The sequence below is a fragment of the Kryptolebias marmoratus genome, linkage group LG9 (assembly GCF_001649575.2).
Source record: "Kryptolebias marmoratus isolate JLee-2015 linkage group LG9, ASM164957v2, whole genome shotgun sequence".
NCBI lineage: Eukaryota > Metazoa > Chordata > Actinopteri > Cyprinodontiformes > Rivulidae > Kryptolebias > Kryptolebias marmoratus.
Window position 1 is genome coordinate 21,191,644 of NC_051438.1, and position 137,758 is coordinate 21,329,401.

At 40.7% G+C, this 137,758-nt stretch overlaps 12 protein-coding genes across 29 annotated transcripts in view; 5 read left to right on the plus strand and 7 right to left on the minus strand.

The window, feature by feature from the left end:
* LOC108231407 (transmembrane 9 superfamily member 2) overlaps positions 1-5,433 on the minus strand; it is a 12,522-nt gene extending 7,089 nt beyond the window's left edge. For both annotated transcript variants that reach the window (XM_017408458.3, XM_017408457.3), the window contains exons 1-9: positions 5,128-5,433; positions 4,541-4,608; positions 4,352-4,445; positions 4,131-4,258; positions 3,914-4,043; positions 1,866-1,993; positions 1,666-1,786; positions 1,458-1,537; positions 1,255-1,360 (exon numbers count right to left, since the gene is read on the minus strand). In XM_017408458.3, the coding sequence (XP_017263947.1) occupies positions 1,255-1,360; positions 1,458-1,537; positions 1,666-1,786; positions 1,866-1,993; positions 3,914-4,043; positions 4,131-4,258; positions 4,352-4,445; positions 4,541-4,608; positions 5,128-5,250 (978 nt within the window). In that variant the 5' untranslated portion in view covers positions 5,251-5,433. The remainder of the gene's footprint in view (positions 1-1,254; positions 1,361-1,457; positions 1,538-1,665; positions 1,787-1,865; positions 1,994-3,913; positions 4,044-4,130; positions 4,259-4,351; positions 4,446-4,540; positions 4,609-5,127) is intronic.
* Positions 5,434-7,057: 1,624 nt separating this feature from the next.
* Positions 7,058-13,333, plus strand: rbmx (RNA binding motif protein X-linked). Of its 2 annotated transcripts, none has more exons than XM_017408467.3 (10): positions 7,058-7,343; positions 7,447-7,574; positions 7,964-8,070; positions 8,156-8,309; positions 8,437-8,577; positions 8,741-8,858; positions 9,268-9,396; positions 9,478-9,569; positions 10,304-11,899; positions 12,823-13,329. In XM_017408467.3, exons 2-9 carry the CDS (start codon positions 7,466-7,468, stop codon positions 10,615-10,617), a joined length of 1,164 nt encoding a protein of 387 aa, XP_017263956.1. In that variant the 5' UTR covers positions 7,058-7,343; positions 7,447-7,465; the 3' UTR covers positions 10,618-11,899; positions 12,823-13,329. The 2 variants fall into 2 exon arrangements, with proteins under 2 accessions (XP_017263956.1, XP_037833435.1); XM_037977507.1 differs by having other exon boundaries at positions 7,059-7,343; positions 11,799-11,899; positions 12,823-13,333.
* A 281-nt stretch (positions 13,334-13,614) lies between these two features.
* arhgef6 (Rac/Cdc42 guanine nucleotide exchange factor (GEF) 6) lies at positions 13,615-38,193 on the plus strand. Of its 3 annotated transcripts, none has more exons than XM_017408478.3 (22): positions 13,615-13,910; positions 14,938-15,021; positions 16,699-16,783; positions 19,826-19,944; positions 21,678-21,882; positions 22,138-22,190; positions 22,454-22,548; positions 23,557-23,652; positions 23,997-24,119; positions 25,783-25,921; positions 26,616-26,675; positions 27,799-27,945; positions 28,777-28,863; positions 29,735-29,816; positions 30,338-30,453; positions 30,642-30,821; positions 32,340-32,360; positions 34,450-34,546; positions 34,649-34,735; positions 34,828-34,927; positions 35,054-35,108; positions 37,198-38,193. In XM_017408478.3, the coding sequence occupies exons 1-22, from the start codon at positions 13,746-13,748 to the stop codon at positions 37,318-37,320; spliced, it is 2,319 nt and encodes a 772-aa protein (XP_017263967.1). In that variant the 5' UTR covers positions 13,615-13,745; the 3' UTR covers positions 37,321-38,193. The 3 variants fall into 3 exon arrangements, with proteins under 3 accessions (XP_017263967.1, XP_037833434.1, XP_017263968.1); XM_037977506.1 differs by having other exon boundaries at positions 34,831-34,927; XM_017408479.3 differs by lacking the exon at positions 32,340-32,360.
* Positions 38,194-40,533: 2,340 nt separating this feature from the next.
* cd40lg (CD40 ligand) lies at positions 40,534-43,434 on the minus strand. Its single transcript, XM_017408217.3, has 4 exons — positions 43,130-43,434; positions 42,843-42,870; positions 42,654-42,746; positions 40,534-42,566 (listed from the first exon to the last, which is right to left on the minus strand). Exons 1-4 carry the CDS (start codon positions 43,418-43,420, stop codon positions 42,175-42,177), a joined length of 804 nt encoding a protein of 267 aa, XP_017263706.2. The 5' UTR covers positions 43,421-43,434; the 3' UTR covers positions 40,534-42,174.
* A 2,785-nt stretch (positions 43,435-46,219) lies between these two features.
* Positions 46,220-51,890, minus strand: tmtops3a (teleost multiple tissue opsin 3a). The gene is made up of 4 exons (XM_017408165.3): positions 51,545-51,890; positions 50,349-50,677; positions 47,164-47,397; positions 46,220-46,448 (listed from the first exon to the last, which is right to left on the minus strand). Exons 1-4 carry the CDS (start codon positions 51,888-51,890, stop codon positions 46,221-46,223), a joined length of 1,137 nt encoding a protein of 378 aa, XP_017263654.1. The 3' UTR covers position 46,220.
* A 2,335-nt stretch (positions 51,891-54,225) lies between these two features.
* vgll1 (vestigial like family member 1) lies at positions 54,226-58,787 on the minus strand. Its single transcript, XM_017408132.3, has 4 exons — positions 58,565-58,787; positions 56,863-57,065; positions 56,440-56,772; positions 54,226-55,498 (listed from the first exon to the last, which is right to left on the minus strand). The coding sequence occupies exons 2-4, from the start codon at positions 57,050-57,052 to the stop codon at positions 55,461-55,463; spliced, it is 561 nt and encodes a 186-aa protein (XP_017263621.1). The 5' UTR covers positions 57,053-57,065; positions 58,565-58,787; the 3' UTR covers positions 54,226-55,460.
* A 1,217-nt stretch (positions 58,788-60,004) lies between these two features.
* adgrg4a (adhesion G protein-coupled receptor G4a) lies at positions 60,005-73,009 on the minus strand. Its single transcript, XM_017408094.3, has 29 exons — positions 72,911-73,009; positions 72,678-72,806; positions 71,842-72,471; positions 71,571-71,668; positions 71,422-71,480; positions 70,924-70,978; positions 70,026-70,060; positions 69,772-69,920; positions 69,386-69,445; positions 69,176-69,259; positions 67,917-68,002; positions 67,762-67,832; positions 67,638-67,665; positions 67,486-67,508; positions 67,162-67,304; positions 66,956-67,085; positions 66,191-66,297; positions 65,881-66,097; positions 65,631-65,793; positions 64,494-64,646; positions 63,781-63,918; positions 63,658-63,703; positions 63,395-63,498; positions 63,044-63,165; positions 62,300-62,568; positions 61,517-61,622; positions 61,154-61,434; positions 60,934-61,035; positions 60,005-60,847 (listed from the first exon to the last, which is right to left on the minus strand). Exons 2-29 carry the CDS (start codon positions 72,751-72,753, stop codon positions 60,702-60,704), a joined length of 3,681 nt encoding a protein of 1,226 aa, XP_017263583.2. The 5' UTR covers positions 72,754-72,806; positions 72,911-73,009; the 3' UTR covers positions 60,005-60,701.
* Positions 73,010-74,064: 1,055 nt separating this feature from the next.
* On the plus strand, positions 74,065-78,740 carry LOC108231242 (tumor necrosis factor receptor superfamily member 27). 3 transcript variants are annotated; one of them, XM_037977572.1, is made up of 12 exons: positions 74,066-75,335; positions 75,453-75,524; positions 75,922-75,999; positions 76,107-76,220; positions 76,306-76,484; positions 76,559-76,674; positions 76,765-76,815; positions 76,892-77,002; positions 77,096-77,237; positions 77,340-77,478; positions 78,101-78,140; positions 78,282-78,736. In XM_037977572.1, the coding sequence occupies exons 5-12, from the start codon at positions 76,429-76,431 to the stop codon at positions 78,548-78,550; spliced, it is 924 nt and encodes a 307-aa protein (XP_037833500.1). In that variant the 5' UTR covers positions 74,066-75,335; positions 75,453-75,524; positions 75,922-75,999; positions 76,107-76,220; positions 76,306-76,428; the 3' UTR covers positions 78,551-78,736. The 3 variants fall into 3 exon arrangements, with proteins under 3 accessions (XP_017263653.1, XP_037833500.1, XP_037833499.1); XM_017408164.3 differs by lacking the exon at positions 75,922-75,999 and having other exon boundaries at positions 74,065-75,335; positions 78,282-78,740; XM_037977571.1 differs by having other exon boundaries at positions 75,453-75,999.
* Positions 78,741-78,865: 125 nt separating this feature from the next.
* On the plus strand, positions 78,866-106,509 carry map7d3 (MAP7 domain containing 3). 11 transcript variants are annotated; one of them, XM_037977562.1, is made up of 20 exons: positions 78,866-79,043; positions 88,515-88,616; positions 88,923-89,003; positions 89,464-89,627; positions 89,815-89,926; positions 90,285-90,368; positions 91,590-91,697; positions 92,415-92,516; positions 92,915-93,013; positions 95,300-95,425; positions 97,057-97,196; positions 98,974-99,104; positions 99,194-99,414; positions 100,626-100,755; positions 101,093-101,378; positions 101,601-101,654; positions 101,731-101,800; positions 102,090-102,243; positions 103,282-103,574; positions 103,651-106,509. In XM_037977562.1, the coding sequence occupies exons 1-20, from the start codon at positions 78,881-78,883 to the stop codon at positions 103,656-103,658; spliced, it is 2,628 nt and encodes an 875-aa protein (XP_037833490.1). In that variant the 5' UTR covers positions 78,866-78,880; the 3' UTR covers positions 103,659-106,509. The 11 variants fall into 11 exon arrangements, with proteins under 11 accessions (XP_037833490.1, XP_037833491.1, XP_037833493.1 ...); XM_037977563.1 differs by having other exon boundaries at positions 97,081-97,196; XM_017408310.3 differs by lacking the exon at positions 78,866-79,043 and adding an exon at positions 79,781-79,902.
* Positions 106,216-118,559, minus strand: fhl1a (four and a half LIM domains 1a). 2 transcript variants are annotated; one of them, XM_017408320.3, is made up of 6 exons: positions 118,400-118,559; positions 108,745-108,926; positions 108,074-108,251; positions 107,738-107,907; positions 107,453-107,639; positions 106,216-106,881 (listed from the first exon to the last, which is right to left on the minus strand). In XM_017408320.3, exons 1-6 carry the CDS (start codon positions 118,545-118,547, stop codon positions 106,727-106,729), a joined length of 1,020 nt encoding a protein of 339 aa, XP_017263809.1. In that variant the 5' UTR covers positions 118,548-118,559; the 3' UTR covers positions 106,216-106,726. The 2 variants fall into 2 exon arrangements, with proteins under 2 accessions (XP_017263809.1, XP_017263810.1); XM_017408321.3 differs by lacking the exon at positions 118,400-118,559 and adding an exon at positions 111,920-112,075.
* Positions 118,560-120,195: 1,636 nt separating this feature from the next.
* Positions 120,196-133,988, minus strand: slc9a6a (solute carrier family 9 member A6a). The gene is made up of 16 exons (XM_017408474.3): positions 133,394-133,988; positions 130,948-131,147; positions 130,320-130,397; positions 130,122-130,198; positions 129,914-130,026; positions 129,191-129,296; positions 127,579-127,720; positions 127,201-127,306; positions 126,943-127,031; positions 126,418-126,531; positions 126,097-126,208; positions 125,858-126,011; positions 124,939-124,969; positions 124,774-124,859; positions 124,382-124,487; positions 120,196-123,262 (listed from the first exon to the last, which is right to left on the minus strand). The coding sequence occupies exons 1-16, from the start codon at positions 133,698-133,700 to the stop codon at positions 122,990-122,992; spliced, it is 2,094 nt and encodes a 697-aa protein (XP_017263963.1). The 5' UTR covers positions 133,701-133,988; the 3' UTR covers positions 120,196-122,989.
* Positions 133,989-135,499: 1,511 nt separating this feature from the next.
* Positions 135,500-137,758, plus strand: part of taf7 (TAF7 RNA polymerase II, TATA box binding protein (TBP)-associated factor) — a 9,394-nt gene continuing 7,135 nt past the window's right edge. The window contains exons 1-4 of the mRNA XM_017408280.3: positions 135,500-135,707; positions 136,464-136,540; positions 136,638-136,716; positions 137,448-137,581. Coding sequence (XP_017263769.1) covers positions 135,689-135,707; positions 136,464-136,540; positions 136,638-136,716; positions 137,448-137,581 — 309 coding nt within the window. The 5' untranslated portion in view covers positions 135,500-135,688. The remainder of the gene's footprint in view (positions 135,708-136,463; positions 136,541-136,637; positions 136,717-137,447; positions 137,582-137,758) is intronic.

Here is a 137,758-nt window from a genome sequence, read left to right on the forward strand (position 1 = left end):
CCATGTTGAGACCTGTTCCTTCCATCTTTAAACATTAATATGATTTAAATGTGAGTTTGAGAAAAACAAACAACATTATCTCTGTGTGGCCAGAGAATTAAAAAAATTAACCAACACAATGCCCAAGTCTAAGCATGAGAACTTGTAAAGTGTATAATAAGAGCAATGAGTAAAATTGGCCAATCCAGCTGAACTGTCTGAACAGCAGCACATCGGTTCCTTTTTAATAAGAGAAATCAGCTTATTAGAAGACACCAAAACAATAAAATTCTGTAAAGTAAAAATGAAAATCTGTCACTCGCAACATGAATGAGTCAAAAAACGAAGTTCAAGAGAATCTGACTTAGAAAAGAGACATCAGTTTTCAAATGCAGCTCACGTTTACCCTGATGTGTAAACCTAAAACCATGTCCATACACTGGATGTGTCTCTGGCTTAAAGAAATGTGTGTTAAGCTGCTGCTGTTCTTGTTTGATCTACAGGTCAAACAGCAACTCCACATAGTAGACTGAGCTGAATGACAGCTGTACTAATAGTTAAAGCATGTCCTTGAGCCACTCCCATTTTACCTTTGTCCCAACTTCTAGTACTGGCTTTAAGTAACGTAACATCTTCAAACGCACAAATCCATCTTTGTGCTTCTACACGTTATTGTTATTTGTAACAAAAGGCCTGACTTGAAAATGCTGCATTAAAGGTTTTCATTTTCTTTGTGGCATCTTCTCTTTAAAATAAAACCAGCAATTTTTGTGTGGATTTTCTATTAACATGTCAGAAAATATCAAGATTACAGTAAAAGGAAAATGTAGCAGTAAAGTCAATGCAAGCAGTGCTCCTAAAGTTTGGGCTTATTGCAATAACTTATTTTTAGCAGCACTAGTACCAAAACTTGAAAAAAGCAGTCTGGAGGTCTAAATTTAAGAGACAAATTTTAAATAGTATTGAGTGTTTCCAGTGCATCTGAAAAAAATGCATATTTAGTAGTGGAAGAAACCCAATATACATCTAGCTACAGTATAAACAAAGCTGCTTTCCAAATAACTATACATCTGTTTGTTTAGATCAGGTTTCACCAGATGCTGCTGCATTGACTCATTCATTTACATTTTGCAAATAAAGTCTCCTGTTGTGTGTCAATAAGACTTGCAGTTCCAGATGGGATCTGTTAAAGTATAGGTTATTTTTGGAAAATGTAATACCTTCATTTTAGATAAAAGCTGGCCTTTTTTAAGGAATGTTAAATGGTGCTTTTACCTGATCCACCTGGTTGTATCTGGCGATGTCCTTGTGCAGAGTTCTCAGCATGATCATGGCAACCATCCCAGACAGGAAGAGCACAATGACCAAAGAATTCATTATGCTGGAAAAGCACAAAACAAGTTTCAACATCAAATATCAACCACAAGCAGGAGTGTTTTAGGGGAGGAATTTCTCTGGTGAAAAACATATTTTCAGACCTAAACCACTGGATGTTTGTGTGAGGCATGGAGACCAGGATGTAGTCCCACCGAGAGGCCCACTTGATGGTATTGTTTTCCTGTAAAGAAAAATACAAAAATGACACACACACAAAAACAAATACACTTTAGTTTGTCTTATTGCTCATAAATACATAAAACCACTACATGTTAATTACAGTTTGCTCAAGTTAATCTGGAGGCCTACCTCAAAAGTGACAGAGTAGGTGTAAGTTATTTTAACTTCGTTAACGTCATTACTGAACTCTGTTGGGACCTCCATTGGGTCTCCTCCATCACAAACTGGGTTTTTCTCGTCGTGCTTGATGCTGTTGTGAACAAACCCCATTCATTTTTCATGTCATATTATTATTCTTATGTTGAAAGGTCCACCCAACCAACGTTTACCTCTTAGGTTCAAGAGTGGCAGCAACCAGGCGAGCACCACTCCAACCTTCTGCTGCTCCGCTGTGGTAAATGATCTTTATGTCAACATGGTTGAAGACATAAAACGTGTTTCTCTTGTGGAACTCAGACTGAAAAAGACAAAAAAGAAGCCTATTAGTGTGCACGTCTTCCAGACTCAGAGTTATTATAAATACTGAACTTGCACTATTCTGCTTTTCTTTTTTTAATTTATCACCATGAAATGTGAAATGACTTCATATAATCCTATAAGTATACAGATGCTTAAAAGAGGCAGCTAACTGTCAGGGCCTTTAAGGCATTCAAATTCAGACAGGGAAAGAAATATTTTAAGCATTTTTCATAAAATAAAATCAATCCAAGAGCTGCTTGTCTATAATGAAACAATGTTATGCCAGCCTGATTCTCTGTTTGTTATTCAAACTATGTGGGTTATTGTTCTGTTTTGGGGGAAGAGAAAAACAAAACATAATTGTCTCCAGGCAGAATTTCCTCCATCCAAAGTATTCTATATCGTTATTGGATACCTCAGACCATAACACAAAATAGGAGCATATTATTAGGTGCTTTTTAGGACATATCCACAGCTCCAATGTATTCAAGTTGACCTTCTGATTGATTTATATAGGAGGAACTAGTGCCGATCAACAACCTTCAACAACAATAAAAATGGCAACAAGTAATATTGTCGTAGAATTTTTTTTTTTAATCAGTGGTCTTTTCATGTCGACCAGTGGACAGAAACAGTCATTAAAAAATGCTGCTCGATGACTGTTTTCAGGTTGTCAACTGTGAATGGTGCTTGGAAAAAAAAAAAGGCTATGAGAATCTTAACAGTTTCACATAAACCTTGTTTAAGAAAAATAAATAAATAAAATGCTCATGATCTAAAAGCAATCACTGTAAAAACATTTAGAGACAAAAAGGACAGATCACTGAAAAATTCATCCAAAAAGACCAAAAGATTTCATTGTCAAGTGAAGATCAGAGGAAAGAGCAGCAGATTACTTTGGTCTGTTTTTGCTCTATCTTATCTCTGAACCAGTTTGTACCCATTTTGTTCCTAAACAGTAGCTGTCTGACTGATCCTTTCTGGGTGGAGTTTACATGTTCTCCCTGTGCACACGTGGTGTTACTCCAGGTACTCCGGTTTCCTCCCACAGTCCAAAATACATGCATGTTTGGTTAATTGGTAACTCTGAAATTGTCCCTAGGTGTGAGTGAGAATGTGAATGGCTGTTTGTCTCACTTGTCTGCACTTCTTGCAACCCGGAGAAGGAGAAGCAGGTAAAGAAATGGGACGGATGAATGACTGATAATGTTAGTCTAACCTGATGAGATCAGGCAGAGAAGGCCCAATTGTGATAGGCATGGTTCACCATTGCTTTGAAAAGGCTAAATTAAAACTGTGATTACCAAAACTATACAAGAACTTGGTAACACCGCTAACAAATACAAGGACACTTGGTAACTTCAGATGCACAACTAGGAAATTTCAAGGTCCATAACAAAAGTTATCAAAGTTTAAAACTGATAATCGGAGAACATAGATACACTGAACTTTAATGTAAACTTAATTTCTAAAACATTTACCGTCAATGTCAAAACTAATTGCCATTTAGAAAATATTACTTTACTAAAATGCACTTATGGGCTAAAAAAAAAAAAACTGATCGTGAGTAAATCCATTCATGCTTTGTTCCCTTCTCTTTCCTGCGCTGCTGATGTAAGTCTCACTCTGCTCTTCAGGTATTACTGGCTGCTCAAGTAGAACAGGTCGGCTTCAGCTGGAGTGCAGATCATTACAATAAACTATACCAGCAACGTCTCAAACATTCCAGCCAAAGGTGGAGATTGTACATGAGACCCGTGCATATGGATTGACTAAACAATCAATATCAATATGGCTGGCTGAAAACCCTTACTTTGAAGAATAATAATTATTATTAAAAAGTCTTGCTTACTAGCCACTGACATACTGTGTATCCCTAGTGGAAACAAACATTTTCAGAATAAAAACCACAACTCACATTTATAACACAAGCATCTTTTGGTCTACCATCAGATGTAACAAGGCAACCAATAGGGAAGCCGGGGTTGCAGTACTTTTGATTATCTTCAACATCATAGCACCATGTCACTGGCATGTTGTCGATGATCCTAAAAAAAAAAATGTATAATTGGTTAGACTTAGCTACAAAAAATTTAGTTAGAAATAATCAGATTAGAGTCAGCACATTTACAGACCAGTGATGTTGATAGTTCAGCTGCATTCCCATCTTGAGAAAGTCCAGTTTGGCAGTATCCAGCTTGCTTTCTTTCTTGTAAACTTTTGTGCACACTTGCTCGCATTTGATGTCCTTTTTGAAATGGAACTGTAAAGGAAGCGGACAACTTAACGATACGAACTTGAAGGACAGAAAATGTGAAATAGGCAAGTCCTCATTAGCCAACACACAGACACTTACCTTGTAAGGAGAAGACTCGATTCGCTCACCAAACAGCACCTGTCCCAGGTTCTCCGATGGCCTCTTCTCCTTGGCATCTTTGCAAAAGTCAAACCTTCAACAAATAGAGAACAATCCAGATTGTCATGCACATATAAATACGAAACTGAACCCAAAGGTTATTAAAGAGGAGACAGAAATATAACTTACACATCATACTCATATGGCAGAACAGACTCCACTGAGTCCAGCCGGTTAACAAACAGCTGAATGTCTGTCTGTAAACAAAATGAACAGAATTGATCACAATGCCTCACAAACCAAAATGGGACAATTACAATCAAACTGGTTTCGACTGATAAGCAACTGAACAGTCAACACACATTTCAACAGGAGACAAAACTTAGGAGAAAAACTTTTGATATGGACAGATGGTTGATGGTCCTGGACATCAACACAAACAGCCACAAAAGCTAAAAAGACAGCGTCATTCTATGCTCGAATATGGCCTCATGTAATATGCTTTAAAGCAGGTAAACAGGATGAAAACTTAAGGCAAATGTATTAAATATACATATTTAGTCTTTTAATAAGTAACGGCGAGTACCAAAGAACTATTTGCAACCCATTAAAATAATAATTTGCCCGGTTCAAGGTAACAGCGCTGAGGCCTAGGGGGCGACAAGCTAGCAACTGTTGTAACAACACGGCTAAAAATACAACTATTAGTTCAAATTTTCCCTAAAAGAAATGTACTACGCTTGCTAATGACTGCGACTCTTGCGATTTGAACCTACCTGGCAATCGTCGGTGCCTTTCTCTTCACAAAAACTCACAGGGGCTAAACCCGGAAGATAAAACGCCAAGCTCGAACAGAAATAAGCGACCAGCACGAAACCAATTGAAATGCGCCCCTTCATCTTAGTGCGGACGCGGCTCTCCGAAGCTGCTGTGTACGTCTACGAAGTAAAGTTTTCCCTCTTCCTTGCGGAAAAAATTGCGCACCGGCTCTGTAGAGTTAGCTAAGCGTTGTCTTGCTACTCTAAAGTCGGAGACTGAGCTGGACAGTCTAGCATCGGTGACGTACACGTCTCTGTCAAGTTATGCGGAAGTCACGGGGCTTTCACCGGAAGGCAAAAAACTACCTTCAAAATAAAAGCACGCAACGGCTAATATGTTATGCATTTCGATGTTTTATTTATTTATTACTTGTTTAAATGGCTCGTGGTGTATTTTTTAGGATCACATTTGTAAAGTGGTACTGTGAGAACTATTTTAAATGTAACATTGCGTCTTCAGGCTGTGCGCGCACAGAGGCTGTCGTTTTATTTTGACAGGCGATTAATTGGGAGTCATTTTCTTGACACCGTGGAACCAAACGTGGCTCGTCTGCCTTCAAGAACAGCTTTGTCATCCTGCTCCTGGAACAAAACCATTTAATATAATATAAGTAGAGGAACATGATATTCAAAGACAAAGCTGCGTTTTACTGTAAATGACGGCCCACGAGGCTGGAAATCCAACATAGCTCTTGTTGGCGGAAGTCCTATTTTTAAATACATGTCTTTCAAATTTGAAAAAGTGATCTTTTGGGTTTGACTTCATGACTTTGCTTTAGTAGCCAAGTTCTAGTGCATCATACTCTTATCAATGGTCCTTGAAATGCTACAACAACTTGAATGAAGACTAAAATTCCTATCTGAATTTACTTGAGGCACACATGGTATAAAGTTGGAGTTAAAGCCTTGAGATTAAAGAAACCAGTTTCTGCTGGTTATTGTTATAACCAGCAGAAACTGGTCCTTTGTGGAGAGAAACAGTTGTAGTGAAACAACTCAACCACACTTTTTGCAATGTCTGAAAACTAGTTTTTTCTCTAGTCTGCTGAGAATTTGCAAAAAGCCATCTATATGACTCTCAATAAAAGCAAAAAAATGAACCCTAAACTCAAAAAATATCAAGAGGAAAGCTGAAAGAAATTTGATTCAGAATAACCTCAATACCACTATGAGAGAACGTGTATTTCACTACCAAACACTGGAGCAATAAAGGGATGGCTGCATACAGTAAAAAATACCCAGACTAAATATTTCCTGAATGTTCAAGTCTCAAGCAGGAGCAAAGAAATGCATTTAATACCACACAAAGTAGGCTAGTCAAATTGTAAAGAATTAGTAAAAGACTTAAAGTTTTAGCCGGAGTGTAGACCTGAACACTTCAATAGAAAATGGGGGGAAACAACTAAAGAAGAATGTTAAAAACATATAATAGATAAAAGAATGCCAAACTTAGCTATTTCTAACAAACAAGAGTAATCACATTCAAAGAAATTATTCTCCCTTCAAAGTTAGTATGAAGCATCATAATATAAAATGTGGAATAAGGTAATATTGACTTAAATAATTTTGTGTTTCAAGTTTCTGTTTCTTCTTGATACTTGGTAATAGACAGACTCATTGCGCTACACTTGTACTACTTTAGCCTTTTATGCACTGATACCACAACTTGTGCAAGTGGAAAGTACTAATTTTATTACTAGAAAGATTGCTATAAACATTTTAAATAAAGTGTTTTTAATTCTTCTTTGTAATCCTGAGGGTATTCTTGTTTACTATAAGGCGTGTGTGAGCTGCAGGGGACGTCAACAAATAAACTGCAGTAACGTCGCATTGCCTCGGAGGACCAGCAGGGGGCAGTGCAGCGCAGCGAATTCCACCGGAAGACGAAGAACGCGAAGAAGAAGAAACCGTTGTTCGTCAGCGTAGCTTTCTATCAACGGGGCTAACGTGAAGCGTATTGTAGCTGTTAGCTGCTTGCACGTATGCATGCTTGAGACAAGTGAAAGTAGTTTTATTTTATACGTTTTCGAGAGTTAGCGTGTTAGTGCTCGTAAAGGACAGTTTCCTGTCAGTTGGAACAGTTTGCCAACGTTAAGCTGTCCTCGCTAAAATCACTGGCGCGAATAATCGCCATTTTGCGCATCCAACAGCTGAAGACTTGCGCCGGGTGTAAGGTAATTAAACGGATAGGAAACAAATGATAGGGTTGCTAGTTTGTTGTAGTCGATGATTAACCTATCATCTACCTTTAACGGCCTTTTATTGCTTCTGTTGCAGGCGGAAAGTTTTGCAGAGAATGGCCGAGGCAGACCGACCAGGGAAGCTCTTCATCGGTGGGTTGAACACGGAGACCACCGAGAAGGCCTTGGAGCAGTACTTCAGCAAATATGGCAGAATTGTCGAAGGTGGGGACGAATTTTACACATATATCGTATAAAACGGATTTTAAACGCCACCCTTTTTAGATATCGATGCTTTCAGGACTTCATTTGTATCTTAGCGTTGCTCTAAAAGGGAGAAATATATATTTCAGCAGCTTATCAATTTTGTCTGATAATATGGTCCGTTTGCAGCTTTTTGGCTACTTTTCTTTAGTTTCAGTTCATATTAGGTATTAGGTCTTATTAGTCTTTCATCAGATTGTTCAATGAATTAAATAAAAACGAAACTTAACCAGTTCTCATTGGAGATGATTATTTTAGAGATTATTTTTTTATCTCCTTGCATTATTTGTTTGTAAAATTTGTTGTTACAGTTACCAGCACTGTTCAAACTTTGTATTTCTGTATTTTAGTTCTTCTGATGAAGGATCGCGAAACAAACAAGTCGAGGGGATTTGCATTTGTTACCTTTGAAAGTCCTGCTGATGCAAAAGATGCAGCCCGTGAAATGAATGGAAAGGTAAATTAATTTCTTTGCCCCATTCTTCTCCTTTAAATCAAGCATTACTATACAAGTCACCTTAACATTATAACTCTTCAATCAGTCCCTTGATGGTAAGCCTATTAAAGTGGAGCAAGCTACGAAGCCTCAGTTTGAAAGTGCTGGCAGACGAGGGCCTCCCATGCACTCCCGCAGTCGTGGTCCACCCCGAGGTCCCCGTGGTTCTAGAGGAGGCATGAGGGGTCCCCCATCCAGAGGTGAGTCTTTAAATTACAACAGTTGAGCTTGAAAAAATTACAGAAGCTGGTGCGAAAGTAAATACTCTTACTTGTATTATTTTGTCTTAAATCAGCAAGCTTTAAATTGCATCTTCTGTCTGTCAAGACTACTATGATTCAGGATCTGAGGAGCCCTTCTTTAAAGGGATGTCGTCCAGAGGCCCCCCACCAATGAAACGGGGTCCCCCAGTTCGTAATGGAGGTCCTCCGCTAAAGAGACCGGCTCCATCTGGTCCCATGAGTAGGCGTAAGTGTTTGTTCTCTGCAGAATTCAGGGGCAAGTTTGACTTAGAATTTTTTTTGTGGGGCAACGGAGATTTTTACATTTGATGCATCTACTATTAATTCCTTCTAATTTCACAGATAAGCATACTTTGACTAACAAGCTTATTTGTTATTACATACTCTAGCCCCGATGTCAAGGGACAGGGATCCCTATGGTCCACCCCCTCCTCGCAGAGACTCAATGATGTCCAGGAGGGATGATTACCCATCACCTAGAGATGACCACTACAACCCTAAAGACAGGTATAAAAAAATTTTTTTAATTATCTGCACAAATATATTTGAAAAAAGATCCAAAATAACATAAATGGTAATTACAAACTCTTTAAAAGTTTTGCAACTTCTTTTTTACATAATATCTAACAGGTGGAGATAAAGAAACTTAATGTACATTTAAGCATTTAGAAAACATGAACTCATTACATAATTTTAAAATAAGCTCCTTCACTTGCCTTCTGTAGTAAGTTGGGTTTTGTTTGCAACTTTTATTTTAGTGTAAAGATAAACATAACTACCTTTTAAATTTTAGGCAGGCGTTTGTTAAACAAAACTTGCTTGTATTAATTCTCAATTTAAATGTTCAACCAACAACTAAAACATTTTATCATTGTCAACATATAGTAAAAGCAGCTAATTGTATTCTGTTTTTCAGCTATTCAAGTCGAGATTACAATTTCAGAGATTCAAGGGACTACGGGCCTCCCCCAAGAGACTACTCCTACAGGGACTATTCAAATTCCAGCTCCCGTGACGACTACGGCTCGATGTCGAAAGGATATGGGTATGAGTGTGAATAGATACCATTATTAACAGCTAAGGCAGTTTCACCAGATCCTCAGTTACAACTGCATATGTTTTCTAGTGACCGCGATGGTTATGGAGGTGGCCGGGAACCCAGAAGCTATATGGATCGTTCAAGTGGTGGCTCCTACCGAGATTCGTATGACGGTTACGGTAAGATACAGCTCTGCCAGAGTAGAAACTGATTATCAGAAACACAACGAAGAGCAGCGCAAATGACAAACCAAATCATGGGCACTGGCCACCACTTTGTCCAGTCACAAGAAACTCCAGTGTTTTTGCCTCCTAAGAGAAAAAGATTCGTTCCCTGATCAACACTCCAGCTTCCATAGATTTACTTTATTTGGAATATTTAACCATTGGCGTCTCATCTGCAGAGAAAATTCAGTCCAAAAGTTGAGTCAGTATATGACATTTCCAATTGTTATTTGAATCAATAAAATACCTGGGAACGTGATTCAAAAATAACAGCAAATAACTCATGTGCCTCCAAAGGTATGTCACCAAATGGAATCCCCAAATCTTTGGAAGTGTCTGTTGTCCAGTATGTGTTGCCTAGCAAAGCACTCCCTCAAGGAGTAACCCTCAAAAAAAAAAAAGTCTGAAAGTCTCATCCTTCCCTACTCTTGGAACCCTGAGAGGAAAAATGACTACACAAATAACAAATAAATGGCATGCAGAAAAAGGGTAAACACTTGCAACTCATTTTGTGTATCGACAAAAAGTATTCATGTTGTTAAATTTAAACCTCAAATTGGCAGAAGATTGAAACGTTCAATCGAATGAAATTGTCTCAGTGAATTCTATTGGCAAAAAGTGAGCACTTGACCGTGCAATAAAATGTATAAATTGAATCTTGCCAATTACCTGAACCATTGACCCTGCAGGTAACTCTCGCAGCGCCCCACCTTCACGGGGCCCCCCACCATCCTATGGTGGAGGTGGTGGAAGCAGTCGTTACGATGACTACAGCAGCAGCTCCCGGGATGGCTATGGCAGTCGTGACAGTTACCCCAGCAGTCGGAGTGACCCATATCCACCTAGCCGTGGTGAGCGAATGGGCAGGCAGGAAAGGGGCCCGGCTCCCCCTGTTGAGAGAGGCTACCCTCCTCGTGATTCATACGGCTCAAGTCGTGGAGGGCCACGAGGTGGCCGTGGTGGCAATCGAGCTGATAGGGGAATGGCTCGCAGCAGATACTGAAATGGACTTGGAGGTGACGTAAAGGCCAACCTAGGTCTCCATGCACCCTTAACACGTGTTTCGGAAAAAAATCTGTCACCAGGATGAAGTAGGCATGTCTAACTCTGTGGAGTAGGAAGCTTAGCTTTGTATCTTTCCCAGTTTTTTATGTGTAAAAGTTTATTTTGTTTCTTTTAGTATTTTTCTGCTCATGTCACAGTACAGTAGCAACGTGTTTTTTGTACATTCAGTGCTTTTGGAAACTGCAGTGCCCTATAAGTATTGGCTTTCATACTCTAATAAAGCTTTTAGTTGAACTTTGACATATGCTCCTCGATTTTTCAACTCAAGACCACCGGCAATAGGATGAATGTCAAGCAACAAGTGCCAACTTTTTTACTAAGTTTTATAATGCATAGGTGAGTCTGTTTGTGCTCTATATTGGAGTGGAATGAGTTCATAATCGAATGTGCTACCAACTGGACTCTGCTGTGTGCGCGATAAGGAAAATGTCACTGTCAAAATGTTCTAATGTAGTTCCCTTGGAAACGGATCCATCACCTTTAGAGCAATTTGATGGCATGCAACGACAAAACCAAAGACAACAACCAAAAGCAGCTCAACTGATAGTCAACAGCTGGTAAGCAAAGCAAACCTCTTTTTCTCATCTGTAAATGAGTTTCTCATTATCCTGTATTGAAATCTTCACTCAAAAGACAACTTTTGCCTCAAGGAACAAAGCAAAAAGGAGTTCAACTGAAATAAGCCCTCGTCATTGTAGTCTGATTCGTGTCACCTAAATTTTTAAAGTACAAAAACAACCAGTGAAGTCTTCCCTTATGAGCAACAAGCTTTATCAGCCATTTGAGTCCTTCAAATCTACCATTGGCCTAGCAAGTCGTTCAGCTTCGGTGAAAAGATTGGCATCAGTGCATTTTTGCATCCATTTTTTTTTTAATTAAAAGCAAATTAAGAACCATACAAATTAAGAAGTATTTTCTCAGTATTGAAACCTGTTCTACAAGCATGCCAATTCAAATCCTGGAGACTTCCGGAGAAACTTCATCAACCTAACGGGCAAACTGGACACACCGACCGAAGAGAACTTACAGTTGGACTGAGGACAACACTGTAGCTCACACATTTTATCAATACATAATTAGGGAAAGGACAATGTGTTAATAGTATTTTTTTCATTGCAGGATGAACACCGCTCACAGGCAATGAACCGTGCAATGTAGCCGAACTATGTTCTGGAGTTGTTGGACTAAATCAGCCTCGGTGCATCAGTGGATTAGCTGAGGTAAAAAGCCTTTACTCCAAATGCCCAAACTTTGGTTAGATTTTGATAAGTCCATATTTTTAGTTCTCACCTGCCAGTGAGCGTGATGATGTTTGTAGAGTTTGCAAAATACCTCAACAACCAGTGGATGGATATTAATCCAACACTCAAAGGTAATCACTGAATGTACCTCTACTACTGATTAACTTGGAGTCAATCCAATTCAAGATGGCCACCACTTCTGAGCAACTTTACTCGAGCCCTTTACTTTAGCCCCACATTTCACACGAGGAACCCCCAAACGTTACAAAGATGTCACACAGTCTTCAAGGAGTTTCCCATTCGGACTGCTGGTACCCGTCTGATAGCGGGAGGTGGTGGTTCTTCTATTAATAGTTTGTATTTTAGGTGGTCCTCTTCAAAAATCTCCAGACTTTGGGTTTTAATTTTCACCAGGCGCTAAACTAACCACGTCGATCAAACTTTCTTGTCCTTTGAGAAGCTGAAGAATGACACAGCTGTTGGAGTCTTGGGTCAATTTACACAATTAATTACAAAAACCTGAACCATTTCACCCCCACACTATCTGCCTTGTGTTTGGCACCTGATACTCATACTTCTGAGTGGTCACAGAAAATGCTGGAGACCCTAGGGAAATTTTTAATTCTTTATTGTTAATTTTAAATTAGTGGGGGGCTTTTTTATGACTCTAAAAACAAGCATCTTTTTATGACATTCTATTGAATTATGTTGGCTTCAAAACACTTCATTTCACCTTTTTATAAGCATTTTTTTCTCTTTATGCACGTTAACCCAGCTTTGGTCTGCATATTTTCTGTCTGTCAAAAATGTATAATTTTGAAAATGGCCACTAGTTGTAAGTATACGGTCTATGATCTAAAATTAAACCTGTGTATTTGGTTGTTCTGCTTGCTGCCTTTCAGGTGCCGCAACTGACCCCTGCAGGTGCTCGCCGAATCACTTTGACTGGAACGACTCGTTGAGAGTGGGAAGAGAACAGGATTTACTTGAAATGTCAGCTGCTTGTGTTTTCAGTCAAGACTCTTAAAAAGAGACGTCTCCTTCCTTTTTTAATGTTGCCATGAAACAAGAGCGCAGTTCGCACCTGCATGCCCTAAAGGTGGATTTGGCGATTTCATCACAGCTTTGCGAAACTTTTGCTTTTAACCTTTTGAGGATTGCTTAAAGGCAGCGGTGTCCCAGCCTGGTCCTGGAGGACCACTAATCCTGCTCGTGTTAAGAGTTTCCCTGCTCTTCTGAAGGTCAAACCAGGTGTCACAGCAGAGATCCACCTTAAACAGGACTGGACTCCATTTGTTTTAAAGGGATTTGCACTTTTTATCTGAAACTGTTAAGGTGATCTTAGGTACAGTTGTTTTTTTATAGATGAAAATGGTGTGTAAAAATAAATAAAACAGCTTTCAATGCAACCCAGTTTGAGTGCTGATTTAATGGTGATTAATGTCCACTTTCCAGTCAGTGTCTTTCTCTTATCTACAATCTGCTGGTGCATGTCGGCTGTCTGTTTTCTGAGACTTGCAGAGTTTCTCCCTCTCCAAAACGCCCTCCCTCAGCGTGTGCAGCTTTGCAGGGGGAAATAAAAGAACCCGGTTCATTGTTGAGGTGCCTCTTTACCAGTAGGGGTGATCATCAGTTTTGCGTGTTGTAACTGCGCCGTCCTCTCCCCCCCCCCCCCCCCCCCGCCTCTTTTTTTTTTTAACTTCTTGCAGAAGTGCGGATGTGAGTTGCATATTGATACGGAACAGGCCGCCAGTTTTCTTTTTTCCTCCTATTTGTTTTTTCTTTATAGCAATGCTGGCTTAGGCAATGATCGATTCGTGGAGCTATGAATCCCGAGGAGCAGACGGTAACGTGGTTGATCTCGTTAGGAGTGCTCAGCTCGCCCAAAAAGAACATAGCGGACCCGGAGGAGTTTCTGAAAACGTCGCTCAAGGATGGGGTCGTCCTCTGCAAGCTCGCCGAGCGCTTCATACCTGGCTTCGCTCCCAAGGTGAGCCGTAACACAGTTTGTTAGGTAAACAAGTGGCAAATGATCGACTTCTCGGTGAAGTAAGGGAGGGGTTTGATGAAAGTGATACCGACACAAACTTCTTCCTGTAGCGGCTGTTTTTTTGTGCTCTAATTTCGAGCCGTTAAGTTTTAACGGTCGGCTCCTTTTCTTGTATGTGCTGTCGGGACTGCATCAGATTGCGACATTTTGTTATTTTTGTTTTTTTATGGTGTACAGGAGAGTTTTCAATAAGTGATTTCCTGTGAAGCGATTAAAAAAATGTTCCGCATTCTTGATCAGTGTGTGAACGAGCCAACCTAAAGCGGAGCAACGTGAGTGCGCGAAACGCTTCGCATATCGAAGGCACTGGGCAGAGGACTTCACCAGAGCTGCGTTTTTTTTGTTTCTTACTTTTTTAATCCGATAAAAGCGCATTTCCTCAAGATCGGTGCTAAGATAACAAAGTTGACAATAACAGTTGCAAATTCAGGTCGTCACTTCCTCTTGAGCGGCTGCTGTTCCCGGTGCGACCTCCCTCCCTGCCCCCTCCCTCCGGTCGACCGGAAGTTGCTGTTTCGTCGTCACAAGGCTCGGCTGTTTTTAAAACTAGTTTCATATCACTACACTTTTACAGCCACGTGCTTTATTTAAAAAGAAACTGTTCCTGTTTGGGCTAAAGGGCCCAAAATCAACTTTTTTTTTAGCGTTACCGCGTGCTCGTCAACGGGCCAACTCGGGCTTTTATTTTGAAGGTTAGCCGAGCGAGCGGATGTTTTGCTTAAATATGGCTCCTTTAGTTTCTGTGGCGTTGATGGTTCCGACTCTGACTGCATGAAGGAGACTCACTCAGAACCAAGTTTACGCTTTAAATTGTGGGGTTAGCATTCTCGGGTCGATACTACGCAGCTCCTCGAGAAAAGGGAACTGAAGTGACAGCGCTGCCGGCCTGAAGCTGTTCATGTGTGACAGAGTTTTGCCTTGAGCCCGTGTTCAGCATGTTTATGTGTTTATTCCGTCGTGTGTACAGTACTGCCAGGACCCCAGAACTGAAGCCGACTGCATTTCCAACATCAAGGAGTTTTTAAGAGGATGCTCAACCTTGAAAGTGGAGGTGAGTCTCACTTAAGTTTTATGTCGAAAAGCGTAAAAGGGTGTGATTTGGTCACACGCTTCCTGTTGTGATCTGCTTAGCATGTTGACATATGTTTCCCTCACATGCCCATGTGGATGAAGGTGGGGGGGCACGTTCACACATGCTGTCATCTTACTCTCAAATCAAACAGGAGGGGCGTTGTGGATTCTCATCACATCATTAATCACTTTAAAAAATTAAAAATAAAAGCCAATATTCAGTGTTTTACTTCCGTGTTACTTCCCACACTCCTCTATATTGATATGCAAATCAACAGTCACGAGTTTAAAAACCCTACCAGGTATCTTCTAATGATCTTGCTGAAAGAAGACATCCTCGCAGCAGAAAGAGACAAATCATTTGCAGATGTTGGGAGTTTCTGCGTTCCTACCAGCAGGTTTGCGACGGCCGCAGCAGCAGTGGGCATTAATGTAGTTTCCAGTGTTATAAATAATCTGTTCTGGTTTTGAAACTCATCACTTGTTTTCCTTTTTTTTAACCAGCTAATTGAGTCAGCCAGCCTGGCTCACTTTAGTGATCCAGTAGTTCTGCCCGGCTGGCTTGTTATGTCTGGGAGGTCCCCTCTGTTTTTATCCACTAACTCCGCTTCAGCCCATAATTAGACCTTCCGTGACCAGTCAGTAGGTCACTGGCAGAAGTTTTCTAGGACTTTTTCAAATGTGTCAGCCTTAGAGGATGTCTGCGTGGCTCCAGCGAACCCTTCCCTTCCCTCAGTGATTATGGTTGGACCATACACATACATATAAATATACATATATATTTGCATTGGCATATAGTGCCTGTTGGTCCTGTGACTTCACAAAAGAAAGCAGTCTGACTGCTTTCACTTCTGCTCTGGAATAAACAAAGAGGAAGCGCCAATTACTGTTCAGGGCCTGCAATTTTTTTTTCACTCTGTTATGAACTGCGAGAAAAGTTATGTTTGCGTTTATTTTAATATACAGCTTTTGCCACACATGCAAAGTATTACTCGGCTGCTCCAAACCTCGGTCAGAATTTCATAGCTGACATATTACTGCTAAAAGAGGATCAAAACATAACACTGACAGATGTAATATTTCTTTAGTTTTGATGTGTTGAATGGATTAATCAGAAATCCTGATGTTTAATGATGTTTTTGCTTGATTGAAAGGAAGTTCCAGAGCTTCGTAGTGCTAATCACAACTCAGAATGAAGCTCTACGCAGCTCATGATTCACGTTGTACTACTCAAACTCTATATTTAAGATGTTTTATTTAAAATGTGAAACTTCATCCACCAGAGGAAAGCAGATAGCTGTCTGAGACTGAATAAGCGAGCAGTGTGAGTGTGTGAGCATCTACGTGTGCAGCCAAGTGGAAAGTGAATTGCAAACGAGCTTGACTGTTTTATCTCGAAATATGGGTCACGCTCAAGATGTCAGTTTTTGTCTTTGTCTTGTTGCGAGCCTATTTCAATTCCTTTCTGTCTGTTTTCTTTTGTGTGTCTTGTGTTACAAGGACTAGTAGGTTTCTCTCTGTCTGTGTCAACGTGTACTTGGTGATCACCGGGACTGTGTGAAACGACCTAATTTTGGTTCTACGTTCAGTCGGTTCCAGCTCGTGTTAACAGATGTTTTTAGCCTGACTCCATCTTCTCTGATGTGTTTCCATCCAGGGGTTTGAGCCAGAGTGGTTATACACTGGAGAGAACTTTGGCAAGGTCCTGAATACGCTGCTAGGTGTCAACTTTGCCACGCAAGGTAAACATTTTTCTCTGTTCTGTGTTTTGAGACCGTTTGCTAATCCGTCCTCATTTAAATATGCTGCCTTCCATTTGTATCGGAGCTCCTAACTGGGAAGTCGGAGCGACGTAATTTCCCACTTCGTGACGTTCCAGTTGTCCCGCTTAGGGAGAATCAGAAACAAGATGGACTCCCGCAGCAAAGCCTTTATTTTTCTCGCAGTTTCAGAATATGAAATCTTACTGAATAGACATGCACGCCATTCGCGAAACATGTTTTGATACTTGCTATGAACACATTAAAAAGTACTAGTTGTTCAAGTGATTGTGTAAATGTGGAAAAACAACGTAAAGAACGGATATTAACAGTAAAAGTAACACAGTTTAACTACTAAAGTTGCAAGTAGCAGCCATCTTGATATCCTACCTGGGGGTCTCCAGAGTTAGTCCCACTTTTTCAGTGGGCTGTCCCACTCAGAAGGGGTGTTCCCGTTAAAATTTACAACTAGGAACTCTGAAATTCCCATTTCCTAGAACTACTGGGACGCACCAATAGTCAGTCCCTAAAATTTTGCACCTTTACCTTTTGATTATGGGACACATTAGCCAAGGGATTGTTTGATAAGATTACAGCATGCAGTGTCAAAGCTTGTCCAGAGTTATGCTAATTTCTAGGAACAAATCCTGTGGTAGTCATGGAGGAGTCGGACTGCCGCATGCAGTCATCTTCAGCACACCCCTGAAGGCTGGACTCTGTGGTGGCCAAGCCACAGAAGAAAATATGCTCCCACAATTCAAGCCAGATGAATCCTGGCATTGTCTTCGAAAGCGAGATGTTTCCTTAAACATCCACTCACATGGCTGCCTAATAAGCTGCTTGCTGCATCGGATATCTTATTGACAGCTGAAACCCATTTATCTCTGCAGGACTTTCTAGCAGGACGCTTTTACGTATTTGCTTAGTGAAATCCAGGTGGCGACTCTTCTTTTGCCCACACAATGCCTGTTTGAATCAGTTCTTTGTGTGGTTTTTATCATTATACAAATGTTCAGCGAAATTAGGGCTTTATTTAAAACAAATGTCTAAATAAAAATGATAATATTCATCCAGAATATCATAAAGAGTGATGTACCACACCTTGTTTTTTTGTCAGGGTGAGGATTGATGTTGTTTTAAGTCAAACTTTCTTTTTTTTTTTTCCCATCTATCCCGTTGAGAAAGTGATTGGATGTACTGCAGATGGACAGCTGGCAGAGCAGTGTGTGTTTGTGTCATGCTGGTTGCCATATTTATTCCCGAGTACCCCTTGGCTTAATGTACCCAAAACGCTGTCCTGTGGTGTGTGTGTATGTGTTTACATTATATTATATTGCTTCACTGTCCTAAATTGTTGCAAGAATGAGCAGAAGTCCTCGGGGGACTATATTCTTCACTGAGGAGTCTTAGTTCAGGGCTTTTGGAGAGATAATGCTAACCTCCCTCCAGTATCCATTTCGTTATTCAAGTTTAGGGAGAGTATTAGCACTGCAGCTAAATGTTGATTTGTTTCCATAAAACTGCATTACGTTCATTTCATGAAGAAGATGCTTTTGACCAAAACCTTGCACAGGTGAGGAACATGTTGCACTTTACTCGGTTTATGCTTTGTGTTTTGAATGAACATGAATAAACTGGGGACGTTTACAGGGTTGTAAAAATGATGAGCGGAAACCTCTCTCAGCCAGGGCTTCTAATTGATATTTAAGTTTGTTACAGACCGGCTCCACCCAGCAGCTGCTCTGCCAATCTGTGGACATAAAGTTGGATCGGTCTCACAGTAATCGACGCGGTCTGCTGCTCGTGATCCAGCTTTTGCTTCGTGTGCTGCTGACCTCAGCATATGTACATTTGTTTACAATAAATGGTCTAAACGTCGTTTCCATAAAAACTGTCGTTTGTAACCACAGAACAGAAGGGCTTGTCAGGCTTGACTGTGTGAGGGGGATTCACATGTGGGGTTCACGAGGCCCACCTGTCACCGCCTTTTAGGGTTTATTTTATACCACTCGGGTCTAAGTGTGATGCACGCTGACATCTCTGCATATGGCCAGCAGCAGTGACTCTGCTGCCGTTTTCCATCTGAACACAGAATCCAGATGACGCGCTGGTAAAACAAGATCACACGAAATGTTACGCTTTTACTGCCCGGACATAAAAGTGCCCGTCAGTTTTATGTCTTCATAGCGGCACTCTGTATTTGATCTGAGTTTGAGGGTCTTAAAGCTAATAGAGCATCACAAGGTTTCTTTTCATCCTCTGTGATTTGAACAAGGATTAGACATCGAACTTGGCTGGTATCCAGTTGGCATGCGATGGGCCCCCTTCTGCGAGTTCTTCTGCTTGTTAGCATGTCAGAGGTTTGCATTCCTGCCGTGTGTCGCGTTTCAAACGAACGCGAGTAGCAGAAAGGACGCCTCTCATGTGCGTGCGTCTCTAAAACTGCAGGACTCGTTCTGCAGGACGACTGGCAGCTACTGACCTTAAATCAAGGTTCCTCTGCTGCAGCGGATGAATGATGGCACTGCACTCAGGGGTTCAGGCTGTGGAACATAAAAGGATTTTTTTTTTTTCAGATTTAGCTACCCAAATAGATCAATGAAAGTATTGGTAAAATAATGTTAAAATAAAAGTCATATTTTTGGGAGCAGTGTGGATACTGTGAGATTAAAGTGATGCATTTTTATCTAAAGGCTGCAGGTTTATTGTTGCGGCAGCTGCTTGTTTATTTTTGTCTTTTTATGTCAGTTTTGGTTCAGTCTGATCATCCAGGGAGGAAAGATGATTCTGTAGTGTTTTTTTTTTTTTGTTTTTCCCTGGGGTTCTACAGAGCAGTGGACCACATTAACATGAATTATCATCACCTTATCATCCTCCAGAGTAAATTCATCTGCATAAACTGTCACGATAATGTTTGTGTATTTTCAAGGTGAGGTTGTATGCTGAGAGGAATTGAGCTCCAACATAAATGTAAGCTTAAAATGAGTCCTAATGATTTCTCTCTCTCTCTGTGTGTATCCATAGATTGTGTTGTTGAGCGATGTCCTCAGTCCGGTTCGTCCTCTCCTAATCAGGCGACGCCCTCACACACACTGTCCTCCATCAAGTCCAAAGGGTCTCTGCGCAGGCAGTCCAAATCAGTGGTACAGTCTCTCCCTGTGTTTTCAAACTTGGCTTTTTACATGCTTAAAAATGTATTTAATTTTTTTTCTTACATTATTTGTGGAATTTCTTTTTTTTTACAATTTACTGGCATGGAAAAATGTGTGTGTGTGTGTGGGTGGGGGTGGGGGGTGGGGGTGTTAGTTTTTTTTTTTTTAAGGTAAATTTCAATGAAAATACTTGAGTCAGAAATGAAAACAAAAGTTTTTACACTGTGTAGCATACAGGCACGTGCTGAAAAACTAGATCTCGGTCCAATAAAACAAAAATCAAACGGTTAATTAGAATTCTTGAAGTAACAATTACAAAATCAACACATTATTTTACATATGCGTAGCCTTAAGTGAACCTGTTAAATGCTGCAGACACAGTGAAAAGGGAAATCACTCCTCTGGCTTTGCATTAAACTTTCAGCATTGAACCAACTAGCTGGCATTTTGCCACGAGGACATGAGGACACTGTTTCTCTTGGCACCAGTTTGGTTCAGCTGTGATGTTTTTTTTTTTTTTCAGCAACATGGGTCCGGGACAGAGCTGAGGCTTTTGTAAACAATAGACCTGCTTTGCCGGACAATCTGTGTAAAAAGCACCACATCTGTTTATGTGATCTCACATCCACGCAGTTTCTCGATAGAAGCACGAAAGGCCTTCTTCACGGCAGATGTTTTGACAATCTCAGGTGGATTATTGTGAGCTGCATGCCACGCCTTCGCCTGTGCAAACTGGTTGTTCCTTGTATCATATGCAAGTGCAGAACTTCCTCTAAGTGTTATCCAGCCTTCATTAATTCACCTGTACTTGTCCTAGTTTTTCGAGTCAAAATGTCTGCTGAGAAACAGGCCTCTTGCAAACAATATGTATTTGAACTTTGCCTTCAAACTGGACGATCTTTGGTTTGATTCCGTTCACCTCTGGATGTGGACGTGTACTGTGGTGATATCTGATGACAGACACTCTGTTTTTTGTCCTTTATAAGTTTTACTTTTGTGGCGACTCATGAGGAAGGGAGCAGCCGGAAGAACTTACTTAGAGCTCTACAGAAAGTAATAGTTATCCTTCAGTTACATTAACTCAAGTACTGCTACTGTTCAAGATTTAGAGCCCTTATCTTTATTTATTTTTTTTTTAAAGTTGTTTTCAACTGTCTTCTATTCTAGGTTGACAACATTGAGAAATTGTATCAGCGAAGCTTTATCATCTCTTCTAGTTTGTAACTGTTATCCTTGGAAATTGTTTGAAAGCTCTTATCCTGAAATTGGACGCCAGCTGGACCCTTTATAACTTGTTATGGTTGCCTAATTACTTTTGCACAGGCTTCAGAGCTGCAGCCAGGTTCTGTAAAATGATTTACCCCGCGGGGTGGGTCCTAACATTTTCTTCTTCCTGTCAGAAGTAAGTGTTAGACCACTTGCTTCTGACAGGAAGTACCACCCAATACATCGTCTTACGTGGAACATCTCACCTTATAATGGATCAGAAACTATTGAGTTCACTTCAAATACAACCTTATTGCCCTGCAGTAAATATACAGCATACAAATGCAAATATATCAACAGACCTACTGATACAGGTATTTGTCGTAGGCTGTTTTTCCTCTGATAATATCTGCTGACCATTACATTAAACCGGTTTTGACATTGAGATGAACTTCTGCACGTAGGCCGAAACCTTTTAATTTCTGTCGCTGACTGGCGCCGATGACCTGCATTTACAGGAAATGTCTGAGAACTGTGGTGGCGGGCAGCTGATGGTGAAGGCCCGCTTCAACTTCAAGCAGAACAACGAGGACGAGCTGTCGTTCAATAAAGGGGACTTGATCCTGGTGACGCGGCAGGAGGAAGGAGGATGGTGGGAGGGCACGCTCAACGGCAAGACGGGCTGGTTTCCCAGCAACTACGTGCGGGAGATCAAATCCTGCGGTGAGTTGGACCCGTCTGTTTGGGTCGTAACACCGAATACGTAGGAGGCAGAGGCTCAAAAAGCTCATTACTAAAAGAATGTGTTTAGGTTTTTGGTAAAAGTAAAATACTAAATAACTCAGAGCACATTCAGCCTTGAATTAGTATCTAAATTGCTGATAGGTTTTTCAATATTTAGAAAATAAATACATTTTTTTGAGTGCTGTAAATGAGTCGTGTGAACATCCCTGATTCTCGTTTTTATTTCCTCTTCAGAAAAGCCCATGTCTCCAAAAGGAACGCAGCTGACCAAAAACTACTACAGTGTGGTAAGTCAGAGTTATGCGTTCCAGATAAATACTTTAATGTCATGGTAATTATTAGCATAGTATTTATCAGATCAATCTTTGGTAAAAATAATTGAATTAGTAAAATATAAATTAAAGCGTACTCTATTATTGGCATCATCTGTCACAATTACATTGTGTTTTTGTAAAGTACTAATAAATAAAGTAAACTGATTTGTTAATTAGTTACAGATAGTGTTTTCTATAACATGAGCTCATTTCTCTGTATTGTGCTGTCATTGCAGGTGGTAAAGGACATCTTGGAGCACGAGCGGGACTTTGTTAAAGAATTACAAACGGTGCTGAGTTGTTACCTTCGACCCCTGCAAGCCAGCGACAAGTAAGATTCGAATCAGAGAGATGTGATGAATCTATACTCAGACATAAAACAACGTGGGTCACTGACATGATCAGGTTCAATTTGAAGATCTCATCTACTTCGTTCACTGTCAGTGTATTATTAATATTAATATGTTACAAATATCCTTATGGTAAAGTGTTAACCTTCTTTTTATTTATTTATTTATTTATTTTTGCAATGAAGCTTCATAAAACAATTTGGTTCTAAATAAATCTCAGATAAACCACAGCACATAACATGTGGCATTGTGATATTTTTCTGAAAAATAGGCAGCATGTCTTAAGCTTTTCAAAGCTGCATTTAAATGAACAACAAGTCATCCTGGCGGCCTCAAAGCTCAGCACAAACAGGCTTTACCAGCTGTCAGGCACGGTGGTGGAGAGTTGATGATTTGGACTTAAATCTGAAGGCACAGGGCTTTTTCAACCATTGAGTCGACCACAAACGTCCCTGTTTATCAGACTCTTTTAGAGTCGTATTATTAGGCTGTTTGCTCAACAGTTGAGGCTTTGCTGAAATTTGGTCATGAAACGCATCAGTAAGCATCAGCACATCGACTAAAAACAGGAAAATATGGTGGTGCTGCAGCGCCCAGAAAGTCCAGGTCTCTCTGACTGAGATACTGCAGTGGGACTCAAACAGAGCCGTGCATCAACTAACGTTTCTAAACCTCCAATGAGTATAAAGAAGATAAGATCAGACAGAAACGTTTACTTCAAGTTGTTGCTGCAGAAGTTGAATTAATAAGCTACCAAACCACAAGATAAATACGTTTTTAACACTCCACTTCTGCATTTTAGTTTAGTTTCAGTGAAAAAACTTGAAGTTTTATTTTTCTTTATTATATCTTGATGTGTAAAAACCTGAATCAGTCATCATGAATGTGTACTTCACATGAGTAAGCTTAGTTTTTTTCTTTATATAAATTAGCCAATATTAGTGCTTCTCTTTTTCTACATTTGCCTCTCTTTCATCTTGTATGTCCAGGTTGAGTAGTGCCGACAGCGCCACCCTGTGTGGAAACCTGGAGGACATCCTCACCTTCCAGCAGGGACTCTGTTTAGCTTTGGAGGAATGTACCAAGTAAGTCGCTTCATAAATCCCTTTTTCATTTCTGAAATGCAGCTTCTGTTGAAGCGGTGTCCTGACAACAAAGACCGTTGAGGATCATGTTCACATGGAGGCTGATTTCCTTTTATGTACATTTACTTAAGCAGTGTTCTGCCAACACTTCCCGTTTTTGTTTATATTTTTGCAATAACTTCCTTCCTCCTAGACATCCTGTGTTGTACATTTTTTTCTTTTCTTTTTTTTGCACGAAGTGAATATGTGTTATATCACAACGTGTGCTATTGTTGCACACGTTCAAATGGAAAATTCGTAAACCTGAGATGCATTTGTGCATTTTCACGCCTCTGACTTTGCAGGGTCCCAGAGAGCCAGCAGCGAGTGGCGGCCTGCTACTTAAACCTGATGACCCAGTTAAAGAGCCTGTACCTGACTTACTGTTCCGGCCACCCTTCAGCCGTCTCCGTCCTCACTGATCACAGGTCAGCTTCTGTGAACGAAACCAAACAAAACGTGCATCAGTATTTCTGCACTCCCAGGGAAGGATCCTGATGTTTACATTTGTGTCAAGAATTTGGTTTCATAATGCAGCTTTCTTGCCATTCTGTCACATTAAAACCATCTAAAATAATCAGAATTAATTAGATAGTTTTTCATCACGTTGTTTTTTGTTTTTAGTTGTAGTTTTGCTTTGATCCACAAGGTGTCAGACTTCCCATTTCTATAAACGCAACATTACACTTAGTATGAAGTGTTAATCTCTTTTAGTGCTGAGTGTTTCTGTTGTCATTTTTTTATTGAAACCCATTATTCTTATTTATCTTTTTCCTTCAATGCTTTATAAATGCGTAGTTCTAAAGAAATGCACGCCATGGTGCAGCTGAAATAAAGCAGTACTGGGTTATGTTGAGGTGTCCTGTGAGGTTCTGCGTTGTACACAAACTCTCAGCTCACACACACTGAATTACACACAGGAAGCTGACTGTTGACAGGATATATAGAGCTGTGGTTTTTGTTTTGAAAGCCAGGCAGGCTGCTTTTTTTCACAGTAAGCACATTTGTGTTTCTGTTGCAAGTGCCTCACATTCTCCGTTACTATTTGTTGGGTTCGTTTTGCTCCAGGATTCTGTATGAATGAAGCTTTGGGTTGTACTCATTAATTCATTAATGGTGTTTCTTTCAAATCAAGCCTCCACGATTGAAATGAAACACGCTTTTTTTGCATGAGTTGCACAAACTAAACTCACCTACTTTGTACGACCTGTTAAACTCTTAACCACGACCACTGCCTGTGATGTTTTCTCACACTCAAAACATTCTGGTGTGAGGGACATTTTAAAGCGGAGACAAAAAAAAAACAAAATAAGGGGGGATGTGCATAGCACACGTTGAGTGGAGAGCAGTTGTTGCCATTTTCAAAGTGCAAGGGTTTATCGCTTTTGCTTGATGCAGCTCCGCTTCTTCTTCATGGTTTTCGTTTTACAGTGAGGCACAGTGAACAACAAGACTGGACTGAGGAGGACTCGGCCTCTTTTAGCTGTAAAATATCCAGAATGTAGTTTAGTCAAGTCTTTCTAAGCAAGGCTTTAAGAAAAACCAACACATGATATGCAACATATGATGCTCCAGTTGTTTGATGACAGTTAAAGCAATCTGGTTCTGTGTATCGTTCAGCTTTACAGATGTGAAAATGAAATCCTCCAATACACCATTTCTGCCTTTTTTATTACGGCTCTTAACGAGCTTCGTGGTCGTTTGATTTCTGACACCACAAGACAGTTTTTTTCTCTTTGTTTTGTTTAGTTTTGTTGCTGTAAGATGGAGTTTAAGTCTATATTGTACATACTTTATAAAGGAGTATTGTTGGGTGATATTTCTCACATAATTTACATGGATAATGTTTATAAAGGTGTTAGTTCTGCATATATATGAAGATTAACTGTGTGTTGAAAGCATCATAGTACATTGCTCATATGATCAGAAATCAATATTACTGAATGTTTTTCAGTGTTTTTAAACTGCTGCTCTGTAGCTTGCGGCATATCAAATAATTATTAACCTTTATTTAACCAGGCAAATCCCACATTTTCACTAAAACAGTCCAGAGTGTGCCAACATTATGGGTATGTTTTGTTCATTAAACAGTGCGGAACTGGACAAGTTCATGGAGAGCCAGGGAGTGAGTACTTCAGGAATCCTGACCCTGACTACCAGCCTCAGTAAACCCTTCATGAGGCTCGATAAATACCCGACACTGCTGCAGGAGCTGGAGAGACACGTGGAGGTACAAGATAATATTCGATCTGAATATATTCACACAAAGAGAGGGTGTGTAGGTTCAGATCTATGATTTAAAAAGGGAGTTAAAATTGATATTGAAAACGTGTAGGCATGTGATATATCCTGAACAACCACTGAGTATGGGAATGAAAAGTTGAGCTTTAGTGCATGATGTGTTGTTTCTGCCATCCCAGAATTCCTCGCTGCTGCAGCATCCGACTCAAACCTCGCTTTTGTTTATACAGTCATTGCAACTCAAAGAAAATCTAAGGGATAAAGAGTGTAAGCAACCAATTTTAGTTAGAAAGGAAAACACAATATTTTCTATTTTACCTGGATTTTCTTCATTAATGTGGCCTGAGTTAAGGAGGTACCAGGGACCGGTGCCTTCTCACTCCAGCAGATCCTCACCACAGGCTTGTCTGCAGGCTGTGAGATCCTCTGTTAAAGTGATCATCAACTGGTGGCCCCCGGCTTTAATACGGCCTGCAAGCTCATTCTTTCGGGCCTGCCGTGTATTGTTAATAAATTATGCACAAATCGGAGCAGGAGTCAACCTTAGTCCAGCTCTAAGAGAGTAAATTTACTATAATTGTTTATTTTTTATGCATTTATGTACTTTGTATAGCATTTTTTTTAATTTATTTTGTTCCATCTTGAGTTTAACTTGTTTCTCTGTTTGATTGGCTGCACCACAGGAAGCTCACCCAGACTATGCTGACATCATAAAGGCAACAGCAGCTTTCAAAAACTTAGTGGTAAGTCTTGACATTAGCAGTATCTGGATGCTTCAACTGAGCCTAAACTTTAGCACCTTTTTTAATAATTTAGATTAGAATATTTTTTCATATCAGGTAGGTAGGTACATTTATTTATATAGCACTTTCAACACAAGGCGACTCAAAGTGCACAGAATAAACCTCAAACTGCCCCACCTGTTTTATTGTTTTTGTCAATTCATTAATTTATTGTTTTTCTTTTTACAAAACTTTACGTTAAACGTAAGAACGTGGTTTGAACAAATTCAGAATTACACGAGATAAGTCGACACATGTATGAATAAAGTGACAAAGCATTTCATTTACTTTTATGTTTTCGTTTTATTTTTTGTCTTGAACATGTTAAAATAAGTTTTTACAGAGTTTTTAACACCCAAATGAGTCACTCCCAGGTGTCGGTGAATTCTGTCGTAACACTTTTCAGTCTTAATGAAAGTGAACTTTTTTTCTCTGCCGAATGTAGAACAATTATGTTGTTCCTACTTTAGGTGTGAAACGAAAAAAGCTTCTTAAAAGAACTGGATTAGAAACAATCAACCGCATTGTACCTGAGTCAACAACGCTTCGAGACACCGTTTCCCCGGTGCAGCTTCTGAGTTCCTTAAAACAGGAGTGAGTCACTCAGCTCTTCAGCAGAGCGCCGGAGTGAACGGGAAGATAAAACCTCACCTGCGCTGCCTTGTGTAATTTGCAAGTGTTTTGAGTGTGCGGTTGGGTGGGCAGAGCAGCTCCGCCGTGCTCTTTTGTATGAAACGAGTGGAAAACCGGAGATGTTGCATTGTCACTTTTCCTGTTTGAAGGGGGAGAGTCCCTGCACAGCACCTGTAAATGTGCCATTTTCTGATGCAGGTTATCTGACAAAAAAAAGAGAGAAAAATGGCACAAAGGTGGTTGAACAGTTTTATTTTGAAAAGGCAGCAGAGTAAAAAAAAAAGATAAAATCCCTTTTTCGCTCAAGGTTTTCAAAAGATCTCAAGAAAATGTCAGATTTAAAGAAAAATAAATAAAACAAAGCACATTTTTAAGGAAATGTTTTTCATCTCATCGTTGTAACATTTCCCTGAACACTAATCCTCAGCACTAACTGCATTTGTGCATTCAGACGCAGTGTCAGGACCTGCGGAAGCGCAAGATTCTGGAGCTGGAGATCTTATCCGAAGCGGTGCGGGGCTGGGAGGGGGACAGCATGAAGAGCCTGGGTCACGTGGTCTACATGTCCCAGGCCCACGTGAGAAGTGGCTGCAGCGAGGTGAGAAGTGTTTGCACCCAACTGTTCCAGCTAAAGCAGAACAAAATGCTTGTTAGAACTTGCCTTTCAAAGGGAAAGTTGATGAACACGAGCAGATGGGCTCATTGTTTTACAAAACATGACATTTTGTTCAGAAGGATGAGGACGATGAGACTGTTTTTGTATTTTCATTTATAAATTCTAACAGCAGCAACAACACTGAAGACTTTTTAAGAGCTTTGTAATTCATACCGTCATGTTCCGGCCCACTCACTTCCAGCTAAAAGGTGTGATTTTAAAATGCGTTTGAAGCCATATTTGCTGCCTAAATGTGTTATTCAGTTTCCTGTGTTCATAAATCGTGGATACTAGAATCCATCTTGCTTTCTTGCTAATTTAGTCCCTCAAGTATCGCAACAGAAACCAGAGTATGTCAGATGAAGAGGATATTGTAGACTTTGCTTTCTTGTGGGCTGTCTGTGCATGGGGTCGTCTTTAGGCCCGTGGTTGGAAGAAAGCCCAACGTGTGCATTTACATAAACCCGCTTTTATTACGGCCAACCGCTTTCCAACCACCTTCCCAGTCATAAAACGATTTCACTTCTAATTCTCAGCACGGCTTATTTTCCATCTATTATTGAAACCGCTTTGCCTTCTAGTGTGGGGCCATGTGGTACAAAGACGGGGAAAAGTCAGCTGCAGTTGTGGTTTTGCAGCCTAAAGTAGAGCACACATCACTTCTAGTCAGACATTCAGGAAACTTTTTAATTTCTAGCTGGTCCCGCCTGTCACCGGTGAGAAGCGGTGTCTCTCGATTCGTGCAAATAAATCCTTTGTGCTTCTTCCTTGCAGGAAAAAGAGGAGCGCTACCTCATGCTTTTCTCGAACGTGTTAGTAATGCTCTCTGCCAGTCCCCGGATGAGTGGCTTTATTTATCAGGTGAGGTTTCAGGAGTGTTCACGGGCTTCACACATCCATGAAGGTGTAAATTCCTCTTATTTGTTTCCCCCAAAAAATAGGATTTTCAATGTTTGATGGTGTTTAAGTCTACAGTTTTAGGAGAAAGAGTTTAGATTTGTCTCCTGTGATAATGTTATTGCTACCTCAGCTGGTAATGGAAATAAATAGGCTCTAATAAATATACTTCTTTAGGACAAACAGTTTCTCAAGCATCTTCCCCATAAGTTCAGACTTTTTATTAGAACACTAACTTCACAAGAAGACCACCCTTTCATTGGTCTAAGACAGACTACTGTAGCAAAACGATCTTTGTTTTTAACAGCTTACAATGTTGCTCACAAGAAAGTGAACTCTTTGTTGTTAACTAGGACCAATTAAACAATTAGACCTAAAATTATATTTTACCTTGCGTATTTAGCAAGAAATAACACTTAAAATGGGAGCTTTTGGGGGTCATTTTTACTCAAATCACACATTGCACATTAATCATTTTCTTTCCTTTTTGAATTTTATCAGTTTGTTCTGAAATAAGTTCTTTAAATCCATTCTTCTGTAGTCACACTGGAATAATCTATATATTAATACTTAAAGATTGCCTGAACTGTTAAAATAAACCTAAACACTTCAAGTATTTATTCCTATTGTTCTCTTAATGTTAGACTTTTTGCCTTTTTTGCTACAAAAATAAAAGAAAATGTATCTAGTTAGAGATTTAACTAGGTAGATGGTTAAAATTGTGTCCAAGGTTAGCTTCTCTGTATGTTTTTTTATCAATTTGGTTTTTGGATGTTAACATTGCTTTATACTGTAGTTCATCTATAATGGTCTTTTGTTTGTTTTTGTATTTTAGGGAAGAGTGTCGCTAACGGGCACCACGTTAACGAGACAAGCGGATGAATCAGACAGCGCACACTACGCGTTCGACATCACAGGTCTGCGTCTGAAAGACTGGACAAAAGACAAATTAGAAATAAGTTAGAAGTTTGCGAGAGGATATATTCTACAGACATGGATCCAGTGAAATGGTTTCTTTACATTCACGTTTCCTGTTGTGTATACAAAGATGATTAAACATGGTCTGTATTTGCTGTTCTTTTCTGGGTAAAGTGATCCGACTAGTGCCTCTGAAGGCAAACGGGATGGCTTCTCCTTTCAGAGCTATAAATATGAACATAAATGAGGCATGAAACTGAGATAATCTGTTAAAATTAGATCTCGAATGAGTGCCTTGACATCTACCTGCGGAAATAGAAATCTGCAGAACCACAAGCAGCAGCACGTGTTGGCACACATTTGTAAATCTTATATACATTTATTGCTCGTTTGAAGAGAAAATGGATCCCTAAATGACGTCTACACTCCTTAAATAGTTTGGCCTTATGTGGTGTCTTTGGTTGTTTAGATGTTACCAGTGGGTCAGGTCACTAAAGGAACTTTCTTTCTTTGTTTCTAGGAAGCATGATCGATCGTTTCACGGTGTTCTGCAGTAGCCCACAGGAGTTACAAGAGTGGCTGGAACACCTGCAGCCTTTTACCAAAGGAGGCAGCCCCACGGGGACCATTTCAAAGGTCAGGACACCCACTCATTTAAACCCCGACGCACATACAGTGTAAAGTCAGAACAATAACAAAAGTAAACTTCACACCATGCTTCAAGTGTTAAACCCCAAACTCTCACCCAGCTGATCTGAACATGCTCAGACACTGTTCATGCACTCGCTTTGATTTTTTTTTTTTTTTTTTTTTTTTAAACGCAGAATTTAGATTTTAAGCCGCAGAGCACAGTCGGCGTCCCCTCACATCCGCCCCACTTGGGCAGCATCGGCGCGGCCAGTCGGAGTTCCCTGGAACCGCCAAAGATCAGCAAGCCGTGGTCCCTCAGCTGCCTGCGTCCGGCTCCGCCTCTGAAGCCTTCGGCGGCGCTGGGCTACAAAGAGGTAAGACATCGTAGAGCTGCACAATCAAACCCACACTTGAGTTCCCATAAGCAGTCATCCAGTGCAGCGGTAGTGAGGCGCTGCAAGAAGTCCCCCTCCTCTACACGTCCACTTTTGTCTCAGATTTATTCAGAACTTGAGGGTCTTAAGGTTTTTTCTTTGTCAATGTTTCCAGTATGAAAATGACTAAAACCCACTTCCGGTATAATTTTTGTTTTTGACAGAAGACTTAACAAGTTCATTTGTTGAAGGCAGAATTTCTAGACTTAATTCTTCTAATTGTTTTGCATTAAGGGCATGAGGTTCGTACTTGTGAGATTCAACTTGGTGTTAAATAAATGCAGACATAATTTGGAGGAAATTCCCAAAGAGAAGAACGTTCTCTAATCATCTGATCAATGGATCCATGCCCAACATGCCAGGATGATGGGGACATTTAGATGTCACATAAATAACTACTAGGAAGCATATTCCCGTAATCTGCATGGTCAGCGAGTGCGGCTGGCATTTCAGAGCAATGAGTTCACCGGTGGTTGTGAACTACTTATTTGTTGTGAGATGATGCTCCCCGTCTGTGTGGTCCGGAGTGGGCGGTGGAAGTGTTGACATGTCAGCACTTCTCAAAGGCTCTCAGTCGTCGCCGCATATCGAGGTATTGAGAATGCATCAGTTAGGTCTTGCGGTCCTCTTATCGACCCTCTGGGTTCAGGAAAATGTTTTGAAACCCTAATCTGAAACTGCTGCATGCTTCTACACACTGTTGTTCCTGTTTATGAGGAGTCAAACCAAGCAGCACGCTTGCAGTTTCCTCTTTTGTATCTCCTCTGCAGAGATTGCATTCGTTGTCTCCTGAATGCAAACGCATTAGTCTTTTCTACTTTCTCCACCTTAAACTTGTCGAATCAACCCACCACCTATACTTTGTGTAAAATATAAACAAGAGAAAATGCAATAATTGGCAAATTATTTCAGTTTTATTTGTTTATTGTTTTTAAACATGCTGCTTTACTTATTTTTAGTTTGACACCAGCAGCCTAATTTAGAAAAAAACCCTTTGAATTTGTTTATAACAACTAAAGACTGAGAGCTGTTTCAAAATTAACCTGTGAAACTATTAACTAATGACATTACCTGGCAAATGATCTGTGATAAAGATCCTCCAGGAGTTTTTTATAGGTACAGATTGGAAAGGATGTGTAGACAAAAAAAATAATTTAACAGTTTCAGAAGAAACCTTTGAGAAAGGATATTGGAAAAACAGAATAATTTTGGAGAAAACTCTCAAACTTTTTATGTTTGTCCACTAAAAAGTTTAAATGACTTGCATTGACAGTGCAATGTTTAGTTTGTTTTCTGTATGCAGATGAAACACTGGTTCAGAATATTTTTCCCTTTTTCTGCGTAGTGAGATCCAGAGTGCATGTTGAAATGTTCACTCTATCACACCTTCCTCTCATTGTAATTTTTCAAACACATTTTCCCCTTTTTTCTCTTTTTTTCCATTCTGCCTTCTTTTAGAGGATGTCTTATATCATGAAGGTAAGGTTAGATCAAAATATTTCTATCTGTGTGTGTTTGTGGGTAAAAATGTGGGTTGGGGTTGCCTGTGTGTGTGTGTGTTCAGAGCTGACATGTCTTTGCTCTGTTTGCTTCACTTCTCCTCTCTCATTGTCATCTTGTTGGTTTCCTGTTTTCTGTGGCCCCGCGAGTCCCACCCCTCCCCCACTCCAAATTCCCTGAAAGGTTTCAGTCACCTTCTACCTTTTTTTTTTTTTTTTTGGTCTTCTGAAATCCATTTCTGACGCAGTAGGAATAAAGAGATTCCACTGAAGAAGCTGCCGTTTCACAGGTAGATGCGGAGAGCGGTCGGGTTTGTCCCACAGCGATGGATTTGTTGGCACAGCTAAATAAGTGGATGTTGACATCACAGAATAAAGGGGAAAAGCGAGCTGGAAATAGTTTTTCTGGGGTTGCGTTGTGTTACTGTAAGAAACCAAAGTCATTCGTGCCTCAAACACTTCACTCCGCAACTGTTAGTCATAGTTAACTCACGGTTGAAGCTTTAGGACAGACGCGTGGTCTTAAAAAGACATTTGTGAGGCCCTTCAGCTTCTGTGACATGTAAGAAGAAGAAAAAATAGCACAGGAAATTGGTAAAAAAATAGTGTTTTGAGCAGGTGTGGCGTAAGGCACAACGAACCCAAGCAGTAAGTTTGCTTTTACTCCACCATGAGTCCCAAAGACCACAGCTGAGTTCGGAACCAATCTCTGCATTTATGTGAATCTAAAAACGTTTCAGAAGACGGGGAGCAGTTCTCATGCAGACGGAACTCGATTGCTACCATTTTCCAGCTGTTCGGTTACATCTCAGTTCCAGACATTTACATTTATATGGGGGGGGAACGACTTGACGTTAGCACAGTGACAGTTGGATATCCACAGATTTGCACATCCACGTCACATCACGCATTGACTCAACAGTTATTTTTAGTGAATGCTAATTAGTCATCACGTCCCCAGATTTTAATTTGTTCTCAGATTATCAATATGATTCCGTGTACAAATGAAACTCCTTCATAAAACCACACCTTTGTGGGTTGATATTGAAAAATAATCAGCTTCGAGCTTTAATTTTCCTTTAGGTCTTTTATAAAACACCACTTGAAGTATTTGTTTTCAGCCTTGACTGTAGTCGGGGGGCCGCGGTGGCTCTGTGGTCAGTGCCGTGGTCCTGTAAACCCCAGGCTGCTGTTTCCAGCCCGGCTTGCATCAGGAAGGGCATTTGGCGTGAAACAATTGCCAAATCTTTGGTACGAGTTTGCTCACTGTGGTGACCCCCTTAGAGGGGAGGAGCCAAAAGGAAAAACAACTTAACTGTTGTCAGATGATGCCAGTTCACAGCAAAATCATTTTTAGGGCACTGCAACTCCTAAATCCTGTTCAGATTCAAATCCAATTACAGCCGTTTCATGTCCCGTTTATAATATAATACATTCACATACAGCACAATATGAAATACTGCTTAGTAAGAGTTGTCTGTCTGAGGAAGTCAGCAGATCTCATCGAATCTTCACATAGTTCCTCATCCCAACCATGGAAAGGAACGATTCCTTTAAACGAGAAGAAACCTCCAGCAGAACTAGGCTCAGGTTGGACAGCCTTCTGCCTCAACTGGATGGAAAGAGACGTAGACAAACACAGAAGGATGGGTCCAGGTGTAGTTTCTATGGGTGGAAAACACAGGTTAACGACAGCGATAACTGCATGTACTAACATGGAAAGTAGGAAGAGGAAAGGCAGCAGCAGAGTGAGGCAATGAGGTCAGCGACATGGTTAATATTTAGCTTTATTCTTTATGTTTTGCTTGATGACTCCCCTGTCAGCCAGGCTACATGTTAACACCGAGATCTCATCGGGCCCGTTTGATCTCAGTCACCACCAACACGCTTGCTGCCTTGTCCGTTGATGGTTTCCTTTTGTTCTCTGATGCGTGTCCGTTCGGGCTTCCCATCCCTGTAAGCTTGCATTCTGTTTGGACTGGAGCCTCAGCTTTCAGGTGTGCGTCGAAGTGAACGTTTTGTGTCCGCGGAGACGTGTCGAACTGAACCGAACTGTCGTGCCCCTCCAGGACTCCAGTAAGAGCCCGCGGCCCATGAAGAAGTTCCTGCCCGGCAACAGGAAAAAGGAGCGCAAGCCCTCTGATGACGAGATTCAGATCAGGAAAAGTAGGTTTGACTTTAACAAATCAGATAAAAGGTTTATTGTCTTCCCTCGAAATATAATGATTTGTCCCACCATGACACTGTTTTTTTTTTTTTTTTTGACAGGCACTGTCGCTCTGGAGGAGGACGCTCAGATACTTCGGGTGATTGAGGCTTACTGCACCGGAGCCAGCGCTCACCAGAGCACCACAGGTTTGCCCTCATAGAAGACCCAGGGATTAGTCTTTTTTTTTAATCTCACTCGTCACAAGTAAAACTCCTTTTTTTTGTTGTTTTTTCTGCAGCAGTGCGGAAAGAGTCCGTCCCTCAGGTGCTTCTGCCTGAAGAGGAGAAGATCATCGTGGAGGAGATTAAAAGCAATGGACAGACGGTTATTGAGGAAAAGTAAGGATACTGTTACTTCAAAGAATAAGTTTTTACTTATTGTTGTTTTTTGGATTTTACATCCTGATAAGTGCTGTGTTTTGATTTTTTTTTTTTTTTTTTTTTTTTTTTTTTTTTTTTTTTTAGGAGCCTGGTTGATGCTGTTTACGCTTTAAAGGACGAGGTTCACGAACTGAAAAAGGTCCGATTTATTGTGATAAATCATTAATGGCTTGCATAAGATTAATTAGACTTCTTACCATTTTGAGGTTGGCACAAATGTCAACTGCAGAGGCTGCAGAGGAAATTATGACTAAGGATGTTTTTCAGTCTAGTCTGCTTGTTTTGTTTTTTACTCATCCATCAATGGATTTGGGGAAATCAGCAAATGTCAGCATAGAACTGTATTTAATGACTGGAAGAGTTTAGATTTATCTAAATTGAACAGAACAGAACAGAAGTGGTTCTAAAGTATTGTTGGGTGCCTGATTATGTGACCTAAGGAGGAGCAAAGTTAAGGATGTAAAATAATCTGAACGTGGCGTTTATATTACAGACATTCAGCTGATTGTCTCATTTATAGTCACGGTGTAGCTGGTTGTGGTAAAAGGAGAATGCCGTGCACCTTTAGGGGGAAAACCAGGGTTCAAATCCTGTCAAAGTTATTTATATTTATTTGTAGATCATTTTAAAAACTATGGTGAAATGCCGTAATTAAAAACCAGATCCACACACTTAAAGAACTTCTCTTTTTAGGCCACATTTAGGGCAATTTTCGGCTCGACTTTCATTTTTTCGAAACTTGTGGGAGTCGTGTGCTCCTGAACAGCGCGATATCACTCAGTGTTCTTACTCTGGTCTGTTTGACTCATAACCAGAAAAAGATGCAGCACAGTTTTAAAGCTTTTTTTTTTTTTTTTTTAAATAAGAGCTTTGCTTTCTTGCCGTGCTGTTGCGCCACTTAAGATGTCTTTTTACATAATGCTCAAAGCTCCTCTGAGCTCTTCTGCTGACCGCTGAGCAGCGTTTAGAAATCAACCCAATAAGATTCTCACAAACTTTTGATCCGAACTGGAACGAGGTGCTAACAAGCCTGTTGACAATGTTTGTAAAAGAAGCTACAGAAATTGTTGCTAAATTGAATTTTTTAAGAATCAAATTGTGACGGCGTTTCTCGTGGTCAGATATTAAAACAAACGGCGAGAACCCGTCCTCTGCTGCTGCTACATCCACGCAGAGGCTCAGTTTTTTTATTCTTTTGAATTAAGCGGACTAATCGTGAAACGACTCCAAACTTTTAAACGTGGCCCTCGACCGGTCTGTTAGATCGTCGTAGCTCCATCCCCTGATGTAAGCAGCGTTCTTTATCCCCGGCGAAGAATTAGAGCTTTCTTAGCACCGTTTTCTCAGACTCTGCTCAGGCAGCAGAAGCAAAGATTCAGTGGAAGCACTTTGGTGGAAACTCCCCCTGTGATGATATCAACAATTAGCTGTGTCACGCTATGTTGTCTGGTCTGCTGGTACACTTTGAGTTTGTGCCGAATCAGACCCCCCGCTTTCTCGACACTCGCTGTTTTTCCAGAGAATAAAACTGCGACAATTCTGAACTCGAGGCCGCAAAACAAACTGGTGTCGTCATGACGGCTGCACCCATCGACTTTATACAAACTGTGATCATTTATCAAGTTTATCTGTGAAGCATTACTTTTGTGATACTTAAACTGCACCTAAAGTAAGCTTTGTGTGAGACTGTTTTAACATAAACAGAAAAAAGATGCGCAGCAGGATATTTACGTTTCTGGTGATCCATTTAATTTTTAAAAATTGGTATGATTCAAGTAATCTCGCACAGCAAAACCTTTCTGAAAAAGTTACTTTTTCTTCTGACGAATGACCACAAAAGAAGCCATGAATCAAAACATTGTGCGTGCCGCTCAGCGTTCACCGGTGAAGAATATCCTGTCCTGTTTCCCCCTCAACGACGTCTCAGTCGCTTGCATCAACTCCCAAACACTTCAGCCAACCTTTCAGCTTAACAAGAAACCAGATAACTTTTCCTATAGAAAGAGTAAACATCTGCTTTTGCTTTATCCTTTAGTTTATTACAATTACAAATTATTTTAGGTCTTTTCTAAATGTATGAAAGCCATTAAGTTTACTGTTTGAGTTCAGTTTCTGATCCAACATGCAGAAGATGTTTGTCTAATAAAACCCTTGATATTAGCTGTAAATGCAGCAGACCCTTCATGCTTTGTGGCAACCAATGCTGTCCTCGTCCGAATCCTTCACAGGAGAATAAGTGGATGAAGCAGTTCCTGGAGGAGGAGCAGAAGTCTCGCAAAGAGCTGGAGAGGCTAGTTCGAAAACTGACCAAGCAGAAGAACGACTGCGCTTGGGAGGACAGCGGCCACTGAACACACACCCAGTCCACATCCGGTCATCCCAGTCGCTTTGTGTGAGCAGCCCTGCAGTGGGACGAGTGTTTGTGTGTTTTCTTTTTCTTTTCTTTTTTTATTTGTTTTGTTTGTTTCTTTTTGTGCATCTGTGTCACGTCTTCACATTTCAGCGTCACGTAGTGGAGTTGGACTTTTTGACTCTCGAGGCTTTCTCGCTTCTGATCCCGGAGCTCGATTTGACATTTTGACGAAATCTTATCTGTCTTCCTGATCCAGTCTCACTAAATGAGACCAAAAAAAAAACAAAAAAAACCCAGTTATGCTTCCTCCCTTAACAGCTCACGGTGTTTCTAGTAAACTGCCACATAGCGACTGGGACTGTAAACTCTACCCAGCAGCAAACGGAACAGTTTTGGACAAAGATGTGAAAGAAAAGCCCCATCGAGGCTTCTTCTGCTTCAGCTGGAAAAAGAAAAGGAGTACAAAGCCATCGAGCTGAGCAGGCTTTCTCTTGCACACACTTCTCTTTAAAACAGGACTGATGATGCTCTCTTTGACTCATGACTTTGTCATTGTTTTGGTCATAGGGCTTCCTAGCAGGAAAAAATCAGAATAAGTGGAATTTTTTTTTTTTGTTTTGTTTTGTTTGTTTGTTTTTAACTTTTTAGACATTTACATCACACACGTCGAGGCTATTTTTGTAAACAGTCAAACAACCCAGCTCGTTATGTTACTCTCAGTACAAGTTTTAAACTGTTTATTTAAAAACTGCATGAATGTACAGCGTTTCTACAATATGACTTCTGCATCAGAAATGTGATAATCAATATACTCAAAAAAAAAAAAAAATGGAGTCCAAAGCTATCAGGGATGCATCTGCTTTATGAAATAGGAAAGACTTCCAGTAACTCTGAACCATGGAGGTGTTTGCATCAATAGAGGATGCAAATAAAGAGTCGACCTTTAATCTTATTACTAAAGTATATCTATATTCAAGAATCCTTTTAACACGATAAAACATGTAGCCTTTTTATTTTGGATTTATAAAATATAATCTGTATTTATTGTTAACCCAAGCATTTAAATGTGATGTTGGCCTTATAGATGTAGTTTTGCAAGGAAAACCAAGAGCTTTTTTATCTTGACAGAGGGGAGAAAAGAAAAATGCTAAAGCAATAATTCAGATCTTTTAATGTGGTGTTGGGTAGAAAGGTTATGAACAGTCAGTATCTCACCTGTTGTGGATAGCCTCAGTTTGGAGGAATGGTTAAATTCTTATCTGATTGATGAGCTAATGGCTAGTCTGTCTGGAGCCACCTTAAATATCAGACATTTTTTTGCAGTGCCTAAAATAACCATTTTATTTAAAAACTGTTACAACGCCGTCAGTTTCACATTACCCCGGTGGTCCTTGAGCTGTGAGGCGTGACCTCTGAGGGGAGGGGGGCGGGGCTTGATTTAGCCCGTTTTATTTACTTATTTTGGTCTTAAAATAAAAAAAAGTTGTAGGCAGAACTACTGTTTAGACATGGCTGCAAATTGGACCTGCTTTTGTGTCACACAGGCCACGTTTCCATGGCGATTAGATGGCCAGACCGCATCCTGTGCGGTGTGCCCCGAGTAAGGTCTGCTCTGTAATATTCAGCTGCTGCGTGACCTGGATGGAAATGACTTAAGTGACCATCAGCTTAGTTTCTCTCGTTGTTGCCTCTGGGAGGAGGTGTCGCCTTCAATCCGGGGCAAAGCGTCAGACTCATTATGGTTTTAAAATGGTTTGCAAACTCTCTGTGCTCCTGATGTGCACCTGCAGCTCAACGAGGACTTAGATGGGGAGAAAAAAAACAGCTGCTTTAAATCGATAAAGACTGATGGGGGGGAAAAAACATGATTTAAAAAACAAAAAAGAACTTCATGGATGGTGTAAACAAAATGGACTTTAAATGAAAGTTAGCCCTTTTTTTTCAAAATGAGATAATTTGCCAAAAGAAACAAAATGTTCATGTAAATCTTGAGGTTTTTTTAATTTAATATTTTATTCGATTACAGTTAATTATTACTTTTCTTGTAGTCCTGAGCTTGAGGCCGGAGTATCATGTTGGACATGTCTCCCTCCGTGGGGCAGTAAGTTTGAGAACCGCTGCATGTTAGATTTCTGCAAGAGGTGCCCCAGGCTGCGCTCTAAGTGCTACAGCTAACTGCTGATGCTTGTAAATAAGTGAGGAATTCTTTGTAAATAGCTGTAATATTAAAAGCTGACAGCGATGTAGAGGTTCATAAAATCGGGTTTGCATGAAACACTGAGATGTTTGAGGCTGGAGTTGTTCCAACAGCAGGAAGCTGCTTTTGTCTCTGCTCCGCTCGGATTAATGATCCACTCGTTAATCCCGTCAGAAATGTAGTGTTTCTCCTAACCGAGATCCCTCAGAGAGCTATCTGCAACAAGTAAGATGCTGACTGTTCACGATCTGGTCACAGGACTCTAAAATCAGAATTATCACTTTAACTGACGTGTCTGTTTCGAGGTTTGAGACGGCGACGTGTTGCGTCCGGGTCGGTTACTGCAGAACCAGGACAAAGAACGTTTCCACGTTAGTGTGGAGTAGTGCTCAAATGTTCAAGTGCCTCCCGAAGGGGTTCAGAAACCAAAAACAACGTTTAAGACCAACTGGGGCTAAATCTGTAAAAAAAAAAAAAAAAAAAAAAAACGATATTATATTCAAAGTGTCATAAGTGACTCATGGTATTAAGTTAGTCCCGATGACTAATGAGTATATGCTGTAGGTGTTTGTGTTCTGAGTGTGAAAACAAACAGAGCTTTGTTTTCTGTTTAAGATGCGGCCTCGCAGCGAGGACCCGCAGCCGTACATTTCCTCATGATGTTGACTGCGTGCACTGTCGATGCTCTTACTCGGTTGTGCTGCGCTGCACAGAAGCAGGGACTGTTAGTGAAATGCAATAAGCGACTGCTTTACTGACCGACCTCCGGGCTAACCCCAGCAGCGGTCGGCCAGATCTGAAGAACTTGCAATAAATATGAACAAATCAAATTTATTACCCAAAAAATAAAATGGGGTGGGTGGGGGCAGATGTTATGGTTCAGCCTGTCTGACTGTTGATTTGTTTTTAAAGCGGTTCTCACGGTAAAGAAGAACTGACCTAGTTTCTTTTTCTGTTTTATTCCGACACAAATGATCCAAAATTCTTTCTGAAAGCGGACCTTTTTGTGGGTAGTTCTGTTTTTGCACACAGCTCTACAGAAACGTCAGCGCTCCGGGCGGTGGATGAGGCAGCTGGTTCGTCTGCAGAGGTGTCACTTTCATGCTTTTAAAGACTGTTCGGAAACACCCAGCCCTCAGACGGACTCTTTATCTTTATTTTTTTCACCATTCATCGCTTGTTTATTGCCCAGATTAACATTGTGGCCGTCTTCTCCCTGTAAAACCCTCATCAAGCACCACACACTGTAATTTTAAATTCCCTACAACCTCAGTGAGCACTTAACTGCTGATGAGAACAGGCTGAACTCCAGTTCATCCAAAAAAAACAATTCGACTTCCACCGCACTGTGTTTTCTGTGTTGTTGTTGTTTTTGTTTGTTTTTTAAGGATTGTTCTATGCAAGTATTGTATCCTCTTTCCCCCTGAATACCCTGTACTTTACGTTTGGTTTGATTGTTCTTTTATTAAAAGTTTAATATAATACGTACAGCTCAGTATCGTCAGTTTAGACACGTGTGAAATGGAAAAAAAACCAAACAAAACTGCTGCGTTCTCTCTGGAAATCCTGAAAGGCAGGCCTTTCCACGCTGCTTTCGGCACATGTGCTGGGAGGAATTAGTAGGTTGCTCATGCTCGCGATCAGGAAACTCTTCACACGATGGAAGGAGTGACAAGAGTAGCCGACATCCTGTAAGAGCGCACTGCCTCTGCACATACACACCTCCGGAGAGATTCACTCTTTCCATGTGAAGTGTGTGTCTGAGGCGCTAACTCAAGACTTGCACTTTACTGTATTGTGTTACCGACTGGTTTGATTAGATCATTTATCAAGTATAGATGTAACTCATCCCTGAACAAAAGCTAATTAGCATGTACAGACATTTATTAAGAATTTAAAGGTGAATTGTTCCCCTTTTTTCTGGGATTTAAAGGCTTTTACAAGTCCGGTTGTACAATTAACCACATCGTCACCATGTGGACAAAGAACCTGAAAGGAGTTTCCTTTCAGGAAACAATTGGAGCACTTAAAAAAGGAAAATCTTATTGTGGAAAAGCTATGTAATGAGGTAACGCTTCAAATATCAACAGTAGATTGTGTGAAAATAGTTTCCAGATTATTTTTTACCATTTGAGAAATTTAAGAACAGCTAAACCGGTCTTTAATTTCACTCTGTCTTGATGTGTCCCATTTTTTACTGTGTTGGAGTTTCAGAAATATCCTTAAAGGCTCAGTGTGAGCTGGAACACAAAAAGGAGCAGGTTTTAGAAGAAAAGGATGAAAAGCTCATGGAGGATTAAAATGGCAGATCAGCTGCCTTTAATTCGCTTCAACAATGAATGAATTTGGTTTTTTTTTCACCTCGTTTAGTTCATCAAATAGAAAAGGCTAGGAGATTTTTTTTAAGTATAAACATTTCACACAATCTATTTTACAGTAATAAATACAGAACAATCATTGAAAAAACACAGAAATACACATTTGGTATTTAATAAATTATAGTTTGAAATGTGCTTTTTGTCTCTTGGTGCCACTGAGACGTTTTTGTTTTTCTTTCTTTTAAGTCTTCTCAGTAGCTATATATAATCCAGATCTGTCCTCTTGTAGAGTTTCCTGTCTGCGTTCAGGTCCGTGCACGTTGCTCCTGCAGGAGTCCTACAGTTTGTAAATCCCAAAGGTCGTTGCGCCTTCTTCGTAGTCCACGAGCGAGAGGTCCTGCACCCAGACGCTGAGCTGGTTCCCCCTCTCCAGTGTGATCAGGTCCTGCTGCGTGGCCGTGCACAGCTGAGGGTTGGACCCAGACACGCCGCCGCTGCTGCTCAGGCTGCAGTAGGCCTTCATCACCACACTCTCCTTCTCCCGCTCAGTCTTCCTCATCATGACCAAGCTGGCCAGCGCTTGCTTTGGGTGGGCTTCGGAGAAGGTCACCCGGGAGTAGACAAAGTAGTCGCCGGGCTCCAGGATGGTGAGCCAGGTGCTGTGAGAGTGGCCGACTTTGTTTCGAACCGAGTCATCGATGTTCCACCGGAGATGACCCTCTGGAGAGGCTGAGGATGGAATCCAAGCAGTCATTTAAAGCAAATTTTCGCAACATTTTTTTTATATGAATTAAGGAAAGAAATCTAACTTCTTACCTGATTTTTGAAATAAATTGGAAGACGGGGTCTCAACTACCATGCGTGCCCGGGGTTTGAAGGTTTCTTGCTTTTCTGCGAAGGAGAAACCAACTGGAAACAAAAAAACACAAGAAAGTATGTTAGAGAAGCTCATGAGGTTGGCTTTTCTTCTGTCGAAAACAGTACAAATATAAACTGTGACATTACCTCTTCCTTGAGGTGAGGGAGGGTTTTTCTGTCGAAATAAAAAGTAGAACATCAGAAACACATTTTGCCACAAAGCTTTAGTTCATTTTGAACAGAACAGAAACTACAAATTTCTTTTTATTCCCTAAATAAAAACCAATCCATGTAATACATTAAAGTTGTCGTGTTTTAGAGGTAAAAACTGGGTGCTTCTGAAATCATTTACACCTGCTTTCACGGTTAGATAGTAATTCATTACAGGAGCTCTAAAATAGTTCTTTGCTCCAAGCTGTTAAAAACGTACTTACATATGAAAATGACTGTTCTTTGTAGTACAGGAAAATGAATCCTCCAACGGACAGCGTTAGGTGCAGCAACACCACGCCAACCAAAAAGCGGATGAGAGGCTTGCTGTTGCCCGGTGTTGGGAAATGGGAAGCCGGGATGAGGATGGGTCGGGGCTTGTCGAGCCGTGAGGGCACTGGCGGCGGAGCCATGCTGGTTCTGCTAGTGTCGATCATGATGGAGAGGAGCGGTGGAACCCAGAGAGGCCTCACATCCGTGACATCCCATGCGCTTTTGAGCAGACGCTCGTTCATGCAACCGAGTTTGTCTTTCTCTACTTCCTGGAAGCTCTGAGCCCTTCATATCTGTGACAGATGTGACCTTTGTGGGGACAGACGTGTGTGTGTGTGTGTGAAACACTTCACGTCACCTCATACTTCATTTTTGGCAGATACATCAAGCTTTTTTCTATTTATTGCAATGTTGCTTTGTGAACGCCATAAAACCAACACTCAAGTAATGGTTATTTATAGATTGGCATGACATTTACTGGGGCAGGAGTCAAAACTTTTGCACTTTGAATTGTGTTTTTGCAAAACTTTGAGTTTGAGCATTTTTTTTTTTTAATTTATGACATCCAAAATGACAAATAGAATTCAACAAAGACAAAAAGTGCTCTTTGATGAAGCTCAAAAAGGAAAAATGGCTGACCACTTCATGCATTTTACCTTTGTTTGGACTTCTGTAGTTATCTTCTTTAGACAATGCATCGACCGAGCTGCAGGTGTTTTTAGTTTGTTGCAAGTTTGCTGAATGCAGATGAGTTCAGGTTTCTGTACACAACATCTTAATCAGTCTTTGGTTTCACATTTACCACAGAAGGCGTGCTTGGCGGTGGTGGCAAAAGTCAGGCTGGAGCAAAACCTTTTAATGTGGTTCGTTTTCCCTGCTGCAGAGTGCTGCACATACAATGCGAGTATGTCATTTATGTAATATAAATATTGGGACTGAATGAGTGGTCTGTTTCTGCGCACTCTGCAGATTCTCCTTTTCCTGAGAACTCTTTCTAATGTGAATCACGGAGCGATCTATCCAGTCCATGACATCAGTTTACGGGAAATCTTAAGCGTTTAAAAAGTGCTGGGTTAAAAACGGCCCAATCTGGAACCCAGTGCCGGGTCACTTTTGGACCTGGCTGCTTTAAACTCAGCAGGGTTGGATGACCAGTTTGACCCAGCTTACCGGGTAAAGTTTTCAACCCAGAAATTGGGTGAAAATGACTAATTTGCTGTAAGTTAAAACAATACAACCCAAAATCTGACTCTTTAAACAACTCGGGTTGGTTGGTGGTAGCCAAATGGCGCTAACTTATTAGCGTCAGCTATTCAGCAGCAACTAATGTTTTTTTAGGAACCCAAAATCACTGTCCAGTGCAAACTAGACCATCTTTTCTTTAATTATTACTCATTAAAGCAGAGGTTCAGTCACGTTTGGTTTGGTAAATGTCTGGATTAAGTGGCAGATTATGCAGCTCTTCTCTGACCCAAACCACTGGGTGCAACTTTTTAGCCCAATATTTGGTTAAACCAGGTTGACCTGTGACTGAGCAGCTTTAACACAGCAGCTTATCAGAACGACCCATCAGTGTTTAGTGTGTGCGCAGCCTTTTATATATTCGGAACATTTTTTCACTCTGGTTCAGGATTCTGCTGACACAATTCGATGCAAACTGCCGCCTTTCTTTGGAAACTTTTTTTTTTTTTTACTAATTAGCATTTTGAACTTAGTAAATCAGAATGCACTGAATTGTATTCTGGACAAAATCTGAATCTGAGCCTGAAAACACTGGACCAGTTTGTAATTAAAGTGAATAAAAAAATGAATTGAATTAGAACTTTTAATGAATAGTTCCCTAAGAGATGACATTTGTTGTGAATTGGTGCAAAAGTGAAAAGATTTGTTCACGTTTACCTGCAGTCAATCTGTTTGACTTCTATATTTTGTCTGATTATGAACGGTTTACTCGTTCTTTAAAGTCACATTTATTGTTGCAATATGTGCATTCCTTTCTGTTTTTAATGTAATTTACAAACAGAAAGGTCAGTTAATGTCAATTAACATACAAGCACTTTTGGGTGTGTAATTTTTTTCTTTCATTTGAGTAAATATGTAAAAATAATAATAACAAAAACAGTCCTCAGATTGCTGCTCTTTGCTACATTTTTTTGTGTGCTTTACTGCAAACTTTGTGAGACGAACTCTAAATTCTGCGCCGTGTTGTCAAAGACGTGAGGGTTTGAATAAAGCTTCATCTCTGATTCTTAACATGTCTTCAACAAATCCAAAAAGCATGTCTGCACCAAAAAAAAAGAAAAAAAAACACCTGCAATCCAGCAAAGCTTTTGTGCATTCTGTGCACACATTTGTACTCTTTGAGAAACCGCCTCAAGAAGATAACACGTCGGCATCATAGGGTTCCATGCAAACGTGTCTGACGGTTGGTCACAGCTTCCTCTTGTGGTGCAAAAATAATCTCAGCTGTAAATGTGTCTTTCTGCAGAATATTTATGTGTTTGTTTAAAACTCTAATCAAACTCGCTGCTTTTTCTTTTATTACCCTGGCAAAGCAATTCAAAGCTTCTCATAAATTAAAAACTGACAACAAAACGAGGACAAAGGGGACATAATTTTGTTTTATATAAACCTTGCAACCTTGCATTTTCTAATAAAATATTTTTATACGTACAAACACATTTGAATGGACATGCTAAAAGTATCAAGGATTTGCACAGGGTGCTTAACAGCTTAGGAGAAACAAAAATAAAGAGAATTCTACTAAATAAATGTACAGATGTATTTACATTTAAGGAAACTTATTGCAGCTTGATGTTTCTGCCTAATGTGGGTCAATCTTGCAGCCTTTGTTCCTTTGGAAAGATCAGCTTCATTATACAGAAGGAATTCACGAACACAAACTGACAAGCTTTAAAGCAGAGCCAAGCTTTGGCTTCATATTCAATTTTTTTTTGAGGAAAAAATGCAAACAAGTATATTTTGGCTGCACTTCAGCAGAAAAGCCGTCTTCTGCAGCCTGTCGGAGTGAAAGTGAAGTTTTTATCGTGTGTAGTGGACGAACAGGATGTTTCTGTCGTTGTGGCGGCTGCAGGCGGTGCTGTTTCTGGTGCTGCTGAGGAACTGAGGTCGTGAGAAGCTGGAGGAGGCTGCTTGTCTCCGAACGGGGAAGGCATCTGACACCTGGGTCTTCGGAGTCGGGTGCTCCTCTCCTTGAACAGAGTGCGGTTCTCCGTTGCATTTTATGAAGGCTACGAAGCATCTGTGAAACTGTTGGAATGCAAAATAAAGTCTGAGCAATCCCACGAAGCAGAGGTTTGAGGATTAGTCGAAAAGAACTTGACATCTCAGGACAAAACCTGTCTCAATTTCTTAGTTCGACGTCTTCTGATTGTACCTAAAGTTAGAACTTAAACCCACAATAAGGCGTCATTTTCTTATTACAAGTCAACAAGCCTTATGTTAACTTGACCTGTTTGTTTCATTGTACTTTTAGTTTGACTCTTAATTGAATGATAATTAAATGTAATTAATTTTAATTAGTCTTGATTACATATAAGTTGGTTTTAAATGATTCTGTATGTGGTTCTGGTCTGCTTGTTTGCCGCCTTTCTTTTATATTTTGTTTTTTATCTGCTGTAAAGCACTTTGTGTTACACACTGCTGTTTGAAAAGTACTTTATAAATAAAGCTGGGTTTGATTTGATGCTTATAGAAATGCCATTTGCTGCCACAGGTACGTTCACCCCCTTAAAAGTTTAGGTTTTCACTTGGTTTGAAAAGTGTTCATTGACTCAGTACTGACTTAATATTCACTTAAGGGGAGATTAAAAAATATTTATTTTTAATTATGTATATAGCCAAAGCTAATTCTTACTGAGACACCACCTGAGAGCTATAGTGACATGGTGTGAGTCCCCTCAGGAGAGTGAGATGTGTTGTTCATCGGATAAAAGCAGCGACACGCTCAGCCCCGAGGTCGCACCTGGTTGTTGAAGAACACGTAGATAATCGGGTTGACAACTGTGCTGAACTTGGCCAGGATGGACGGCACCACGCTGGCCGTGGGAGTGATCAGTCCAGACCGTCCGAAGGTGGCCATCAGCGCCGTGACGCCGTAGGGCATCCAGCACAGCATGTAGCAGGAGACCATGGACAACACCATCAGCAGAATGTGCTGCTCTCTGCGCTGAGCCGCCAGCAGGTTGACTTTACCCACCTGGGCACAGAAAAATGGAAAGGAGACATTAAAAAATCCCTCAGTTTGAAACAAGAATCTTGTTTATGCTTCTGAGAGGCTGACATATATTTTACCTTTCCTTTAGTGCCATCCAGTGGTAATATAAAACATGACAGAGATCTACAACAGTTCAGGCTCAATCCCCAGATTAAAGCTGATATTTTACACTGAAGACAATTAAAATTAACATGGGACATAATTACATCATCCACCCATTGATTTGTTGCAGTGCACAGTTATTTCTGTCAGAGGAGCACTGAATGTGTTTTAGTGAAATGCATATTTATTTACAGACTGGGATTGATGTCATGCACTTTTAAAAGTCACAAACACAGAAAAGATTTCTGCAGAGGAATCACTGATGTGTTCTCTCCTTCAGCTCTCCTCTCAACCCCAAGGGCAGTTTAGAAACTGAGACATCTGTCAAAAATATTTTTGCTGAGATCAATTTCCAGGTCAACAAGCAGGAGGATGGAGGACAGAGGAGGCTGGAAGATGAGATGAGCCTAATTACCGCTTATAGATGCATCACTGAAAGGAGTTAAAAGAGGGATCACAGGCTGCAGTCACTTGTTCTCAGTTTTTTATTTTTTATCCTAACATCCTAATAGAGGGAGTTTATCTTGTGACATCTGCACACAAACACTTTTTATTTGATTTGATACTCAAGGGGTGCATTTACCTTTAATACTTTCTTACATTATCATGCAAATCCCATAAATGTGGGACCAAATCAGAGTGAAACGTTATTGATTAGAGAATCCGATATGTAGGCTTACTCTAAAATTGTTCGTAGCGCCAATATCAGTGGTGCAAATCCAGACAAATTATAAATTTTCCACCAACTTCAAACATTGTTTCAATGGTCAATGAAACAGAACCAACAGTTTTTTTTGTTTTGTCTTGTTTTTTACAATAAAAAAGCATGTTTAGGGATTTAATGGATAGATAGATAGATTATCACATGTCTAAAAGCTGTCATGGAAGCTTCAGCTTCACTAATGTTGGACAAACTGCACATGTCACATCTCTTTCTGACAGCTCAGTTTATGCCAACATCCAGGCACCAGCTGGAAGTTCAACAAACAATTTATTTCTATGAAAAGCCCACAGCAAGACACAAGTTTGGCAAACAGCCAAGCACCAATTTACTGGTACAGTAAATCAAGTCTGGAAAATAAAAAAACCCTTTTCTGCTTAGACTTTTATGGTTGCAGCAAGTTTAGAAAAAACAAAACAAAAACAAAGGGAAGATGCTTATATAAGAGGTATCCAATGGCAACAGGGGGCTTAGGTTATCTAAAAATACTTCTCAGGTGATTCATTCATAGAAACAGAAAATCCGAAGAGCGACTGGGAGCCTTTAATTACCAATTATAAAAAATATGACTGACAGGTTAATATAAAACGCCACAAAGACAGGCATGAATCACAGCACTCAAGACAAAGGGCACATCCACAGTCTTTGCAGGAGGCTGCCCATCTTTCCTTCAGCTGGATAAAATGATTGTCAGATAGTAAACACACATACACACACACAGACACACACGTGTGGCTTCTAGGATGTTTGGCTTTGATAAGCCTTGAAATTTCTGACGTCCACTGCCCAACACCAGAAACACAGTCCTGTCTCAAAAACAGCCCGACAGCCACGAACAACAGCAGAACTTATTTTTCTGGAGCTTCTAAAGCTTCACATCTGAGCAGGTGGGCCAGGTGAAGTAAAATATCATCAGGAAGTTACAGCTCTGGTCCGTGCCATGAGTGTTTTAAGCTTAACATGGTTTGCAGTCAATAAAACTGGAAATGGTTTAAAGTAATGACACAATGCGTCCAGCTAAATAAAATACATTTAGAATTAAATGCAGCATTCTTTGAAGGAACGTATGTCTCCTGCTGCTGCGAGAGTTTTAAACCGAGATCATTTTATAGTTAAAAGGAACAGAGGTATATCTGTTTTGGTCAGATCGATGCACATCTAATGATCAAGGTAAAAGCCATTTAAGGCAGCTGTTTTCTTTGTTATAAATGTAATGAAGAAATGACATTTAAAAAACAGTGGAGCACAAATTGAAGTCTGGAAAAATATTAAAGCCAGACACGCAACATCGTATTCCACTGCAAAGATTTAGCAGCTTGTGTTGATCCTGCTGTTGTGCTTTGCAGCAACACCTGCTCAGAAATAATCTTCCGTAAAAATCGTTTTTTACAGGTGAGATGCAGATTTATTGTGTATCTGTGATCCTTATTTGAAAGAAACCCTCTCCTCTCACTGATTTATGTTGAATCCTCACAATCAATTAGCCTTATGTGTTTTTGGAAACAATTCATTAAACTGACAAAACAAATGACCTTTTTTAACTTTTGCATTAATCAAAAAAATGTTTGGAGCATTACAAGGAAGAGAATTTCACCAAAAAAAAGCCCTGCAAATGTTAAACACGAGGACAAATCCTGTCAGGCGTAAGGCTTGTGTTGCAGCCACTGACACGTGGATAATTTATTAGATAAACATTGGAGAGCCAAACCGGGAACCCTGGGGGATAACATCACACAAAGAGGTGAAGGCGAAACGAGGATGGCTTCCTCAAGAGGATAACTGTCTGAATGAAAACTAAAAGTCTGTAACGGATTTTCTCAAGATGTGAAACATGAAGGTTTTGCCAAAGTCCCACAGTCCACTGATCTAAAGACTGTCAGAAATCTACAATCAGACCTTGAAAAAGCCTTGAAGATATGTAAAATGAATAAAAACTCCCCAAACAGTCGGCTTATAAAGGTGAGGTTTAATGTTACAAAAACTGAGATTGTTTCAGATGAATAAAAATTAAAAATAGTATTTTTATGATATGATAGAGTATTTATTTAACTATAACAAACTAATGTTGTTCCCAAACCACTATATTTGGTAGCTGAGTGTTTAAACTCACCCTCCTGATTGCGACCAGGATTCGTCCATAACAGTAGACCATGAGCAGCAGGGGCAGCATCAAACAGAAGATGAAGAGACACAACACGTACGACACGCTGGTGGCTGAGCGCAGGTGCCACTGCACGGAGCAGGTGGTGCCGGGACCCTCCGGCCCGTAGCTGCTCCAACCCAGGAAGGGGGGCAGTGTCCACAGGAGCGAGTAGAGCCAGGTGCCCCCGACGCAGAGCCAGGCCTTCCTGAAGTCCGAGACGTCCACCTGGGAGGAGTGCAGCACGGTGGTGTAGCGCTCATAGGACAGGATGGACAGGGACACCAGGGACACAATACCTAAGGAAGCAAGAGAAGAGAAAACATTATTATGCAGCCATGAGCCAAAACATTATGACCACTGAAAAGTAAAAAAACAAAAAAACAAAACATTGATTATTACAGTAAGTCTTTATCCTGGTGTTTGTGGAAGAAGCAAATAAAAAACTTAAGCTGACAGAGAATAACTAGAAACTCTTATTCACTCATCTAGCTTTTTCTGACTTTATCCAAGTCTTTTTATATCTCAGAAGTTTTTTTTTTCATTTTTATTTTGTTTGAACTTACTCTGGACATGAGATATGCAATTTCATCGTGCCTGAATAACATTTGAGAAAACTTAAACTAATGGTGGATAATAAAGTTCAGAACACTTAATAGTGACTGGTTTTTCTTTTTTTTTCTTTGTTAATTTAGCCTTCAAGGTCAAGAATGACCAAAGTTTATTTCTATAACACGTTTTAAAAGCAGCCCTCACTGACCAGAGCACAATACATAGTTTAAAATATTAAAGCAATGAATTAAAACACAATAAAATACTACATAAAACAAAATAATTTAGGATGAATGAAATAAACTTGCACAGTAAATTCAATAAAGCTCAACAGAAAATCAAGATGTTCTGCTCAACTAGAACTAAAGAGATTAATAATAGACAGACAGACAGACAGACAGACAGACAGACAGACAGACAGACAGACTGATTGATTGATTGATTCTTTGTTGAACCCAGAGGGAAATTCAAACAGATCTTGAAACAACTCATTAAATAAATAAAAAACATGTTTTGTATCCTGTTTCTGCAGGCTGATGTCCCTATATTGAGTGCAAGCCAGAAAACTTGCAGAATCTGTATAAAACTATTTGTTTTTGCATCTCCTCACTCACCAAAGAGGGAATTGGCGAACCCGTACCACCGGCAGCCGGACTCTCCGATCAGCCACCTCCCCCGCAGGCTGGCGGCGAAGCTGAGCGGCGTCCCGAAGGCGCAGACGAGCACGTCGCTCAGGCAGATGTTGAGCAGGATTAGGTTGATGGGGGTCCACAGGCAGCGGAACCTGGCGAACACCAGCAGCGTCAGCGAGTTGTTGAGGACTCCCGCCACCAGAATGACGCCAAGGCACACCGCCACTGCCGTGTGGCCGGTCCGGCTCAGCCCATCGGGGCTCCGGGGCGCCGGGGGGTCGGAGCTGTCCGCGGTGCTGGAGTTCAGCTCCCGCAGGAAGACCACCATCGCAGAGGGCGGACATGCGGCTCCGAGCGCTGCTCTCCCGGTATGAATGTGCTGCACTAAAACCCCCAACCCCTGAGTGAACCCCCTCCTGGACCAGGGGTCTGCAACCTGCGGCTCAGGGGCCACATGTGAGCAAAAAATAATATTGATGTTTAAAACCAGAACAGGAGCAAACTAATTGTAACACCACATTTTAGCTCAATACATGTAGAGCTGTAAAGCTGACTGAGTTATAGCCATTTCTTTGTAATGGCTAACGTGGATTAGTTGTGGCGGCCATCTTGATTTGGGTTGACTCCAAAAGGTAATCAGGCGCAGATGTACTTTCTGAGACTTTCATCAGATGTCAGAGTTCTTGCCTCATTTTTCTGTTCAGCTCACAAAATACAGCAAAAGCATAAGTGGCATTAATTTGTTTTTGAGTCCTGAACCTCAAAGTCTGTGTGACAAATTTGGTTTTCATGGATCAAAACAATGTACTGGGACATGAAATTCATTTCAAACCATGAAGTTTTTATTTTATTTTTTGTTTGAAATGTGACGATACTCATTCCTTTTTTTCTCCAAGTAACATCCTCAAGCTGCTGCGAGATCATTGGGCAGAAATACCTTTTTTTCCTCCTGTCTCTCTCAGACAGATTCCCTAGATTGTCCTGAATATAAGTGGCACATTGGAATAAGAAGGACTAAGGCTTGACTGTTGCCTCTTTGTCTCCATCCTGCCCGCTGGTCCTCATCCACACCTGCTGCCAATCTTCTGTCTGCAGGATTTTCTATGAAAAGCCCAAGAAAGAAATGCCAAGAAGATGTTGCACAAGAATGCTCCCAAGTTTAGCCCGTTAGTCATTTTTGCACTTGGGCGATGAGGCTTTTTAAGCTCTGAAGAAATTAATTTTAATATAAGATTTACCATAAAAAAATCATAAAAGCAGATAAAAAATAGAAGTGAAGTGTTAACAAATGAACTCTAACTGACCTTTTGTTGTAAAAACTAAAGTAGGTTTGTAAGAAAGGGTTCAGATTTCTCCACAATGGTGTGGGAGACCTTTCCTAAACAAACTGTTGCTTGTGGTAAATGCAAATCTGACATGCTGGGAACATAAACTGTTTGTAAAATGACTGAGAAAACCTTTGACTGAAGATAAACCCAGGTTGAGTCTGAAAATAAGACAAAGGCATCTTTTTCTTACGCCATGGTCAACCAATAATAATATCAACAAGTCCTCTGATGAGCCTTTTTATTTGGAATATTTAATTAATAAATTGATGTGAAAAGTCAGTAAAGTGCTGCCTAATTAAAACAGTTTGATTTATGCCTGGAATATTCTGTAGCCATAAAACAGATTATTATTTATTATTACTACTTAGAGAACGTTGCTTTTCAGAACTCATAATGACAACTATGAGCCTTTTGACTGTGAGGGTATCACATACAGTTATCTTTTGTGCATATTTGACCAGAAATGTGTGTTTGTGTTAGAATGGCTCCAATAGTTTTCTGCTCTTGTAGTGCCTAATTTCTTCAGGTGGCTCTGAGATGTTGGCCTCCTAATTATAGATAACTAAGCTGCTTTTTGTTCACCAAAATCCACACCTGGGTGGAGGTAAGACTCTGGGAACAGAGTCCACAATTCCCAATTTGTAGCCTGTCCATGAGTAATACAGGACCAGATGGGAAGAGGCTATTAATACCACCGCACCATCATTAATCCACCCTCTTCTCGGGGAGACAGCTCGTCCTCCATCTGTGTCTGTGAACGGTGCTCCGACAGGGAGATGTGGATAATGACATCTCAGAGAATGAGAAAAGCAGCTGGTGGGCTAACACAGAGACTCGCTGACTTCTCATGCAGCGCTTCTGAATAATAAGCCTCTGAGACAGACAGCCTAGTGTTAGTGTTGAGATTTTGTCTGTAAAAATTAAAAGAACAAATCTTTAATTTTACCTTTATAGGCATATAACCAGGGCTTCAGTAATGGTAGCTCCTGTCTAAGTCACCGCTTTAACACTACCGGTCCATGGATCATTGGTACCAGGCCACACAGAAATATGAAAACTTCTTTAAAAAAAAATAAAATCTATATAAACATTTTACATACATTGGTCTTCGGGGTATTTTATTTTGAAAAACAGCTGTCTCCGTTTGGAACTTTTTTTCTGTTTTTCAGTCAGTTGCAGTTATTTTTCACCTACCAACAAACCTACAAGCTGCTCCTACTGCAGGTAGGACACTGACTGTTGATAAGAAGTGAAAGCTGTAGCCTAAGATGCTAACAAGATGAAATACAACCGGTATAGAAAACAGTAACAATAATTCACACTTTGGACCAAAACTGGCTTTTTGTTTAGTTTTTATTTCAGAAGTTTTTGTTTTCTGTCAGTAGAAGCAATATTTACATCACTAACACCTGGTCGTTTCAGACTGTAATTGTAAAATTTATTTATTTATTCATAAGCTCATACGTTTAGGTCCTAATACATTTAACATCGAACACATTTATGTTCCTTAGTTGATGTGCAGCAGTACAAAAGGTTCTTATATTGTTCAAGTAAAATTAGTTATACTACATCCATGCACAGCATTTTCACACATTTAAAATACGAGTAAAAGTTAAAAATAACAGATCATAATTTAACCATCATTTTAGAACCAAAGTGGTGAAGTAAACAATGCTCTCCACATTAATGCAGGTAATTATTTGCATTTTTTTCCTTCAGATGGAGCCCAGATGGAGGCGTATTCATGCCCACACATGCATGGACCCTTTAAGATCCCAAACCTGCGTGGTTTTAAATGTTTAGAAGAAACTGTAGAGCCCAGACAATACAGAAATAAGAAGTAATTACTGCACATCTTCCTGTACATCAAAAAATAAAAAATAAAAAGCAGAGTCTTTGTTTCAAACCCACCAACAGGAGTCACTGTTGTATATTTTACATGGTTTGCTGTAATTACATTACAAAAACTGAAAAGGTTTTCACTTTGCACAGATGCTTAAGAATGTCACCGGTCTATTCAGATACTTATTTCAGCATGCATGTAATATTTTACAGTATAAACACATTATAACAATGTATTGTAAACATAAACAAAACAGTTTTCCTTCTCGTCTTATACACATTTAACATAACCTCACAGAACCTAAAACCCAAGTGAATTGTAAATAGAATAACAATCATAAACTTCAACATTTACGTGCTTTTCAGACTTAACACTGGTTTACTGATTGATCTGAACCTGGAAAGAAAGCAAACTTCATCCGACTTCACAGCAAAGGGAGTGAAAATACTCGGCTCCAAGAATGAAAGGAGGAATGACAAAACTCGAAGAGCTGGTTTGTCGGCGGGCGTTCTCACTGGGAGGCTGTCCTGGAGCAAGCGCAGGTGCTGAGGTCATTTCAGTAAAGAATGAGCTGAGAGGAGCAGGAAGCAGGAAACAGAAACACGGCTCCTTGACATTTGTCCCGACCAGACGCTCGGATGTTTGACAAGAAAAACAAACTTAAATGTCCTCTGACTCCCCCCGCCCCCCATCCACCTGTCCACGCTGCTGCTGCTGCTGTTTTCCCTCAGTACCAATAAAGATCCTTCTTGTCCACATGCCGTCCTGTCAAACAGAAGACAAAAGTGATCAAACAGCTCTTTTAGGTTCTAATAACCAGGAAAAATAAACCTGACACACCGGAGCACCTTCAATGATGCTTCACCTGCATGTGTGCCTTCACTTGTCTGTTAGCAAAATATCTCATGAATGACTAGAGGGAGTTTAATGAAACCTTCAGAAATTAAGAACTGGATGAACATCTATAACTAATTCGCTTTTGGATTCAACTTGACTTAAGATGGTCGCCACAGCTAATCAAACTTAAGAACTACAAAAAGGCCTATAACTCATTCAGTTTTTCAGGCATTACACTAAAACTTGGTGTGTTAGTAGCTGAGAGTCATACCCAACAATTTCTCTGAGGACTAACTGATTGCACAAGACCATATATTAAAACTGCCATTAACTAATACAGGCAACTCTCCCTGTCTGTTAGCAAAATATCTCATAAACTACCAGCTGGATTTTAAAGAAACTCTCAGAAAGTAATCACTAGATGTATATCTGCAACTGATTAACTTTTGGAGTCAACCTGATTCAAGATGGCTGTCACAGCTAATCGACCATAACAAAACCAAAAATGATTATAACTCAGTCAGTTTTATAGATACTGAGCTAATATTTGGTGTGGTAGTAGCTGAAACCCATCCCCAACACATACTCTGACTGAAAACAGATTGCTCAATATCTGTGTTTAAAACTTTAGCATGTAAGGCAGCAGGCGATGCACATTCCCTTCAACGAATCCTGGCTTCAATTAATTGTGAAATTTTCCACAGAAAATTTACACAAGCCAAATTGTTTATGTCAGTGCAGCATTCAAAACTGATAACGACAAATAAACTTCTCTACATGTTCCTTTTTAACCCCACAGGATTTTCTCAGCTGAAGGTGTTTGCAAACACAAAGAGGAGAAGGTTTTGCAAAGGCAGTTTCAGACTCACCTGGTTCAAAGCCTATAGGAGGGTCTGCGGACTCTCTGAACCCCTGGGGGACTGTCCAGCCTGGTACTGGTTCTGGTTTGGAGCTGGAGGCCATGCTGGGTCCCATCTCACCCCGGTCGCTGTGCAGCAGGTTGAGCAAGGAAGCGGAATATTGCTGTCCAGTAAAACACTGGCCCTCCGGGGACAGGGAGCACATGATGCTCGGCAGCCCCGGACCCTCTCTAGTCCTGAATGAGTTCCAGGGACCTGGAGTCTCGCTCGTGGAGCCGTAGGTCACAGGTGGGACCTGGGACTTGGAGTAAGACCCGCTGTCCTGACAGGTGTTTGTGTGTTCTGTAGAGGAAAGAAACAAACATGTTGTCAAGATGAAATATCCTCGTTGTTGTGTTTGTTTCCACGCGGCACCGTGTATGCCGTGCTTACCACTTTTGACGGCTTTATGGCTATTCTTCGTCTTTCCTGTTAGTTCTGTGGGCTTGCAGACTTTGCTGAGGGCCCGTGTGAAGTGAGCGTCCACCATGGTGTTGATGTCCTCCTGGAAGTACGTCAGGATGACGCTATGGGAGTTTTGCTCCACTTTCACCGCGATCGGACTCTCGGTTCTTTCCTCCATGGCTCTGCTTCAACTGGAAAAAAAAGAGAAATAATTTTTTTTTTTAAGTTAGCTTTTGGAATCAATCAAATTCAAGATGGACGTAACAGCGACTTTATCAAACTCAAAAATTGCCATAACTCAGTCAGTTTTGCAGATATTGTGCTTAAATTTGGTGTATTGGTAGCTGAGAGTCATCAACAACACGCAGTCCAAGGGCTGACTGATCTGAAATTAAAACTATTGCTATTGCAGTCAACCAGTTTTATTTTCTGTTCACATTAATGATCTGTGGAGTCATTTGTCCTATCGTTTTTAACGCAGATGACACCATTATTTGCTGCTGCTCATCTTCGCCTGTTCAGGCTTTTGAGTTATTTCTCGACTTCAAAAACTGAATATTGGTTTAAATGCAGACAAAAACAAGCTCACAGTGTTTTCTAATAAAGGACAGATACCAATAATGTCCCATCAGTTTTAACTACAGAAGAAAAACACATGAAGCTTGAATCGAACTATAAATACTTGGGTTTTCTTTTTGAGTATAGAAATAAATTATGTCTCTCACTCAGAGTTAGGAAGATCTTCGTGTCAGCTACTTTTCTGCCTTTATTTGATTATGGTGATGTGCTGTACATCCAAATGTCTCCAGCCCTTGGACACGGTCTCCCACAGCGCCCTGACGTTTGTCGCTGGTTGTAGCAAATCAAATCTGTCCGTGAGACCTTTAAACGCTGCCTGTGGTTTTTAACCATTGTCTTGTTTTAAGCCACTGTTCAAAGCACTATTATGCCACACCCCTGCCCTTTAAATTGAAAACTATTTCTAAAGGTAAAAAAAAGTATGTTTTATCCTGTATTGTTACTTGTTTTTGATCGTTGCTGTTGACCTTCGTAGACAAGGTCTTGATCTCAGTGGGTTTTTATCTGGTTAAATAAAGGTGACGAAGAAAATGGATTTTAATGAATCTCTTGGTATTTAATGACGGCATGAACCTTTAATTGTTGTTGTTGTTGTTTTTTTACAAATATCAAAGCAAAAGTGTTGAAACCCTTTTCTCTGGTATGCAAATGAATCACGCACTGAAGCACGTTAACCCAATATGACCTAGAAATGTGACTTTAACCTTTTGCTTTGAAGGAAAGAATGCGCAGATCAAACATTCCTGAATCAAACAAACTATAATCATTTTTGCTTTTTTTTGTATTGTTACATTCGTCACATTAAAGACATTAATTTACAGAAAGCAGTAGGTTTAACCTCTCAAGTGATTTGAGTGAATAGCTTTAGGTTTTCCAGAAAAGTCTCGGGTTTTGAGAAGTTTTTATTTAACAAAAAAAGGCTTAAGATCATAATGGGTAATCGCATATTTCTGTATTTTGTTTGAGGGAAAGACACTTTCATTTAAAACTAAACAGCAGCATCAAAATCGCCCCTAATCTGCTGCTAACAGGCAAACAGAATGATTTAACTCAACTACTGGTTATTTTGGTCTAACTAACAAACCAGTTGATCCAAGGAAACTTTTCTTACCCAGCCTGATGACTGACCAGATGTGACGAGGGAGCACCAGCTTGCATTGACTGGTCGACCAGAGGAAACGAAGAGCCGCAGCCAAAATGATGGAAAGAAGCCGCCCGCCTTCAGTTTGAGCATCTGATTGTAGAACAAATGAGAAGAAGCTGCGATAGCTGCGGCTGCGTTCGCCTTTTCTCCTACAGACCTGACATTTTCTCTGCAGAGCCGCTGAAGTTACAGGATGTTTTAGCCTGGGAGGGTGACAGTTATGCCCAGAATGTTATCCAGCAAGTTCCTCCAAAACCTGAACAACAACTCATCAAAACATTCCTCAGCTGAGCGTCTTAAACTCATACGCAGTTTAGCAGTGGCCCTCGGTTGATTTGAGCTGAATTTAAAACAAAAGTTTAAATTTTGTTGGATATTTTACTGCCTTGATTAACAGTCACAAGAAACACAAAACTTAGTTAATCATATTTAAAGAGCCCCTGATCTTTAAGGGCTCAGTGGTTGACTTGTGACTTTTATCCCACTGCAGTAAATCAGTTTTGGTGATTTGTTTCCATGAGAATGTGTCCTTCAGATTGTTGTTATTTTTATTTAGTGTCTCGTTCTACTGATTTTTCTTGCCTGCCACTGAAGAGGATTGCAGATGATTGTGTTTTTTTGCCTGTGTGTGTGTGTGTGTGTGTGTGTTTGTGTGTCTGTTAACTAAATCTCTCATGAACCACCAGATGAAGTTTATTAAAACTTCCACCCATCCATATCCTTTACCTGCTTCTCCATTACGGTTCGCTGGGACAATTTGTCCAACTCCAGCAGTCACTGTGCGAGAGGCGGGGGACACCCTGGACAGGACGCAACTCCAACACTGGGACACGTAGAGACAAACGAGACAAACAACCATGCTCTCACTCACACCTACGGATAATTTCGGAGATTCCAGTTAACCTAACATGCAAGATTTTGGTCTGTGGGAGGAAACCGGAGGACCCGGACTAAACCCACGCATGCACAGGGAGAACATGTAAGCTCCACCCAGAGAGGCCCCGGGTCGGGAATCGATCCTGCAACCTTCTTGCTGGGAGGCGACAGTTAACTGACTTTTAACTCAGCCAGTTTTACAGATACTGATATAAAAATTGGTGTGGTAGTAGCTGAGAGTCATTCTGAGCGCGACATCTCACAAAATCGCATGAAGTTGAGCATAACGTTGCTTTCAAGGTTCGACCGAAATGGCTGCGTTTCTCAGCACAAGTTAAACTCTGACATGAAAGGTGGCGGGCGATATGCATTCCTTCAAGGAATGCTAGGCCTTTAATTATTTTGTGAAACGTATGGTTTGTGTTTCAGATGGTATAAGATGTCATACAACATTTCTGCTTTAAAGAGTCCAAAGAACAGCTCCAAACTGCAAAACTTTCATTCAACAAAAGAAGTCAAAGTGAAACAAAACAAACCTTTCAGTTTAATATAAACAGAATCAATGACAATACTGCTTTAACTCTCACAATATCTGACATGAAATATAAATAGAACAAAAGGTTATGTTGTTTCAACTAAATGTTCTGTACAGGTCCCCACAGAGTCCCTATTCAATACAAGAAGTAAATCACTTCAACTTAGCTTATTACCACATAAAACAGATAATAAACTGTTTTAAACTGAAATAAAATCTTTGCTTACAGATAAAGTTCATACATGCAGGGTGATTTTCATGCCAGGGAACTTCAACTCTATCAACAAGCAAAGTCAAATATAAAAGTATTTGATTTGAAAAATTAAATCTTACTAATAGAAATAATGGAATAACTTGAAGAAGTATCGATAACAAATCTTCCTGAGATGTGAAGACTTTTAGGTCTGAAGAAAAACAGCAGATCGCACCATTTCCACCCACGTATAGGACTCTAACATTTGTCTTCTGATCTATTGACCTTGGATTTGTGGTGTTGCATAGGTTCATCAAATTCAAGACGTTTATTATAGACTGTCTACTTTAGATGAACTTTTTTAGACAAGATTTATTTCATTTGGGTTGAGCTAACTATCAGTACAGTGCTCAGTTCTTTGTTAACCCGTGTAACTATTTATAAATAGGATTTTTGGACTTCTCCCTGCCCATTACAGAAAGGACAGCCCATCCGTAGGCTCAGTCCTGTCCCCTGGTGGTGCTGTGGTGGTGGTGATTTTGTGGCGGTGTCGGTGATCTGAGGGAGGAGGTGTTGTCCGAGGTAACTGAATCAGAGTTAATGAGATTGCCCTTTTGCCCACACACTGTTACAGAGTGGCTCCAGTCTGAAAGCACAGGAACAACAAAAAAAATCACATTGAAAACACACACAGGGCCATAATTCTGCTGCACAGAAAGGCGTGCCAAGTACCTGAATTATCACTGTTTCTAAAGCGCCCACAGCACAGATGGATTCTCCACTGTTTCCTCACGTTATCCTTCATCAAACAGTAGAACAGAAACACAAAAAAGCCTGCAACAAAACAGAAGCAGGGAAGCCCTCTCCCATGTGAGTTGGAAACCTAACACCGATGCAGACGTTGAACTTGGCTGCTTTTAATTTCTGTCCGCCGTCCAGAATTTATGTTTACCTTGTAAGGAGTTGCAGATTGAAAACAGGTACATCATGGCCACTCGGCCCGGCCCGAATGAAAAGAAGCCCATCGACCAGGTCAGGCCCAACAGAACGGTGAGACCGACAACCGCTCTCAGGTCCTGCAGAGAGCCGTGGCTTTTCGCCGACACCTTATTGGCCCTCATTTTTTTGATCTGTACCAGAACCAGGATGAACACGATGAAGTTGCACAGGACAATCAGAAGAGCAAATGCCACCACCGTCACGTAGAAGACATCGTCATCCTGCAGCCAGCAGCTGGAGGAGCGGAGGAGGAAGGAGGGTTAGGATGGATAGTGGCAGTTTTTGCTTCAGCTGTACTAAAGGCTGCCGGACTCACAATGGATCTGCGGACTGAAGCGCCACTGCAGCGTCTTCAGGTATCAAGGCTCCATAAGCATCTTTATCAGTGGCCAGAACCAGGCTGACCATTATCAAAGGAATACCTGTGAGGGCACAAAACATCCAAATTCACTGCAGTAAAAGTAAAATGTTTTCAAGCTTTAAAATTTACTCTTGTATTTGGGATTAGTCTAAAACAATTATATTTTCCAAATCCTCAGCAAGTAGTTCTGACTCCTAACCCTAGCCATGTGTGTGTACCCAAATCTAACAGGAAGTTGAACAAAGAATGAGACTAAAGTAGGTGAAAAACAACAATTGTGCTGTTTAACAAAAATACATTAAGACTTCTTAATATACACCACTTCTAACAGGACCTAGGTGTTTCCCTAAAAGTAAACAATTTATAAAGATATTTAGTCTTTTTGGTGTTGGAAACTAATTTAGGGAACATAATTAAAGGTATAAGCGAACAACTTTTTAGTATGTTTGAGTTGGAGGACCTAATCAAATCAAGTAATTTGAGACAGATCCTTTTTGAGCTTGTTTTCTGCTTAATTTAGAATTATTTGGTTTTGCAGTTTGCTGTACTGCCTTGATGTTGTGTTAAGTGCTATAAACTGTACAGAAATACACTGAATTTAGAATACAGTCTAATTTAACTTCAACAGCCAAACCTCGATCATTCAAAGTCAAATCCCAAATCCAATCAGACTAATAAAGTCACAGAACAAAGCAAGTTTTTCCATCTATTTAGGAAATACCATAAACCTCTTCTTACCCCACCCAGCAGCACAGAACTTGAGGATGTAAGAGGGCACGTAGGTGTTGAACACCTTAACCAGTGCGAAGTACATGTGCACAGCCTCTAGACCCATCCAGGTGAAGGAGGCTAACATGAAATAGTGAAGGGCAGCAGCGGTTGTGATGCACAGGCCGTAGTTGTTGAAGGATGAGAGCCAGGCGTCGAGGAGGAAGAGCATGCTCAAACCCAGCAGTGCAGCCGACAGGTTGATGAGTATCTTAGATGGATAGTCCTGACGCAGCTTCCTGTGAGAGAGGCAGATCGATGAGGGTCAGAGAGGTTTTCGGGGGTCTCAGGATATCAATAGAGTAAAAAAAATGTACTATAACTTTATTAATAAGGCTAAAACAACACCAAAACTTGAAAAAAATAGTGAAAATAATTTTTTTTCTGGGTACTGAGGCTCCTTAAGCTGTCATAAATCCAGTTTGATATCCTAGTTAAAAGTTTGGAGGTTGTTTGTTTGGTAAAACTATGATTCTAAAGATCAGAAATGACACATTAAAGCTTTTTTAATTGTCTAACATAACAGTGTTTTAATTATAAGAAGCAATTAAAATAAATAAAACGCAGGTATTTGTATTTGTTTCATGACTAAATGAAATACGACCCACACAGACTCTATGAGTTTCTGTCTCTAACCTTGCCATTGCCAATTTCAGCATGATGCCAAGTGAGAAAATACATAAACTTATTCTATAATAATGTGAATGGACTTACTCAAAAACAAGATATGTGAGCAGAGTGATGGCTAGAAAGATGGAGGATATTCCACAGCCAACATATGAGATCACTGTCAGAATCTCACTGTCAGCTTCACTTATTGAAGTTCGTGATACATCCTGAAAAACACAAAAAAGACAAAACAATTATTTAAAGATTCTGTTAACAATGTAATCTGTTAATAGTATTCAACATACACTGAAACTAGCATCAGTGTCGGGCTTAAAGCGTAAAATAAGCAGTATTAGCAGCATCTTTTCTTGCTGGCAGAAAGACACACAGCCAAACAGATTGCATGCAGTATGTTGGTACATGTGGGAGTTTGATCCCCCCCCCCCAGAGACGCACCAGGAGGACAGCGAAATGTGTGAGGTGATCACAGAGACAGCTGGTCTGATGGGAGGAGATACTCTGAGTTTCACAACCACTGCTGTTCCAACCACCGAGGCCTCCTGACACAAACACACACATACACACACCGTTTGATTAACAGACACCCAGCTTCCTATTTACAGGAACCTTTATGAATCAAACTGTTTCCTTAATGACGCTCAGTTATGGCAACTCATCGAACTGTACACACAGAAGATAAACAGCAAAGATCAACTCACCATGCTTCTGGAAATCCCAAAACATGCACTGTACGCTGTCTTCTGGCTATAAATATCGAAAAGCATTAATGTTGTAAGAGCAATCATACAGAGAGGTTTTGTTACAGCTGCAAAAACTCTCACCTTTTTGGGGTTTGCGTGGCTGAGGGTCACCACCACTCGTTTCTCCAGGTTGATGACTTGGCTGTTGTTGATACTGGCAGAAACTATGTAGGAGTTTAATGTCCAGTTGTTTTGTGTTGCAGTGGCTATAAAAGGGTCCTGTTAAAAAAAAAAACAATAAGTAAGTCCAGCAGGACAAAAAAACCTTCACCTATGGTGCAAAATGATCCTAATGAGGTAATATTTTCTTACCTGTTATTTATAACAAAGCTTGTTTAATGGAAAACTTTTTATTTGTCTTCTGCTGGTGTGAACAACTGACCCTACTCTTACTACTCTTACGTCTGTGTGAGTAATATATAAAAGTAATATATAAAAGTTCAGCTAAGAGGTGTGTAAAGACTGAAATCTGAAACAAGTGTCTGTCTAAAGGTAATTTAGGTCACGTCTCTTGTTTGTCCAATCTGTAAAAAGGTGATGTGTAAAACGTGTTGCCCGGCAGCATCAGGAAGTCACGACACTTAACCGAAGAAGTTGCCAAACATATAAAAACTCTGCAAAACAACAAGCTCAGTCAGATGGTTTCTCTGTTTCGAGCGCATTTCCCCCAAATGTTGAAGTTTTCTTTTAATAATTACCACAGAAGTGGCATGCTGATTCATAAAACTAATAATATTTAACCTGAGAGAACAACAGCAAACGGAAAGTTGTTTTGTTTTTTTTAAAGGAAATACCTGGAAAAGGTCCGGTGTTCCATAAAACTGAAACTGGACGCGTGTCGTGTTTCTCTCTCCGGTGGGCAAAAAGTTATTGAGCTCAGAGGGCAGGGAGATGGTCGCGTCTGTCCCGGAGGATGGTTTGTTCACAAAACTCTGGTTAAAAAAAACCTGAGAAGGAAAAGAAATGAAAAGCTTTAATCTGACCTGACACATTACTGTCTCATCACTTTCAAAAATGCTTAAAGACTGTTGATTTCTTTAGGCTATAATATCTGCTTATTATTCTATCATTTACCTAAATTTCACATTTATGTAAACATTGTTTCTTTATTTGCATGTGTTTGTATATAAATATGTTTCTGATTACACAAGAACTGCAACACTCTGGAGTTGGTCCTTTAATGGTTTTTGTGTGTTTTAGTGAATTAGTTCAGTTCTTGTTGCATCTCATTTAGTGAGAATTACATTTTTTTGTGCAAGCCCATCTTTGGTTTCTTGCCATTGTTGCAAGAAGTTCTCTGTAGGTCACTACATCCACTCTTCTTCTCATTATCCCCAGTAATATTTAAAGCAATAACTCAGATCTTTTGAAGTGGGATTCTGTGGAAAAGTCATAAACAATTAATAGCCTATTTACCCTGTTGAAAATAGTGCTTGGAATGACCTGAGTTTGGAGAAATAGAGTTTAATTTGAACTTTATTTCTCCAAACTGAAACTATTCAAATAGCTAATTTATCTTTCATAACTTTTCTAAAGAACCCCTTCAAAAGATCTGAACTATAGCTTTAAGCTTCTTTGTTGCTGCCATACTCTATCTGTCTTTGTCACTTCCACAGTTCTCACTGTTACATGCCTGAGGTTCTGAGTTGGTTGAATTTGCTGTTTTGGATTATTTGGCCTATTAGTATTCTGAGTTTTCAGTCAGTTATGATAAAATCTTCTCACTGCATTTTATTTCCTTCCATCTTATTCTCTACTTTTTGCAGGGTCCCATGACAAGGACGTTTCTTTTGTTGTGTTTGTTATGTTAATCCTACCCACTCATTTCTGATTGACTGAGCCCAGATTTTTGGAACTTGTACTGGATTGTCTTTCCAAAGTGAAGCTCCCGTCCCGCTTTATTACACCCGGTAACCTTCACAGCATCTTACCTCGGGGTTCATCGTAGTCGTCAGGGACACTCCAAAGGTGAGGCTGCCGAATTCCTCTGGATCAACATCGACCATGGAAAGGGCGAGGGCTGGAGCTTTTAAATTTACGAACTCGCCAGGGAATTCCACGCTGTTCCCCATCCGGTCTGTCAGATCAAGAACGCTTCGCAAAACGCAACAGGAAAAAGGTCAACAAATACAGAAATGACTTATTTTTACATGATGACACCAAATAGCCTTTTCTTCTTACCTGTTAGCCACCGGTGCAACATCAGTTTCAGAAAGCAGGATGTTGGCAACAATATTTACAATGTCCCCTCCAACGGACGGGTCTATGGGGCTTATATCAACCACCTCACTAAGTTTCCCCACCACTGATCCCAGTTCAGAGGAAGAGAGCTGAGTGCTGTTCTCTAAATGAACATCCACCAGGTCCTGAATCATGTCCACAACCTCAGCTGCATTATCTGGAGTTCATTGAGAATGAATTAATGTTCATGCTGCGAAGCTTTGCAATGAAACAGAAAGCCAGGATGAGAGCGACAGATGGATCCTCTTACCAGGGGTGACAGTGATATTGGTGATGTCTGATATCGTCACAAGCTGGTTGCAGTTTGTCATATCGGGATCAGCCCAGTGCGTCGTGTCCGTTTCAATGTCTAATTTGCTGAAATGAAAAGAAGATCGGCGAGTGGGAAAGCTGAAAAACTACACGGTGTCTGGGTCTTGCTCCTCGGCTTGTTATGTCGCAGCCAGTTTCTGATAAAATCTAATACTGGTAAAAGATAAAAAGCTGCCCTCAGCCGATGATTAACTGAATAAGCATCAATTCAATGTTTCAAAAAGGCCATAAAACAAACCATTACACACTCATTTGTCTTTATAATACAGTTATTGCTTGACAGACTGAAATGTTTTATTGCATTGATAATTACTGTGTGGGAAATCGATGTATTTTTCTTTGACCTGCAGGATGGCAGGGATCCAGCCATCAGTGTTACACGTTTAAAGCTTTAAAGACAGGACGCGGTAACTGAGAGATTTCTCTTGTCATTTTGAGACGTCTCAATGGAAACAACAATTTCTGCCGAATACGATGAAGTTAAAAGAGAAATCCACACAGAAACAGCTTTTCAGACAGGTACAAATGTGTAAATGAATGTCTCAATTAATACCAATTGTAAATATAATTTATTTTTTGTGACTTTTTTGGGGTGTTTGAAGTGATTTTGCGCAATAAATCACTAAGTTAAGGCAGTTCGAGGCTCATTTTTGACCAGAAGTTTCATTTGTCTAAAATACAAAAAAAGCTGGTTATGTCTCACCAAAGTCTGTAAGCTCTGTTTGTCGGCGGCTGTACGCAGGTCATTTCTGCCACGTCTTGTGGAAATGTTTCTGGCCAAATGTATCGCCCGTAGATTGTTGACAGGTTGTCTTCTGAGCATTTCTCTGGTTCTGAAAAACATAAAACGTACCATTTGTTGACAGTTTATGTCTCTCTCTTTCTATTTGTGTTAGAACTACAGCTTACCTATGTGTTTGATTGTCACATTCAGAGTCTGAATAGTCAGGGAGCCGTTTTCATACTTCGCTGTCAAAGCAGCACGAATGGACGATTCGACTTCTGGCAGATTTTTGCTGGAAAACTCCTGAACATGGAAGGTGCAATAATATCTGTTGAGGAAATATACAGATAAAGTCACGCTGCGGGATGACGAGACAGATTAAAACGTTTCATCTTTCAATTTATTTTACATTTCTGAAGTAAAATTAAACAGAAAAGCACAAAAAAACTACAATAACATTAAATTAAATAAACTAATACAGAAACAAATTTAATCTTACTGACACCTACTGTTTCTGCTGGCTGTAGAAAGTCTGGAAAACAGGGAAACAGTATTTCATGCATGAACTGACTGAATATCAGGTTGCAGGTATTTAATGTCTGTTGAAAACTGAACTTACTGTAAAAATAATTTGCTCTGCTACTAAAATAAGCCCACTCACCCTTAAACTATTGTAGCTATCCATGCTCCTGTGACATAATAGAGTTAAACGAGACAGAGCTGTTATTCGACAAGTATCGGGAAAAAAATTTCCAATTATGGAAAAAACACTTGTAGGCACCCACCTGTCGACGTTCTCTTTTATGATGAGATTCCGAACAATCATCGTCCTGTTCACTTGGAGCTGCTCTTTCAACTTTCAGAAACAGGGAGGAAAAACAAATAAAAATAAACCTTCTGCATACGTAAACATACAAGCGTGGTTGTGTTTGTTTCTTACCCATCTCTCAATGACGTCATTCGGTTTCGTCGGGCTCCCTGTCAAACTTAAGGTCAAATTAATCCTGAAGAATTTATCTGAAATGACTGCAAAAGAAAAGAGAGAGACAGAGAAAGCCCAATGGAGCTGCGTTATGTCCAAAAATTAAACAACAAAACAAGAAAGATAATAATTTAAAAGCCTATTTTTCTTTAGATCTCTACAACTGAGTGGGCATTGTCAAAAACCCAAATTAGTTGAAATGAGCTTTAATGAGTATTTTTTAAATCAAAGTTATAGTTATGAACTCTGAACAGGCTCTTATTCAAGGAGAAGCAGTTGAAATTGTAAAAAGCTGAAAGTGCCTTTGTGTTTTAACACTGATAAGGCAGTATGCAACAGAATAAAACCAAAAATGTTACTTAACCGTAAAATTTCTGAAGCTGACGGGAAACTAGAGATGTTCTGTTATAACAGATCCACCAACATAAAATCGAGGAACCCAGACGAAACCGCACCACTGCACAGCCCCTCTTCCTGTATTTATTATTGCCATCTGTCATGAAAGGTGGGCGATCATGTAATTACTAATGTTTCTGTGTGTGTGTGTTTGTCTGTTAGCAAAATGTCTCCCTTTGTGTAGGGATTCTTGAATAAACTCACAGAAAGTAATCACCGCATGTAAAACTACAACTGATTAAAGCTGGGAATCGACCCAATTCAGTTATTGCCACAAACTGCAGTTTTACAGGTACTGAGCTAGAAGTCGCTGTGGTAGTAGCTGAGAGTCATCCCCAACACGTGCTTTGAGTGCGACAGCATGCTTTAAGCGCATGAGATTGTGATTTTATTTTCACAGTTTGACCAAAATGGCCACAACTTTGTTATTTCTCAGCATATCTTCATTAAACACTGGTTGCTGTTGGAAAAGCAACCATGAAAAACTTACTTAGAAACGATCAAATCTACTTTCCATCTTTCTGGCGTTGAAAGAAGGTTTTAAGCTCAGCTGATGCCTCCTGATCGTACTGCAGCCTTACTGCCTTTTGCACAGATAAGATGCAAAAACGTCTATGGTATTATTATGATGTCAAGGTATAAAAGTAGCTTTGATACGTATATTTTTAGCATTATATTCAGTCAAATCTTGTTAAATACTACGGCTTGTTGAATAGGCCTGTTTTACAGAATCTAAGTTTTCTTTTGATAGCACAATAACATCTAAAAAACACCTAAAAGGAGACATAAGAACAAAAATCAGAGCCGTTTATTGAACTGACCAACAGCTGCTGTGAGATCTAAATGTGTTCCGGTTGTTGACGTGTTATCAGGCTGAGCTGAAACACTCGGAGCTGGACTTCTTACTGTAAAACAACGGACATTTTTTCACCATAAATGTTGTTCAGGCTCTAGTTAAAACAAATAAAAAATAACCCAGTCCATTTAGCTGTATGACAAATCTGTATTCTTCCACCTCAGTGGCAGCTCACCTGATGTAAATGAAGCGGTGCTGATGGTTGTTGCAGGTTCTGTCATTTCTGGGAGCATTCCTGACAGAAAGAAAGAGAAGGAGTCAGATTTTACTTCCTTAAAATCACTAAAAACTAACATCCTACTCATTAGCATTTTTGGAGATGCATTCTGGTTGGTGTTGTTGGATTTCTGCCTGTTTTAATTTGTGTATCTAGGCAGCATAGTTTTTAATTTCCTGAACAAACACAGAAATTAATCCACATTTATCCTTAATGTCAACATGTTCAGCCACATGCAAACGTTCACGAACTGAACTAAAAGCAAGCAGATATGTATTTAAACATACAGCCCTGTTATGTTTGTGGTGTTGATGTTAATTCCTGTGTTTTGGTGCCTGACTCACCCACAGGAAGTATGGTGATGCTGTCGGTGACGGCCGTGAGGGTGAGGAAGTCCTGAGAGAAGGTCAGACCCAGTAATGTAGTCACTTCTGTCTGAACCATTTTTACATCATTAGCAGGAACCACTTTCACAAAGACCTCACAGCTGAAACTACAGAAACAACAACAAAAAAATCTGTTAAACTGAACATTTGATAATTAGCTCCTTTCTGAGCAGCTGTTGGATGTATTGTATCTTTTTTAAAGCAAAACTTACCATTCATCACAGGTAAAGTTTGATTTTCTCAAATCCTGTAAACACAAATATACAGTATATTATCTCTTTTTAAAAATCATATGATTGTAAATAATATAATTCATACCCTGTTTATGTCAGAGATAACCACAGAGACACTAAAACTATTTTAATTATTGTAATTATGTGTTCACTAATCAGCCTTTCTTTAATGGCATTTTTAATGAGCGTACTAATAATACTACTGCTAATGCTACTTCTTCCAATGCTAATTATGCTAATGCTAATACTTGTACTGGTACTGCTAATTCTAGTACTACTAACACTGTTTTTACTACTGCCATTAGTACTAGCGTTCACTACTTTGTATAGTACTTTTTCTTTATTTTTGCTATTTTCAGCTGTAGGAATTTACTATTTCTGCTTGCATTTTTGCTACTTGTAGCTACAGCTCTGCTACTTTTAGCTTTTAGCCAGTCTTTTTCTACATTTAATTTTCTAGCCATGCCTTTGATACTGTTTGCTAGCGTTTTGCTTCTTTTAGCTTGGACCTAGCCTTTTGTGAGTTTAGCCTTTCGCTAAAAGTTTGTTATTTTAACTTACAGCTATTGTGCTATTTTTAGCTAGCTTTTTGCTACTTTTACCTTTCAGCTAGTGTTCTGCATCTTTACAGCCTTAGCAGCTGATTTCAGCTTCTGCAGCAGAACCGCATGTTTGCAGAAATGCCATTTCTGTGTTCATTTTAAAACAATCATCAGGTGTCTGATACCATTTCTCCCTTCCCACTATGTTTGTATAGAGGTCAGTTGTTGCTTTTTTTGTTTTAATTTCAAGGTTATATTAATATGTGGCATTCTTAATTTGCCTGTTCCGTTCTTCTGTTGCCTTACGCAGTAAAACATCTAACTCCTTTGTGTACCTGAGGTTGTTGCGCATTCAAAACAGCAGAATTATTAACCATGAGGCAGATTGTCCTGTAGGGGAACACAGATAACAGAAATGACTATCATAATTGTTTTTTCTGTTGCTGTTGTGACTGTAAAATGATAATGTCTGCTGTAAGTTCCTCAGACATGTCTCCCGTTAAAAAAAGGAAGTTCTACAAAGTAAAATTACTTAGCTGCTCCGATTTAAAATGCTTTGCTTAAATAATATCATTTAATATTTTAGCCAGTCTTAATTAATCAGAAAAGAATACTGTATGTTTTTTAGTCCACATTTTAAAAATAATCAAAATAAAAATGATGGCATATAGTTTTGAATTGCCACCTCAGTAAGCAATCACACAGAGAAAATTGCAAACAACAATCAAACTATTGATCTACAACTGATAAGATTAAAATGTGATTACAACTAGTTATCTTTACTGCAGCTGAGGAGATAGTTTTGTCATAAAAATAAAAAAAAAGAGTTTTACCTTGTTGATGACACAGAAATGTCTTGGACAGAAATGTTTTTGGGGAAAATGCTCTCCAGCTGGAAGGAAAAAGGGGAAAATGTTCATTTATTTAACTTTGATCAACAAATTTAACCGTTTCTGTTCTTTCCAGTAACTTATTTTTGTACCCATGTTTTTGTGATTTCCTCCAGTGACACTGAGCAGTTTTCAGGGTTTGTGGAGTCGTACATGAATGCCCACATTTGGATTTTGTATTGCGACCAACCTGAAAGAATAATAATTAAAGGGAAAGCAAATAAAGATGTCCAAATCTGTTACAGTGTTTGCGTTTTTACGCGCAGTCATGAGGAAACTCTTGCAGCTGTTTTCCGTTTAAACACACACACAGCTCAGGGTTTATTCTCTCTGAAACAGAGCAGAGGTAGTTCTTGTATTTACCACAGTACAGACTGCTGTCGGGCTCATGGGGGCACCGGCCGATCCACTGCTGCAGGTCCCAGCTCGCCACGTCGCCTTCTGCGCAGTCCAGCCTGTTCAGCTCCTCGGCACTCCTCTTTCGACCCCAGATCCTGAACAGGCTGATCTCACCTATCAGCTTATTCCCATTCTCCAGCTTCAGTTCTCCGTTACCTTGCACAAAGTGAGACATCCCCAGAGTCAGAGTGCCATTCTGGGCCAGCTGGCGGGGCCGATGCACCCATGGAGGCAGACGCGTCTCCCCCAGAACAAGCCTGTCGACGTATAGTCCCAGCTTCTGGTCTTGGTCAGACCAGGTGAGGCAGATGGTGTGCCACTCATTCAGGCTTAGCGCCTTGTCAAACTGGTATTTTAGCCCAAACAGCCATACTGTCAGCTCTGAGCGCGTGCCTTCAAGTCGCAGCTCCTTGCGTTGGAGCCGCGGGGCTTTGTAGTCGAAGGCTGTCCAGTCCGCTGTAAGGGTGAGCTTTAAACGCGTGCAGACGCTCAGCTCTGTCAGGGCTGGAACCACGACCTTCGGCTGCAGCTGCCACCAACAGCCGCTGGGTATAAACTTCAGCTTCTGCCCCCACAAGCTGGTGCTGGCAGAGGCTGCCAGGACACACAGAAAGCAGTTACAGATTAATAAAACCCATTAATACGTTTTGTTCCGTTCAGCTCAGATGTCATTCACTGCTCAAGGTCGAGTTAAGCAAACCGGGAAAATGATTAAAACAGAAGCAGAAAAAGGTGCTGCTTTTGCTTTTGTAGACATTTACTGAGACATTGGCAAGTGCTTCAAACTAATTGAATCTTACCTGAAACCAGAGGACACACTGACACAAATGTCAGCAAACAGATGGCAAGAAAAACCTGCCCTCCCACAGAGTTCATAGTGGTGATTTTTTTAAAAAAGCTCAAGATTTCTGCACTGATCAAGTGGTCATCTGTTAAAAGAGAACAGTGGGAGTTAGTCATGTATTTCCCCTTATATAAAAAAACTAGTAAATAATTATTATGTGAATAAATTAGGAATAAAACTCAGACTTACCATGGTGTTTTCTTTAAAAAGGTCAACTCAAATAGTGTTTTACGATTAGTTTGAGTTCCCGAGAAGCTGGCTGAAGCGTAAGACAGCTGGCAAATGAAGGTTTATTACTCCCCAAGAACATCTCCACACCCTCTGGCTGCCTTCGGCGCATGAAGTTACTCATTATTCACCTGCAATAAAAGCCAACTAACAACCATGATAATGGAAAACCCTGAGCTTCACAAAACACTTGGAAAACAAAGTCCTCCCATTTTAAAGGTACGTCATTAATTGTGAAGTTTATAGAATCTGGAACTATTCTGTTTCACTCTCGTACTTTTTAACAATATAACCCTGTGTCTAATTACAGTAAATAAAAAAGCTTATCTGTGGTTCCCTTTTAGATTGGTACTTCTTTAACTACATGTTTAAGAAAAAACATGATCTATTAAAAGTTTAAAGCAACAGAAGATGTCATTTATTTGTAGATAAAATAGTTTTTAATTACTCTTATATATGTTGATTGCAGCTACAATATTTACAAGATAATAATAGCTATTGATTGATTTAGGAATGTGTGTGTCAGGGCCGGTAGTCCTTATAAGGGCCAAAGTCTGGTCCTAATACAGTCCAATGTCATTTTTAGGTTAGGGGTGAGGTTTTTGGGAGATTTTCTCTCGGTGATCTCCACTTGACGCTCGATAGCTGCTTTAGGTTTGGTGTAGAGATCAGCAGGAGGCACGCTCGGCTCGAGATCAGGGTGAATTGGGAGCAGCTGGTTCTCCCTTTACGTTGTGCGCGGTGTACGGGTGAATCAGGAGCTCCTGATTCCATCCTGAGGCGAGCTGAGATCGACTGAGTCAGGTGTGCGATTGGTAAACAACAACCAGGCGGGTGCACATACTCACAGCTTGGGACCTGTTCTAATTGGGTTTATGTGTTTGTTATGTTCTGTGCTTAGAGCGTGAATGGTTCTTTGTCTCGTTTGTCTCCACGTGTCCCTGTGATGGACTTGCAACCTGTCCAGGGTGTCCCCCGCCTCTCACACAGTGACTGCTGGAGACAGACACCAGCTCCCCGAGAACCGGAAAGGAGAAGCGGGTAATCAAAATGGATGGATGGATGGATGGATGGATGGATGGATGGATGGATGGATGGATGGATGGATGGATGGATGGATGGATGGATGGATGGATGGATTCCTGAGAGAGCTTATTAAAACTTTTGGTCTGGGAATATTGGAAAACTGTATAAAATGAGGTTAAGTTTAGGGCTGAGCTAAATGGTTGGGCTTAATGGGAAAGTGTTTGGGACTATGGTGCGAACTGGGTTTAGGTCAGGATTAGGGTTGGGGAAGTACTGGTAATGGTTAGGTTTAGGGTTAGGGTTAGGGACAGGATTAGGCTACAGAAAAGAATGGATTTCAATCCAGTGATCTAAGAAGGATAAAGGCATGAACTTGTGTATATTTGGGTTTTGTTACCTTTTATGACCTGTTCTAGTTTAATAGCCTAACTTGTCAGGACCAGTATAGTCCTTAAGGGGACTAAAGCCGGGTCTTAATATTATGGAACATCCTTTTTAGATTAGGGGTTAGGTTTAAAGCTAGGGTATGAATTGAGATTAAGTTAGGATTAATTATGTACTTTTAATGGTTAGGGTTAGGGTTAGAGTCAAGGTTAGGCCAAAGAAATGAATGGACATCAACACAATGTCCCTATAAGGACACACCTGTGTGTGTGTGTGTGTGTGTAATATTGTTACGTTTTAAAAATGAATGAGTGATAGCTTAGTCAAACAAATCTAATTGGCTTTTCCATGAGACGTTCAGCTGCCAGTACTCAAGGACAGCCTGTTTACCCATCATTTCCCATCAGGGTGGTAAAAGTTTATGGCATTTTTCAACTTCTTTCTTTTTTTTTCTTTTTTTTTAAATTTTGTGTCCACACTCCCATCAAGTGGTCAAAAAGCGAGTTGCACATTCAAGGTTTTAATCAATTTGTAAACTTTTTTTGTTTTGTTTTGTTTTTCTCTCCCAGTCCTCATGACATGTTTCAGAAAGTCGGCATTAATTGTAAAAATCAAAGATTGAATTTCCGCCCTCAGACAAACAACGTGTCTTTGTTGCGTGCGGACTCCCTAACAAGGCTCTCATTCATCCCATTTTCACTCCCTTTTCGTCTCAGTGGCCGGGAATAAAATGAGCAGGTTCCCCTGAGGAAACCTGAGGACTCGAGCTGTGACGTGAGGTGTCCACGTAGAGGTGGGATGTGTGTGTGTTTTCATTGGCAGACGGGTCAGTGTCGCGTCGGGAACCCCTCCTGCGTCACAGGTGATGTAGAATGATGGGTTTTCCCAAAACCCTTTCCCACCACCATCCTCCTCTGCTTCTGGGGTTTGGGGGAAACGTGTACAGAGAGACGACATCACAGTCCTCTGCTTTTAGGTGAGTTTCTGAAATTTGTCAGGTACGTTTTTTGCAGTTTCTCTCTCCTCAGGTTTACTTGTCTTATTTCGGTGTGCACAATTATGATGAGTTTGAATCTGAAATTGAATTCTTCAGGTGCCTTGAACTCTAAAGAGGCAGTAGCCCGCAGCTGAGATGGAAGCTTGTCTCTTTGCTGTTCTGCTTTTGGTACGTCTGACTTTTTATCTATAAGGCAGAAATAGTTTTCAGTTGTTCAGAACAGTAAAGTCAAGTAAAATGTTTAAGCTTGTGACTTGAAGCCTTAATGCAATCTAACGCTTTTCCTCTGCGATATTCCAGAAGGTAATGTTCCCAGCTTCACTGCATCTATTTGACACCGAAGGTTTTGATATTTCTGATATAAGATGAAAGATTTTATTCTCAAAAAACTTAAGTTAGTAAAGTCTTTGGTGTAAATAAAGAAACGTTTCTCATTTTTAGCTCATTTTAAAGTGTAAAGTTGATACTTTCTTGGAAAAATAAAATAAAACCAGTGATAAAATTCTGTTTAAACTGTGTGGCCATCCATATTGTGGTTAATATGGTTGTTGAACTTGTGTTGCAGGCAGCTTTTCTGTGCTTCAAGCAATAAATAAGTAGAACATTTTTATCTATAATAAAACCAAAACTGTGTCCTTGAAAGGTAAATAGTTTTAAATTTTTATATTTTGTTGTAAAAATGAAGAACAAAAGCATTCAGGCGTGTATTTCTGCAGGCTCTGAAATCGTCTTCTTCTCTTGTTTGTTCAGTTTTTCTGTGCACAGGTGCGGTCTGAGCCCAGATGTGACCTCACTGAGTTTTTACACCCTAATGGCTCTTGTGTTGCGTGTCCTGTTTGTGAGCCTGGAGAGCAGCTGTCAGAGGTACAGCTTGTTTTTTTGCAGCTTCATTTCTCTCCCTCCTCTGTCGGTTGTGTCTGTAAATCCACACTCCGTGCATCTCTTTCAGGACTGCGGCTTTGGGTACGGCGGGGAAGGGGTGTGCGTCGCCTGTGGGGAAGGGACGTTCAGCACAGAAACGGGGGTGGCCCCCTGCAGGAGGTGCACCCAGTGCAACCTGCTGAACCGCCTGATGGAGACGGCGTGTTCACCCACCGGGGACAGGCTGTGCGGACGGTGTCTGCCGGGGTTAGTTCCAGCCAAGTTGCAGGAATAAACATGCTTGTTGCGTACTAAACGTGAATGTGTGGTCGCACGTGCAGGTTTTATGAGCTGAGGAGCATGACTGGGGAGGCGGAGCTGCTCTGCCTGCCTTGTAACATCCGTGACACGGTTCATGAAGAGTGTTTACGTTTCTCATCCAAAAGCTCAGAAACACGTACGATTCAAGATAAAATTCTATTTCAGTACAATCTGGTGCTCTTCCAGACCTGCTGTCCAGTTTATTTGTGTTCTTGCTGCCTGACAGAGAGCCTCGTCTCATCCCCTGAAAGAAGCATCAAAGATCCTCCTGAGAAAGGTAAGCAAACCTGTGGTTTTAGTTTTAGTTGAAATAGTTTGACATGACCGACTATGCTTTGTTTCTGCTTTTCCAGAAGTAAGAGATGAAAATCTTTCAGTGGTCCTGACTGGTGCTGCAGTAGCATCCTTGGTTTTCCTCATCTCTCTGCTGCTTTGGGTTGTCCTTCTGACTGCTGAGAGATTCAGTGAGTTGAACCGTCCTCAACGTTTCAGGCAGTCCTGCCTTCTGACTGTTAGTTTGCTGACCTCGGTGCCTGAACACTCGTGACGATGTTCAGAGCAGGTTCCCGAGGACCACAGCAAACCAGAGGGGCTTCTGTCTGCAGCGAACCTTCAGTATGAACCTCTGTCTGGCCACTCAGAGAACACGACACCACATCCAGACATCCCAACAGAGACAGCTTCAACCGAAGAACCCAGGTGAGCTCTGTGAAGGCCGGCTCAAAAAGCAGGTTCAGCGTTCGCTCTGTGCTTGTTTTATTCGCTTAAGTCAGCTCCAAAATACTCCCTTCCCTTACCCAGAGGCCAAAGCTCGGTGAACCATGAGAGCGAGCTGCACCCCACTTCTATTGTGATTAACGTCACCACCAACATCAAGCCCTGCAGCCAGAAAACCGATAGCATCACACAGGAAGGCCGACGAAGCTTCACCACAGAAGAGGTATTCTGCGTTCATGTGTCGACTCCTCAGAGTCAACAGTACGAAAACTTACCGACAAAGGTTCATTTCATTTGACTGACTGCTCTGTGAGTGCCACGTGCACACTTCTGTTTGGAAGTTAATTTATAAAGTGATCATATGAAAACTCAGAGTTTTATTTAAGTTGCTGGAGCACTGAGCCAAATAAGAACTGCCCTCTGACCTTAGAATGGATTTAAATCAGAAAAATAACCTTTTATATCAAACCCTGATTGCCATTTGTAATCACTTCAGTTATCTATTTATCTATTAAATATCTATTTATCCATGTTTTGTGATTGCTTTCATGTAATATTAGTTGTTTAATCTTTGATTCTAGACCATTAGAAATATCAAGCTTAATTAAAAAGAATATGGCAGTAAAATAAATCCATTTATGTTGAATAAAATTAAATTTGAGCACATAACATTTTGCTTCCCACTCTCTAATCAAGTAATAATTCAATTGATAAATTATAAAATGCATTATCAGTTGCTCTTTTTTATGTTTCAGTTGATTTTATTGACTAAATTTAATAATATTAGCTCATTTTGACCCCTCATGAACATGAGAATCAGTTTAATCTCCATGCCTCCTTTTCAGATGGAGCACAAGCTGCAGAAAATCTGGGAGATCGCTCAAGGTACGCACTTCATGTTTCCCACCAGCGCCTTCTCGCATTCTCATGAACAGCTGCTTTGCATTTCAGCCATTAAAAGGCCTTTAACTTTTCCACCTCTTAGCTCTTACTTCAGGGGTTTATCGCTGTTCTGAATCTGCCCAGGTCAGAGTATCGAGACGCTCGACTACGACTCCGTCCAGGATTTGTCCCTGCTGCTCGACTCTCCTGACAACATGCACACTTTAAGGAAGCTGGGGCTGTCTCTAGGTGTTCCCCCTCAGGTCACTGCTCATCTCCACAGCTTCCGGGACCTTTTCCAGTACCTGCGCACCTCCACCTACACACAGCTGCCCCAGCTGGCCCAGGCCGCTGCGCTCTTGCCTAGTTTTGAGCTTGTTTCCAGGATACACAAAGCAGTGGTGAACAACTGATTGCTTACACCCTAAGGACATTGCTTGCAACCTGCTTTGCATAATGATATTGTCTCCAGATCACACACTGGAACAGAGAGACACTCTTTTTAGATCACTGCAACCTGAAGAACATTTAAATAATAGCAGATGAGTTTTTATTCATTGTTATACTGACTGTAAAAGAATCAGTACATTTCGTGACAATAAATGAAAGGAAAGCATGTCATGTGATGGAGCACCAAGAAAACTTTTTAGCCTTTAAGTGTCTTGAGTGTTAAACAGTATCATATTCAAGTCATTTTGGCTGCAGACCTGCATGCAGTATTTCCTGTTTACAATGTAAAATGGATGAGCAGCCCTCTGGCTAAAGCATGTGAGAAGAAGCAGGACAGAGGATACAGTGTTGACGGTAAGAGAAAGAAACTCGAGCTCCGAGAAAATTTTATCATCCTCCCACAGTTTGCCATTTATTCATCTCTGGGTCTCCAGATTCTTCGGTGCATTAAATCTGGTAAGGCTTTTTAATTTTTCCATCACTGCTTTTCAAAGCAAAATATAGAATAGGCAACTGGTAAACAAGTTCTGTTAGGTTTTTCGGAAAGTTTCTAAACTTCACAAACTGTTTTTACATTGTAAAAAAAAAAGTATGATTTTAGTTCTTTTTCTATAAAAAATACTGCATCTGTTTTAATTAATGGCTCACAAACCGTATTGCTAAGTTGCAAACGCCTTTATATTGTGTAACTATTATTGTTATTTTTAATATATTTAGGGGGGAAAAACATAATGAACATTTGCCACTAGATGGCGCTGTTTGATGTGATTTTTCAACCCGCCAGCGTCGTTTCCGGCATTCATCTATTTTCCTAAGATCGTCTATTAAAAATGATGTACCAGTACGCACATTTATTGTTGCACTCCTTTTATTTAGCATTTCGTTCTTATGAGCGTAGAATAAAAAGATAACCAAACGTTGTTTTTTTACTTATAGTAGACCAAATAAACTTATAAAGAAATGAATATGCTTGTATTACAATTGCATCCTAAAACCTACTTTGAGCAGTTCGTAAAAATAAATGTATAGCATATAAGTACAATATTCTTTCTATTTAAATGTATATGATTCATGTGAGCTCATTATAGGTTCATACTAAAGTACTTTGAGAGCGTAAAGATCTTCTATTTTCAGAGTAAGAGTATTGTCAGAGTAAGACATCTTCGTTCGTTTAGCTTGTCTTTGGTGTCCACGTCCCCGTGGTGTCCGGAGTCATACCGGTGTCGCGCGCCGCTGCGTTCAGAGCTAGAGAAGGAAAACTTCGGAGAAATGGCGGAGGGTGCTACGACGCTCAAAGGCTTGCGAGCCCAAATGGGTAAGATAAAAAAAATCGCGGCCGTGTGTTTTTCCCGACCCGGTCGAGTCCAGCAGGGTGAGAAAGTAGTTCGTAGAGCTCGCGGACGGCCGTTTACCGGTTTTTCTTTTTCTTTTTTTTGAGCGGCAAGCTTTGACCGGCTAATGATGTTAGCTCGCTATCCGGTCACCTGCTTACAGCGGCGGCGGACAAATCTGCAACTTCTCCAGCAAAAGTTACTCTCCGGGGTGTCAAACCTAGCTTCTAGCTCCATTTATTTTAACTTTGGAAGTAGGTAAAAGCTAAACAAGCTAATGCCACTCACTGAAAGCGACGGGTTGGAGCTCAAAGCTTAGCTAAAGTTGCAGCGTTGTGTGTGTTTTCGGAGCCAACGACTCGCCTCTCTTTTTTTTTTCTTTCTAGCATTTCTTCAGTTTTAGTCGCATTCAGAGCTTTGGTGTTTCTGACACTGACTCTCAAGAGTCCCCGCAACTGCTGACAAAACTCCAATTCCGGATGCCCTGTCGAAGGGATCGCGGGTTGTGGCGTAATTTTTGCATTAAATTTGGAAGAGGTCCTGAGTTGTTGCTTACAGCGCGGACTATCAGATAACATGTCTCCAGACGCATCTACCGGCTCGTTTCCTGCTTCAGCCTCATCTGTGATCTTCTCCCCCCTCCTCCTCCTCTAGTCTCCTCTTTACTGCTTTTCAGTTCGTGCTTATTTTGTTGGCATATGGCATAACCCCCTCCACTTCCATGGGGTGGATAAATGCAACAAAGAGTGACCTGAATTTCAGATAAAGCTGCACTGTCAAACACACAACTTTGGCCTCTGGTTGGAGACACTGTTAGGCTTCTTCTTCTTCTTATATAAGATGTGCCTTATAGGTTAGACCAGCAGTCAAAAAAAGCTCTGTTAAGCAAAAAGACCCCCTGCCTTTTTGGACACAAGGTTCTGTCAGTGTGTTTATTTTGTTTCTTCTTGTGATGAACTGGGTCCATACAGACCTGGATGTTTATGGTTTGTGTCTGTGGGCATGAATGCAGGGTTTGTTATGGCTGGAGCAGCAGTTGGGGTGTGTTTCAGCGATTTAGGGTATGACGGAGTTCTCTGCATACCCAGTTTGGGTGTAGGCAGGTTTTTTTTTTTTAACTCCTGGGTCCTGCTTGCATGTGGACCATCTTCCTGTTTCCCCTCACTTTTCCAGTCGGCGTTTTTTAATCTGGGCCCGATGAACGCCCATTTCTGTGGCTTTATGAAAATATCCTCGCTAAGTTTGGAGTTGCACGCTTGGAATCCTGGCTCTATGAGGAATCAAGCGACGTCTCGAGCGAAAGTCTGACTGACCTCCAGTCGGCGTGGAGGACTGATGGTAACGAGATAATGTTAGGAATCCGGCTCATGTGCATCGTCTCGTCCACAAGAATGCGAGGCAGGAGAAAACTCTCCCCGCCGCTTTTCGACAGGGGATCACACACTCGCATCTCAAATGGCCTTCCCATCCACATCCCAGCTCGGCACGCGCTTTTAAGGAATTAAAAGTATGAGAAACATCCAAGAACCGAAGGAATCTGACCAGAGTGGAAAATGAACATCAAAATTCAGTTTGTAGGCTAATTTAGTTTTACTATTTTAGCATAAATGACCCATCACAGTCTCTTTGTAGCTTTTAAGTCTGCACACACACACCTACACACACCATTTGAATGGCAAATGATGCCGGTTTGTGTTCCGTCTAAACCTTTGTCACACAAACACCAGAGTAGCTGCGTTCTCAGACATTGTTGGTATATTTTACATTTCTTTTCTCATTCATCGTGCGTAGGTAATATTCAGAACTGATCTAGTTGTTTCGTTTAACTACTCCTTTGTCATCTAAAGCTCTTTTCTTTTCTTTTTTGGCGTTTAAATGCAATTAAACAGAAAATGCGCTGATATTTCTGCATCTCTGTTGTTTTTCAGCTAGAAAAACTGGTTTTGTACAATTTGTTTTTGTTGGCTACAATATCCTCTGATTTCATTCCAATTCAGAGACAGCCTTGCAATTATACAATAGTTATCAGTGCATTTTGATTATGGCTTTTTTTACATAAATAAACACCGATTTACTCATTTTAATGCCTAATAAAGAGTGCACATTAACATATGTCAAAAAACTTTATTAATCACAGGCTGCTGACCAACAATTAGCTTCGTTGCTAACTCATCATTGAAAATGCCATAAAAAAACTAACGCAGTTAGCATTGTGTTTATCGCTGGACTTTTATACACAAACCAAGCATCTCAGAGTCATCACTAAAGACAGTCATATTGTAATAACTTTAATTATTACTTACAGACATAAATTCTTCAGGGTTCAGAGAAGAAAAGAAGAAAATGATTTGAAAACGCACATCTTCACTGCAACATGTTTCTAATCCAGGAAGCTATGGTAACCCAATTGGGATACACAGCTGACTCCTAAAGTGGCGGCACAGATTAATCTTAACAAAGTCCAGTTTTGATATTTGAAAGTCGATTCAGGATCTTCCATGTCCGCGATGTGACGCATCTAAATGCAAATTATTAACTCTGCTGAGTTACAGACGACAACCAGGACCAGAAATAAATGCGAGATGCAAAAGACGGTTCTTTTATTTCATATACCAAACTCGAGGGACAAGATGTTTGGTTCTGCACTGTTGGTTCCAGACTGCTTTGGTTCTGTGGGTCGTATAAACAAAGTAATTACTGATGTCGTTGACAGTTTGTTCCTTGGCGTGAGGTTAATAGGGGACACACAATTTGCATTCAGTTGACTGCCATGATGTAATACTCAAAAAGTTGAGTTAGAATTGGAGTGGTCCTTACATGTTATGATATATTTGTAAATTTTTCAGTCGTGTGAATGCCCCAGTCTGTGTAGAAGAAATTGATACTTCTAGTTCAGTGGTGTCCTGAAAGGCCGCTGTCCTGCATGTTTTAGTTGTTTCCCTGGTTTGACACACCTGATTTGAATGACTGAAGCTGTTTGCATCCTCCATGAGAGGTCAGGAAGTCGGCTCTCAGTCACGTGGTTTGTTTTGCTCTCATAGCTTCTTCGTCCAGGCCCGGGTCGAACTGTTTCTCACAGGCGTTTGCTCCAAGCGTCGTGTGATTGGTCAAAAGTTGTTTATGAGGAAAAGCCGGAGTGGTTTTGCTTCTTTCTTCACAACTGTTCCAGCAAAACTTAGGAACCTCTGAACTATAAAAGACAGTCAGTTGAGGAAGAGCTTGTGGAAGGAGATATCAGTTATTGAACACGGAGGAGACCGCGGAGACACGGGCGGCTCTTCGTGGCCGTGGCGTCCTGCAGGAAGTTCACCTCGGCCGGGCAGCATCGGGACACGTTCCCTTCGTTTGCTCGTTATTGTTCACCGTCAAGTTTGCTAATGCCAAACGGCGTGTGCTGTCTGTCTGTTTAATTAACACGTCTGGTTGCAGTGAGGGAAACAAAAATCTGTACAGGGTTGAGAGGCCGGCGGGAAGAAACCCGTTTTAACGTCGTAGAAGGATGGAGGAGCTTCCTGGGAGTTCTGAGCCGAGCGTCTTGTGGACGATGAAAGGTGTGTGCGAGGAAACGAACGTCTCACGTCCACGTGACCGCGAACCGAATTCTTGACGTCTTATGCCGGAGCCTTAACAAGCTTCTGCAGAACTTGAAGACCTGCTGAGGAGCAGGAAAACATCTAAAACATGGAGGATGGTGTTCCTACAGGACCAGGGTTGGACACCAGTGCTGGAGGAAAGGACTCCCTGACACACTGGGATGTGTCATCATTATTCTGCTGGTTCTGCAAATAGCTAAGGCTTACCTTTGCATGAACAGGCTTTGATAATCCCATGGAAGATTAGTTAGATAAGTTAGTGTGTGTGTGTGTGTCTGTGTGTGTTGTGAGAGCATGCATCAGCAGAGGCATTTGACCTGAGATCTTAAAGAGGATAAGAATGAATGTAAATTACCAGTGGTTTAATTTCAGTCAAAAAGTCAGTCAAGATTATTTCACTTTTGATTTCACTGGTAGTTTAAAGCACACACTTTAAACTACAGTGCTAACTACACATGCTGCTTCTTTTATAGAAATTGACACACTTCCTGGGGTCTTAATGGAATGTTTGTGACTCACTTTGGTCAAATAACAAAGGGATTACCGTACTTAAGCACTCTTACATAGACTGTCTTCAGAGGCGTTTGTCTCGCAGATGAATTTTAGGGAATTTAATGAGACACTTAGCTTCTTTCCTGTCTCCTCACCCGTGGATCTTTTCTTTCAGAATAATATTTGTTCTCAAATTACTGTAATCTTTTGAAAGTAGCCTTATTACTCAGCTGGACAGTTCACAGCATCACACCGGCATTCAGCAAACTGTTGGAAAAACACAGTTTGTGATTCTCAGATACCTGTAGTTTTCCTGTCTGCAGTCCATTCATCGTTAGATGTTAATGATGCATCTTTTAGACACTATCACACTGTGGTTTATATTGTTTTGTTTCTCCAAACTCTGCATTGTATTTAAAACCCTGAGAAACTAAATGTGCAGCCAGATCACACATTTGCTTCACAAACTCTGAACTGCTTTTCTGTTATTAAAATGTCACTGTTGGTGTATTTTTCTATTTTCTTGCTGTATTAGGATGCTGCAATTAAGAAATGTTTGTTTTATGAGATAGTTTTGTAGGAATAATCAATGGCACATTAAAAGTTTGTGTTTCTTAACCTTCAGTTATGAGAGAAGAAAAAAATAATAATAAAAAAGGATTCTGTTTTCCTGTCAAATTATGAAACCTCACACAAAGTACTAATCAGTCATTATTAGTAGTTCATTTCTTTCAGGGGTGGATTATTTAACTTTTAAGGATAGTTTGCTTGTTATAAGATAGCAAAAAGCTGAAGCAAAGAGTTTGGACTTCCTTCTACTGGGGTGGAGGGAATGAAGCATAATTTAAAGTTGAGAGGAAGGTGAGGAGCTGGAGAAGTGCTCATTTTCTTTCCTGCATATCCAATTGTTTAAAACAAACTTATATTTTCTAAAGCAGGGTGCTAAAAAAGTGACAGATTTGTATTTTTTTGAACTGGTATTTCCTTCAGCTACACAAATGTGTACTCCTATGCACAGGCAAAGTGGTTTTCTCTTTTTTTATATATATTTTAAACATGGCTTCTTTAAGTCGTTCTGTCAGCATATCCTCCCTCTAATTGTGTTTGTTTGGATTTAAGTCCACCCACTTTGAGTTTTCAATGCCAAATGGTGGTCTGAACGTATATTTAGCAGGCCAGACACTTCCTGAGCAGCGAGTCATTTAGCTGCAGAAAGACTGGAGCTTGAAGAAGCAACAGAAAAAAGATCAACTGATCTAACTTTTGCTTTTTCTATTTTTTTTTGGTTCAGTCTTCCAATTGTGTATGTGACAGAAGATGTTTAAATGTGCCAATTGATTTCTGTAATAGCTGACTGGGGCAGTTTTGATGTGATGCAGACTGGCCTGTTTCCTGTTTGGGGTTTTGTTCGGGTCGTTATTAGCCCCCCATTGGTCTTCACCTTGCCATCATAACCCAGCCCCCCGGGGCCGAACTGTAATTAACTGATGACTTCTTTTGCTCCGCTTAGAAAGTTGTTTTTACTGTGTTTTTGCTCACCTCAAATTGCTAAAATCAATATCACAACAGCTGTATAATTCTATGGTGCCATATTCTGAAGACTGACTTTAGGCTAAACCACAGTACGTTAGAAAACTATTTGATGATAATAAGAAAATTGTGTGGAAGCAGCATATTTTCTGCTGCACACTGGAGCTCAAATATTTTCCTAGCGTCCCTCTTCTTAAGACATATTGACGCTGTTCAATTTAATACATTTAATCAGTCTGGAATCCAAATCAGCAGCTGTGTTAAAATTCCCTGTTTTTGTCTCTTATGTCTTAGCGAAGTTTGTCCAACCCAGCAGTGGTGATGTATGTTAATGTGTGCACGTCTCCATAGCGATGAGAGTGATGAGAGTGAGCTCCTCTCATTGGCTCTTTTCATTTCTAGGAGCACACCTGCCTCTCTTGAGTTCTGTTGGGGAAACAGTGTCTCTCCATCTCATGCAAGCTTTTTTTTTTAATCAACTCATGAATATAACAGCCTTGGGCCTTTATTACATCTTAATTTTCATACATTTAGCTCCTTATTCACTGGGCTTCTGAAATCCTGAAATTCTGTAAAATCTTGACTATCTAGTCGTGTTAACTTGGGTTTTTATAGTCAGCGATATGCATAAATAGTTTGCATTGTTGAAGTGAACATCTGCTACCTCTTCAACCTCTTCCTGTCAGCTTTTACTTCCCCCTACAAGACAAAAAAATTGAGTTTACTGAAGTAGAAAGTCTGCCCTATTATGATGCAGCTGAAATAGAGAATTTCAGTTGTAAGCTAAGCTGTTAATGTTGCTTTTTACAATTAAGTGCTTTTAGAAGGCTTTATAATATTTAAACACAATGCGATTTATGAAACTTACATCAGAATTATGCTACTTCATTGTAGCTGTAGCCAATATTATTGAACAAAGATGTGACCTTAGAAAGTCAAATACGATGTGACCTTTCATCTGCCAATATGTGTGTAAATGACATGACCTCAATTTTTTTTTGTGCTTTGTTTGTTGACATGACTGGAATATTTTGTTGAAATTAGTTTAGTTTTGTCCAAAAGTGGTATATGTTTGCTTCATATGTAACTTTGGCTCTTTTAACAGTGAAGCAAACTAATATACTGGGAAAATCCATCCTTTTTGGGGGCTTTCTGTCAGAATTTTTCTGGATATTCTGTATTGGGTTTCTTTGCCCTTGTCACCACAGCACATTTTGGGTTATGCTGTAAGCAAAGCATGAAAGTATTTGGTATTTGGTTTACCACTCGGTTTGGCATTGTCAAGTCATGCATGAGAGGCCTGCTATTCAGTTTGAGGGCTGGTAAAGGCAGTAGAGAGAGAATTGATTTTCATACAGACGGGCAGACTGCTTTGTACTTTGAGAAACCATTAGTAGCTGTGGTGTGCACGTAAAAGGAGAGGGGGTTGGTGGAGATTTGACAGACCGTGGATAATCAAGGGAGCAAATAATTTGTTTTGCTTTTGATAATAGTTAACATTCAGTCTTGTGCAGCCAGGAGGAGCTCCCTTTTGATAATGCCAGGGGAAACACTAGATAGTATTATTTATTAAGAAGGGAAGTACTAATTGGCAGCATATCAATGATTCTAATTAGGAACAGGAAACATGACACATAACTGAATATAGCTATCCTAGATTTAAACAAAACTATTTCAAAACTACTATTTAAGTTAAAGTAATAACACTGTTGTGCAAAGTAAAGTTTTTGTGTTGTATATCATATTTTTAAGCCAAGCGCGACATGCCTTTTTCCACTATGGGTGTTGTGTGGAATAACCAATGTAGGATGGGAGGTTGAAGTTGATTCTTCTGGCCAGAGGAGGTAGTCACAGAGCCTAGTAGGTGTGAAGTGGGATGTGTTGTCAAGGGTCTTAACCAACTTGATTTGTTCATAGGTGAATGACCAAAGATTGGTTAAAAGGAGCATTGCTCATGTTTATATTACGAAACCATAATGTAAGAGGGGCCAAAAGGCTTGAAAATTTAAAGGTTCAATCGATGGTACATATAGCTTTACATGTTTAACGGACAACAGTTTGTTCTTTTGTGTTTTTGAGAAAGTTTATAATGTTTCGTGGACTTTGATGAGTTCAATCTGATTCACATAGTGTCACAAATTGACAACATTTGAGGAAACACTTGGATGCAAAGCTACCTTAAAAATAATAGTGTCTGTGTAGGATTGCATTGGTTTTCATAATTAAGACAAAAGTGGAGTTTTATATTAGCAATTAAGAGAGTGGGAGCCTTTCAGAACATGTTTAAAAGTTTAAATCCATCCTGTGAGTATCTCAGTACTGTTGATTGGTTTGTTTTTTTTGTCAGCAGTTCCGTAATGCTGAATATACAGCAACAGGAGGGAGAGAAGCTCATGACAGATACAAGGGCTCAAAAAGCTTAATCATTTCCTCACCATTTCCTTCCTTTCTCCCTCGTTATTTCCTAAGCTTACTGTTCACGGTAATAGTTTCGCCTGAAAAAAGGTTTGTTTGAATTGAATTAAAAAGGGTAACCTACATGTTACCTTGGAAGCCTCTTTGTAACCCCTCTCTGGTCACCTCCTGCATGCTGATCAGCGCAGTGTGAATAATTATTGGAATAAATGTTAGCCATACATCAGGAAGTGTTCAGGGATTTGATTCAGAATATTCTTCCCACATCATCACATCCATCCAAGCTTGTCAGAAAAGAAGTATGTGCTTGGCAACAGGGTTTATAAAAGGGTGGGGATGCTTATGTCTGATGGCCTAATATTAGGATTGTTATGCTGCTTGAAATGTCTCTAAAATAGCCCTCTTCTGCTAGTGCACAGGAAGAAAAACCTGATTATCGCAGGTTTTGAATGCTCAAAACTACTGTTTTCTTGAGATTATTCAACATGTCTGCTTTATCAGACGCGGCACAGTGTGACTGTAGTTTTGTGTGTAACTTTTGGTCGTCTTTGTTTGGTTTTGTACAGCTGCAGCCGCGCAGGCACAAGCAGAGGAGCGGCGTAACTTGGCAGGGAACAGTCCAGGCCCTACAACGAACACATCAGCTAAACCTCAGGGGTGTAGGCCAGGTAAGCGACACCACACTTTGACACAAAAACAAAAAAACAGAGCCCTCTCACTCCTTTGTCTTCTGCAGTGTTAACATTTAGATGCAACCCAATCCACTTCCACCAGCCTCTTCGTGTGGCTTACTGCTGGTCATCATCTTATTCCTGTAACCGTTGACGCAGCTCATTTATGAGTCACATGCACACATCTGTCCACTTGATGCAAAGCCTTTGTAGCGCTCTCCTGCATTGTTCCTCTCCCTCTAATGATCTGCATTTTTGTGCATAGTTTTCCATTTAACCACATATACATCTGTACGTTTGCAGTGATTGACGGTGCCGCGCTTCGAGTAGACGACCGGCTGCGAGTAGCGAAAGAGAGGCGAGAGGAGGCAGATAGACAACAGGGTAAGAAAGCTTTTTGTTTAAAAATATTTTTGAGGCGCAATGAACTATTGATCAACTTTTAAAAATCCAGAAGAAAATGGATAAATTTTAAAAGTAGTTACAGCCTTATGCCAAAATAAGTTTTTGCTGTCCAGGGGTGGGCAATCCTGGTCCTCGAGGGCGACTATCCTGCATGTTTTACTTGTTTCCCTGCTCCAACATGCCTGATTCAGTGGTTAAATTACCTCTTCATGTTCTGCAGAAACCTGTTAATCACCCACTGATTCAAATCAGGTGTGTTGGAGCTGAGAAACAAGTAAAACATGCAGGATAGTGGCACTCGAGGACCAGGGTTGGCCACCCTTTGTTGTAGGCTCTTAATAACAAAATTATAGCAGTCCAATAAGAAGGCAGCTAACAAACTATTTTTCCCCTGCCTATATTCACCTTCCATGAATTCGCAATCTGTGTGTGTCGCCAGCCGTGCGAGAGTCTCAGATCATGGAGCGGGACCGCAAAGCTAAGCTGCAGGTGGAGCGCCAGTTGGAGGAACGTCACAAAAAGGTCGAGGAACAGCGACGGAAGGAGGAGCAGAAACGGTTGGCTGTGGAGGAGAAGAGGAAACAGAGAAACGAGGAAGAAAAGGTATTGACAACAGAGCCGGGAAACGCTTCAGAGCTTTCTCTGCTGATGCTCGGTTGTTAAAACTTAAATAATCTTCGGGTAAACTTTCCACTGTTCCCTTCCTGAATAAATCAAAGGGATGGTGGCAGAGTTGCACACACTGACAACCGCACTTCGATTTTTCCCCTTCTGCCTCTGTTTGCTGCAGGAACACTACGAGGCAGTGATGAGGCGAACATTGGAGCGGAGTCAGAGGCTGGAGCAGAGGCAGAAGAGATGGTCTTGGGGGGGACTGGCCGCAGATCAAGACGGACGAGCAGGTAGAGCTCGTTATCTGCTGTTTATGTTCGTTTTCAGTTTCAGTTACACCTTCCTGTTGATGTAGCACTCATACAGTGCACTTAGACCGCCTCGCTTTTTAAAAACAAGAAATAAAATTCACCAAGTATGTTCAGTCTCGTCCAAATGTGCACTAAAGGTTCAGTGTTCTCAACTATTTGGTAAAAAGAGTTATTGATGCTCAGGGCAGATACAGTCTAACTTGCCCCACTACACTTTGTGTTTTAGGCAGTAGCTGTCAAGTCAGAACTAATGACTACTGGCCAGATTTCACTGCTGTTTTTCTCTCCCCATCAACGTGTGTTTTTGCTCCTGCCTGAGAGCTGTTTTTTCCCACAGGAGATTCTGGTGCCAGCATCCCTTCTCCAGTAACTATAGTTGTCTCATCTGCCTCGTCAGAAAAGCCACAAAGGAGTGGACAAGGTTTTGTTTATTTGTTCATTAATGTCGCAGCACAGCACAGCATGGACTGGCACTGGCACCACAGATAGCCTGGTTCCCCTTTGCACCATCAATCCCCACCTGCTTTCTAACTGGCAGTTTTTTCCACTAACGTCTTTGCATATGAAGCTTTTGTTCTGAAAGTGTTTGGGTTTGGTTATTAGCTGAACATGTTGCTGTTGCTCCATCTACAGTGTTGAGTAGTGTTGGGCAAAATAATGAAATATATCAATTTAACTTTGCAATCAACACATATTTACTGTTGTTACTCAGGATGTTTACTTTTGTCTAAAAAATGGAATCTTCTACATGAGCAGTCAGCATACACTTAAAACTGTGAAGCTTTCTTAAACCACATATAAAGTCTCATAATACTTTTAATTTTCACATGAGCATATGCAGAGTATGTACAGTTAGGAACTTAAACATACAAAAACATTAGTAAAACACACAAAACTGTGATAGAACAAAATAGCCACAATACTTGTGTCTGCACTCTTTGGATCTAGTAAATACAATAGAAAACAAAACAAAACAAAGTTATATATATTTAGTTGCTAAGTCTATTTAAAATTCTGCCACAGAATGTCCTGAGTATATGTACAAGAAAAATACCAAGAAGAGTTTAATTAGTGAACAATCCGTTCAAACAGTGTTTACTCATACACCTTACATGCTGAAACATTTCTGTTCAATACGTGTTCAAAAACCCAAGTGCCTTTAAAACTTATTTCGTTTTAGGCAATTTAATCGATGTAAACAGAACAATTCATTCTGAGACTAACTTTAGGTAACATTACCCAGCCCTACTGTCATGCACAGCCAGGTTACATTGGTGATTTAGTATTAAATCTATTGGAAATAAATAAATAAAAACTATTACTGTATTTGCTATTGACAGTGTAGTTTTGTTCATGCTTTTCTCTTTTGTGCAGTTTAACTCAAGCATGTGGTGTTTATACAGGAACAGTTGAATGTTACTTCAGTTTTTTTAATAATAACGTGATATAGAGAAGAAAAAGGATTTAAAATGTGTGCACGGGCTTCACTGTTGATGTAATTTTGCAGGGGTGAGTGCTTTATTTCTTTTACCTAAGTAGCTGAACTTCGTACTCCCTCGTCTGCACCTGAAATCCCGCTCCTGTTGGCTAGCTTCCTGTGTAAATCCCGCCTCCCTTGTCTGTTCTTCCTCTTTGCTTTTAGTTGACAAGCGCTCCACATCCACCACCAACCTGAAACAGCCATCTGAAGCTGGCATCAGCAAACGTTTGTCCTCCTCCTCTGCTGCACTCCTCAGATCACCTGACAAACGTAAGTCTCCTCTTTTCCCTCGCCTTCTCCTTCCCTCCCACCAGCCCTGCATTCAAAGTGCTGCTTTTTATCCCACATAGTGTACAGCAGACAGTTTTCATCAGGCATGTCCACCAATGTGTTTGTATGTGATTAATTGTGCATGGGAATATATGACTACCAATAGAGGAGATGGATTAAAGCCTTCTCGGTCAGTTTTAAGCCTAAAATGAACTTTGACCCCTGTCATATTCAGTGTTTGCCACACAGGCTCGTTGGTGCACAGAGTGATGGGTAAACATGCTTCAGTCTTTCTTGTTCCACGACTCTGCTGCATACATTTACTGTGTTTCTTATTAGGTACTGAACGAAATCTACTAAACAATTAAAGGTTGCACGCATTAAACAGCAATTTGTTAACAAAATGTTGTAGTTACTTTTCTTTTGCAATACTTACAAGCCAATAATTCACAATAAATATTTTAGATACAGAGAAAGGTATTTGGTTTTATGCTCAAGAATAAATTATAAACTCATTTAGGAGATTGATGTTTACATAGCTTCTATAGGTTACAAGTGCCTTTTGTCTATTTCACTTTTGATTCTTTTTTAGGGGGTTAATTGTGCACAGCTTTAATCTAAGATTGATGGGAGAGTCTATTCTAAGACATCGGAGGGACCAACTTCAAGATGCTGTTGTGTAATTTCATCAATGGGTGTTTCGTTGTCGTCTCTCAGGTGTTAAGCCAAGGAGTTCATCTTGTAACCGGTTGCCAAGCAATGGCATGGCTGCTCAGGCCAGTAAGGAAGATGGCAAAAAGCTTCAGGTGGAACAGACAGGTGCAGAAGATCACCCTCCCTTTTTCCATAATTTCTTCTCATGTTAAAGACAACACATTTCTCAACAGAAACAGTGCTCCATTAGATTTTCAGCTCTGTCAACAAGTTAGCTTCCTGCTTGGTGTTTTACAAACACTTTCAGCTGTTAAAAGAAACAAAGTAGGAAATTCTGGTTTAGTGGGAACACAGCAGTTTGATCAGATGGGACAAAAAAAAAGCGTGTCTGTGTATTCAGGCATTATTTGTTTAAACAAGGGCATCAGCTGCTGTTAGTTCTGGCCTGGTGACTTGCACAAGGCCAAATAAAGTGCACATGACGTGCAAACTCTTTCTCGGGCTTTTCCTTGTCGACTCCCTCCAGCTCCTGTTCAGCTGTAACTCCACTCTCATGTCTGTAGGCCTTTCTGTGAAGAAGAGAAGTTCCTCCCTCACACGAGTAAGTGTGGGCCGAGCGCAGACCCCTGCCAAGCCTGATAAGGGGACGACGGATGATCAAGGTGGCTAGCATGTTAAAGTCAGCACGCATTGCTCAGGCCTCTGTCTTTTAAGTAACAAGCATGCAGCTTTCATGGCTTCCTCATTCTGGACACAGTGGTACTTCGGGAGTCCTGAAGAATACTTTCTGCAACTAAGGCTACGTTCACACTGCAGGTCTAAATGCTCAGTTCTGATTTTTTGCTCAAATCTGATTTATTTGCGTGACCGTTCACATCACATTTTTAATGCGACCTCCATCGGACTCCAGTGTGAACAGTCTCCAGTTCCTGAAATGAGCCGCATGCGCAGAAGAAGATATGACGTCACGCTCCGCACGCTAAGTTTACAGAAGTAAATATGGACGCTGTGAGTGTTAACGTGTGCGTATTGATTCTGAAGCTGCCGTCCAAATCGTGGCCAATTGTGCATCCAAATGGTAAAAGATAAAAGAAGACTGAGAATAAAAAGAGCCTATATGTTAATGATGACCTTTTTTTGGAGCAGAGGTTTGTGTGGATGCAGAGTTGGAGCCCAGAGAGCTGGGACTTTAACGTGAGGTTCATCCATCCTGTCATTCGATGTAAAAGTCGGTTGAAACGTGACATGAATGTTCACACTGCGGTCCCTTTGAAAAACATTGGATATGTATCCGATTCAGTACCACATACGGAAAAGACCTGGGTCTGAAAACAAATTGGACTTGTCACGTTCTCACTGCCATGAAAACATCGATATGTTTCGCATTTGCCTGCAGTATAAACGTAGCCTAAGACCTTTTGAAGAAATGCTTATTTATCTCATATAACTCTCATGGAGCTCATTTTTTTCCCTTTAACTTCCTTTTGTTATAAATGTCTTAATTCATTGTAAGTTTGACCCCCAATTTGTTCTAATTGAAAGCTCAAAAACTACTTCTCAGCATTCTTATTTAACTGTGATCTGCTGGAAAATAATAACTTGCATAAAAATGCATAACTTTCTTGCTCTCCTAACCTAGCAGGTCCAGCTCTGTGCCACGTTTCTCGCTAACAATTGATTTTCTTTTTTTTTTTAACCTTTTTTCTGTTTTTTTTTTGTCTGAAGCATTAACACAGGAGCGAATTTGTTGTGCACTGTCTCCTCTAACAAATCTCATTGTTCGGTTGTCTCAAACTGTCGGTTGTCTTCTCCCTCCAAGATGGCGTCACAGCTGCATACAACTTGCTCTTGCTTCAGTTTGGTGTGTGTCAGTGCCACTCGCAGAAACCAGAGTGCACAGGAATTGTCGACAGCATTGTATCAAAGTCTCTGTGTTACCATTTGTTTGTTCTTCAGCCTAATCACCCATTTTGTGCCAAAGAATAATGATAATATCCCTGTCTTGTGCAAATGCGTTTTCTGTGTAGTTAACTTGTACCACAACACAACACCCATTACTGATATTAATAACATAAAGCTTATTAATGTCTTTTTTTCTTTTCTTTTTTTAATTTAGCCATGTCCCAAGGTAGAAACGGGCTAAATACTGACATTTTTACTCAGATCAAAGATAACAAAATGCTGCCAAGCTGTCAGCAATTAACAAAAATCGAGCCTGTCACCAGCAGATGTTGCCTCAGTAAAGGGCTACAAAAGAGCCCAAATCTGCATTCGCCCTTAAAGATTCAACCCATCTGCTCTAAAAGTTCTCACCTAGTGTGGTTTATCCTCTGTAGTTTGGTGGCAAAAACAACTTCAGTGGGAGAGGTTTTAGTTTCTTCATTTTGTAAAAGCAACAGCTCTTAATTTCTGCTGTAAAACTGATTGGCTCAGAAGTGATGAGTGTATTTGCCACCATCTTTGTCTCACAGAAATCGTTGTGCAGCAGAAGCTAAAGAACTTTTGCAGGATCACAGTCACTCACCCTGTCACTCGGGTCTGTTTCACTTCTCACACAACACTGTTCACCTGCTTTTCTTTGAAGGAACTAATGGTTTATTTTCCCTGTGGCTCAGAGAACCATTGATTTGTCCTCATTGTATGCGTTGACTGCTGTTTTAATTCCTGTCAGTTCACAGACAATTTATCTCCATAGTTATCCATGGTGTCCTGTAATTGGCTGTCCCCTTTCGTTTAACATCACCGAAAACTGAAAGGATCACGGTTTATGAGGAATCCATGCATGATTACGGAGACATAACCTTTGGTTCTGTACATTGATTCTTTCCTGTTGAATCACATGGTGACCTTTCTTTTGTCTTTATTCCACATTCTTATCCAATCTTTCCTTCTTGGCCCCCTTTCGTTCTCCTTTTTGCTGTCTTTTTGGGGATTTTTCGGCCGTGTAGCCCACCGGCCACCGGCAAGTGCTGTGGATGAAGGGGTCCTTAGTCGCCTCCTCACCCCCACCCAGGCCTCACTAGCTAGGAGCAAGAGCGCCGCCGCCCTGTCCGCTGATGGAACAGATGCATCAGGTAACCTCCGCTCGGGAGATCCTGACGGAGAGGAGGGATGGCTAAACACAAATCCCTGCCCTGCTCAGTCACTCCAAGTATTGCTTCTCTAGATAAATTCATCCCATTGCCATGCTGTAAACCGTCGTGCTTTAGGAAGAATTCATTATGGCCTCGGTGGTGGTGGTGGTGGAATTGCACAAATATGTTTACTCTTAGTAATCAGCTGTTTATTACATATCCATATGTCATTACTTGCTGTAAATTAGACTCGTGTTATAACGGAGTTGGTAAATATTTAGATAAACGCTGTTCCAGCTCACAGATCTTTAAACAATTGGCTGTTTGTTGAGCCGAGCAGTCCAGGAGACGTTGCTGCGGGCATTTCTCTCCATCTGAGGAGCCTCATGGTCCATGCTGAGAGATTTACTCTAAGCTGCTTACCTACTGGTTCTTTTTGCATTGGAATGAGACTGTTCCGCTGCGGAGAACGTGTTCTAGTTGTTAAACATTTCTCCTGACTCTGTGCGCCTGTAAGATAAAACTAATCTGATGCTGATATTATAGAGTCATGTAAGCTTCAAAGCGTCAGTGGATGACTTTTCATATTAAATATTATGTTGAGAGTTAAAGGTTACATAAATTAGCAACGCATTGTTTTTTAAAGAAGCACTGACTCACTTTAGAGCTGCTGTGTTAGTTTTTTTTTCCAGTGTTAGTTTTAGGTTATAATGTTTATCGACAGGCCATTATGAATCCATTAACAGCTATAGATCCTCTGCTAAGTATAGCCTCGGCTGAAACATGACTCATCCACCGATGCTTGTGGCAGGATCCGTTTCTCAGTCATCGCTGCAGCTCACTGCACAGTCAGAATGAATTACAGATCACGTTTGTTTAGCAGGAAGAGTAGTTCAGGTCTCTGGATTATGAAGGTTAATCCCTCAATCTGACACAGCAAGACGGAGGACAGCACTATTTCTTCTGCTACTTATTTACACAATAGCATGGCTACCACTTTTGTTCTTAAAAGTAGGAACACAAAATTTGTTTCTTCGTCCTACATGCACATAAATCTCAGCTGGTTTTCTGCCTATTTTGAAATAGTTGCATAATAATGGCAGGAAGTGCTAAAGGACCCATATTACAATCTTTTTTTTAGTGTAATGAAAAACGAGAAGTGACACATTATGTGTTCAGTGTACTAATACATCATTGTGCTGTAATATGTGTGTTCAGTGTTGGTGTTGGTGGTTTTATGTTCAGATTTATGTTGTGTGCAGAAAAAGCTGTTTTTGTTTTGTTTTTTTATATAAGATTGTGGCTTTCTGCTCATATATCCCATTTATTTCCTGCTAAGTCAAAGCTTTTAGAAGTCAACCTTCCTGCATAAAGTGCTATATCTAACAAAGTGCTTTTTGTGTGCTCTCCCTCCCCTCTCACAAAAACACTCTTCTGCATTTGTTTCCCGCCATCATCTACCCCCTCCCTCCCTTTTCTCTCCTACTCTCCCTTTTGTTTTTTTGTTTTTTATCGATCCTTTTCGTCCTCCCCTTCGCTTCTTGCTGCTTTGCTGCCCACCTCGGCCGTTTCTCAATCCTCCCGCTGGTTGTGCTACCCCCCGGCCCTGCGATGACTGTGTCCTTTACCAGAGTATCACCTGTGTCCTCGTTCAGCCTTTGCCAGCCCCCTGCACCCGCCAAGGGGACCCGTGCGCAGCCGCAGCACTGACCGCCAGAAAGGCGCCATGACGACGTCCAAGTCAGCCAGCGAAGCCCTCGACCCTTCCCTGGTGAGAGGTCTTCTTAAACTTAATGTTGCTAACACTACTATTCAACAAAGAAATGTAAATTATATCTGTCTGTAGATTAGTTTGTGTTTCCTGATGGATGCTAGATCTAATCTCAGCTGCATTCAAAATAGAGAGGGATTAATTTAAGGTAGTCATGGGAATCTGTTCACATATAATATACCTTTGGAAATTCACGTGAAAAAGAAATATTTGATATTTTATCAAATTACTTCTTTAACAGGAACCATTAGCTTTTATTTCTACTGGAGACCCCATGTTTTGGTAGCTATAGCTTTTTCAGAAGCTGCTGTTGTTTTATCACGTTTGCTTTGTCACAACAAGAGCTTGTTGTTGTTGTTTTAACATTGAAATGAGAGAGGGAACAAATGTGGGGCAGTCTCTGATTTATATGCACGTATCTGACTACATTTGCCTGTCAAAGTACTTCTGCGGGGATGCTAACCATAGGGAAATGTAGCTCCTCCTGCTGTTCTTTGAACGTTTCAGGTCACTCACGTTAAATTTGTTTTCACGTCGGGAGAAAGTTGTGTTTCTGCTTCACACGAGTCTGTCTCCGGGTTCGTAGTTGGTGGCCTGTAGTGCCTGGCTCCTTCTCATAATCTGCTCCTCCTCATCCTCCTCCGGGGTTGTGAAGGGCTTCATTGTAATCGCGTGAGACAAAGGGATCCACAGTGGCCTGATTCTGGACTGATGAGGCCATGCAAAGCAGACCCACCCTGACTTAGCCTGATATCTGCCTTTGACTTTTCTCATCACTTTCTGTCTTTTACGTTTTACTGGAAGATAATAAGAATCCACAACACCATGCATAACACCTAAACATTAAGGAATTTACAGATTTCTGTTGTTTTACACCCTGCAGTTATTCAGTAGTTGTGAGACATTTTCGATGGATTTACACATCCTGAAGGGGTGACTCCCCTGTTGTTTTAATTTGATGATTGAAAAAACATGATGCATTTTATTTTATGACACTAAATGTTGTTTTAAAAAACATGAAGTGAATGTTGTTGCTATAAATTTACATTCAGCTAAAGCTGTTTTTGAGGTGTTGAAGTGTTATTTCAATCACTGCACTCCGTCAGATCTGTCTATGTACTCTTTATGTTCACCTACCTGAGCAGGAAATTATTGTTGCACCACATACAACTGTGGTTTCTCTTTATTGCTCCGTTTATTCTTGTTCTTTCAAAGAACTTATGATAATCAGGTCATATGTAAAAGGTTAAAACTCATAAAAACATCAACGTGATTTACCGTTCAGCGCAGAGGGCTTCGGGTGTGCAGTGTTTTATTTTTGTCCCTGTTTTAGAGTCACATGCGTCACCTCCCTGATGATGTTCGTCACTTTATTTACAATGCTAAATAAGGCACGGTGGTTTCAGAAGTGATGAGACATTAGCAGTGTATTATCTGCGTGATGCTTTTGTTTTCTAACACGAAGAACCAGTTCCTCATCAGGGCCTCAAGATTGAAAAATGTTTGTTTCTATTTTTGGCCTTTTTTTTTAATTTAAGCACAAAATACCCACAACTGATTTAAATACTCATAGGTGACTCTCTCAAGCAAATTAATTTGTTGAATAAATCATAAATTTTGAGAATTTATGATGTTTAAGCTTGTTTGATTATTGTTTTGACATAATTTAAGCTGATTTGCATGATTTTAAGATACAATGTTCCCTAAATGATCTTAAATTCAGGTATTTTCTTGCCTCTGTTTGTTGTGTTTCAAAAATAAATAAATACAATTACAGAAAGACAAGCAGTCACCATCACCTCGGGGGCAGCGTCCCTCCTCCCCATCCACCACCCCGTTACGCAACCGCTCACCTTCCCCAGCTCCCAATCCAAGTCCGAAACGGACCCCCTCTCCAGCAGCAAACAAGTAAGACTCCATATTTTACTTTTACGTTGTTAGAGAGGTTGAACAGACTGCAATCCAAAATTTATGACACTGAATATGTCCTCCAACAGGCAGAGTCCCAAGATGCGTCCTCCTTCACCAGGTGCGATGAAACAGCGTCCTCCGTCTCCCCAACCCACAGCAGCGAAGCCCCCGCCTATCCAGAAACCATCCCTCACTCCGACAGGACCCCCAACCCTGAGAAAGAGGGATTCCAAGTCCAAGGATCTAGGTCCAGTTCAGGCTGTGTCCCAGCAGTCCTCTGAGTCCACCAAGACCAAAGACAAAGATGGTGAGTTTGTGAGCAGTGGGAAGTACAAAAGGAATTATGTGACGCGATTTAAACTCTAAATATTAATCAGGCTCAACTACAGTGTTTGTTCTGGTTCATCCAGACACAGTTTTAGCAAATCAGCTGACCCTGCAAAACGAGCTGAAATCTTATACATCTCCACTGTGACTATCACGTTCAAACGTCCTTCTACTCTGACAGATTAAAGTAACATAATCGTTCTGTTATTATGCTTTGGCACATCTTGTTCATAGCAATTACCCGTGATTAATCAGGTCTCCCTTAATCTTCAGTGAACAATATATTGTTTCTACACAACGGCATCTTGCTACTCCTACCGTTCTGTAGTTATTCTCCACCTCTTCTATTAACACTAAATAGATCTTGTGCTAGCTGTAGTAAAACAAAGAAATAAGCTCTTTGATTCAACTCTCAGGGTTTTAAAATGACGTGTTTAAATTATAACAAATTGTTTAAATCTACAATAATTAGTAAATGTGCTTGATTTAAAAAAAGTGGTGCAGCTATTGAACAGTTTTTAACAATAAAACATGACATTACTAATCTCCCAGTGAGCTTCCAAAAGGAGATACTTTGGTCTGAAGACAGGCTGCTGATGCAGCCTTTCTATTAGACAGACTATAAATAATTAAAGTGAAATGTTTCTGTGTCTGTGTGTGTGTGTGTCGCACATTGACGTGGCGGCAGCAGCAGCTTTGGCTGCTATAAATCCGAGTGGAGTTGGAGATCCATTAAGTCCCAGCTGGAGTCACATCCTGTTATAGGTCTGGATTTATGGTTGCTTCTGCCACCCTGTGGAGAGAACTGTTTACTACAAGATGAGATCGTTTTTTGTGCCTGGGAAACGTTACGTGGACGCGCACACAAGCAAAATGATTATACACGAGGATCTTTGTGTATAACTGGGAGTGTTTTTGTTCAGTTTGTGGAAAAGTCAAACATGTAATATAAGTAGTATAAGAGGTGATCACGTGAAAGCTGAGAGACACTGCAGGAGCCTATTTTTTCCTGCTTTTGTTGTAACATCAAGCCTCCTTACCCCATCAGTTCCTCTCTCCTCTCAGTCTTTATTTGTTGTTGAGTAAAGGGGACAGATTCTGCACCCCGAGCCTGCGCAACATTGATAAACGGATGACAGGAGGTACTAAACTTATCTTCCATGTTGGCTTTTTTTTTTTTTTACCTGCCAGACTCAAAACCTACAACTGGCACAAACTCGGCCGCTGAGGCAGCCAAGATCCTGGCTGAGAACCGCAGACTGATGAGAGAGCAGAAGGAGCGAGAGGAGCAGCTCAGGATACAGAGAGAAGAAGAGGAGAGGTGAGATTATTGAAGCATTTAGGCGACTCTTTGTCTCCCCAAAGAATTGTGCTTTTTGTCATTTTTGCCATGTATACAATGCCGAAACGTCAGTCAGAACAAAGTATCAAGAACGCTGTTGATGTAAACGTTTCCACCAGTAGTTTTTGAAAAGTAATCACACAGCAAGAAATCAAAACTTAATCCAACAAATCACAGATGTTTGTCATTTATGTGCCTCAGAAGTTGAATTACATTTCTTTTCTTAAGCTGAGGAAGCATTTAGTCGACAAACATGACACGTTTTGTTTTTCTAAACCCGTTTTATTACAAAAGCTGCCTTTTTTTTAATCTTCAGACAACGAAAAGAGGAAGAGGAGCGTTTAGCAGAAGAGGCTCGAAAGAAGCGCCTGGAGGAGGAGAAGAGGCTGGCCGAGGAGAGAAGAGTTAAAGAAGAAGAAGACGCTCGCCTCGCGGAGGAGGAAAGAGTGAGGATGGCGGAGGAGGAAGCAAAACGGCAGGTCGAGCTCCAGAAGGAGCGAGAGGAGGCTGAGGCGAAGGCCCAGGAGGAGGCCGAGAGGGTCCGACAGGAACGGGACCGGATCATGCAGCAGAACCAGCAGGAGCGCATGGAAAGGAAAAAGGTAGAATGGATGATATGAAGAAGAGTCCTTTTTTATTTCTTTTTGTAATGTATTTGAGGCTCTTTTTTTAAAAAAATAAAACTACAACCGTTTCAAACTTTTATTTTACAGAAAAAATGTCTCTTTAGCTCAGTGTCATCTTGTAACAAACCTAGAATATTTAATATAAACCTGAGTGAAATGAAGCCTTTATTAAAAGGTCTGTTTCTTTCTGATTGTTAGAGAATCGATGAAATAATGAAGAGAACAAGAAAAGGGGACCAAAACGCCTTAAAGGTGAGCTCATCTTTAATCGGCTGATTTAATGCTTGTGCTGTTACGCTGACATCTCGGATCGTTTTCTCACGTGTAGAAAGATGATGATAAAGGTTCGGAGGAGAATGAAGATGACTGTGGGGACCAGATAATGGATGAAACCAAAAGTAGGTGTCTTCCTCCTTTCACGTTTATATCTGAAACTCATCACTGCCTTTAAAATTTTCAGTTTCTTCCCACATATGTTGTTTGTTTTTATTACACATAAATGGTTTGTTATAATTTGCTCACGACTTGATGATGTTGTTGGAAACATGATTAATGAGAGCAGATAGTCTGAATAAGACGTGGTTGCTCATAACCGCTCATTGGACAAGCCTTTTTTTATATTTTGTGTTGTTACTGGAGGGAAATGTTTATATGACCTGAGATTTTTCTTGTGTATTGTTGCTGTAGTGGAAACGGATGACGTTACCGTGGAGGATGACAAAGATCTGTCCTGTGGTGATCTCTTGATGAGCCGAGAAGAGCCTCTGGGCAGCGTGAACGGACAGTCAGAGACGGAGGACAAGGAGAATAATAATGGCACAGACGAGACTCAGGCAGAGAGGTATGAAGCCAACAAATACCGTCAGGTCTTCTGGCAAAAGTTTACTCCAAGGTGTGGAATAGGCCAGTGGACTGCATCTTTATCTCTGATTCTCAATGTGGTGAAAATGTCATTTTTCTACATTTTGATGCAATACATCCCTTCCAGTTCTTTTCACTTTCCCAGTTTACTTCCTCAAGGTTCAAAAAAAGCAGCAACTCTCCAGACTTCCATAAGAGTCTGCATCTATGGCAGGAAGTCGGATAGACAAAATAACAAATATGTTTAAAAAATATCGCTTTACAGTCCAAACAAATGTCTTGGAAAAACTCTTGGAACGCATTTATCAGAAGGCCTAATGGTTGTTTAGTTTGTGCTGCTGCTGAAGTGATGGAAGGCTGTGTGCGAAGTGTTGTACTTGTGGTTTAAACACGTCTCCGTGTGATTTACTGACGGAGGACACGCAGACACTCCAACCTGCTCCTACTGAGTTATTAGAGCTGCTCTTTTTCTGGAATTTAAAGCACATCCATCCATTAATCCATTTTCTTTTACCCGCTTCTCCATTTCGGGTGGCGGGGAGCTGGTGCCCATCCCCAGCAGTCTCTGTGTGAGAGGCAGGGGACACCCTGGACAGGTCGCAAGTCCATCGCTGGGACACATAGAGACAAACAACCATTCACTCTCTCACTCACACCTAGGGACAATTTAAGAGTTACCATTTAACCTAACATGCATGCTTTTGGTCTGTGGGAGGAAATTTGAAGCACATATCACATAAAACTGAATGTAGAAGGGTAAAATTAGCATTTTCAAAGGCCATTATTAGTATAACTATTAAGTATTTTTATCTTACTTTTGGTTGAAGAGTTCTCAGACCTTGGAAGGATCTGAGAACTGTCTGTTTAATATTTACTCCTCAGTGGGATTGATTAAGGAAAGCTAACACCAGGCTCCTTACTCCATTCATCACGGCTCTAACTGTTTTGCCTTACTTTCAGATGTTTGTCTCTCAGTTCTCATTAAGTGTCTCTTTACCCCTCCCTCCTCCCCCTGCAGCCCAGTCCCTAAAGGCCACCTTGTCGAGGACTCGAAGTTCCTGAACGAGCAGGACTCCACCAAGGCGGAGCTGGTCTCGAGTCTCAACGGGAAGTCAAACCAGTGGAGCTTCGAGGAGCTCATTGACGTTAACGGTCATTCCAAAACCCGGCCCCTCGTCGAGTCCGAGGACTGTAACCAGGTTTTAATCAACTGTGATGGGAGCGTAGATGGAACCAGGGTCACCTTCGAGGACAAGGGGACCCCCATCAACACCCTGCATTCCTCCAATCAACCCATAGAAGCCATGCCAGGTGAGGAATCTCATTCACCGCTCGGCTTCGTCTAATCCTACACCAAACTGTTACTCTTCTGTTTTGGTCTTTGCAGAAATTTGATGCTGCAGTCGTCGCTGAAGAGCCTCGTAAAGTTGCACTCCAAAAAAGTTCCTGTCCAGCTGAGATCCTTTAAAGAACCTTCTATTCGTTCCAAACAGCTTCCTCCTCCTCCTCCTCCTCCTCCTCCTCCTCTTCATATGGAAGCTGCACAAGGTGAAATGGAAAGACCACCCTAAGTGCTACATCTGCGTCCTACACATGGAAGAAACAAATAAAATGTATATATATGAGAAAACGTCATGCTTCAGGGAACTATTTCATATTCTTCCACCATTCTTGCTCCAGGTATCTTTCCTCTTCCCCTTCTGTTCTTAATTATTTTCAGTTTTGTGTCCAAACTTAATGTTTTGTATGAATTTTGCCTTTGATAGAGGTGCATTGTTGTAATTTATTATTTTTCTTCTTTTTTTTGCTTCTTTGTTATTGTAATTATTTTCACGTTTAGTGTTTTTTGTTTCTGATTAATGAGAATATTCCAGGACAAATGCACATCAGGTCATGTAAATTATAATGTAGTTACTGAAAATCTATGTTAAAACACTCTGTTCTGGTTTGGGTGGGACTCAGCACCTCATGTTTTGCATGCGGTTCGTCTAAATTTACTTGACTGGCTGCGTTTTTTTTTTTTGGCAGCATCCAGCAACATGGCCTTACCTTCTATTTCCCAACTTTAAAGTGCGAATTCATGCTAAATTATTAATGCCGAAGCTCGTCCGCGCACAGTTTCATGCACATAAACCTGGGAGTGGATTCCATGTTTGTGTTTCTGCTCACTTTTGTGTTTCAGAGCTGCTTTCCTCCCAATGTCCTGTTGTTGTTTCTGTTTTTGGCCACTAGAGGGCATCATAAACAAGAAAAGTTCAAACTTTTGACGAAGCAAAGTTTAGTAAAGTTCCGGCTTTGTGTTGAAATGGTGTTTGTGATCTATCTTTAATTTTTAAATTTTATTTCTGTGAATAGAATTAATATGTGCTAACATGTTTTGTAATTTACACAACAGTCTTGAGTTGGATCTGGTTTTCTTCTCTCCGTCACATCTGGGTCACCCAACTGTTTATTAACCGTAACTCATTTACCACGCAGGTGTAGCTGCTCCTGAGCTTCATAACTGGACTGTTGGAAACTCTAAAACCCGGTTTTAATTGATCTGGTTTTACGTCTGGCCTTCTGCTTGTGTGACTTGTCCAGTTTTGCTCCTCACCTCAGCTGCTGCCTCTGACGAAATGCATTTCAGCTTCTGTAGCGTAGAAATGGGCTGTTTGTTTGCGTATGAAGATGTAAGTGTTATTGTGTTGTGTATTTAATCAGTATTAGGTCATTTAAGCCATGTTTAGGTTGGAGCGGCTCAGGTTGGGGATAAATGAAGTCTCTTAAATGGTTTTTGTTGTTTTAGGTTGGCTGCATTCTGCTTGTTTACTCTGAGACCCCCCCACCCCAAAAAAAGAAATTTGCATCAAACCCTCTAGCACATGTGCTCTGCAAAGCAAAAGGCCAAGTGGGGAACTTTTCTATTACCTAAACGTGGCGAGTGCATAATGTGGCGCAGAGAGCCACGTTTTGACCTAAGATCTGAGTCATGGTTGTGCCTCATGGTGCTTTTAATGTCGTCAAAATATGTTTTATATTTTGTCCAAAACAAATTAGGCGGTGAGTAGTTGTCGATTGGCACATCGGCTCAGGTTTCAACTGATTTACTGTAGGAAGGAAACGCGTTCAGCACCTGGCTCAGGCGTGATTTCTGTTTCCTGTCTTGTGTGGAAATGTTCGAGCTCCCTCTGCTTGACGAGTCGGTGAGAAATACAAGGTGGGAGGACTTTTGCCTTGCTTTACGTTTGATAACTAAAATCTCTGTACAGAAAAAGACTCTGAGCTTTGATTTTTAAGCTCAGTGAATGTAAACTGTCCTTTTATTTACTGTATCTCTAAGAGCCGCTCGCTTTCAGCATCTCTGTTCTCTTACGAGACGAGACTCTGCACTATCAAAGATTGTTCCAGAGGAGCTTTACTGTACAGACAAACTAGAAGAGCTGTGATATTTGTAGAGGATAAGAACTCCTGTGGTTTTGTGATACGTTTCTCTCCCGTTTAGTTTGAACTCTGAACTACATTTACTCAAACGGTTCTTCCTGTTCCCCTGTCCACTCGTGAGGAGCTCCTGTTGGGGAGCTCTTCTAGTCGCTGCTTGAACTCATATTGTGTGTATTTTCCAGATCCTGCTGCGTCTTTCGGGTCTCGAATACAGAACTGATAGCTTTTTGTCCTCAGAAATGACTCTAGTGATATAATAGAACGGTGCCTTAGATTGAGATTTAGTTTTTTTTTTTGTTGTTTTTTTTTTAAAAAATGCATTACAGTCGACTAAACGTGTCCTTACCTCGGCCTTGACAATCAACCAGGGTGACTCTGTGAAGATTTGGTATCAACCTCCCTTTCCACAAATAAAACCTGTACTGTAAATATATCTAAAGAGCAGATATTATTCAGACTGTTAAAACAATAAAGTCTTGCAAAAAAGAACCCTTTTGTCATGATTCAGTTTCTTGCCGAGAAGAAAAAAGAAGCTGATCACTTTCTTTTATTGTTTTGCATCAAACATCAGGTTTTGAATACATGCTTGTCCTATTTATTTACTTTTCTTGTGTAGCATCAGTCACAAAGACGCTACGCGTTTAAAATTCGCTCTAAAGCCTTTCGAACCCTTCAGACGTGACGGATTATTAGTCAAAGCTTTTTGAGCGGCAGCCGGCATGGAAGCAGCATTTAATCTAGGAGAAATTCCAGTAAGGCACTAAAAAAATCTTGAAACATTACAGTAAAACGATCACAATCTCACAAAAAAAAAAGCGCTACGTTAGAATCCAATATTTAATACTGAGACGAACTGTAGACGAGTGAGTAATAAGTTGGAAAAAAAGCTTGTGAAATTTCAACAAAACTATTTGCATGCATGCTAATACAGAATCGAGTTGTTTCTTATTCTCAAATCAAAGCTGAACTCCGACGGGTGACTCAAAGAGGCACTTGTTGGATGTTTCTACTTGAAGCAGATTTCGGCTGACTGTGTCATTTTACAGCTTCTTGGCGCAGTCGGGGCAGTAGATGTGATCCCCGTTGATGACGAAGCGCTTGTTGGCCAGCGAGAGGCTGCACTTCTTGCAGTTGAAGCAGTAATCGTGCCAGGCGTACCCCTCGTAATTCACCACGTTGGTTCCATGGCCGAACCCTGCAGAAATGGAGACAATGCTGTGAGTTTGGATTAACGTCAGTGAGCGTGAGCGGCCTGGTTAGATACAGTCAGGTATCCAGGCTGTACTGCAGCGTCTGTTCCTCCTCATCCTCCTCATCCTCTCATCTCAGCTGAATAAGGTGTTCACGTGCTACACTGAAAGGTTCAGGCAGCTAGGTTGTATTTCTGAACACAGGATAAGATTTGCAACACAGAATACTCCTAAAAAAAATCACATCCAGGAAAACAGTAACTATGTCCCTTTTATTTACATGAAGAGACTGCAGCCAGCCACTAGGGGGGGCTTGTACTTTGCAGCTTCAACTTTCAGCTTCCTGCCCTGTCTCTAGTTATAATACAGTGGTGTCCAATCCAGGTCCTGGAGGGCCACCATCCTGCAGGTTTTACATGTCTCTCTGCTCTTCAGCAGGTCTTCAAGTTCTGCAGAAGCCTGGTAATCACTTACTCATTCAAATCAGAGGAACACCTAAAGCATGCAGGACAGTGGTCCTCCAGGACCAGGATTGGACGCCGCTGTTATAATATGTCTCTGTATCCGCGGCCCGACCTGTGATTGGGTTCTTGCAGCCGTGGCACTTCTTGGCCACGTCGCTTTTGTAGCAGTCCACGCAGTAAGCGTGGTTCTCGTGGGAGGTGAAGCGAGTTCCCGCCAGAGGTTTGCGGCAGGTTTGGCACACGAAGCACTCGGAGTGCCAGGGCTGGTCCTGGTAGCTGATCCCTCCGGAGGTGATGGGCTGAACAAGGAGGCAGAGAGACCGTAACGTCAAACACAACGGGACTGAGAGGTTCGTCGTTCTGCCGAGGCCAGGCTTCCTGGAGGCGAAACATGTACCTGCTTGCAGTGGAAGCACTTCTTGGCAAACTTCTTCTCGTGGCAAGGAGGGCAGTAGATGTCATCACCTTTGGTCACAAAACTCTGTGTGCGGATTGGCTGATTGCATTCAAAGCATTTGAAGCATTCCTCGTGCCACATCTTGTTCTTGTACTCCACATTCTTGGACCCTGAATCAAACATGCAACAACCAGTGGTTAGAAATAAAGGTGCCAGATTGTACTTTACCGTAAAGTATGATTTCCTTTTTTTCATTTACTTCCGTCTAACATTGTGAAACCATATTTCTTATATGAACATTAAAGCCCTAACAACCAAATGTAACGTCAGGCCCACCTGGCAACACCACCTTGTAGCAGCCCTGGCAGCGGTTTCCATCCTCCCTCGAGCCACACTTGCCACACATGATCTTGCCGTCGTCCCGGGCGTTGAACGGCTCGCTGGCCAGCGGCTTGTAGCACTTGGCACAGCGGAAACAGTCCTCGTGCCAGTAACGGTTCTTATGGGTCAGCTCCTGAGCGCACAAGAAAGAGTTTGAATGTAAACGGGTCTCTTTTTTTCCTGTTTGTTTTGGAAGCAGTAGCACTGATTAAAAAAAAAAACAGGAGACAGAACTGGAAGTGGCAGAGCTGAAGATGTCAAGGTTCTCCTTGGGAGGGACGAGGACGGACAGGATGAGGAATGAGGTCATCAGAGGTCCAGCACAGGTTGAAGGACTGGGAGATAAAGTTAGAGAGGCCAGACTGAGATGGTTCGGACATGTGCAGAGGAGGGACAGTGGCTATATTGGTAGAAGGATGTTAGAGACGCAGCTGCCAGGAAAGAGACAAAGAGGAGACGTGTGGATGCAGTTAGAGAGGACATGGAGGTAGCTGGAGTGAGGACAGAGGATGCAGAAGACAGAGCTAGATGGAGGAGGATGACCCCTGAAAAGGGAACAGCTGAAAGAAGAAGACAACGTTTGTTTATTTGTTTGTTTGTCTCTCACTCCTGTATTCGTTTCTTACCTTCGAGTCTGCTCCAATCGGGCGCCTGCACTCTGCACAGGTGTTGGCGCAGAGTTTATCGAAGCACTTGGTGCACACGTGCTTCTCATCCTTCTTCACATACTTCTTCCCGTGCAGGTTGTCACGGCAGTAGTAGCAGTCGAAGCGATCGGTCATGGTGGAGGTGAGGTAACTCCTGGGCCCTGAGGGGAAAACAAAAACAAAAACAATGAGAGCTGTGGATTTTAACGAGCTCCTGTCGGTTATCACTGACTCTAAAGGAACAGGTGGAGACAAGGAGGCCTTTTCTAATCCAGCCAAGACTCAAACAATCCAGGGAAATCTTAAAAAGTAGTGAAGTGCTTAAAGATCTTATTTAAAATTTGTTTTTTTTGCCAAGTTTTTTGTTGCAACATTGCTTCATTTCTCATGAAAAGGGATTCAGTTCAAACTGTGTAGCTGTATCTGAGAATGTGTATGTGATAAACAAAAAGAAGACACAATTTGTTGTTTATTTGACAAAGATTTACTAAAATAGTACAGACCCTTAAAGAGACTTAATCCTTGCATTGTTAAAAAGTAGAAGGTTCGTGGGACTGCAGACAACCTCCCAGGATGTGGACGCAAGACGGACTGCAGCCCCAGGTTGATCAGACACATGTTGAGGATGGTAGAAAAAGAGCCGACTTTCTGATCGCACCATGAAGAGCTCCACTGAAGAAAAGCCCGGGAGGCTCCACTACTGACTGAGAAACAGAAAACAGCCAAACGGGCCCAAAGCTCCTGGGGCCGACAAGAGACAGCCGGAGCTCTTTGGCTCCAGTCTCATCAGCTGAGTTTCTGATTATTGCGGAAGGCTACCAGCACATTTATCCATGTCTGCGAGTGTTGACACAGCGCTGGTTCCTCTCTTGAGTTTAGGAGCCTTTTTATATCCCCGGATGATTCATAGGTCAAAGTTACGTGGCTTAAACTAAAAGCATTCCTCTGAAAATGTTTGGGAACCGGACTGAAATCGAGGGAGAAGGAAGCCGAACGGTGAAGGGAAAACTTTGAAAGACCTTCTGAGGAACGGTTAATCAGAGCAATTTAAAAGATTACTAGCACGTCTGGCTCCTTGGTAGCAAAATATTTTTTTAAATTGAGCGGTAATTCAACGCTTTTTCTCAGCGTTGTGTATAATAGTGTTCCTAAAAGCTCGTTAGAAACGGCTGTACCTTAAAATAACGCCAGAAGCTGAGTCTGTAACAAGGAGCCCGTGTTTTTCTCCACGTTCTCTCATAAAGATGCTGTTAGATCCGGCTCTTAGCAGCATACCAAACTGATGAGAGCCGTGTGAGTGAGGTAAACCAGCAGCTCACACACGTCTGCTTGTTGTCCCTTCCTGCAGACTCTCCTTGAAGAGCCTAAAGGCTGAATCTTCAGTGTTTGGAGTGTTTGGATCGGTCGGCCCTGCCTCACACTGCCTGTCAGCACTTTAAATGGGCCATTTGATCGAAAATGTTTGTGTAAATAAGTGCGTTCATCAGCATTTCATTTCCACCAGAAGTCCCATCCAGAGAGAGTGTTTTTTAATGTTAAAGTGCTTGTTGGACTGCAGACTAACCCAGGTTTATTTACATCACTGTAAAGCAGCTGAACACAAACAGCGCAGCAGGTATTTTGATCTAATCGCCAACAACAGGGGCAAAGGACGAAACAATGGTTGGAATGACATTTAGTCCTAGTAGCCATAGGAACCAGGAAAATATTTATAAAAGGGGACTGTTGCTATTTGAGAGGGATGCAGTAAACAGCCATGTGAAGAAGCTGAGCCTCCCATAGGGAGGAATGTGCTTCTGTTGAGTGTGGATGGATGGATGTGTGAGCCAAAGCCTCCAATCAACAGGAAAACCCAACACAAGCCTGTCACATCACACACTCAGCAGCTATCAGTTGGCCCCGCAGATCTATTTTAAACTCTTTATTTAAAGAACGCTGAGTGACTGCCGGGACTCAAACCATTGTGGCTCCGGCTGAAACCCGTCCAGCATTTTAAGCTTTTGTTGCGAACGGAGCGGGCACCTGTCGAACAGGCGGTCCGCATGGCATGCCCCGACCCCTCAGCCACGGAGGGAGGGGATTATTGGCCTCTTTGGGAGGGAAGTCCTCTGCAGTGAGAAAAGGTCACGGCGGGTCCCGTTTGAGAGGTGACTCAGAAGGCGGCCTGACCCAGAGAGCAAGTCAGGCTTCTGCTTCCTGCCTCTTTAACTTTACAAAATGTTCAAAAGCTACAAAGTGAGCTGGAACTAAATGGAGCTATGTTTTTTTTTTACAATGATAGAGTATAAACACAAATCACAAGTTCAGTTTTAGTCCATTTTACCACAAAACAAATAGTTTAAAGTCTCTGTACTAATAAAACACTTCATAACTCATGATTTTAAACTAATTTTTAGACCCTTTTTGGGTGAATATATCTTTTAAAAAGATAACCACAGAGTTTTATTAAGTTTATTTTGACATTCAAGTGCAACACTCTTTGCTGTTCATTTCCAACAGATTTTCATTATTTCATGAATGCATTTGTACATAAATGAGGCTAAGATATAAAATCAAATCACTTCATAAGTTTCTACTTCCTGTTTTAAAATGACCAAAACGTCTCTGAGGTGTTTAAAAAACAACAACTGAGGATAATATAGTGCTGTAAACGACACAATATGAAGTGTTTGATTAATTCCTTATAATTAAAGTAGATTTTCTTTTTAAATGATTTGACATTTAAGCTCTTCCACAAGCCATTTTGCAGGGATGGCGGTTTACATTTCACTAACACTGAGAAAAAATCAAGAAATCGTCAGGTATTTTTAAGAAAAATCACAATGTTGTAGTTTTTAAGTCTATATTTGTATCTGAGGTTTTGTTTCTGGCAGTAAGAGGGAATAAATTTCAAAGTAAAACTTGTAAATAGCTCCAGAATTTGCAGGAAAGAAAATTAAACTTTTAGAGACAGCATTATTCAAGTTTTCTAGTCGTGATGGAACATCAGCAAACGTTTGGAAAAGCTGAGTAAACTTGTGTTATTAGGAAAAAAAATCTGGTTTAAACTGATCAATAACGCTCCTACTTCTTCACAAGATTAATATTTTCTACAAAAAATAGATAAATTAAGAATTTAAGCAGTAGGAGTATCAGGATCTTTCCTTTTTGTTACCTGAGTGTCTGTAGAAAGTCATGTTTGATTCCAGTCAGGCAGACAGAGAGGCAGCAGGAAAACAAAGCAGGCGATGTAACGTCCACAGAGGGCCAAACCAAGAAACCTGGAGCATCATTTAGTGATGGAGGCCTGTTTATACCCCTCTGTGACCCAAACAAAGCCCTGACCCCACATCCAAACCCAACCTTCACCCCTCCTGCCCTTTTTAGGGTATGCGTGGGCGAACAGAGAGGATGAGAGCGCGTGCGAGGGCAGATTAGGGGCTACAAACTGGATTCCTCTGCAGTAAGATCAGACGTTTAAAAAAAGAGAAAACACAATCTAAAGGTTTTGTCCGCCGAGGATAACGGATACTCCCTCCGCCTGATATGAAATGTTGTTAAACTCTTCAGAACGTGAACAGGACACATGTCGGATTGGCTTTTATAAGATGTGATTCATACTGAACGAGCCGCTGTGGTGAGCTGAAGATCTGAATTAGATTTTTCAGAAATGAATGAAAACAGTTTTGTTATCCTGCAGGTTTTTACTCAAAGAGAGACTAAACCACAGCTGGAAGCAACACCTAAAGCATCCCTGAAAGCAGAACAGCACCTCAGTTTAAGGTTATTAGCATAATATGAGCTTTAATCCACTCTTTTACTGCTTTAAATATTCAACTCTATAAATCTGTGGTCTTTAGTTTAGATGTTTAATCTTACTGGATCCTGATGTGTTAGAGCTCAACCCAATCTGTAAATACATGTCTAATTTTATACAAAAAAACCTGATAAATCCAGCCGTATGGAGCAACATTATATTTGTTTAAAACTACAGATTTTTGTTTTACCCCATCCTCTAGAAAAGAAAAGAATCTCCATGTAGCCAGATGTGCTTTAAAAACAGAAAAACAAGGATTTACTTTCCTCTTAGGATCAACAATACCAACCCATCCATCTATTCTCTACGTTTTATCGTCTTTTATAGGGGCTTAAAGTTGGATTTTATCAAAAGTGTAGGAAAATGATCAGGATTACTGTCATCGACCGCAGCTTCTCATGTTAAAAGCTCACAGTTGGTTTTAGTTTTAAAGCCAGAATGAGTTCAAGCTTTTGGTTCATAAATGGGTCTCCAAAAATGTATAGAAGAAATATGTGATGTGTGTATGGTTGTGTGTGTGTGTGTGTGTGTGTTTGGAGCTGCTTCTTGAAAGGACATCTGCTTGTAATTACAGATTTGATTTGGTCCATTACCGTAGAACACAGAATTACATTTGTCCCTCTTTTCTAATCTGTCGTCCAATTAGATTAAACCCACAAAGACTAATTAATGCGCAGGGAGGCGCCACGACTGGCAGCCAACAAATACCTCCCGAGGAAGAGGAACCGCTCTGTGTTACCGAAGAATAACTCTCGTTTCATCCTGTCTGGATTGCCTGTTTCACAAACACTCAAATCAGATTGAATTTTTACTTGTCTTTGCACAATAATATGTTCTGCTCTTGCAGAAAAACCACAGGAATTTACCATGAATTTTATTCTTTTTTTTTTTAACAAATGATTGCATGTGGGAAATCATGTGACCTCGAACATGTTGAAAATGTTCCAAAACCACACAGGAAACAGAAGTACAATATATGTTTCACTTCTTAATTTCATGTGTTTCACAGGTGGAGATGTGGGATTTTTTGGATGTTTGTGTGTTTTTTTCTATCAGGGTGATTTAATCATTCATTCCTTCATGTTACACGGATTTTTGCAACTTGAGTTTGTGCAATTTTTTAAATTACTTTTATCAAAATTCCTGTTTTTCACACTTCAGTGTTGGTGAGTTTTCCAAAAAAAGACCTAAAAAAACCTGTAGGAAATGATTTAAACTGGAATTATTGCATGATGTTGAAGATAATATGTGCATAAATTGTATTTTCTATTAAGGTACACAGGTTTGCCATAATTAACTACAAAACCCAACAGTTTTCATGATGTTTCTGGAAACTGTTGATCTTAATATGGCTCATCTTAAAAGCCTGTATGATTGTTTTTTTTAAAGGTTGTTTTGGTGCGTTCAAACATTTGCTTTTCTATTTTATAGAAACAGACCAGAAACTTGGATCAAAAAGTGGTCAGAAAGAAGAATGACTTAATTTCACTCTTTAAAGCCAGTCAAATGAATTCTTGTTTTGGTCCAACGTATTCCCCTGGTTTGTTAAGCATGTTTGTCTGCTTTCAGCCTCATCTGCAGCCATCATTAGATTCCTGTTAACTCTGACCTGATGTAGAAAGAAACCAGCATGAAGAACTCGTGCAACATGTAGGGTAGGTCACAATGCAACTAATATACAACAGACAGGTTTTAAAGTTGAGCCGATAAAAACTGTTGTTTCTGGATTAGACATGAGAAACAGACTCTGTCTGTTGCCCACAAGCCTATCTCTTCTCCAGGCTTCCTGGAAAACAAGATATCTTGCCTGTACTTCCTGAAGAAATGAGATCAAATCACTGAGGGGGTGGGGTGGGGGGGCTGGAACAAACAGCCGCCCTCGTTCAACAAGAAGCTTCATCTTTGAGCCAAAGAGCTCCGTCCCCCAGCCTGACCTCTCGCTCTGAAGCTCCATGTGGCTCAGTCAGCCTCCAAATCTGGTTAGTAGGCAGACAGCCTGAGCCACGTTATCTCTGTCAGGGGAACAGTGACTCACCGGGCACACACACACACACACACACACACACACACACACACACCAGAAAGCTGTGTCAGAACACAGGCATAAGGTCAGAATCCGGCTGCAAGACCCAGACATGCCAAGGTTAAAAATGTGTGGACAAAAGGCCACGAGGGGAGCTTTAAAGTGTCCCAAACTAAAGGGTGGTGATTGGACACACGTTCACACACAAAATACTGTCTGATGAAGCTCTTAGTGTAGGTCTGTGTGCACTTCAGATTCCTGCTGGGCTCAAACACAGGAACGAGTCATTTCCTGCTGATACGTAGAGTCAGCCGCAGAGAGGAAAATAATTAAATGCAAGCTGCAGAATTGAAAAGAAAAACCATGAAGGTGCATTTTAGTTTCTGGCATGTCGTTTTTCCTCAATACTTAAAGAATCAAAGCAACAAAAAGGTGGCAGAGTTTTGTCCTCGACTTTATTTCTTTTACTCTTTTCTTCTCATCAAGCTGAGTTGAGAACGTTTTTATTTTAATTTAGGGACAAAAATGGATTGATGCTATTTTAAAACAATTAAGTTTCATAAGAGTGCGTGTGAACCCCTTATTTATACATATAAATCTTGACATTATTGTCAGTTTCACATTAAATGGCTACTTCATTTGAACTCCCTGGTTATTTGAAAGCACAAATAAAGGCAGACGCAGCAGCAGGTGGCTGTAGCAAAGCAGGTGCAGTCTGAGGCAGGAATTTGGTTTTATTTCTGCCAGGATAACTCTGTATTTTAAAACTGACGGTGGTTTAAAAAGTTTATAAAACAGTTGAACTGTGATGAGATGTTTTTCGATGTGAGCTGCTGTAAGGTGGCAGTGATCCACTTTGGACTCAATTCTGCCTCCAGCTCAGAATTTGACTTTATTTCTCCAAACCGAGGTTGTACGAAGAGCAATCTACAACCGATGAAGGTTCAAATCCTTTCCACAGAACCCCACTTCAAAAGTCTGAGCTATTCCTTTAAAATCTTTCGCAACACGTGAAGAATCTCCACTTCAGCAGCTGTAAAGTTTGTTGTTTAATGTGTAAAAACAGTTCATATGAATCCGACTGGGGTCATTCTACAAAGGTTATTCGCTCTGTGGTGTTAAACGCTTAAAGGGTCTGTTTGTTTCAGGGTTTTCTCCACTGAATAAACAGGAACAGTTTCACCTCTCTCTATAAATCTTCATCTGCGTGGCTCGTGTCTCCTCAGGTGCTCGGCTGTTTGTCTGGGGCTGGAGGAGGAGGGCCGTCGCCTCCACCCAGCTGGCTCAGCCCACACAGAGAAACAAGCAGCATTGCCTATTTAGGAGTCCGGTGAGAGCGCTGCAGCACGCGCTCCATCAACATGGACACCAGCACCGAGGCACACCCTTCAGCTATTTCCTCTGTGCCTTGTTTGCAATAAAAAACAAGAAGGATGAGTCTGTCTGTTCAACAAAAAGCTGCCTGAATAAACTGCTGCCTCGGTAGGCAAGACCTCCCAGGCAACAACAACATTTGAGTTTTATAAATTATACACCAGATATCAGGACTTAGAATTATTCTCTGCCAACTTTTAGTGTAAAAAAATACAATAGACTAGAATAAGAACTAAAAAGCCTCACAGCTTTCTAGCTTGAAGTTCAGAGTTCAGACTCTGAGGGAAAATGAACCAGTATTCCAACTTTAATTTCAGCTTTAGTCATTTATACACAACAGTTATTGTTAATCAGCACAAGTGAGGCGCAGATGCTGAGTATTAGGAAGTCAATTTGTCTTAAAAATGTTTGAAAACTTTGTTATGTCAGCTTTTTTTATTTATATCAATTTTTATATCATCTTATTTTCATGTTCAATACAATAAATGTCCTTGTTTGTAATTTTAAATAAAAAGCTTTGGTTGTTTTGTTGAGTCACTGTACTGGAATGGTAAAATGAGGATAAAAGATATGGAAAAAAACAAGTATTGCAAATGAGAAAAAAAGATTTGAACCAAATATTGTGGACAAAACTTTGTGTTTGACATCACTGATGCACACATTTAAACACCTCAAGCAGCATGATATTATTAAAATACAGAAAAACATTTTATCTTCATTTAATTGGCATTTAAGGAGGAACCAGTGGGACATGAACAGCCTTAAGATTCTGCATCAAATAACCCGCCAGATGGATAAAGTCTCACATAAATCGATATATTGAAACATTACTAAAACTGATTACGTTGAATTGTTTTATTATTGTCTGATGTTTGTGGGTTGCTTTAAAAAAACAAATACATGCAACATATCTTAAATACATTGGTACTTTCCCCCCTTTACACGTTGTTTTCCATCCTTCATTCAGTCGTGAGCAGATACAAGCACGCCCTCCTAACCCCTCCGTGCCCCGAACCCCAGCCATCCCAGGTCAGACATGGCCCACGGGCTACCACTTGATGATCACTGCCATACACCATCTGTAAGGAATTAATACTCTGTCCCCGAGTCCTAAAAGTGGTTCACAAATTGCTTCAAGAAGCCCTTTTGTGTGGAAAAAATAGTAGCATTCTTGGAGTGATTCATTGCACATTTAGTGACTTTCTGTTTTGGGAGGAGGGTGAAGTCATACTGGAAGCACAAGGAGTCCCAGAAACGGGACCATAACCTCTCCTAAATGACATCATGCATTTGGTTTGGCAGCTGCTCCAACGAGAAGGGAGGAGATCCTATAGCCTCAAGCCCTGAAGCCACATGAAGCACATTTGGGTTCGGTGTGTTATTATCGACACACAGACAGAAGCTTAGGAAGCAAATATCACCCAGAAACATAATAACAAGAATTTGATGCAGTTTTGCACAGCAGCCCTGCAGCTAAACACCACGGTGTCCGGTGGATAAAATCCTGAACAGATTTTATGATGAACAGCAGTTAATTACTTTAACCCTGCTCTCATGAATCAGCTGTTCATGTCAGCAGCTGAACGAGCTCCTTCCTCTAAACCCAAACATTAAGATAAGGAAAATATGTCAGACGGTGGAGGAAACACCTGAGAGCCATCACTATCATCATCCTCATCCTCATCATCTCTTCAAACTGTTCTTCGGCTCTGAGAACACTAAGATTCCTCCTTAAGGAATGCATATCGCCCGCCAGAGTTTTCAGATCAGCTTCTGCTGAGAAATGAGGCATTAGATTTTCAAGGTTTTGGTGAATCCTTGAAAACAAAGGTTATATACATTCTCATGTGATCCTGCGAGATGACCGGCTGTGAATGACTCTCAGCTACTACCACACCAGATTTCACCTCAATATCTGTAAAATTGACTGAGTCGGAGCTAAAGTTATAACTGTGGCTGCCATCTTAGACTGAATTAACTCAAAGTTTAATCAACTGTAGTTTTATCCGATGAGTTTAATTAAAAATGTCTCCAATCGTTCATGAGGTATGCTGCTAAGGACACACACACATGAGTAAAGACATTAAAAAAATCTCCTCTCACCTTTGACAGCAGACAATAAAGAGGCCTGAGACAGAATTAAATTTGTTTGATGAAGCATAAAGAGCTGAACATTTTGGAGGTGTCACCACCTGTTGCAGTGACACCAAATTACCCCCAAAATCAGATGAAATAACAGAAATTAGATGCAAATAACAAGCTATGTATGTTTTATTGGTTCCTGATTGAAATGAATGCAAACAGAAAAGAAAACAGCTGGGAAGACTGTCTTTAAATAAGACAGACAAACTTCTTTCCTTTTTTACTTTTAGTTCCCTGGTTAATGCAGAAGCTGTTTGATAATCTAAGACAAACACAGCAGCTGGTAAAATAAAACTCACCTCTGTGAAGCAGATCAGTCCTTCTGCAGCAGCTGTGTGTGTGTGTGTGTGTGTGTGTCTGGTCAGTGGAGAGGCAGCGCAGCTTTAAAAGACAGAGGGAGTCGCTCAGAAAAGAAGAAGGAAGAAAAAAAGAAAAAAGTAAAGCCATGAGCCCAAACCCGTGTAAATTCCAATAAACAATGACCTCAGCCAAGAATTTACAAGCCCTCTCATTGGCCAGGCGCTGCTCACAAATCTTCAGGAAAACAATCCGAAATTTCCTGCATCAAAGAGCTGAGACTTCATAAATACAAGCCTGAGTCAGAGGCAGGTCTGCCCTGCAGGAATGTGAGGTTATTATATCACTTAGATCCTAAACAAAGAACATTTCTGCTGTTTACATGTTTAAAAGAATACAGGTCTGTTTGGTTAACTTGATCCAATTTGTCCTTCTTCAGTTCTGGTTTTTCTCCTTCTTTGGTAAAGAGCTGAGGAATGACTCAACTCAAAGTAAATAGTCTGCAAATAATCCACAATCTTAACCCATGACGGTAACAGAGCTCAGAAGATGATCCTGTTGTGTAACACGGACGACATGACAGATATTTACATCGTCTCTCAGCTGAAGTGTGTTCCTCCTCTCAGATAAACATCTTTAAAGCGTTTCTAAACTATCGGGCTGGAATAATAAAAGGAGGACATGGGAGTCCAGGAGGTCATGTGTTGTGTTAAAGTCTGCCGGGTTAGTCAAAAGATCAAGAACAAAAAATAAAAAACAACCGAAACATCTCCTACACTGAGTTCTGGGTTCTGTTCTTGCAAACTTTACTGAGGTTTTTAAATAAAACCCACAGCAATAATAAAAAGACAAAACACAGTTATCCCAGAAGTCCACATCCACTCTTTGTGGGCATAAATCAAGGATTTTCATTTCTTTAAGTTTCTATTTTCAGCTTGAAATTATTAAACTTCAATGATTTTTAAAACCGAGTTTGAATTTATTCCATATTTCCTCTGACTCAAGTCTTTACTGAGCGATGCTGAAAGCTGCGTAACGATCTGACAGCGACTATTAACTTCTCATTAGCGACCACGATCGACTGCAGTCGGTCGTTTTTCTTTGCCAGCATTGCTCTCATTGATTTGACCGATACTCGTCTGTCACCCTCAGAGGAAAAGGAAGTTGGTTAGGATGTCCAGGAACCTGCCGTGAACCGGAAACATCGGCGGCACCGTCCTCACATCACCGCGGAATTCCTGCTCCAAAAGAGACACCTCCGAGATGTCCACACCGCTGTTTTAACCTATCATACACAAAAAGGTTCGGCTCGATCCAAAACGGTGGGCCGTTACTTTTCTTCATACATTTTGAACTATTTACACAAATTTTCCCCATTTAAAATACATAGATATGTTTTAAATTTCTTCAAACTTGCTGTTTTAGTCTTATGCTCATTTTAGCTACTGTCTTGCTAATTTTAGCTGTTAGCTACAGTTTTGCTACATTTAGCTTGGAGCTACGGTTTAGCTATTTTTTTGCTTTAACTACTGTTTTGCTTATTTTAGCTTTTGGCTACAGTTTTAAAAGCTATAGCGCTTTTAGTTACACTTCAATAATGTAAGTTTTTAGCTACTGTTTTTAGCCTCTGTTCTGATTGCTTTAATTAAAAGTTAATTTCCCAACAAATCTCAGCCCTCAGGGTTCAAACTGTATAATTTTTTGTCACTCAGCATCATTTTCCAAAATGAACCTGATCTCTGCAACAGTCCAGACGTCAGTAAAGAGCGAACAGGATGAACGAGACGACGACTGAGGCTTTAATCAAAAGCACGGGGCTTTTTGTTTATTCCTTTGCTGCGCGCACACAGAACAGGTGAGGGGATATTTACACAGATGTAAACAGTCAGTACCTGCAACAGAAAGGAGCAGAGAGGACAGAGTCTCCCTCTAATTCGCATATCAAACACACTTGCAGGCTTTAAGACACGCTCACACACACACACACACACACACACTGAGTCTGCAGGATAAAGAGAGGGTGGAGTGTGTGAGCCTCTTTGGTCAGCGGCTTCAGACAAGATTACCAACGATCAAAGCTCAACACAAGCCAGCGTTGGGAGCGGGCATTGGTCGGAGAACAATGGCACACAGCTCTGCTTCAGTATACTTGACTGCCCCCCCCAAGAGTTCAGCATCAGGGAGAGATGGTTCCTGCTCTGTGGTCGTCATGGCAACAGTGCCTCTTTGTAAACAAAACTAATCACAAAGTACCTGATGAGATGGAAAAAAGGCTGTGAAAGGCTTCGTTAACATCCCCACTCATCTCTTTACAAAGTAAACTCAGCTTCTACTGAACATGAACTAATCTGGAATAATTTGACAGAAATCTGTCAGGTTTTTTTTTTGTCCAGAAGCTTCCTAAACATCAGGTAAATAACATAAAAGCAGCTGTGAGATAAAACAAAACATCACAAAACAACGAAGCGACATTTTCAACACGAGTGCAAATATATATATATTTTTTTTACTTCATCGTTTCTGCTCTTCAAGAAATATTCGTAACAAATAATAAAAAAAAAAAAAAAAAGTGAAGTTGCTGAAATAACAGATAATAGGGCGTCTCGAGGAATGCCTGATTAAAACAAACAAACAAACAAACAAACAAACAAAAAAGGGTTCAATTTTAAGTTCCTGCACAGCAGAAGATAACCGTGGAAGGAAGAGCAATATTAGTCTTCCTCCCACCTCCATATCATCCTCGGCACATCGACACACTCATACAAATCCTTTTTATTTTATTTTATTTTCTTTAGCTTCCAGTCTTCCCTTCCTATCGTTCTGCACGCACTCTGTTCATTTTCTTTGGCTCACAAAGCGGCCAAAACGCACAAAAAAAGCCCCATTGTGTTCAGCTAAGTCACTAAACGTTTTCTGGCTTCTGTCCGAACGGACGGCGTTGCCACGACGACAACCTGTCAACACTTCCTGTTAGACCCACATCAGCTGCAGCCAGAACTTTCGGCTCAAATGTAACACATCTAAATATATACGTACCCATAGATAGTAGAATATATTTCGGACTCTATGATTGTAAACTCCAAGTATAAACCAATAAAATGCTCTCTCTCTCTGCTCGTGGTGAATTCCAGCATATCAGTGTGAAATGAGCTGCCACAGAACCAGCGCAAACATCTGCTCGCACCAAGACTGGGATGTAAAATAGGTGGATTTATCTCATGCCAATTACTTATCACAAATCTAAGGCAGCAACAGAATAATAATTAAGCCAATACAAAACAAAAAGTCAGTGACAAACTTTGATTAGAGATTACTGAAAGTACCAAACAAGTTAAATGTAACGTTTGATGGACATTGTTCACCATTATCTGAGATTAATAGCTGACAGATTAATGAATAATGAAAATAAATCACTGCTGCATCCCTACTATGACGTCTATCTTTCTGATTTGCAAAGATAATATTAAAAATATTAAAGTTTTTGTTCGCTAATGACAAAAAAAATGCAATTTTAGTGTGAAATGCGATTATTTTTATGCTTTTTTTCAGATTAATTGAATGAGAAAATATGATTTTTTCTGTTATAAATGCGACACCTTTCGTAGAAAACGTGCGGAGGAAAAGCTGAGCGGGTACGAAAAAGGGTGATTCGAAAAAAACGCGTACAAAACACTTCAGGGGGTCGCGGGGATCGGGCTCTCCTCAAACGAAATGGCACAGAGCGCTCATCTGAGTGTCGTCCTGCGGCGAGCGGCGACAGCTTTTAAAATAAGGTGTGAAGCCGTCCTCTGAGTCACAGTCTAAGGTCACCGGGGCGAGAGCCAGGACTTTCACAGCCAGCTCTCGGCGGCGTCGCACAGTTAAACACTATTTACACACAGAGCAGCGCGAACGGACGGACGGCCTCACGCCCACAGAGAACACCGCTACCTTCTGCACAGAGGTGTCCGCCGTGTTTTTGGAAATTTCTTTTTTTTTTTTACAAAGAAAAACAGAAGGGCTGCTCTGCCTTTCAGAAATCATCCAGCTTTAGGGGTCGCCATGCGTTAAAAACTACAACTTCCAGGCACTTGATAGAAACCTAACGTACAGCAGAGTTTTCCACTGGGTCGGCTCGCCTCTGGTGCACAGAGAAAAGGCAGCAACATTCAAAGTCAGACCCAAAAGTAAACAAACAAAAAAAAAAAGCTCTTAACTTCAGCATGCATAAAGTTGTTGATATACGGTACACTGATAATTTAACTAGAGGTTGGTGTTTGCATTCACACACTTAAACATGCTGCTAGAACTCTGTGCAATGCTACAATAAGAGCTAAACTGTGTAAAATACAGAAAACCTTGAAAATAAATATGACTGTAATACAGTGATGGTCAATGCCAGAGAGGAGTGGAAAATGAGCAGAAAGAGAATGAGGTAGAGACAGCGATTCTGTGTGCAGAAGAAGTGAAAAACCTGGAAAAAAATGCATCAGGAAGAAGAAAAGCGAGCGGAGTGTGGCAAAGTGCAAAAATAAAGACAGAAGAGTGAAGCAGCAAGAGTCAGGTGCTCAGCAGCTCGGGTCGCTTCGTCTCGGATGGTTGTCCGGGACTTTTCACATCCTTAAGTGGGGATGGGAGTCTGTGAAGGGTGGCTCGGAGTCGTCCATGGGGAGCACCAGGCGCGTCCCCCTCATCACCAGCTCGTGGTCTCCGTACGCCAGCTCTCTGTCCAGCTCGTCGGCGGCGCCGGCACCCACGAAGCCTCTGCCGCTGCTGGTGTGGGCTCCCGTGGCATCCGTGCTGACGGTGACGTCGCCGTAGGTCAGGTTGATGTCGCCGTCGGTCAGGATGAGATCAGAGTCGTCGTCCTTCAGTTGGCACTCGTTCTGGGGAGGGAGAGAAATCAAATGAGTCGCACAGACGAGGGGCAAGTCAGAAACGCACCCATCGACTGGAAGGTGATGCTTTCCAACACACAAAAATCAGAGCTTTTTCCCCTGTCAGTGAACGCACCAGCGCAAAGACGCCAACTCTGAATACTCACGTCTTTGGTGAGCGAGTTCCTTACTGTAAAAAAGTAGAAAATTTCTGGAGAAATCTCAAAGTGTGCAAAAACTAAACATTCCAACTTCAGTTGTATAAAGATCTAAATTAATTTTTTAAAAATGCCTGTTTTGAAGTACGAGCTGTACAAGAAGCGTAAAGAAATGTTAAAGCTGCTACCAGTGGCTCATTATGGTCACCGCGGTAACCACACGCTTGCGCCTCTCACTCCCTGGCTGCCAGGTTAACGAGAGGCAGACAGAAATGGACCGAAACAAAAGTCTCAAACGGCCGCTGTGCAAAAACTATAAGTAAAATCTTTAAAAATTCTTCAGCCGTGAGCAGCAGAAGACTTTGATGGTCATATGTGTGAATTTCTATGTTTCTCCGGTGCTTTATGGAGGAGATATGATGAGTTAAAGAGCTCTCAATTCCAGTTTAGAAGAGAATATTTTGAGCTGAAATATAACTGAATCTGTGGAAGCCTGGGTGCGCTCTCTCTGCATTCTGGGGGGATTTGAGAGAAAACCAGAAGTCCGACAGAAATGAGAGACCCGCTGGGTGAAAGAAGACAGAAATTCCTTCAATTTGAGGTATAATTTGTACATGTACTAAAAAACATCGTGGGATAAAGAAGAGTGAATTTGTAAAGGTTTTGAAAATAATTTAGAAACTAGTGTAAAGCCAAAACCCCCACAGATCTCCACAGGGTTTTTTTTTTTTTTTTTGCAGTTTTCAGCTGATTTTATTGACGCTGCATGAAGTACTGCCACCAGAAGTCATAGCACACTTTTCCTGATCAAGCTGCACATTTTGATGAATTATGTGCACGTTGTCATTTTAAAGCTGTGTGACTAGATACAGGACTCGAGCTACTGATCCTATTTTACCAGCAGAGCTTCTGTTAATTATGGTTCTGAGATAAACTTTAAAAACGGCTGCTGTATGAACCAGCGTCTGACCTCAAAGGCCTGAGGGCTGGTCAGGAAGCGGGCGAGGGGGCCGCAGCATGGAGGCAGCGTGGTCGTGAGAGGAGGGCCGCTGTGGGTCAGGATGGGCTTCAGGTAGCTGGAGAGACTCGGGTTAAGGACAAACTGATCATAAAGTAAAGTTACTGGAAACAGCGGACAGAGAGACCGTGATCAATGCTTGGACAAAAGGAGAATTAATCAATAATAAATCAGTTTATTCAGGTTATCTACTCTTAATGCATGAAACTGAATTACAGAGCCAACAGAGGAGGTCATCTACCCTCAAATCTACAAGTGGGGCTCCCTCTGCTGTCCGATGATAAAAATCTAAATCAGCTCACAAGCAGACACAAACAGAAGCACCAGCTGATGGAAAAGGATACTTGTGGTCAAAGGTGTACCAAATTCTGAAGAGCCAGACACTTTCCTGTTTGGTGCTTCTCCTCTCAGACCCATCCGTGACGCTCATCTGAACCAAAACAGATTATTATTATTTAGTTTTAAGACAGAGTTTGCCTACTAGTCACACAATGTGTGTCGTTACTTACAGAGTTGTCTTGATCAGTGTCTACTCCCACTCTGTTAGAGAAAAATATAAAATCAATCAGTTCCTGCTTGAAGGTTGTGAGGAATGCTTCGTCTGAGTTAGAAATTCCTCCAGTTTTAATAAACCAGATGAAGGAAACACGGAGCAGATACTGATGACTGAGACTGAGGTGATTATTAGAAAGAATTATTATTATTCCACGTGAGATTTATTAAACCTTCCTGGTCTGTTAATCTCCTCCAGTGTTTAGGTTTTCCTCTAGAAAACTGAGCCGATTATCAAGGATTTGAAAACTTTTCTCAAACTGACAGACTTCTAAAGTAGATTTCCTGAACTACATCTGAAATCAAACAGCGTGTGAACTTGAATCTTTTCAGCTGTATCGACACGTAAGCCTGCTTTAAACATCCTGAAACATTGAACATTTTGTACTCTGAACACAAAATTAAGGTGAAAGTCTGAAAGCGCTAAATTTTGCCTCTTTAATGCCAATCAGAAAATGACAAAAAGTGCAGTTTTATTGTTCTGTATTTCATAAAGGAACTATACATCTCTGATGTTAAGACTCATTGAAAATAGAAGAAGTTGCCAAAATCCTTCCTTGTCAGAACTTCTTTCTAACAGTTTGAAAGTCTGACATTAATAGTTATGAACATCTAAAGGAGGAATCATGTCAGCCTTTTGGGTTAAGTCCTTAATAATTGCAACATTTAGCTCTTTGCCCAAGTTGTGTTTCAGCTATTAAACAAGGTAGATGTACACAAATATATCTAGATAGTTTCAAAGTTCTGATGGAATTTCACTAAATAAATGTATAAAAGCTTCCTAATATGAAACAGAAATCATCAGAGATGAGTTTCAGGGCATGGAGTCTAAATCTAAATTTGTCCAGTCGATCCATTTTGAAGTTGCGGTCATACCGTATTCGCTGGCAGGACAGCATCTGAGTGGTGCCACCGCCACAAACCCAAACGGTGAAGAAGACCACGAGCAGGTTGGTGGAAAACATCATCTGCCGGGCGTACGTGGCTGTGTCCCTGATGGACAGGGCGAAGGTCATCGCCCCCCGCAGGCCTAAACACAGAGAACGCGGCGCAAAATCAAACATGGAGGCGCCGCGGCGACGTCGTCCTACTGATGAACGAACGTCCTCACTGACCTGCGAACATCATCATGTGCTGGAAGTTGGACCGGATCTTGTAACGTCGGCCCAGATTGAGAAGGAATGAAAGAGGGTAGATGTTAGCAGCCCGGCCCAGAAAAACTGCCAGCTGAGTGGAGAGAACGTTAAAGAAAACAGCAGAAAACTTCTGACGCCCCATCAGGCTCAGTTACTACCTCAAAAACCATATTCTGACTGCAGCTTGGTGGTTGCTTGTAATTCTATGACCTTTTTCATTTGTAAAAATGCAGAAATGAGCAGTACCGGCCCATGAAATAATTTACTGTTGTGCTGCGGTTCACTGGGTTTAAAGGATACAAAAGCTCCAACGATGAACATCGGATTGAAGACGTGGTTCTGGAAGGTGAACAGGGTCAGACCCATGTAGGAGAAGATAAAGTTCTCTGCCAGGAAATTTAGGAGCTCAAACAGCTGCAAACAAACAAACATTGACTGTTTTAGAGGCAGGCAGCGGATGTTCAGGAAAAGAACCACTTTTCTAAAAAGATTTGGATTCTGTCTTTATTATTACAGCAACTGTGTGTTTGATTCAGCTTTCCAGCCTATATTCAGACACTTTGGGCTCCATATCCCTGTCAGAGCTGCAGTGTTTGTTTTCACACAATTATAGCAACAGTGAAGACGTACTGAGGTTTATGAGAGATAAAAAGAATAAAAGCAGCTCCATCTGTGATTTGACATTTACAGGTTCAAACAAACATGTTTTAACTGTAGTTCTAAAGCCTCTTTTCTATTTTTAGGCCAAGGCAGAACAATATCAGCTTAAAGAATACTAGAAAAAGCAGCTGAGAAGCCGTGAGGCGGCTGCAGTCCGGGTCTGACCTGCTTCGTTCGGTCCTGGGACTCAGGAGACAAGTTGTTGTAGGTGTAGTGGGCCTGAGTGATTCCACAGAACAACACCGCCACCACGCCTGCAGCACAGATCAATAAACTCTGATCGGTGACGTTACAACGAATTAACAATAATTCTCTGCTTTTTAGGAACTAACGAGCTTACGGATCATTTTCAGTAAGACTGCAAGGCAGAAAATGGCATTACACCCAAATGACTTGAAATTTGTGACAGCGAGTGTTCGTTACCTGTGAAGCCACAAGCTTCAGCCAGCAGAAAAGTGCTCCATGACATGAGGAAGAAGAGCGCCGTCTCCAGCAGCTGGAAATCCCTCAGCTTCGTGAACTTCGTCACGTACGCACGAAAGTCAAGGACTCGACTCAACATCTGTCGGCTTTTCTATCATTTGTTTCTAAAACCATACGCTGAGTGGCAGCTGCTAAAACACAGCCTGAAGATTTGATCAATTTAAACTTTATCTTTCATACTTTTACAAACAAAAACGGTTTCGCTCTCTTTAGTTGTGCTGATTCAAACCCATCTATGTCGCCGTGACCTGACCTGCAATAAAATCATTTCATCTTGATTAATGAATGAACAACATAAAAGCTAAAAAAAAAAGATATGAGAGCCGTAACAACTCCGGTGGCCACTCCCAGAGAAAAGGAGCCGCTGAAAACTCCGAGAAACATCCCAAACGACTTCAGCAACGCCATGGCCTCGAAGGTGTGGCTGTTGTCTCCCTGCGGCTGGTATGCCACGATCGACCTGAAATATCACAGAATACAAACAGTTCAGGCAAAACATGACTGCAAATCAGCACACACAGAAAGTACAACCACTATTATGTATAAAACTGCACTGAATTAATGTAAAAGTTAGAACCTGCAGACAGAAAAAGCCTGACCTCTGATAGAAAAGCTCCAAAAGATACAGAGTCAGAGCGTTGAAACTAAAAAACAGGTCAGGTTTTATTTAAAATCTTTACTTACAAGCTTGATCAAAAACTAAAAAAAACAACATTTAAGTGAAAAAGAACAAATGATCCTCCTGGTCAAAATATTTCGGTTTTTTTAGGCCTCTTTTTTTAGACAATTACCAACCTCGTTGTACTTTTCTGCAACTTCCACCAGCATCCCTTTAACGGACGTGTTATCAGTTCAACTAATCAGCACGAAGCCAAACCGTTTTTCCAAAACAGTCTACCAGGAAGTCCTGCAGAGGTGCAGCAGATGGAAACTGGTGCTGCGAGTGAGGCATTAAAACAGCCCATTAAATCCAGCTAATTCAAAGGAGGGAAGGAAACCATGTCTGCACCAAACTGTGTCGAATCTGAGCTCAAAGTGAAAGACGACACAGACCGTCTCTGTTTTCTCTGTTTTATTGTTCTTGTGATGAAAATTAACAAAGAACTGAGAACTGAGAGGAACAGAAAACTAGCTGCCATCAAACTCGGTTCAGGCTGTTTTGAAACTGATACATAATTTCTGAGAAGAAACTAGAGTCAGACGATTTCAGTGAAATGAATTATAAAGAGTATCTTTGTGAAAAATATGCGACGAAGATAGCAAATTTATCGGATTTAGTTTAGTCAGACGAGGGTGACTTTGAAAAAAAGATTTCTTCGTATTCACAGCCCTCCGTCACTCACTCACTCACACACACACGCACACACGCGCACACACACCAAACCACAAGGCGTTTTGTCTATAAGCGCTCCTTCCTTTTTGCCGCCTCCTCGTCTCTCACATCCTCCTTATAGATAATAAAAATGCTCTGACATGTTTTCTTAGCTGACTCACAAGATTAAAAATAGTAAACAAAAAAGTAAATAATAAATTAAGAAGTAATGAAAGGTCTGAATAAACTGGAGTCTACCAACACATAGACTGTCATGTTCAGCCTCAGGAAGTGCAAAGACACACAAAGCTGTCCTCGACTTGGTGCAGCCCCTCGATGGGCTGGTCAGAGATTTTCTACACGACCCAGGTCCTCCTCGCTGCCTGCTATTAAAACGCAGAATTCTGTGGAAATTATAACAATCCAGCGTGGAGGAGGAGAAAAACGGAGCCTCATCTCAGAGCTCACGAACGGTTAATGATCATTCACTGGTGAGTCAACAAACAAGACGCAAGATCTCCACATTTAACCTCTCTGGTGGAAAATGAGTAACGTCACCACTGAGTGCACTCCACGGCTCACGGACGGAGCACCATCGCGCGGAAACGGGGGACTTACGAAGACAGAACCACGGCCACGGCGTCGTTGAGCACGCTCTCTCCGAACAGCAAGGCGTACAAGTCGGCGTCGACCTGCAGCTCGTGGAATATCGCCAGAACAGTCACTGAGAAACACAGAAAAACACACACGTTGTTTCTTTACAGTAACTGTGATCCAAAGGACTACACACCACAGAGACATGTGCTCCAAATAATGCTGTGGTGATAATAATCCTCAGCAGCTTAAGATAATGCCCCCAACACCTCAGAGGCAGGAGGGGGTATAAGATGGTGGACACCATCTTCTCTGGGTCATGTGACTTTTCATCCTGTGTTTAAATGTCAGAGATGCTTTCTGTTTGCTTTCATCACACATGGTGAAGATGATTGATGAACACTGCAAGGTTGTGCAACCCTTTTTGAACTTTTTATTGTTAAATTGTATTTAAAATAAAACAAAAATGCCATTACTTGGATGAGTAAATGAACCTTCACAGACTTAAAGTACAAGATTTGAGGGGAAAATATTATAATTTATGTCTCAATTATTACATGCACAGATTAGATTGCAGTTCGACTTTGTCTTGTGGGTGCATATTCAGATAATAATACATATTCTGTATTCAGTTTAGTTTTGTGAGAAGCTCTGTTGGGTGATGCTTAACATGTACAACAAGCTCAGCTTCAAGAAAACGCTGTGAGAAATTATTAGCCCTCGAAATGTGCGTGTAAGCGTGTTCACCAGGGTCTGTGGCGGAGACGATGGCGCCGTAGAACAGACAGTCAGTGAAGAAGAAGTCTCCACCCAGCTGATCCACCTGCTTCATCAGCATCACACAGCCGTACATCAGCAGCCTGTTGGAGGGCGACATAAACACGCAACGGACACTTAAACCTCGCAGCTGGAGACAGAGGCGTTGTTTTTAACTGGAGAAAATGAACGTTCTGACCCAATCACAAAACAGGAAACGACAGTCCCCATGAAGGCATAGGCCAGGATGGAGCCCATGTTCCGGAAAAAATGTCTCTGAAAGATAAAATAAACGTCACAAAGAAAAGCTTCAATTATTGAGGAGAGACTTTTATTATTCAGAGGAACAACGTATTATATCTGTAAAAGTTCAAATAGAGAGTAAATGATCCTTTACCCTCTTTAAGCTGTAGCCTGCATGAAAGATGATGGGCGGCAGCAGGATATTGAAGAACACTTCAGGGTCAAAGGTTACCTGAGGCACACAAACAAAACATGATATTTGTAACAAAACAGCAACTGACAAAGTGAGGTTTTTGGCTAACTTTAATAACTTATTGAACCAAGGACGACGCAGCTGCGATGTAATGAAGTCGTTTTCAGGACAAACGGGAACAAAATGTTAAAGAAGAGCAGCTTCTAACGTAACATGTCGATTAAGGCCAATACCATTTTTAGACCCAAGTGTAGCTCTGAGCCACATGAATCTGTCAGAGTGGTTTTAAGTCAGGCTTGGTTTACTTTTAATTCAACCACATGACGAACAATCACCATCTGGGAATGAAAACGGCGACAGCTGAGGAAGTGCAGGAAAGAAACAGCAGTTTATTCGCTTGTTGTTTGAGTTTAAGCAGGTTTTCATAAGAAGTAGAGCACATAACAGCAAGCTCAATTAGTGCACTATTAAAACACTTGACACCTTTATGCTGTCCTAAATCCTTATCTACAATATTTCCTAGAAAAAAATGAAGGGTTTTTTGCATTTTGAGCTTCTTTTCAGTCAATAAACAGAACAGGAAGCGTACCTTGCGCAGCATCTCGTTATCCTGCACGTCGTTCACCTCGTTGGCGCTGATCTCCCCCTTCAAAGTGTACTCGTAGAACTTGCCGCTGACGTTGACCAGGAGGGTGGCGGGGCTGGCGTTGACGAAGCAGCTCATCGAGGCGGTGCTGACATCCCGAGGAACGTGAATGCCGTATCGCAAGATCACGCCAACGATCAAGCCTGAGAAAAAAGGAGAGCGAGAAAAATAAATATATCAGGGATGGGAGTGGCTTTGAGGCACTTTTTGTTGAACAAATAGGAAGTCCAAAGCTCCTCAGCATTTGATACGTCATGATTTAGCCTGTATGTGGCTGTTTGTCTGTTAGCAAAATATCCCATGAACCGGCAGACGGGTTTTAATGAAACTTTCAGAAGGTAATCAACCTTGGAGTCAGCCCAATTTAAGATGGTGCCACAGCTAAGCAAACACAAACGCCTGCTCCAACTCAGTCCATTTTACAGATATTGAGCTAAAAACGGGCTGGTAGCAGCTGAGAGTCATCCTCAACACACAATCCGCGTGTCAACGGATGAAGGAAGATCCAGTGAAATCGCACATGAAGTAAATTTAATAAAACAATCATAGAGTGAAAGCCCTTTCATTATTTGTAGTTTTCTCTCTACCTTTATTGTGGTAGCAGATATATTTTTTCATGTGATCAATCTGGAAAATTACAAATTCCAACTTACAGAGATTTGTTGCTCTTTGTCTGAAATGTATATGTTGTAGTCCAGGCATTTTGTTGTTGCTGTTGTTGTAACATGCAGGCTAAAAACAGGTGCCTTGAAAAAGAGATCTGTGATCTCAATGGGACTTGCCTGGGTAAATAAAGGTTAATAAATAAATATCTATCTCTCCATCTATTTTGCAGCTGCACCTGAATCAGCTGATCTATCTTTTCTCCCTTCAAACTACACAAACAAGCTTCAAACATTAATAAGAAGCCAACAAATAAACACAACAGAACCCCATTTATTCTGTGTAGAGACTAAACCTTCAGTATCAGGTCACATATATTAAAAATAGTCAACTTAAAAAAATAAACTCCTATTGTTGAGTCAAATCAATCAGCTGTTATCAGATGAGAGTTTAATGCAGCGGTGTCCGGTCCTGGTCCTGGAGGGCCGCTCTCCTGCATGTTTCAGGTCTTTCTCATCTAACAGAAAGACCTGAACATCTAACATCTAACACGTGCAGGATTGTGGCCCTCCAGGACCAGGATTGGACACCGCTGAGTTCCCATCAACCTTGGAAGTTGCTCAACTGCAGCAACAGAACACAAACAAACAAACACTGGAACCCAATCCAGTGTTGAGACACAGCCCAAGTTAGTACAGAAACACAACCACTGTTTGCTCCCGTTAAAGGTTAGCCAGCTCTCTGATAACACCTGGAATTCAATGTATGACCACATCTTTGTGTATTTATGTTTTTATTCCCAGCAACTGAAACTTATCCTGTTGATAGAAAATGTAACTCGACTCCAGCAGGTCACAGAGAGCCTGAGACAGCTCAAACACTGTCATCATCACTAGGATTAAACCTGAACAGTCCAAAAAAAAGAGATTAATTATGGGTTATTTACTGTATTATTGAATTAAAAAAATGATAAATATCCCATGTGATCACATCTCCCCTATTTTAGCCTCACTGCACTGCCTGCCTGGACATTTTAGGATTCGTTTTAAAATATTTTACTTGTTTTTAAAGCCTTAAATGGTGCTGCCTCGCCACACCTGACTGAGCTGCTACACCTGTAACCCCCACCTGTTCCCTCGGGTCAGCAGCTCTTCCCAGAAACTAAACGAAAGCTTCAGGTGGATCAGGCTTTTCCTGTTGTGTTCCTAAAATGTAGAATGACGTCCCTATGGATATTAAGCTGACCTTTTCCCTGTCAGTTTTTAACTCCCTTTATGAGCTCATCTCTTCTCCTCGTCACCATCTGAGGTGTCAACTTTTTAGCTGATTTTATGTGTTTTTATTATAGAGCTGTGCTTTTTAGGTTTTGATCACGTCTTGTGACTGCTGTTATGTTTTATTTACTGCACTTTGGACCTGTGGTTGCTTAAAGTGCTTTATAAATAAAGCTGGTGTCATGCTATGGTTTGGTAGAAGGTGTTGAGTTAAAGAGGAAACAATCATCCATTGTTTTCAGTCAGGCTCACTCCAAGCAGCCCTTTATGTGGAGTGGGGAAGTGAAATATTTGTTTTTTTATGCTACAGTTGCTCTCTTTGTTGTGTAAAAGTCTCTAGGTGTTATTTTTAAGGCCAAACAGTGAAACCAGGAGGCCCTTTTAATGCTTTCATCCGCGTCAGCCCTCTGCCTAACTCGTGAATAATTACTGCATGTGGGAACATTTCTAACTCGCAGACATTTTCAATCTAATGGCAGAGGCGCCCTCATCCCGCTGCAGCATCTTCTCACCGTAAATCATCGCCAGCCCGGTTTCGTGCAGGAACCTGAACCGGCGGTGTTTGAACAGCCAGATGGTCAAAATGGTGAGGGTGAGGAGCAGGATGAAGATGAGCAGGTCTGCGCTGTCCTGTCGGTGGCTCTCCTCGGCCCTTTTCTCCGTAACGATGTTCTCCATGCCGCTGTCCTCCTCCTCCTGGGGCGAAGACGGTGATGCTGCTCGGCCGGCGCTGATGAACGCAGACAGGCTCACCAGGAGGAGGAACCCCCGCGTCCTCCCGGACCTCCGGCAGCTGCCGACGGCCACTCCGAACGCCATGGCTTTGAGACAGCGACGTCCTCCGCGACGAGGACAAATTCTGGTCAAATATTATTCGACCACTGAGCTGAATTGACAGCGAAGAAAGACGACAGCAACTGAGCGACCGACCCGGAAGTGAAAATGTATTTTCTTCGTAAGCTAGTCGCTTCCTTTTAAAAGCACTGTTCTAAATTGTGGATAATGCAAATAAAAACGGATTAAACTTCATTCGTACTAAGTAATGCATATAGTTGTTTGCAACTGGAGGTTTACACAGTTACAAATTCGTTCAATTTTCAAGCGCTTCTCTCAGAAGTTGTCATTTTAATTCCAACACGGGACTCTTATTTTGAAATCTTAGATTGTCATTAATTTAAACAGGAAGTGAAACCTACGGAGCCCCGTAAGGGATATGTCTGGAAAAAACATGATTGCGTTAATCTCGCAGTAGTTTTGAGTTCCCATTTCCCAAATAGAGGAGTCATAAAGAGCTACTGAACCAACTCCTTTATTTTATTTAATTTACTTAATGTGTCAGTTCAGCTAAACATCGTTTCATTTGTCCATATATACTTTTTTGGATGCATTATTTATGTGTTATAAGTCTGAGTTTATCAGTTCCTTCCCACGTTTCAGTTTCATCTGTATTATTTTGAACTCAGGTGTTATAAAGAAATGCTTCTCCTTAAGCATATTGTGTCATCGTGCAGTTTCCTGAAGCTGCATTTATTTGTATGTGGTGTGTTTGTTCCTAATAAAAACAATGTTTATGATAAAGACATGTTTCACTTGAGATATGTGTTTCATTGTGGGCTGGCTATAGGAATAGACACTGTTGATATTCTGTTTCTCTTTATTGTGTTCATGCTTCATAACATCACCTACAGAGATTTGTTTTCTGTTTTCAGGGTTTCTATCTTATTTTGTTGCTTATTTTTGTTATAGTACAAATCAGTGAAGGGCTTCTATTTCGCCATTTCTGGTTCAGTGCTGCCACCTTTAGGATATTTTTTGCATGTTCACTTACTAGTCTACCTTTTAATAATACTTCAATCAATGACTTGTATACTAATATATAAGTGACTTAAATATTCGTATATAAGTCAGTGACTTCAATGGTCACATTGGCTTCGGATGCTTAGAGGTTTAACTTAGTTTACATCTTTGAAGGCTTCAACTTCTTAAGTAGGTGTGAAATCCGTGAATTTTACCAAACCTTGATTGAACCTTTTTAAATTATAGGACAATCTTAAAATAAAAGTCTATAACCCTCTACATGGATAAGGTCGTGGGCCCCTTATTGTGTTTGAACTATTACTGTGTTTGTAAAGTAAACCAGAAAAAACGCAGTTATTGCAAGGGAAACGCAAAAATATTTGTTTCCGAGGATCCGTAGAAACAAACGGTCACTGCTAATAAAAAACTGTAATGTTGATAAACATGGGATTTATTGTCAAACAATATTTAACAATTAAAGTGGTGGGTTGTGAATTAAATTTAAATACATTTATTTATTTCTTTATTTTTTTTTTATCTTCGTTTTCTCCGAGAACACCGTCGGAAATCTCGCGATACAAAAAACTGACGTATTGAATGTTGTGTTTGTCGCTGTTGGTAATTGTTTGTTTATAACAATGCGTAAATATCGCATAAACTAATCTTTTAATCCATGGTTTCAAAATACATATATGCACACGTTTTTAGTTATTTCATTTTGGTTGTTATGTATTTATTATGGCACGATAGTTTTATTTGATGCATACAGTGAGTTAGCAAGCTTGATATAGACACAGACTAGACTCTGAAAACTCCGAGGTGTACGTGAATGTAGCAGAAATACAATCGTCTTTTGGCTGAGCTAATCGATTTGCTCGTAGTTCTGCAAGATATTTAAGAAACAGTTGTTTTTTTTTCTCGTCAATATCACCAGATTCAGTCTTGTTGATCTTTTAAAAAATTTTTTTAAAACATTTATTTAGATGAACTTGTAAATTACCAAAACAAGGATGACATCTAAAATTAAAGGTACGTTTAGCGCTAGCATTTAGCCGTTTGTGCTAACAACTGCGGACCTCTGTTATCTCGCTTTTATTCCTATTTTAAACACGTCTGTGTTTAAGGAGTAATACAAGTAAATATAACACAGTAAGAAGGTATTGGTGTGTCGCTGCATGTGGGCATTAAATACATTTCACTGCAGTATTAGTTATGTTAGCCTAGCTAATGTAGCGAAACAATAGTGATAAAAAAAAAAACTTAAGAGAATGTAACCTAAATGTATTATTGTGTGGTTTGCTCGTTTCGGGCAGAACTCAAATTAAAGGTATACATTTAAAGTCAGCTGTAACTGCTGAAGAATAAGATGTTACGAATTTGAGCTGAGATCCGATCACCCTCAGGTACTTGTCGAGCTGAGTTTGAGCTGGATGTTTAAATTAGCCTATTTTGTAATTTCCTGTTTAAAAAAGTTCATTTCGAGGTGATGTTGTATTTCCAGGTTCTATAATCATACAGTTCATGCTAAGAGTGTAAAACTTTTTTTCCAGTTACACAACAAACTGTAATAATTGTGTCAAAAAGTGAAGGGCGTTTTTTAATTAAACCCTCCCAGTTAGGACTCTAAATTTATAAATTTGTTATTGGTACAACAGATCTAAATACATTCAAGTGTTTGTGTGAGCCTAAAAGAGGATGAACTGTTGTTTTTTTAAGTTCTCACCAATTGTGAATAAATTACATCCATATCCTGTTTAAATTTATTGTGATTTGTTTTGATTCCAGTTGGAAAGGTTGGCTCCAAGAGCAAGGAAGACGCTCCTTATGAGCTGGAAAGCCAGTTTGTCCTGAGGCTTCCTTCGGTGAGGACAGTGGACTTAGTGGAAACATTAATGTCTGTGAAATTGCTATGAGTTTACAATGATGCATATTTATGTTTTTTTTTTTTTTCTTTTGCAGGAGTATGCCTCTACAGTGAGAAGAATTGCCCAATCCAGCAGTATGAACATGAAGGACAGACTCACCATTGAGCTGCACCGTAAGCTTTTCCATCAGTAGACAAAAAACTGATGTGTGACCTCACTGTTTTAACACCTTTCCTGTCTGTATGTGTAAACAAATATTCAGTTTTTTATTACTTTACATACATTTCAAGGATAGTTGTTTTTACTGTAATGGCTGCTAATGGATTTTAAAAACCAAACAAAAATATTGACAGTATTTTGGTCACATGGAATGTGTAGTTTTATTATTTTATTTTAAATGATTGATGAAAAATTTAACAATCAGTATATTTACTACCAGATCAGTTGTTGTTTTTGAAGGGGTAAATTGCTGTGTGTATGCATGTTATTTGTTGTTCTTTTTTGGACTGTTTTGTTTGTTGTTGTGTGGTAACATTTGAGCAGTCAGACTTCTTTCTATCTTCTCTCTTTTAATTATCAATTTAAATATTTTACCAAAGCAAAACAGATTCCCAAAACTGTCAGTCTTTCTGTAGGTGTAACTGAGTTAACGGAGCTTTTTTAGTGCTGCTCAACCAAGAGGATCTCTGTTAGAAGATCAGGTGCAGAAATGTCACAAGAAAATATCCAAGTTAGATTCTCTTTTAGTGGAGCACCTATGTTTTGTATTTGATTTTATGGATCTTAACTAGTAAAAATTGATTAAAGTCTTTATTTTTTCTATTTAGCATTGACTGCAGTGCCAGTAGAGGAGGTAGTTTTAAAAAATTTTTAAGTGCTTTTCTCTGCTTCTCTGTTTTTGTAGCTGACGGTCGTCATGGGATAGTGAGAGTAGACCGTGTTCCTTTGGCCTGCAAACTGGTGGACTTGCCTTGTATGATTGAGTCCCTGAAAACAGTCGACAAGAAGACATTTTACAAGACTGCAGACGTCTGCCAGGTAAACTGCTTCACTCATCAGATTTTTAACCGGGGGTTTCATCCTTCATTGAATGGTGTAGCTGGCAGGTTACTGTAGGATACTCATTGTAAATAAAATAACATTTTACATTTAAAGACACTTTACTTTTTGGCAAGTTAAAAGCTAGCAGTATTGCTTTATTGGCATAAATCATAA

Bases quoted from the DNA above. Each gene is read 5' to 3' on its own strand.
- map7d3 (XM_037977562.1), top strand. From the start codon at position 78,881: ATGAGCAGCCCTCTGGCTAAAGCATGTGAGAAGAAGCAGGACAGAGGA. The intron at 89,927-90,284 runs GTAGAGCTCGTT...TTTTTCCCACAG, and splicing joins AGATCAAGACGGACGAGCAG to GAGATTCTGGTGCCAGCATC. The intron at 95,426-97,056 runs GTAACCTCCGCT...GTCCTTTACCAG, and splicing joins TGATGGAACAGATGCATCAG to AGTATCACCTGTGTCCTCGT.
- fhl1a (XM_017408320.3), bottom strand. From the start codon at position 118,547: ATGGCTTTACTTTTTTCTTTTTTTCTTCCTTCTTCTTTTCTGAGCGAC. The intron at 108,927-118,399 runs GTGAGTTTTATT...TTTTCCCCTCAG, and splicing joins GACTGATCTGCTTCACAGAG to GGCCCAGGAGTTACCTCACC. The intron at 107,908-108,073 runs GTGGGCCTGACG...TGTTTGATTCAG, and splicing joins CTACAAGGTGGTGTTGCCAG to GGTCCAAGAATGTGGAGTAC.
- cd40lg (XM_017408217.3), bottom strand. From the start codon at position 43,420: ATGAACGAGCGTCTGCTCAAAAGCGCATGGGATGTCACGGATGTGAGG. The intron at 42,871-43,129 runs GTAAGTACGTTT...TTATTTCGACAG, and splicing joins AAGAACAGTCATTTTCATAT to AAAAACCCTCCCTCACCTCA. The intron at 42,567-42,653 runs GTAAGAAGTTAG...TTCCATCCTCAG, and splicing joins CAATTTATTTCAAAAATCAG to CCTCTCCAGAGGGTCATCTC.
- slc9a6a (XM_017408474.3), bottom strand. From the start codon at position 133,700: ATGGCGTTCGGAGTGGCCGTCGGCAGCTGCCGGAGGTCCGGGAGGACG. The intron at 127,032-127,200 runs GTAACGAACACT...TCTGTGCTGCAG, and splicing joins TGAAGCTTGTGGCTTCACAG to GCGTGGTGGCGGTGTTGTTC. The intron at 126,012-126,096 runs GTCAGTGAGGAC...CTCTGTGTTTAG, and splicing joins GCACATGATGATGTTCGCAG to GCCTGCGGGGGGCGATGACC.
- tmtops3a (XM_017408165.3), bottom strand. From the start codon at position 51,890: ATGGTGGTCTTCCTGCGGGAGCTGAACTCCAGCACCGCGGACAGCTCC. The intron at 50,678-51,544 runs GTGAGTGAGGAG...TTGCTTCCTTAG, and splicing joins GTTCGCCAATTCCCTCTTTG to GTATTGTGTCCCTGGTGTCC. The intron at 47,398-50,348 runs GTGAGTTTAAAC...TTCTGTGCCCAG, and splicing joins TCCTGGTCGCAATCAGGAGG to GTGGGTAAAGTCAACCTGCT.
- rbmx (XM_017408467.3), top strand. From the start codon at position 7,466: ATGGCCGAGGCAGACCGACCAGGGAAGCTCTTCATCGGTGGGTTGAAC. The intron at 7,575-7,963 runs GTGGGGACGAAT...TCTGTATTTTAG, and splicing joins ATATGGCAGAATTGTCGAAG to TTCTTCTGATGAAGGATCGC. The intron at 8,310-8,436 runs GTGAGTCTTTAA...CTGTCTGTCAAG, and splicing joins GAGGGGTCCCCCATCCAGAG to ACTACTATGATTCAGGATCT.
- arhgef6 (XM_017408478.3), top strand. From the start codon at position 13,746: ATGAATCCCGAGGAGCAGACGGTAACGTGGTTGATCTCGTTAGGAGTG. The intron at 15,022-16,698 runs GTGAGTCTCACT...GTTTCCATCCAG, and splicing joins GCTCAACCTTGAAAGTGGAG to GGGTTTGAGCCAGAGTGGTT. The intron at 23,653-23,996 runs GTAAGTCGCTTC...CTGACTTTGCAG, and splicing joins GCTTTGGAGGAATGTACCAA to GGTCCCAGAGAGCCAGCAGC.
- LOC108231242 (XM_017408164.3), top strand. From the start codon at position 75,492: ATGGAAGCTTGTCTCTTTGCTGTTCTGCTTTTG. The intron at 75,525-76,106 runs GTACGTCTGACT...TTGTTTGTTCAG, and splicing joins TCTTTGCTGTTCTGCTTTTG to TTTTTCTGTGCACAGGTGCG. The intron at 78,141-78,281 runs GTACGCACTTCA...GAATCTGCCCAG, and splicing joins AATCTGGGAGATCGCTCAAG to GTCAGAGTATCGAGACGCTC.
- adgrg4a (XM_017408094.3), bottom strand. From the start codon at position 72,753: ATGAACTCTGTGGGAGGGCAGGTTTTTCTTGCCATCTGTTTGCTGACA. The intron at 72,472-72,677 runs GTAAGATTCAAT...GTGTCCTGGCAG, and splicing joins AGTGTGTCCTCTGGTTTCAG to CCTCTGCCAGCACCAGCTTG. The intron at 70,061-70,923 runs GTACACAAAGGA...TTGTGTTTACAG, and splicing joins TGAATGCGCAACAACCTCAG to GATTTGAGAAAATCAAACTT.
- vgll1 (XM_017408132.3), bottom strand. From the start codon at position 57,052: ATGGAGGAAAGAACCGAGAGTCCGATCGCGGTGAAAGTGGAGCAAAAC. The intron at 56,773-56,862 runs GTAAGCACGGCA...TTTCCTCTACAG, and splicing joins CCATAAAGCCGTCAAAAGTG to AACACACAAACACCTGTCAG. The intron at 55,499-56,439 runs GTGAGTCTGAAA...TCTGTTTGACAG, and splicing joins TCCTATAGGCTTTGAACCAG to GACGGCATGTGGACAAGAAG.